Below are 129087 nucleotides of genomic sequence, written 5' to 3' on the forward strand. Positions count from 1 at the left end.
TCTGTCTTGGGACATATTTCACGTTTCAGAGGTGCTAATCCCAAAATACTGGCCAACTTCTTTGTCTTCACAATTTCCTTCTATTTCAGAAATACAGGAGTTGCAATCTGAATGAGGTTTTTCTTTACTTTTTGTTCTACGGTTGCTGTGTGGTCCTGCACTGCAGGGGCCACGTAGACCTGGTCAGAAATTTCTAACTAAATTATTTTTCCTGCAAAAATGCCTCACTTACCCTTTTCAGAGCTACTTTTCCTGATAAAGTATATGAGTATATGCTGTGCTAGGGAAAGAGGAGGGAGGCCAGCCTGGAGATCAGGGCACTTTTCTTGGATTAAAGAGCTCCAGGTTCAGGTTCAATTGCTATTTGATTACACAAATCACCAATCCTTTCTCATGTCCTTTTAGAGAAAGAAAAAACAAACCAGACAAAACCTAGAAAGGCGTTGGTGTTCACCTACGAAAAGAATTTGAAAATTCTAAAATCTCAACTGTTTTCGTGGGATGGCACGAAAAGCATTTCACATGCCCTTCAACCAGTAGGTTTCATATTGGAAGCAATAGCTTCTAGTGGGGCTGAACTTCCCCTCAGCGGCCCTTCCCCTTACAACTGGGGTCATTTAAGTTGGAAGAGACTTTGAGAAGTCATCTTGTCCCTCTTCCCATGCAAAGTTAGTCCAGCAAGATCAAATGCTTCAAGATCTTGTCCAGTTGAGTTCTGAATGTCTCCTGGGATGGAAATGACACATCTTCTCTGGGCAGCCTGTTCTAGTGCTGAACTACCCTCACGGTCAAAATTACCTTCCAAACATCTGAATGAATTTCTCTTGCTGCGGTTTGTGCCCATTGCCTTCCATCCTATCAGCGTGCACCACACAGGAGCGTCTGACTCCCGTTACTGAGTTCTGGAGAGAAAAAATATCTCCCCTTGGCCTTCTCATCATGGGACTGGACAAACCCAGCTCTGACTGCCTCTCTTCAAACAGCACGTGCTCCTGCCCCCTCACCATCCTGGTCACCCTCCGCTGGTCTTGCTCCAGTTTGCCAATGAATGTCTTGAACTGGGGTACCCCAGAGTGGGTTACAATTGTTAATAAATGCATTAAACAGTCTTGGCCCCGGTATTGGTCCCAGAGGGACACCACTAGTAGTCACCTGCCACCAGATGGATTTGTACTGCTGATCCCAACCTTCTGAGTCAGGCAGTCCAGCCAATTTTCCATCCACTTTATTGCCACTTATCCAGTCCATATCTCACCTTGTTAGAGAGGCATACTGAAGAGGTTTGGGTGTTTGTAAGATGCTTTGAGAGATGCAGCGCCTGTGTAAAAAAAACCCACAGTAACTTTGTACAGAAATATATTTATAACATTTTCCAAGTGCTTGACTTTGCAAATTAACTCAGTTTTTGTTTATACCATTTTATTTATATTTATACCAAAAGTGGGAAGTGTTGATTTGGGGCTCAAAACCTTTTAAATGTTGGGTGTTTTTAGTGGTTTGGGTTTTGGTTTGTTTTTTTCCTGGTAGATGCTTTGAAATACCATGGTTAAAAGATGCTGCAGGAATAACTGTGAGTGGTTGTTCCTAAGGAATCTCACTATAGTGACCCATACTCTTAATGTACTTATTTTCCAGAAGACTCCTGTCTGCTGTAATGGATTATGTGTTTTTTCAGGTTTCTCTCCCTTTGCCTGTGGAGTTCCATGCCAGTTGTTCCTCTCCGCGCTACCTGTGGTTGATGAAGACAGCCCACCCAGCTGCAGCAGGCACTACCCTCCCCTCTTCCCACTGCACTGGCAATGGCAGAAGCAGCAAATCTGACTTCAGGACCACCCCAATCTTTCCCTCTGTTCCTTCCCTTCTCACACTAGGGCCAGGCCATCCTTGCGACAGCAAAAATTAGTTTCATTTACAGTGCTGAGAAACTTTGATGAACAGATGACGAAGTTACTTCGCAGCCATGATTCATTCCTAACACTGAATGGGATGGCGGGGGGGATGGAAAAATTGCACTGGAAGAGGGAAGGCTTTTTACAAAGAAACTGAAGAAAACTTATTGAGAAAGCTCAGGGGATCTTTACTGTGCCAAAAGGGCAGGCATGGCTTTTAGTGACACAGTTACTTGTTGTCTTCCAAGGATAAAACATCCATTTCTGGAGAAAAGGCTTTTGTGCTAGAGGACTAGCTGTAGGCATTTGGGGCAGGTTTGGGTGGTGGAAAGCCCTGCATGTGACAGCAGACACACATAAAGAAGCTCACTTGCCGAATGGGTCAGACACAGTGGCGTCAATGCACCTCGACAACTATCATTGCCCATCAGGATTGAGTCTCACCATCAGAAGAGCTATCCCAGAGCTGTAGGCCCATAGCAGGCGCTGGATTTGAGATGGCCATGCATACTGAAATTTCTGTTTTGTTTCTGCTTAGGCGATGAGAAAAGCTTAGCGACAGCTTTCCAACAACCAAAATTAGGGAACTATTGAAGGTCTTAGGAGGCAGGAAAGGGAAATAGCACACAAGTTCACAGAAGAGCTATTTTGAGAAAAAAAGTTTGCATCTTCCCACACAGCGACTGCAACTGCTGAAGCTACTCAGTAGCCAGCTAAGTTGCTGTGGATATCTGGAAGAAGATGGGCGTTACCTGAGGAAGGGAAGTTTGAGCAAAAATAGAAGGAAGCAGAGTCTAGAGAGACTGATGCTTTTTTGTTGAAAAGATCAATTGGAAAGCATGGACACATGGCAACAGCGAGAGAACAAACCCCACTGGACAGATGTTAGGCACAGTGCTTAAGGCATTACTGGAATGCACTCAAAGATGTGGCTAGTCATAAAGGCCCATACAGAATGAAAGCTTTGTAAAATTTGCCTTTGCTGTAAATTCACATGGGTGTATTTTAGGGTGGAAAATAGTTTCTTCCTTTTGTCATTGAGTTTACAACGCACATTGGGACTGAGAGACCCAAGAAAGCCATGACTTACTGTGTTCTTCCTCTGCGAGGACCATCCTCATAACAAGCCATGTATCTAATGGCTGGATAGCATAAGTGATGATAATTACTTGATGCTAATGCAAAAGTTTTTGTGATATTTAAAAAACACAAATTAAAAATGAATGGCTTGCTTTAGAAGAAACCCCGAAGTTGATTGCACATTAATACCAGAGCCAGAAAAAAGACTGAAGTAACTTTTGGGGTGGAAAATTACAATTGTACACACAGCATAATGATGTATGCACATGCTTGTCAGAGAATGAGGAATACTAAGTTCAACTCAAATGGCCTGTGTTTTTCATTCTGTTTAGCATGAAAAGTGGCAGCTCTGGTCAGGAACACTGCTATCTGCAGAAAATGTCTTGCTGACTCCTGCAGACTATGGCTCAACCTCCTGTAATGCGATGTTCAGAGGGCTGGAGCACCTCTCCTGTGAAGACAGGCTGAGAGAGTTGGGGTTGTTCAGCCTGGAGAAGAGAAGGCTCCGGGGAGACCTTATAGCGGCCTTCCAGTATTTAAAGGGGGCCTACAGGAAAGCTGGGGAGGGACTCTTGATCAGGGAGTGCAGCAACAGGACAAGGGGTAATGATTTTAAACTGAAACGGGAGATTTAGATTAGATATTAGGAAGAAATTTTTCACTATGAGGGTGATGAGACACTGGCACAGGTTGCCCAGAGAGGCTGTGGATGCCTCACCCTTGGAAGTGTTCAAGGCCAGGCTGGACAGGCTTTGAGGGAGGTGTCGCTGCCCATGGCAGGGGATTGGAACTAGATGGTCTTTAAGGTTCCTTCCAACTCAAACCACGATTCTATGAATGTCAGTTGGTCTCTCTCAAAAAAAATTACTTCCTGATGCACTTCTTGAAGATATAAACCACACATTATTACTACCAAGCCTTGCCACCAGCAGTCTCAGCTCTAGGGTACCGTGATAATTAATATTTGGGGAATGTCTGAACAGGGTTTGCATGCTGTGGAGGAACAAAATGCTTGTGCCATGCCTAACACAAACTGTCCCTGCTCTCAGCTGAGGAACGCTAAGCTACACATCATAAAGAACATGGATACTCTTTGTAAAATGGTGAATCACGTTATACTGGTAGAAATAGGTTGTTCCGGGGCAAGAACTGGAAGACTATGGAGAAGCATGAAGTCAGTGCTTAAGGTCAGGTACAGCTTTCACTTAAACGAGTATTTAAATCCAGAGTAAATCCATCAAAATTGAATCTATTTACTTCATACTTGCGCAATTTCAGTTTGATAGAATTGGCCCCTGATTTCCCAGGCTATACTTTCTTTTTCTTTGTCCTTGTATTTTTTTTTGGTATCCTTTCTCAGCACCCACCAGCCAGGCACACTATAAGCACCTTTTTAGCTATTTTTCTTAAAAGTGCTTAGGAAAGGATTAAGATCATTTGGCTGTAAAACCACGTCTTCCATAACGTAAGCTTTTTTGAGTGTTGTGAAGAGCTGAATGGACTTAAACTGAAAGAGCTTTTGGAAAGCCTCAGCCTGCTCGTCAGTTCAGTTCAACCAAAGGATCAGCTCTATCACCTAGACTCGCAAAAGCAGGAAGCATCTCATCGTCAAGCTGGTTCATTAAAAAAACCCAACAAAACAACAACCCAGCTTTGGCAGAATAAAAGGGGTGCATCTTCAACACGGACAGTGCAGCAGGGTGACGAGGGGACACACTGACTAAAATCTGCCTAAGCTGGTGGTTTCTAATGGCAAAGACATTTATTTGTTTACAAATTGTAACAGCTGCTTGAAGAGTATTTGGCAATAGAAAACCGTTAATCTTGTCTTTAGGAGAGGAATCTACATTTTTCACTGGGTTTTAAAGATGCTTATGGTCTGCCAGCGACAGCATTTAAGCAACGTAACTCAGCTTATCCATCTCTTCCCCATTCCCAGAGTAACTGTCAATCAGTATTCCCACCCTTTTGTGTTTCTATCATAAATTATTAACCAGATAGATAGTTACATTCACAGAACTGCTAAGACAAAATCCACTGAATAAGTTACTTGTCCTAAGTTAGCTGCCCTGCTAAGGCGTAGCAATATCTCTGATGAACTGATGAGCTGCCCATATCCAAAAATACTTTTCTGGGCTGTGAATGGTTGGAGAGTTGCCTGCAATTCACACAACTGGACAGTTTTGTTTATTAATCTCTACCGGATATCTCTATGACAATGAAGATGGGCAATTCCATAGTCGAAAGCTGGAGTAACAGCATTGCTTCAGTAGAGTTACTCTGGATTTGCAGTGGGGAAAGTGACTGCACAACTAATAAGGGCTCAATAAGTCCTTTTCTTGCCTTTTTTTCCCCCAAGAAAGACAATGAAGCTAATAAGAATTATACTGGACTGAAAGTAAAGTGTAGTGGCTGTTGCATAGTTAACGCTGCACAGCGTTCTCATAAAGAACCGGGAGTTTCCACCTGGGAAATTCCCTCAAACTCTATGTTTATCCTCATGAAAGATGAGCAAGCAGCCAAGTAAGGGAATGCAAAGGATGCAACTGCTCTAAAGACGGACATTTGACTGCAGAGGGAGAAAGATTTTTCTAGAATCAGGATTACTATTATTTTTAAATTTAACAATGTGACAGATCCCTTAGTGGTCAATGTGGCCAATGCAGGCTAGGACATAAACACCCAACGAGAGAGGTTCACACCTGATCTTTCCCCAGCCCAGTGCAATAAAATCTGTGGTAAAGGACATTTTATAAAGCACAACACAATAGAAAAGACAAACAACAAAGCTTACACAGGAGTTCTAAGACTTCCTAACTTATACCTCTTGTAGCCCTAAGAATGCTCTTTAGTCTGGCTGTTTCCATACTAGATAGGTGTCTCTGGTGTTAGCTACGTTGCACCAAGAGCCCCATCAAAATCAAGGTGACATTTCTAGGCAGGTTTTTGCAATGCAGCAGCCCAAACACCAGCATTTTGCTCCCCAAGGCCAACACTGTGCACAGTGGTGGTGAAAGCGATGAGTTTTGGAGACAAAATAAACCCTCATAAAGTACTACCTGCAATCAGGACCTTGAGTTCCTTTTACTCTTCCTCCCTCCTCTCAGTGGATTCTTGATTTCTTTTAATTATTTTTTTTTTCCCCTTGATGTTTCCTGAACTTCTTCCTTCTGGATACCAGGAGACATGTTGGGCCACCAGCCCCTCTCTGCTCTGACAACAAACTACTTGCCTCCTCTGTGGCTGTGAGGGGTTTTGGCATTAACATCTACTGCACAGAACCAGGAGCTGTCAAGGGCCGTACAAAAGCTGAATAAGACCTTTAAGATATCATCCTTTGCGAGTGCCTGGACTAGCAGCCCAGGGAGCAGAATGGGAAATGCTATGGAAAAGAAAGAAGCCCCATTGTAAAAACACATCTTCATCCTCTGAAAGTTAGAGTAACTGTGGGATTGGAGCAGTCTAAGCAAAGTAGCTCCACAGCTAGTCCAAGACATGGCTGGAGAGCACTCCCCTAGCTTCCCGCACACAAACATGCACTGTCTGGCCTGACTTCTGAGACTGGGTGCTGGATTTAGGACCTGGCCATCAAGTGCTGTCGTCAAATGACGTGCTAAGAATGGAGAAATGTCACTGAAGACCTTCCAAAGCTCTGATTCCATAGCTCATACATCTCCTTACTGCCAAACTTGTTTCCAGAATGAAAACTGATCCCCTGCTCAACAGGGAAATGTGAGAGCCCCTACATCCACCAGCAAGAAGAAAGGGAAGTGCTTTGCTCACAATCCTTCCTACTCTGCCTACACTGAACCTCAGCCAGAGGCACTGACCCTGGGAATGGGTTTCTTAAAAACTTTAGGAAATGGCAGACACCTGGCTCAGCTTCTGTATTTTAGTTGTCTTCTGTTTCCATTATGCCTAGCTGAAAACAGGCAGGTCTTCCATACTTGGCCATGATTCTGGAGCTAAATCATCTCTGGACACCAACTGCTCTTGCCCACGGCCACTGAAATCAATGGGACTTCACATACTGGTGCAGGAGTCTCAGCTGGAGAGCGATGATGTACGATCCGAGCTTCTGTCTGCAATTCACGCGTGCCTACGCGTGCTGAAGAAATTATAGGAAACAACAAGATTAATAATTGACATACCAAGGAATATATATTCCCTCGTCATGAGACTATGCTTAGAATATATTGTGTAAAATGTATAAGATTACTTTGAGTAAAAAAGTCCACGGGCTATCAGTACCGGTATTTATTTTTAAAGTCTTTGTATGCATATTAATGACAACATTGCCCAAAGACTGGTAAGTTATACTGATTTTACTGGTGGGTAAGCAGAGGTTAAGTAAGTCTTTTAAGGCCACACAGCACGTAAGTGCTTGTATTTGTAACTCCCAAATCTGCTGCCTTCTGCTCAGTCCAGCAGGCCATGCTGACTCACTGTGGAATGCATGTTTCCAGCAAACTCCTAAGGGACAAGAGGAATCCAAAGGAACAAAAGGTACAGATAAAGTAAGCATTAATTCTAAAAAATAAATGGCTTCTGCTATTCAAAAAACATGAGCCAACTTCTGTTTAAGTTGTCACACCTCACCAATGTGACAGCCAGAAACAGGAGCACTAGAATAACACGAGGGAGATTGTTCTGGCAGTGTTTTTAACAAAACTGAAAGTCAGATACAACAGCCTTATGTCATGAGATTTCCAGCACAAAGAAAATTTAATATGTGTCTGAGATTTCAAATGAAGCTTATGGAGATTTATCCCAAGGTGGCTTTACAGTTCAGAGAAGCCAGAACTGTCCTCTTCCATGCAGATCCTGGCATCCACAAGACTGTAAGAAACCAGCAGTGACACTGTTATTCCAGTTTCTGGAAGACTATTTCTATGCTACTGCTCTATATTATATGTCTGCTCCTCAGTGTTGGACCTATCTGTATGTGCCGGAACATTTTAAAAAAACAAACATGTTTTAAGCAAATTAAGAATTTAAATATTAATTTACTCCTCTTAAAGATGAAATATTTTTGGAAAACTAAATGGAACTGACCCTGTGATTTCAGAGACCTTTTGTCAGACATTAACCAAGACGAGTGTGAAGGGAAGTGCTGATTATGTGACAATACTATAACCAGGCCGCCTGGAATCTGGCTCTGGAGTGGGAATAAAGAATTCATTTCCATTCCACTAAGACTCTCCATAAAAAGTTCATTTCCTTTTACAGGTAAAAAGACAGGAGATGCCCAACCTGACATATCTCCCTGAATAATCAGACGGGACTTGCAAAGGCCCCAATGCACAGAGCAGTTCGAGTTGCAAAGGGCCTGCTCCACGTACCCTCTTCTGACTGCTCCTCATTTATGTTTACACAACTTATGCCATGGATAAATCCCAACCTATTGCTGGCAGATTCAAATTTAAATACCTACAACAAGCTTCTCTGTGCATGGAAAGAGAGGTGGAGACTGAGATTCAAGCGACAAAGCAAGCATCAACCCCCCTCCCCCCCCCCCCCCCCGAAAGTAGAGAATAAAGAACCGCGTGGCCCTGTTTGAACTTGGCTTTGGTTAAAGTCAAGCAGCTGAAAGAGCTCCTGATCCAATACCCACACGTAAAAAATAGACAGGGAAATCACATATTCTGATACTTAATTTAGAACCTGACATTCTAAACTTACTCTGCGGGTAGTTAAGTCAGAACCAGAGACCACTCCTGCTATGCATTGTCGTTTCAGAGACACAGCCTTCCGAGTCCCAGTATACAGAAACACCTCAAGTGATGTTACAAATAAAATTCACAATAAAAATCTTACCAGTTTTAGTCAAGACAAAAACCTCCAATTCCGCTTATGTTTCCTGTTACAAAACTGGGAATATTTTGGTCATTTTGAGAGCTCCAGTAAAATGACACTTAGATATCTATAACTGGAAGAACAAAAATAAAAAGATTTTCCCCAAACTGTTCTTTTTGCCAGAGGCACATCTGCATCTGCCCAGTTTTTCCTCAGAAACAGACACAGTTTCTAAGGAAGTTGTTAATCTCTCTCCGAGTCTTTCTCCTCGCTCTTTTTGATCCATTACTTTCAGCATTCTTCCTTCACATGCCAAAAAGTCACACTGAAGCTCAGATCCTAATGCTTGCTTGCCTACAAAAAATACCCCCAAACTGGGGGAAGTTACCTGCAAAAAATATTTTTTGTTAAGAAAATAAGCCCTCTGTTGTGCATCAGAGGCTCTCATATGGTTTGTGACTTCCAAACTGCTTGCTAACTGGCCATGCAGAGATAAGAGACTACGCAGCACTGTCCCCACTTCCTCTCCCCCCTGGCTGCCGCTGCCACAGGTGTCATCCTCATCTCGTCTGTGACGTGTCAGCACAGCTGAAAAAGCCGAGGTACGTTCATAAACCACAGTAGATGTGCAGCTGGTCCTACCAGCTCACTGACACTTGGTGGTAACTAGGAACCACGCTGGGCTCATCTCTTCACATCTGCTTTGGCCTCAATGGACTAACTCTGTCCTACGGCAAAAGTCTTGCAAGAGAGGGGAGTATCTCCAGTGGTGTATGTCCACTCTAGAGGCTATTTCGGCATCCTCTATATGCCCAGCACAAGCCTATTATGGAGCCACAGCCAAAAGAAGGGCGGTAAACCTGGGGCATCCCTGTATGCTGTTCTTGTGATCTTGCTGCTGTACACTTCAAGAGCCCAGAGGCTGCAATACCCTGTTCCATGGAGCAGAGACTGGTCTCCATCCAGTGCCACTACCCAGAGTCTCTCACAAGCGGTGCACAGATCCCTCATACCCACTGACCTTATCCAAGCTCACATTGTTCACAAGTCAGATTCTGGACATTTTCTACTGAAAGCTGAAGCAACCCACACAATACTTAGTTTGATTTAATGAAGGTACCAAAAGAATCAACTACAACGTTAGAGAAAGGAAGTAAAACTGAAAACAAGGCTTATACAACAAGGTTAGCTTTTTCTGTCATTATTAAAGTAAAGTGTAGATTAAAAAGATGACTACTTCTGCTAGTGAACTGGTGAATTGGAGCCAACCAATAACCCTCTCTTCACAATATGGTATCTTCCATCCCATAAGGAGCTTTCAGCATGGGCTAGGCTAGGCAAACAAAGATACCTGGTAAAGAACAATGACTCATGTAAGATCGGGGATAGTGTGCTGTAAGCAATGAAGATGGAAAAATGGAAAGAAGTTACAGGGAAGAAATATGTTTTATGAAGAGGATCCTTGGAGCATAAGAAATGGGGTAAATCTCAAGCCTAGGTGAAACGTGATAGAGGCATGGAGCAGGAGGCCAGAGTTGGGAAGAATGCAGTGGGAACAAGAGCAAATTTCTGGTAGGGCTACCCGGCACAGCTCCCCAGTTCGGGTCCTTGGGGTCAGAGGCGTGCTAGCACTACTGCCAGGGCAGGGAAGCACATTGGGAATAAAGCAGCAGGTGTGGGCAGGAGGTGAAGCCTGTGGCCTCGTACCCTTACTTTAGTTAAGATTTAAAAAATGACTTGCAGTGAGATTGCCTTCTTGGCTTAAAAATACATATAAAGCATTCCTAACTGCTCTCTTGGAGCACAGCTTGTTGTCTGGAGGAAGACAAGAGCTTTCAAAACTGTACACCTTTGAATTTCAGAACATACATAAAGGCCAAAAGTTTCTACAAAGTTATTGTCCTTCTGTCAGAGTGACTCCAAATGCCCAGTATGAAATTCCCAGGGTCCTGGAAAGCCTGAAAATGCAGGGAATAGACACCTCTCCAGCTTTATTGTCAGACCGCCTTTTAATCCTCGAAATGTTTGCTCCATCTGCAGAAGCTTTCTGGAGGATCGGGTAAAACCAAGGCCAACAGTTCCCCTAAACATTGTTACATTTCACATGAAAAATGGACAAAACAACCAAGCCCTTAACTAAACAAACTGCACCATACGAGCAAAAGAATTGCTCACTTTGCAAAGCAGACAGTGTAACCCTAAAACACAAAGCGAACTAACTAATATTTTGAAACTCAAGAATTCAGTTCTTATCAAAATAATGCTGCTCAGTGGGGGAAGCACACCTTGGTGAGGTAGGCGATGCGGTCTACACTTCCCAAACTGCACACTGAGACCAAGAAAATATGTCAGTAAGTCAGTGCAATGAATAAAAACAGAGCTGGCGGTATATTAAATACCAATCTGATGACAAATGACAAAAACCAGAATTCCTTAAACCAGACTTATTTCACACTGATCTCCCTGGAGGCCTTGCTGCTATTCCTAAACCTCCTTTTGGCATAGGAGTGCACAGATTAAGGACACACACGCTCCTTATCTGTGCACATTTGCAGGCTGTAATTCTAGTAAACATTAGATAATAAAAAAAAAGTTCCTTGAACTTTGAAATAAAGAATAAAGCTTTGACTTCTATTATAATTAAGATTTTTGAAAACAGCCTTCAGTTCAACCCTGATGTTAAGCGCTGGTGTTCATCGACTGACACAAGGATTCAAACCAATACCATAAATGGGAAAAACACCAGTTCTGTAAGGAACAGGTCTGGCAGGATTGAGCAGTCCACATACCAGCTTTCAGTGGGGTACTCCGTTATTCTTTATGTCCACTACAGAAACTGTGCTTGCCAGCTTAAACCTGTGGATGTCTACATACTTCATTTTTTGTCTGAAAATATCCGTACCAAAACAAACCAAGCCAGATGTTCAGCCTGCAATAAGACAACAATATAAGGATGAGCATATGGCATTTCAATTCTTACACCCTAGCGGAAATCCACTATCTTTATTAACTATTTTTTGTCAATATGCACACTTCATTAAGCCAGCACAACCTTTAAACATTACTACCTTCACATCACTGCAAGGTTATGCCAGCCTTTCTACTAGAAAGCTTACCTACCAGAGATTGTTATCTGAAAAATTCCTCATACTACTGAATTCATATTCTACAGCTGAAAACAAATCTACTATGATTTTCTTCTTGCTTTGCATTAAGAGAACGTTATCTGTTCTTTTTTCTTTGGCAAAGGAAAATGAGATATTATTGCATATACTTGATCCTTCATCTGGATTCCTGCCTTCTGATATTTAGATAAACATAATTTAATACACTAGAAATAGTTAATGTTTTACAAAGAGCTCCTGTTCACATTTGGTAAAACTTCTCTTGCTACCCTATGTGCAGAAGGATTCCTGTATAAGAGGAACCAGTTCAGCTTCCACATGAGCAGCTGTTAATGTAGGCACACATTCAAACACGCAGTTGTCTGAAATAGCAGCGCTCTAGACACTGAAAGTCAAGAAGGGCCAGCTCAGGTTGCAGGCCACCCCTGTGAGATGGTGTAATCACAAGCCAGTGAAATCCTTCTCCTGCTAGGAGGCTATTACTGGTCACTCCTCGCACTTTTTACAAGCATTGGGATTGGCCTTTGAGCGGTGATTCATGAAGGTATCACACTGTTCTGCCTCCCCGGCTGCTGTCTCAGCTCACTGCATTCATTTCCCTCCTATTTTCTGCAAACCATACATACCACACAACAACTTCTGTTCCAAACGTCTCCTCATTTTTCCTTATCCAGGAGGTAGTTTAAAATCACAAGTGGAAAGAACGTGTCGCTTGAAGCCACGGTTGTGACTTGTTCACACTTTGACTTCAAAAGAAATTCTGATTTGTTGCTTTTTAGTTATGGCAATTTCCAGTAGATTTCCAATTCCCTTGGCAGTAATGAAGAACAATAGTTTAGTCTCCTCATAGTCATTAGGAAATATTGGTTGCTTAATGCTTAGTTACAACAGTGATTTACAGACTATAAATGCCTACAGCAGAGACACATTTTTCAGGGCTCTGCGCACAGACTGCTTCAGCTGCAACATCAGAGCGTTAGCTCTGCTTGGCGTAAGAGCACAGACTACACCAGAACACCGTCAGTCAGAGACATCTAGTTTTCATCTCCGATTTCTCTGGCGGTGTGACCCTGGGAACGCTTCACTTCCTGGCAATAAATAGCAAAGAACTACCAATTAGTTGCATTTGTTGCTTAATACTGTATATTTTTAAAGTGTTTCTCCTCCAAGGCATTTGTAAGAGCAGTATAAAATATGCCAGGCAACACAAAATTCAGCTGAAGTACTTAAATATGTTGAAGATAACAGGTGCATCATACTACCCTGCAAGTGCAGGTACAGAATTATCTCCACTGTCACCAGAGATCAATTTCATAATATTAATAGAGATTCGAGATTCAAGATTCAACCGTATTTCAGCATTTAGAAAGCTTACAGAGAACTGCAGGTCACGAAACTGCAAATGATGTTTGAACTCTTCCAGAAAACCGCAACACCGGGGATGAGAAATGTAGTAACAACTGGCAACAACAAATTCTGTAGCATCTTGGATCACTTAAGAAATTTTCCAAAGTGTAGCCCAAATAACCATTCTACAAGGATTAATGTTGAAATGCAAGAAAAGAACACTGAATGAAGGAAAAGCATTCTGACCTAATTCTCACATCATTTAAGACTTATTTTAATTACCAATTCAAATATGAATCAAGTGACAATTTAACAAAGAGCTGGCTTCAGAAACAGGAACAACTTCAGAAACAAGATAACTTGTGTGTCAGCCGAAGAAGAAATCAGCTCTGTTAAAAGTCAGCTTCAGGTAATGTTTAAATCTAGGCTGGACTTTTCAAAATTCGGAATATGAAAACAGCCAATATTAACTTTTGGTGTTTTTTTTTTAGTTTGCAGGAGAGTTTTCATTTGCAATTTGCACTTTCTAGTACTATGTCAAAATGATGCTACTGACTTTCTGAATAAAGTACTTAATTTGCATTTTTCTAATGCATTATGACCAAACATATTGATTAGAAAAAGAGCTACCTAGCTAACTAGCCCATCTACAATACACTGGCGAGTTCATTACTTTTACTTGCTTAAGATACTAAAACCAGCCAGAGACATTCGTTGACTCATGCTAAAACCAAACTCCAGATCAGCTGCAGATCCAGAAACCGCCTAGATCTTCTGTGTTAATACTTTAAAGTGAAACCATGTTCTTCCTCTCACAGGAGCTTTTCGTGATGATACACCGCACAGTGCCAGATCACGTCCAGTAATGAAATACCCGTTGTGGCAACCAGAAACACCACCTACCCGTGATAGTCACGCAACAGATCATCCCCTTCTGCAGAGCAAACTACCAATATGAGTGAAAACAGAAGCCCTGAAGATAAAAAGATATGGTACATGAACAAGTTATTATGAGGTAAGACAGGTGTCATCTTGCCACAGAATAAATGTGAGCACAGGGACAGGCCGCTGCAGAGCAGCCTCTGCACACCCATGTTACACGCTGGTTTACTTTGCACTATCTTGTCCACCAAGTCGTTTTATTACACTGGAGAAAATCATGTCATCCTTCCATGATTGTTTTCTCTCTCAATTCCTTATTCTGGTTTAGCTCATTAGTCTGAGAACAGAATGAGATAAGAATCTGTCTTGGATTTGAAGAGCGTCTAGCAAAATGGAGTCCCTGGGTCAAGGTATCTAGACACCACCGCAATAATAAATAAAAGAAATCTTATTGACCTACAGATAATCTAAACTGATCTATGTCATTATGCTGAAACAGTGAAACTCCCTATGACAACAGCTTCAAGAGGAAGCAGGCTAAAGTCCTCTTTCTGTTCCTGTAAGACACACTGTATTCCTTGAAACCTACTGTACAGGAGGTAAATCCATTCTTTGGAATCAACCTTTGAAAAGGAAGCCGTTCATGTTTATAGATATATCGAAAGACACAGCTGTTCTTTTCCAGTAACAGAGGTATATACAGAACATCCCCCCCTTTTAGTCAGACATTTATCACATCCTTATTTCAAAGAGTAACAGTCATTACACAGTGAAGTTCTAACAGTGGGTTTCAAAAGCGACATACGTTAATTTGGAGCGCACACACGATTTTTCAAACCTTTTCAATGCACAGTTCTGAAACTGCTTATGCATAAGCAAAGTACAGCAAAGTACGGCAAAGCAGGAAAGGCTACTTAAGGCTCAAGCTTGGTCTTGTTGGTTATATTTTGTACCCCCTCATAGGTAATCTTAAATCTCGAGGGGCCTCTAGATCAACAGCTGAAATGCTTTCAATACCTGAAATCTTAGATAAGAGAGAGAGAGACAAACAGCAACTTCGATTCACTGACAATGCTGAAAATAAAACTGGCAAATCTAAAGAAACCGTGCTCTACACCAACAGCGTGGGTTCCATTTCTCAGGGAGGGAACCTCCCCGCTTCTGAAAAGCTCATTAGCAATGCACAACAAACTCAGTAAGATGGGCCAGTATCATTACCGCTGCACTAATGTAATAATAAAACAAAACATATTTACTACACATATTTATTTGTGGCATTCACCCATACTGAGAATACAATTACAAATTATGCAGACAATACATACGGAAAGACAACATCATTATTCAAAATACAGAGTACTATTAACAGAAATGTATTTCTTTAGAGAAGTAAATGTAATTTAGCTATACTATGAGTTTATATTTCTCTGTTCATGAACAGACGTACAATAATTGAAATATTCAGAGGAGGAGTATGCTCTGTTTTTTTGTTTTAGTTTTTAAGAGGCTTTCCTTTCTGTGGCATTGTGGATGCCAGAAAAGTATCATTTCATTAACTTCTAACTTAAGAAATGAGATCAGAATTATTCCGATGCAATTTAGAACGGGGCCCAGCTCAGTGAAGCCCATGTCACGCATCAAAACAAAGACAACGACCCTCCTCACTCAAATCCATGAACAAGAAAGAAGAATATACACGATACCAGAACAGTATGTAGTTACTTCTATCAATACTTACTGTAATTTATAATTTTATAAATGTTTGATGTTATTTAGTAACAATTTAGGAGTGGCTAAGTAAAAAAAAAAAAGATTCATTAGGTTTGCAGAATTAATTTTGTTTGGGATTTTCAAGGCAATGGCAACTAAGGGACTTAGATGTCTAATCAGCACGGAAGGAGAGAATCTGCTTTCTCTGAAAACTTCCAACTTAATATGTAGTACCTTTCTAGCCTTTGTAAGAGATTATTTTAACTGATTTATATCCCTAGGTTATTTACAAACAACGGATTTCACAGATAAGTACCGAATGGGTCAAAATTTCATTTCATACAATGTTTCTAACATTTAACATTTTAACTACCTTTATTCTGCATACTCAGGAAATAATTCATAAGCCTGTAAGTGCTGTCTGAAAACATGTGAAATGGAAAACAATTCTAGCAAGGAATTCTATTCAATCAAGTCCTCTCCACAAACACGAAAACAATACAATTATATGGTTCAGTCTGGTCCTTGTGGGAGGAAGGAAAAGTTATCCTTCATGACATATTTCATAACGACAACGGCCTTACAGAACTGCTATATACAAAGCAGAACACCTAAATCACTTTTTAACCATCCTTACAAAGAAAGGTTTGCTTAGTAACATTTCAACAAAAAGGCAAAATTTTCAGCCTAAGGCTGAAACAAATTTACTTCAACAAAAAACAAACAGCTTTGTTCTACAGAATTTACTTCAGGCAGGTATTAACAACACCAAATTCATCTGGGGAAGAAACACGGCATTAACCTAATAAATAAAGGAATGATCTACACATTAAAGATACTGTCAAACTTGAACTATTTATCATTCTTTTTATAAACCAGCAGATAGGAAACTATGGGGAGGCACTAAAAGAACTATGAAGTTGCAGCTTATTACTGTCTATATTTCAGAATGCATTATTACATCATTCAGATGTCTTGAGGAGGACTTTTAAAATAATGTTTTTCTTTCAACTGAAGCACACACAAAAATGCAACAATAGATTCACCTCTCTTCATAGGGAAAATAAGTCCAGTTTGGTTCTGTACTAGGATATATTTTTCATGCCCAGGAATTTAATATTCATTATGAAAGGTGTTTTCTAATCATAGTGTGTTATCAGCAGAGAGGACTATCTTCACATCTTGCTTGCAAGTCAAGATAAGTCAGAGGTAGCTTAGGAATGCTTTAGAATTTAGTGTTTTACTTGAAATGAATTAATCCCTCTTTCAAAGGGGTTAATAATTAAGTACAAAAGGCAAACAGTATATACAGCTGCCACTGCCTGCACCAAGAGAATAATTCCAAGAAGCTCAAAATAAAATTAGAACATGGGAAAGCACGGTGCACTTCTTTGCATTTGCTTCAGTGCACCAGTTCAGGCTGGTTTTCTACAAAAGGAAGGACCCCGCTAACATAGTACGCGATTCCAAGCGACAGAAGAGCAATGACAATGATGAGGAGCAGCACCCTCCAGAAGCCCAGGTCTTCCACAAACTCTTGCCATGTCGTGCGGAAGCTGGAAAGAACTCCTTCACCTTGCTGTAGGTTTGGATTAAGGAGGGAATGGCTTTCCATCGCACTACAAAGCATTAAAGTTAAAAATACATCAGAGCAAAAGAATGCATCTTTAATTACGACAGTAATCCTACTAAGAGCCACTGAAACATTCTAAATTAAAAACTAAACCCACTTGCAGATTTATAGCATTGCCTCCACTAAATCAAGACAAAGCAGATCAGGAAAAGACTCCTAACTCTAAACTTAAGTTAGTTGAAAGGATGCGTTATTAACCTGTGTAAAGAGAATGATATTTCTACCTGTACAACTGCACCTTCTTTGCAGGCTTGCTACCTATTAGCCTTCAAAAGTCAGTCCCCATAATTCCTACTAAATATGGCTTAGTAAAATTTGACGGAACATAAGCTGAAACCTCAAGGGGCACAGCTCTTCTAAATAAAACAAAAATTTATGATTTAAAAATAAACTCTGATAAATAAAATGGAAACTTTAATCAATATAATTTAGATTCTGAACTCTGTAATGCTTTTTACTACTCTCCTGTGTGTCTTTGTTACAGAGGCCTCTTCTCTAGCACAAAAATATCACAGAAAACAATAAATTTGGATAACAAGAACTTCAGAAACTTTCTGATCTTCAAGACAAGTTGGCATCACTATGTTTTGTGCCATATGGTGTTCAGCAGCTGCTTTGATGTTTTAGCATTCCACTACCAATCCATCAGGCCCCCTTAAATTGTCAGACTATAAATTAGGGACTGGAACTCTCACTTTTAAATGAGAAACAAATATAAAGTTAGAATGATGCAGTCATCTTGATGATGAATCGCCTTTAGAAAAAATGTAAGTTGTTTCAAATACTGCATGGCTTCTTCTGTTATTCTCCCTATTATGCTGGTTTCACAATTGGTTTATAACAGGAAACTTTCTCTGTTGCTATATGAAAAACCTCATGAAGAATAGGAAAACTTCTGCATTACTTGATTTCACTTATGTAAAATTTTAGCCATCTGCACGGTCCTACTACTTCTCACTTGAGTAAAATTACAGACACAGGTGTTTACAGGATCAGGCTCTGCCAAGCACGAACCAACCTCGTGCACAATGATGTCAATAGCAGAAGGTAAGCAGAGAAAAAACAATTTGTTTCCTCCCTTCTAATTGCTTCCCGTTACCATATTCCTAGTTCTCTCTTATAGAAATAAAAAAAGAAAGCATTTCAGCGAAAAGTAATTTCCAAGACAAAACTAATTGTAGAAATGCTATTGTTCTTGGTGAAAATAACAAACTGACAAATGATTGTTATCAGAAAAAGGTCTCATTTATGAATATCTCTTCTCAGACTACACCACAGAAAACCTTCACGCTATTCATGTGGTATTTTTTCTTAGGAAGTACAGACACTGAAGAATAATTACCCTAAATTCCCATAGCTTGCTCAAGTATTGCAGTGTCACACGCAGAAGATTTAAGCGATTGCCTATTAAACGGCTTGACTTTTTTGTTTTTTAAATATTTACCTTACTGTAAAGCTATTTTTGCTTGCCCATAGCTGCAGGATTTAGTCATCTTCCTTGCTTATTATGATTTCCAAAGCAAAACAAAGGCTTTAATAAAAGACGGCCATTGGTGTAGGACAGAACTACTTATTAAGTACTAACTAGTTAATACATAACCACAGAGAGGTTAAATAAAAGTGGAATGTAATTTAAGTGCTCATTAAAATGCAAAGGGTACATAGAAAGCACTTTTGCTATTTTATATATCAGCCTGGAAAAGCGAAGCCTCTGGGGAGACCTTATAGCAGCCTTCCAGTACCTAAAGGGGGCCTACGGGAAGGATGGGGAGGGACTCTTGATCAGGGAGTGGAGTGATAGGATGAGGGGCAACGGTTTCAAACTGAAAGAGGGGAGATTTAGATTGGATATCAGGAAGAAATTCTTTACTGTGAGGGTGGTGAGACACTGGCCCAGGTTGCCCAGGGAAGCTGTGGCTGCCGCATTCCTGGAAGTGTTCAAGGCCAGGCTGGATGGGGCTTTGAGCAGCCTGGTCTAGTGGGAGGTGTCCCTGCCCATGGCAGGGGGGGGTGGAACTAGATGATCTTTAAGGTCCCTTCCAACCCAAACCATTCTGTGATTCTATGATTCTATATTACAACCCAATTAAAATCAATGTTATCCAAGATATTTTTTCTTATTACCAATTACATCTGCCTAAGAAATGGCAATGCAGCAAATGCGTCCCACAGAAGAGCTTGTGTCACACAGCCCAGACAGATGTGCTCTTCTATTTCCAGCACAACGTGGAAGTTCACACGTGGACGTGTTTGTGGGTGCCGTCGCAGGTCATGCTGGGCTGTGCAGACGGACAGATCAACTGCGCTGAAAGAGGGGCAGAGCGAGCGCAGGGCTGCTCCTCATGGGGAGGATGGCAAACAAGAGACAATAAATTTGAGTCGGGAACCTAGCTTTGGCCTCTGCTTCCAGAGCAGCAGCAACTGCATGTAATAAGGAGCAGAAAACTGAAGCCAGAGACTGTTTGTAGAAAGAGCAATCATTATTTCTCCATAGGTTCATACATAATGTAAGGGAGTTGGGGAGGGAGAGGACAGAAGACATTCATCTAAGTGTCTCTGAAATGTGAAAATAATACTAAGAGGGAGGAGTGAAACTGTGGAGGTCTGAAAAGCCAACTGTTACAAAGACATTATTTATTTACAAAGCAAACAGCATACAAGCTCACTTGCTTTTGCTGCTGTAGGCATCTGTTATTTGTTATTTTAAAAATAATGTATTTCAGACATTTTAAACACATTCACAAACAAGCCGGGTAATGCACTGTTTATGTCTCTGTGCCTCTCCCCAAGGACAGTTGCTCACTTCCTTGCCAAAGCAAACAATATAACATTTATGAAGGTCAAATAACAGAAAGGAAGCTATGTTCATTAAAGGGACACTATCAAATCAAAAATAGGAATTTAAATGGGGCTGAGCTGTTGGTCCATAAGTTTAAACAAAACCAACATGAACGCATTTCTAAGTGACAAGGAACTTTCAATAAAATTTAGTTAAGTCAGAAAGGTAATATGCACTAATTCTAATAACTTATACACAAGTCATTTTGAGAATAATATTAAATTTTCTATTTCAGGGCTTAACACAGTCTCCTGATGAGTTTTTCTTAATGTATACGAAAGAGCTTCCAATCTGCTCACTGAGAGTATTTTGCACTAATTTTGTTGGTTTCACCTTTTCTGTTTACTCAACTTAGATAACAACTCCATTTACACAGTTTAATTTTCACTTACAGTGAAGGCTGTGTACATTTTGACACAAACTCAACAATTATGTGACAAAACTCCCTGTCTTTTGTGATATAATGTTCCAGCAGTCACAGCTCATGATCATTATTAGACAATATAAAAAATTACAAATTTGAATAAATACACTAAAAGAGCAAGTATTCCAAACGACCTTGATATCCTGTTTCCAAAATAAATTAAAAAACAAAACAAAACAATACTGGAAAGATCTCTTGCATTATTAATCTCAGTCCCATGTTCTGTCATGTTTACTGGCAATTCAATGATTTCTGCAAGAGAATTAGCCTCCTTTGAAACCTGCAAGGCTTCTTGCCTCATCGAAATCCTACAAGAAGGCTGTCTTCAAAGCTCATCGTAAAAAAACACTCCCAATTTTCAATCACAAAAGTATTTGTGGTTTATCTGTACGCTTTGGCTCTTGTGCTATCATCAGCTTTTGTCTTAAATGGTTATTCCACATTGTTCAAAATCAGTATTTCTTGTCAGCAACCACACATCTCAGCCTTCACTTTGACAGGCGAAAACGAGCTCTAGTTGCCTCCTTTTGCAAGGAGACACTCTGTTCCCTGGAGTGCTGCAGTAATGCTTCTCCATGCTTCGTAAAGGATAAATTAAACTTCTTTGAATGGGGCTAAACAGCATTATAAAACGTACTACACAGCAGATGTTACCATTGCTTTTTACAATGGCACTGTTTCCTTTATGTAGTGGAAACTTTTTGATTTGCACATTCTAGGGCTTCATTGCCTTTTTCAGAGTAGCATCAGCTCCTGGAAATGACTAATACATCAAGTCTTTTCTCCTGTACTCTCATTTTCCACCGAGAAACTTCCATTTTACAGCATACAGCTTTAGGTAAATGAAGTTGCATTTTGTGCTATTGAATCACAATTTATTCCTATTAATTTCCTCTCCCTTGTCATCCCAGATTTATGTCTATGCCATTCCAGTTTTCTTCTGGGTTGCCTGTATCTCACTTCTTAGAATCACCAACATGCTACTATTTCCTATGCCAGTATCATTTATGAAAATTTTAAATAAGCCCAGTCCCACAACCAGACCTTTAGGAATTCATTAGTAACTTCTTCTAATCCAATACTTTCCCTGAAATTGTCAGCAATATTCCTGAAATCTTCTATTCTCCTTTAAGCATCTCTTTAGCCACCATGAAATTCTTATTTTATTCTCCATGTTTTCCATGACTACTACCGATAAAAGTTTCATGTATGGCACCATATCAAATCTTTCATTCAAGTTCAGATAGATAAAAAGTCTGCTATCCCTTCTTAGTATATACAATCCATCTTAATGAGAGGATGTTAGGTTAGCCTGTGATACTGCATTTTGCATTTCACTCCATTTTCCCTTTGGCTTTGTGATAAGTGGTAGAATATTTATTTTTGGGAGTCTGTAGTGGAAAATTAGTAATTATTTCTAAAAATTTCCACCATAAAATGAAAATATCAATAGAAAAAGATATCTTTTTCTTACATTTGATCTGTTTAAAGAGATTTCTCCAAAATTTAAAATTTTATTCTGATTTGGTCTGATAATACCAGGTGAAATGTGATATCTGTTCTGAGGAACAATCAAGTCAATCGCAAAATGTAAAAGCCATAAATATTATTTCTTCTAGTAATTATTTTTGTTTTGTAAATACCTTTCGCTTTCAGCAGTTTGCATGGTTTCCAGCTTTGAGTGAGCTCCTCTGTTAAATCCTTTCACCTCTTGCTCCTCTAAAGATTCCAGCAGTCTAATCACATCTTTATTCACACCCCTTCGTTTTGCAAGGACAAGCGGTGTTGCACCTTGGTGATTGCTAAAATAACCCCACAAAAGGACATGGGAAGAAAAGAAACTTTTAATATAGAAATTTTGTAACAAGACAACTCAGCAGAACACATTACAATTTAGTAAGTCCTCAGAACTATTTTCTGTCATATCAGACAGTAAGAAATTCCTGTCTACACAAGTTATAGCGTAACTGACTACAGAAGAAAATCAGTATATTTAGGTTTGAAACTGCATAACGCTTTTTCCTCTCAAGAAAATCAAAATCCCTAGTACTCTAATTCAATTGGAATCTCTGTGTGTTATAACAAACAATAGATTTATGTCAATGTTCAAGATTAAGCCTAATTTCAAGAAAGGATTGTGCAATCTGGTTCCTCATAGTTCCTTTTTCCATGTGGGTATTAGGACATCAGGCAAAAATGAAATAAAATACACATGGTCCCTCCGCTACTATTAAAATAATATTGAATAGGACCAGAGCTGCCTTCAGACTCGGGATTTTCACCAGAGTTGTTTGAAATGAGAAACAAACAAAAAAAACCGCCTACAAATCACAACCCATAAAGAATCTGCTCTGCCTTATAAGTAGTTTTGCTGAGTTGAAAACATTAATGAGGGACAGGTGAAAAAAGGACAGATTTAAAAACTCAAAGGTTTTGAAGTTACTACATGTTTTTGAAATGTGTTGTGACTATGCAGAAAGTTCCACAAACAAAATAATTCAGTCACTGCAGTGAAACAGCTAGTTATTTTGCAGCTTGAGAGCTTGCATCTGAGCACTGGCATCTGACAGCTGCTGGAAGCCAGAAGGAAAGAATACACAATATTTAAAAGAAGGGCTGAGTCACAGACTTTGAGGGAGGGGGGAAAACCCTGAAAGGCAGCATTGTTACCAAAGGAGTATGGGAATGAACTGACACACACTTACACTGTATTTTCTTTGTCTTATACAGTACAACAACTACAACAATAGAACTGTGGTGGAGAAAATTCTTTTTAAGTAGTCAATGTGATTTTTCTCTGGTGCCAACCACCCACACCTGGCTGTCTGGCCAAACCAGGATCGCAATGTCATCAGTGAGGCAGAATTAGATACAGCAGCCCTCACCAGCAGCTGCTATTTTTATTTGCTTTGCTTGTTGCACAGGCTAGCAGAAGCGGCCTCCTATTGTTTTCCTGCCTTCTAACTTTTGTGTTTTCATTAAGCGATACCTAAAAAAAGTTGAATTGCAACAAATACAGCATTTCAGAAACAGCAGATTTATATGCAAGGCTCTGGCGACAGAAGAGTAATATATTATAAAATATGTGTTGTAAAAAAACCACAAAAGTGACTTACCAAATATCAATTTTAAGTCCATTAGAAACCAGGAACTGGATGGTATCCACATGCCCACAGAGGTGAAGGGCTGTGTTACCTTGGTAATCAGTGGCTAGTAGGTCAGCACCAAATTTATGCAAGAGCTGACAGATGTCTACGTTTCCTCTGGCTGCAGCGAGGTGAAGGCCAGTTCGGCCTCGGCTGTCACGAATATTTGGGTCGAAACCGCTCTCTAACAGTCGTTTGGAATAGTTAAAATCTCCATCAATGCAAGCCTGCAGCAGCGGCACATTTGTCTGGGAAGAGTCGTTCACAAACACGTAGGACATTGTTCTGATTCTCTCTGGAGTAGGTGACTAACCTGCAAGTAGAAGTGGGAAGAAATTATGGTGAAACCAGGTAACACAGTACAAATATTCAGTAGGCTGCTCAGGTTCCCAAACAAGAATGCAAACTAGCTCATAAACCAACTCTGAAATCTTCCCGTCTTACGTATTAACTTTGTGTTCTGCATTCCCTTCTGGTAATATGGAAAGAGCTCCTTTTAGTCGCGCTCACACCTCTGGAAACAGCAGCAAAGCTTTATCATTACATAAAACTGGTAAGATCAATGCCACAAACGCCAAACAGGTGATTAGCTTTCACCTACTAAGAGATCACATGTACCAGTACTGATATTAAAGGGCAAAACACTAGATCAGAAATGAAAAGGAGAACCACCTTTCATAAATTGGGAAACTATAAACAATTCAGTTGACAGATACAGTGACGCTAACTGCAGTTCTTGCTAGCTACAAGCAAAGCTACTCCAGTGGGATTAGCACCATCTGAATTTGAACTTTGATGCACAAAGTACAGTCAGTTGCTGAAATTGCTTGATTACTGTAAATGCTAATTCCTTCATTCTGCAAGAAATAAATTTTTCAATACTCTCTGCAGAACACTATTTTATAGTGGCACAGATACACAAACTACTGAACATAGAAGAATAGCAATACGGACCATAGAAAACTGAGTGCATTATGTGAAATTGCCCACCTGCAAGTGAAAACTGGAAGTGGGGCCAAGAAGGACAATGGTAAAATCAAGTACAGAGCTATTCTGGGTTCAACTAGAACCCCAATATGGAGAAGCACAAATGTAGTTTCCACGGCTTAATACTAAATAAAGGATTCTCTATATCAGGACCTAAAGGAGGAAGACAAATGTTGTTTTACCCTATATTTCTTGATATAGAACATTTCATGAACTATGATTTACTTTTTGCAGAAGAATATTTTAAGGATGAGTCAAATAACGAGCATATGATGACACTGTGTGCTTACGGGACACAGAAAAGATGACTTGAAAACAATAAGGAATAAAAGAGAATGACTATGCAAGAGGACGGTAAAATGTGTGTGAGGCAATGGTAAGAAGAAATGAAAACATCTAGGAGACTGGACAGCAAAGCATTGCACTGCCTCAGAGAGGAGGTAAAAAAGAAAAAAAAATAATCACATAAACCAGTAAAAATCCTCACAAGAAATCTCAATACAGACATGACACAGCTCAAGTGACAGGAAGGAAAAGTGATTTTACTAGATAAGCTTTGAATGGAAACTGAACTGAAACTTCACTTGAAACAGTATATTTCACTTGCCCGGGGTTTGTTTTGGGCTCATGACGTAGCAGTGTTCTGACTAACTATGTGAACCTCTCATTAAGACTGCTATACGCAGATTTAAATTTTCTCATCTATATAAGGTATCCGTCCACACCAGTGCACTCATTCAGCCGGGAGAATGGAAACATGGCCAGTAGCCAAAGAACTTGATTTAAAACCTCTCCTTTTTTTGAGAGTTTATAATGCCTGTATTTTATAGCTCTTTCCCCACGTTTTAGATCAAATTCAAGATCAAAGTACCTACAGAAGTAATTTCAAAATGTTTACACACTGGTCTGATTAACAGCTGTAGCATTTGGGGCTGTTGAGGTTAATAAATCATATTCAAACTTCACTAGTTTCTATTTCCTATCTGGACAAATCCTGCTACATGTATCAACGCTGCCTAGTTTCCCAGTGCAGGAATGCACAACTTTTTTTCTTTCTTGGACCCAGAAGAGAAAGAGATCGGAATAACTTCTAGTCCTGGTATCTGTACAAGGAATGATTTTAAGCAGAGTACATTCCCCTCGGCTGCGAGGACGTCTTCGAGCACGTGATGGTCTATCACTGGCTCAAGCACCCTCTTCCACAATCATTCCAATAGCAAAAGGCCAGTTCAGTGATGTACAGTAAAACTTTTCATGCAAGACTGGTGTCATTTAGGGCACTAACAGATTTCCTATAACCCTACACAAAAAGAAAGGACAATGTACTTATTCACATTTCCAATGAATATGTTACAAAACCCCGGATGTTGCAAAGCTATGATTCCCACTGACAGCAGTTTCAGTTTTCTTGCCCATTTCCCACCCAAATCATAAATGATGCAAGAATGTTTCTTTAACTCTGCTAGTCCAACCTTTGCTGAGAAAAATAAAAAATACAGAAACTGGGCCCAGTTTCTGTACAATGTGATTGTGACCTTTACATTATGCACTAAATCTTCCCTAAAGCAAGATCATAAATCATTTAAAAACCTCCAATTATCAGCCATAGTAACAGCGTATTAACTGCACAAAACCCTACTTGTACTTGATAAAAAGATCATGGTTCGCTTGTAAAATAATATTTGAGTGTTTAAACCTCTTTAATAAAACAAGGCCTAACATAAATCAACAACAAAAAACTATACTGGAAGAGACATACGCTATTTGAGAAACAGTATGGCATACTCTGTTAAATGTAAACTAAAGTTTATATTTTCATTCCAGACGTGAAAGTCTGGTAAAGCCTTACAGAATTCCCCCTCACTTCACATACAACTCTGATGAAACATCAGCTAATCACACCAGAGAAAAATCCCTCACCACTTTATCTTCTGAGGAAAGGAAGCACGAAGATCAGCAGTTATCAGAAAATGTAACTGGAAGTAATTCTGATTCAGAATTTATTATTGCTAGAATCTTTTAGAATTGATCTCTGAAGTGCAGAAAACTAAAGTGAAACCTTAGTATTTCACAGTAAGAAAGAAATAAACCCCAACAAATCCGTCTTCCCAACACTTGAAAATTGTGGCCCACGCAAATGCATTCAAACACGAAAAAAATCTGGACCATCTGGTTTGATTTATCTTTGTGATTAAAAAGATTTTTTTCTACAAACACAAATTTATTTCACATATGGCTACCTAACCTATGTCAGATATGAGCTGCATACAAAGCTGAACTATATGCCATCTTTAAAATGCCAGTCCCCAAATGATATGTTCTTGTCTCAAATTTAACCCAATTTAGCAAAATTCCCTGTCTAACAAAGCTCAGGAAAAAAACTACAATAGTCGACTTAATTAGATATTTTTGAATAAACAAACTGTGGTTACATTTCTGTCCACAGTATGTATCAAAAAGCTTACTGCTGTAATGAATACCTACTGCAGTGGATTTAGAAACAAAACTCCAAAGCATTAAGGCATTCTCTTTCAATAGCTTCTGGAAGGTGAATAAAAACTCTGAACCTGCCTAAAAGCTGGTACACCTACCATTAAGCATTAATTTCACAGGCACAAATTAGGACAAACGGACTTGCATTAGTAACAAGACACAGAAGTATTGCAAAATGAGCATTCTGAATATCCCTATAAATTACTACTACTGGAGTTAAATAAATCTAATTTGGTTCAGTAAGTGAGTGTTTCTAAAAATGCCTCACCATCTACTGAAAATGTATCTCATAAATTACACTTTTGTTAAAAAAAAAAAAGTTTCACTGTTAAATAACTTGGTACTTTGATAGAAAATTAGTTTTGTGAAAAAAAATAAATTCAAAGACGTCCTCCCAAGCAAGGAGGATTCCCATTAAAAGGCATAATATAAGAATATATTTTCCCTGAATTTATACAACACGGATATCGCCTGAGCACAGTGTACTTTTACTAATAATTTTAGAAATTATGGTGTAAGCCCCTTCTTCAATGACACACGTGGGCTAGTACAGGATAAGAAAATCTAATTGAACTGTTCTGTTTTCAAAAGAAATGCTTATATTAAGTGATTCTGTAAGAAGCATTTACTTTTATTTATTAGAAGACAGTTGTCTCCCAGTGTACTGTGTACAATGGTAATTCAGTGCCACAGGCTGATCTGTTGTATAACACGTTCACACCTGCAGAAGCCAGGAGCGATCTTGAATAATTCAAACCACAAGGCCAGTTGCCACTTCTGTTGCTTCGTACCGAATCACAGAACCACAGAATGGTTCGGGTTGGAAGGGACCTTAAAGACCATCTAGTTCCAACCCCCCTGCCATGGGCAGGGACACCTCCCACTAGACCAGGCTGCTCAAAGCCCCATCCAACCTGGCCTTGAACACTTCCAGGGATGGGGCACCCACAGCCTCCCTGGGCAACCTGGGCCAGTGTCTCAGCACTCTCACAATAAAGAATTTCTTCCTGATATCCAATCTAAATCTCCCCTCTTTCAGTTTGAAGCTGTTACCCTGTGTCCTGTCATTACACTCCCTGATCAAGAGTCCCTCCCCATCCTTCCTATAGACCCCCTTTAGGTACTGGAAGGCCGCTGTAAGGTCTCCCCGCAGCCTTCTCTTCTCCAGGCTGAACAACCCCAACTCTCTCAGCCTGTCCTCATAGCAGAGGTGCTCCAACCCTCTGATGATCTTCGTGGCCCTCTGCTGGACCCGTTCCAACAGATCCATGTCCTTCTGCTGAGGACTCCAGAACTGGACACAGTACTCCAGGTGGGGTCTCACCAGAGCAGAGTAGGTGGGCAGAATCACCTCCCTTGACCTGCTGGTCATGCTTCTTTTGATGCAGCCCAGGATGCGGTTGGCTTTCCGGGCTGCAAGTGCACACTGACGGCTCATGTTGAGCTTCTCGTCTACCAGTACCCCCAAGTCCTTCTCCTCAGGGCTGCTCTCAAGCCATTCTTAAATGAGTCCTAAATTTGCACTAACTGTGGGCAGTTTTATGTTACAGTAAATATGTGCTTCTGTCTCTGCCTTCTCAGAGACAAGTAACAATAGACACCAATACCAAATACCAAGACCAAATAGCTCCAGAAAAAGGAGAGAACACCTAGATTGTGAGACGGAATCACTAACGGGATCCATCTCTCCACTACAAAAATCTTCATGAACTTGACAAGTTGTAATTAATCACCCAGTCACTGCTACGTAGGATATACCAGTTCTGCAAAACTACAGTATTTCCAAGAACATTCAGAAAAACTGAAGTAATTGTCCCTATTTTAAAACAACACGTCAGGACAACGGAACAATATCAAATTGCTCAGTACTTGATATTTCTCAATATTAATACACACTTTGACATTTAAAACCTAACCTTCAGTAAGACTACCACTAGAGAAACTGCCAGCAACAAGAACTGGAAACTAAAACAAAACCAAGAAACAGCAATATCCCTCACCCTGCGCCAGCAAAACACACAACATGCATCACTTGTAAAATCTACGTTTGCCAACTCCCTCATGGCAAACAGCTTCCTCTCTCAGTAACACACTTTGAGAGTGGCAGTGGGTTGCAGAGCTCTTCCTCCTCAGTCTTTGAATTAAAATACGTTCCAGTACTTTGCTTAAACTGTAGGCCCATGATCTCCGAAGGCAAAGTTTTCCTGGTCAAATGGGATTGTTCCCTTAAAAACACTATGCTCTCTTTGGACATACAAGATGAAATTTTTAAAAAGGTATACTTTAATAATTAAAATAAGAAAACCAAACCACATTACCTTGCTTGTGTATCCTCTGAACACTGATCAGACGCTGAAATGCAAACCCAGCAATATTATTCTCTTTCCCTTTCTAGACAGGCTGAGGGAGAAATTCCTCAGTAAGTTTTCATGCACACTTGTATTCATGTGTAAGTTACTAAGTCATTTAACTGAATAAATGTTATATTTAGTAATAAATCACACAATCAATTATCCTTTCTGTTTACCAACTGGAACAGAATTTTATTGCTCCACTAATGTGGATCCGCTGCTAAAAGCAGCAGCTCAGATTCAGTACAGCACAACAGCTGTTTTACACACAGCTGCATTTTGCAGCATTTTCCCTTCCTACCTGTAGTTATTTTTTCAACAGTTCCTGGATCCAAGGTATCACAGCAGGTTCCTCTGACCTGCCTGTCCTTTCATGTCTCCAGCCAGACACATGAGTTAGTGGCAATACAAGAACATCACTGATGCCATTCGTTTTTGGTCATTCCCATTCCCTTCTGCATACATGAGACATAGATATATATTCTTCTGATGTCAGGACCATCCTGTAAGTAGAAACTTTGGTGCACTGCATATACATAGTGCTTTGCACATACAGGCTACAAGGTGCTTTATGAAAAAAAATAGAATAATTATTCATGCTCATTTATGGATCAGCAGATAATGGCATTGAACAACAGAGTGCTCTGCTCATCATTGTACAGTATGTCAACATTACAAGATAAAAAATAAAAAAGATCTCAAATGCTAATCCAGGGTTGCAGAATACTTCCCCAGATAATATAGTACATTCATTGTGTATTTATGTACACAAAATAAAGTAATGATAGGAAATAAATCATTCTTTTAAGACACCTTTATTGACAAGCAGATTCACGAATATTTTATCCTCACTACACTTAACTGTTAATCCAGTTGCATTACATGTTTCAGTGCACTTCTATTAAATATAGATTTAAGTATTTTTGAACCTTGCTTGTTTTCCATCTTCCGCGAAAGAACTATTTCAGAAGAAAGGCAATTTACGGATTTCTTCAAATCATCTATAACTTTAATTCCCCACAACTGGCTCAGGTATATCAGTAAGTAACTGCAGTATTTCCCTGATCATTGTAGTCAGTTGGAATACATCTGCTTTTATACAAAGTTATCGAATCACTTACATCAGTCATAATTATCAACCTCTTCACAAACCTTTACTCAAACTCCTTTTGTTTCTCCTAGGAACCTGTATGTTGGCCAAGAAACTATTAAGGGTTGTTTTGTTGGTGGTTTATTTGTTTTTCAACAGACTAGAGAGAATTTATTCCACTCCTAATGAAGTGTTTGTGTTTGAATTTGCTGCAGACCTTGAAGCAGTCTTCTGGAAAAGCCGACAAGGGTACCTGAGGAGCAAGGGATGGCTGATCGCCTGCGGTTGTCAGCTGCCGCAGCAGGTACCGCACTGGTGTCTGGACGCACAGTGCCACCGCGTGGAACGACAAACCCCTGTCCGGCTGAAGGGAAGGGACGGTGAGGTGGGTAACCCTGGACTCACACAGACTGCTCTGTCTACATTTTGTGGTGTTTTCCTATTTTCCTGGGAAGGAAATGTTGGAAGGCCTGAAAATAAGATTTTATAAAACTTGATAAAAAAGAATTCTGATATCCAAACTGCTATTCCCTTGTGGCATAAGCAGCAATCTCATTGAAGCTCTCATCCTGTATTAATGAAATGAGGACTTTGATATGTGTTTGAGTTCTGAAGACTAAGGTGTTTCCTTTAAAAAAGTAGGCATTTATGCCTGTTTCTTAAAAAAACCCAAAACCTAAAACTGGAACACCACCCCACACCCCCGCCGGCCAAAGTCTAGTCCTTCCCTAGACAACCAAGAAGTCTGAGATGACAAGTTTACTAAAATGGGAAAAACTTTCTGCATGCAGCAGGAATCATCAGAAGTCAGAGATTAGTCAGCTTTATTCCAGCAATAAAGCAAATGTAAAAGTAACCATAGCAGATCCCTGCAAAGGTCAGTTTAAGCCTAGTATCATTTTTCAAATGGTGGCCAAAAGCCAGGAAAAAAAAGTAGAATAGGGCAAGCATTCCTAATAGTGTTTTTCCCATTCAAAATCTTTCTCAGCTGGATGTGGTTCCTCGGTATTTAGCATCCCTCAGTGTAACCCCCCTGTGAGTTTGCCTATTCTCCTCTCCAACGCATATACTTTTAATATTCACATCATACTTTGGCAAGTTCTCCAACTCAATTACCTGTGAAGAATCCCATCTTTTGATCTTGCTGAAATGGGGCTTTGTTAGCTTCACTTGTGGACCCCCAGCTCTCCTGCCAGAAGAATGGACAGTTGACCCCTGGCCATTCTTTGCATGCCACTCATGATTCCATGGGCCTTCCTCACATCCTCCTCAGACATCCCTTTCCAGGACAAATTTTGGGTCCCAGCTTTCCTGATCATTCCTCATATGGAAGGGGCTCTGTGTCTTTGACACTGTTTTGCTTCTCTGAATCTCGCTCATGCTTACTATATGCTTTCTGAGCTGGGGGATGGAGCGGGAGAACCACACAGGGTGTTTGAGGTGAACCATGGATTAACACAGCGCCCTGACAAGATTCTTTGGTTTGTTCTTTATTTGTTTCCCAATAATATTTACTATCTGATTTACCTTTTTGACTGCTGTTGAGCACTGTGGTTACATTTTCATGGAACCATTTATCATAGCTACAAAATACCACCCATTACTGAGAGCCCAGTATTTGACATGGTACGTTAGGATTCTTTTTACGCTTTCTGAATCACTCTACCTACAGTGAATTCATGAGCCATTACGTTACATTATCCAGTTACTCAGTCTTACAGGATCCTTCTGCAGCTTTTCATAGTTGACGTTATTGTTGGACTCAATGATCCGTATGGGTCCCTTCCAACTTGAGCTATTCTATGATTCTATGCTACCGGTGAACACTATCACCTTCTTGCTCGCTGCCTTTTCTAGGCTGTTCATGGAAATTCTAACAGTTCGGAATCCAGAACCAAACCCTGCAGAACTAGAATTCTTCCACTGAAAGGACTGACCTCAGGTTCACAGAAACTGCTGTCCTGGATCAGACTGATTCAGCTTGCCCAGCACTCTGCTTTCAACAGAGGCAATCAGAGATCCTACTTTGGGAAAGCACATGAGCTGGGCTGCTTTCTGCAGCCTGTTCTCCAGACACACCACAGCAGCCGCTGCTGTTACATCGGGGACCTCCCTGATCAGGCCTTTAACAGCCCCTCAACAGTCTTCTTCATGAGTTTTTCTAATCCCTTCCTGAACCTGCCTGTGCTCTCTGCCTCCACAGGTTCCCCTGTCACCCCTGCTGAAGTCCTTCCCTATATCCATCTGAAACCGCTCTCCCACCAGCCCCAGCAAGCAACCCCCATTCTAGTGCTGCAAGACTGGACAAATAACTCTCACCTTATCCACTGCCTTCATTTCATAAATCTCAATCACATCCCAGGCATCTCCTCTCTAATGTGAGCAACTCTGGCTTTCCTGTCATAAGGAAGGTCATCCCCATGGCTCTTTTGGTTGCCCTTCTCTAACCACCTATATCCTTCATAAGCAGAAACCAGAACCACACACTCTGCTCCAGATATGGGTGCACCAAACTGGAGCAGCAAAATGGTGCTGTCTTCTTCTCAGTAGCCCCACTGAGGACAGTCCCCATTTTCCTGGCTTTCTGGCTGCCACGGCAAACTGAGCCAAGGTTTTCAGGGAACTGTCGATGGTGACTCCATGAGCTTTTCTTGAGTGGTGGCTACTAGTTGTGAGTTCAGCGCCATGTAAACATGGTTCAGATTATTCTACCCAAGCCATCATCTTATCTTTGTGTACACTGAAGTTCATGTGCCACCTTTCTGCCCCCTTCCTTTTTTTGGCAATTTATTTCTGCCTTCTTTTTAATTTTTCAATGCAACTATTTCTGCATGTAAGAAATCACTTTCATGCTATAAGCACCCAGCCTCCTCAAAAGCCTCCAGCAGTATACCTTTTTTTAATGCTTCCTGAAAATCCAAGTAGACTGTATAAATTGCATCACCTGTATCTACAATCCTACTCAGTAAACTTCAGGAAAAGCTGGTAAGCCTTAGATGTAGCAAACCTCTAAAAATGTATCCAAACTCAGACAGAACCAGTCCCTAACATACTAACACACAGGAAGGACCGGCATATGCTTCTCTGCACAAAAAAATGTCGAGCTGAAGAAGACAGACAAGCATTCTACGCCATCCATGGGAAACCCATACACCAGAAGCCTCCCCTGCAACAGGCTGCTGCCCTCTCTCTGTCACCACCTGTTATGCTGATCTGACACTGTAAGAGGTCTTGAGCATGCTGAAGAATATAACCCCATCAATGAACATTAAAAGATTTATTCCTTTATGTTATAAAATTCAGCGGACGTAGCTGCATTACTTGGATGTGAGAAATTTGCTGAGTGACAAAAGTAGCATTTAAGCAGCTTGTTCCACTTAGTCAATTGAAATTTTATTGATAGAGTAAAAGAAAGAAATGTTGATACATGAACTAAAGCCAGAATCTAAGTTCTGTAAGTACAGACATGGCTTCAGTCGAGATAAGACATTTTCCCACATATTTAGTAATTATTGTATTTAAATAGTAAAGCAAACCACAACGAATGTGAACATTTCAGTATTTGTGCTCTTGACTTAGGTGACGGCAGAATCTCAGTAAACACCAACAAGTGAAATTGGGTGGAACAGTCCCAGGCACTCAAGACAGGCCCGTCAGCCTGTTACCTACAGTAACAGCATGCTATGAATGGTCTCTACAGAGAGCTGAATGCACCAGGGATCATGTACCTCACATAATGTGTATAAACAAATGCCCTCAAATATTTTATGTGCTTATTAACCGACCCAACTGGAAGTGGAGCATGGGCAACTGAGATCACGTGGAAGGCCACCGACAGACTCATCAAAAGAATAGAGAAACAGCCCTCAAAATTCCAGCATACCCAAATCCCTAGAAGAGCGATCCAAGGAGTTCACTCCTTGGATGATCAGGTATCTCAGGTCCTGGGCTGCAGATATGGACTTCAAGGACACATATACTCAGAAATTAGCTGCACAACAATATGGGGTCGGATAACACAGTCAACTGAAGGCACCGCGTGGAATCCCTCCCTCTTGCTGATGAGATAACTCTAAATGAAGGATACCAAAACGTGCTGAGAGGAAACCTATCATTAAGCGCAGATCAGAGCCGATTTTTACAGTCCCCTCTTGAAGGGGCAAACTAACATTGCTCTAGTAAGAAGACAGCAGATGCACATGGAATCACAGAACGACAGAATGGTTTGGGCTGGAAGGGACCTTAAAGATCATCTAGTTCCAACCCCCTGCCATGGGCAGGGACACCTCCCACTAGACCAGGCTGCTCAAAGCCCCATCCAGCCTGGCCTTGAACACTTCCAGGGATGGGGCACCCACAGCTTCCCTGGGCAACCTGGGCCAGTGTTTCATCGCCCTGACAGTAAAGAATTTCTCCCTAACATCTAGTCTAAATCTCCCTTCTTCCAGTTTGAAGCCATTACGCCTAGTTCTATTACTACATGCCCCTGTATAAAGCCCCTCTCCAGCTTTCCTGTAGGCCTCCTTTAGGTACTGGAAAGCTGTTGTAAGGTCTCCCCGGAGCCTTCTCTTCTCCAGGCTGAAGAACCCCAACTCTCTCAGCCTGTCTTCAGAGGAGAGGTACTCCAGCCTGCTAATCAATCATCTTTGTGGCCCTCCTCTGGACTCACCAAAACAGGTCCATGTCCTTCTTGTGGTGGGGCCCCCAGAGCTGGATGCAGTACTCTAGCTGGGGTCTGACCAGAGCAGAGCAGAGGGGCAGAGTCACCTCTCTCGACCTGCTGGCCACGCTTCTTTTGATGCAGCCCAGGATGCGGTTGGCTTTCTGGGCCACGAGCGCCCATTACCAGCTCATGTTGATCTTCTCTTCCACCAACACCCCTAAGTCCTTTTCCTCAGGGCATTCTCAGTCATACTACACTTCAGCCTTCAACTCATCTCAGCTTACTCTCCAATACTTTCTCTTCAACTCAAAAAGAGATCAATTAGCCAGTGTCATTTTCTGTTTGTTGTCAATCCAACTATTCAGACTGCAAACATTACTATAAACATTTTTCTTCTAAAAAGCATGTTTAACAAGTTCTTGTTAATAATCTATTTTACAAACAAACAAAAAAGAGATCTAAAATCTCCAGATAACACTACATTTAGTAGTCCTCTGTTGCAGCAAACAAAAGCATTACTTTCACAAACCAGTCACATTCCATCTAAAAAGTGACAGGTTTTTCCTCCTACTTGACCTTTTATAAGGCTGCTCCTGAGCATCAGTGCTTTCTCATGGTTAGAATTTTTCATATATTATCTTAAAATCAATGTTAAATTATTCATGTATCAACATAATTCTTTAGCTCAATTTATTCCCTTCACAGTGTTTACCTTCACAGTTCAACAGAAAGCAAAAAAGGTCTTTACTCTGCAAAACTAAAAAAGCCAAAAGCTTCTTTCAACAGACTCTTAATTTCCTCACCTTTCCTAGGCACATCTTCCGGCATCTGTTCCACTTTACCTTTTTACATGAGACGATTAATGTTATACAAAATATTTTAGAGTTTTGTTCATGGATAACAGTAACTTCTTTTTCTGGATCATCATAGCTCGGCATTCACTTTTTCCGCAATTGCCTATCTTGTAAGTACCTAACATATATTTTGGTTTTGTGGTGCGTTTAACCAGTAAGAATTTCTTCTGTAAATTGTGTGCTTACAAGTTTGCAACAGCAAGCTTTTGTTCTTTAAGTTCTTATTGTACTTATTTCATTCTCTAGTTCTCAGGATCATCCAATTCTTTCCACGTAGTACTATAACCCTCTTCTGTGTTGCCAATGCTTCCCAGCTCTTCATCACTACCAAATTAGAACAGTAAAGTTTTAATTGTTATATCTTTATTACATATTTAATAACATTGGTCTCAAGATGGATCTTCAAAGAACTCACTTTATAATCTTTTATACTCAGATTTGATGGGTTTTCCTTTCAATATCACTCACCATAGTTTGTCTCTAGTTACTTCACATACTCTTTACAAGTCTGGTGTTATCCCTATCTTTTCAGCACAGTAACAATTTCCTTTGCAGCTGCTGATCAAAAACATTATCGTTGTCTAGAAAACAATGACAATTATTCCATTTCCTTTAAAAACAGTAATTGCTTGATCAAAGACAGTTCTGAGGACAGGTTAAAAGAAGGTCTTCTGGCAAAAATACGTATTGTCTTTTAGCTTCACTTATCTTCACTGTTTTCCTCCTAAAGAGTACGTTCCAAGGCAGCACCCACAGGGGCTGCGCACTTATTAAGGTCCTACCCGGAGGGCAGCCCCTCTCCCGTCCTTCTTTCCCTCCCTTCCCGCGGTGAAGGCTGGCGGGGCTCTTCCTCTTCTCCCACCAAAGCTCTCCAAGACGGAGCAGCATCGCCTGCGCTCCCCCCCCACCCGCTCTCGGGCCCGGCAATGCCCAGGCCCCGCGTCACTTTGGTCGCAGCTTGCGGTGCCTGTCGCGGCCGGGCCCTCCTCCCGCCGTCTCCCTGCCGCGGCCCCGGCCCCGGCCCCACGCCCTCCGGCCCCGCTCCGGGGTGGCGCTGAGGCCGCTGCGCTCCGCTCCCCGCCGCCGCTCCGCCGGGGCTGTCAGGGCCTCGGGGCCGGCTGGGCCGGGCCGCTCCTCACCCCCCGGCCGGCAGGGCCCGGGCCCGCCACACGCACCGGCGGGCGGGCAGCGCCCTGCCCTCCCCTCACAGACCGATCGACAGACCGCGTCCCTACCCCCACGGACAGACGGACGCCGCCCCTGTACCTGAGGACGGACCGACGGACAGATACCGCCCCCCCTCCCCGCGGACAGACCGACGGACGGACCCGGTCCCCCCTCTCCCCCCGGCGCTACCTGCCCCTCGGCGGCGGCGGCTGGACACGCAGAGCGCGCACGGACGGGGGAGGCCGAGGCGCGGCGGGGAGGCAGCGCGCGCCCCCTGCTGGGCGGAGGCCGCCGCCGCGCCCCCCGGCCGCCGCCATGGCCGAAGCGGAGCGGAGCCGCCTCCCCCACCGCCAGCCCCCGCCGCCTCAGGCGCTCCGCTCGCACCGGGGCCTGGCCGCAGGTGGAGACGCCGTACCGACCGCCCGTCGCTCCCCTGGGCCGCAGGCCGGTGCGGGCGACGTCGCTCCTTACAGGGCTGCCGCCTTCCCGGAGCCAGGCTGGGTGAGGCACGGCCTCCTCCAGCTCCACAAGGATGGTGTTTACAACGCTGCTTTTGTGTCAGTATCGTGGTTCAGGCACTTTAATCTTCTAGCAGTAAGAAGTAACTTAGTGATGTGGTTAACAGTGTGTCTGCCTTTATCCAGCGACACGAGGGACCTGCTTACCCCAGCGGCACTAGGGTAAGGCTGCTCCATGTCTGATGCACAGTCACATGCGTTCAGCTGGTAGCCCTCCCCGTTCAGCTGGTAGCCCTCCCCACCTTAACACCAGCTTTGAAGTCAACATTGATGGCATCTCAGGAGGTCGATAAAGGCACCACACCAGTCTGTTCCGCTTGAGAGGAAGGACTGGTCCTGGTAAGGGGAACAACCGTGTGAAATATGTGCCTTTTCCAGTGTCTAGGTAGCAAGAGGCTGCTCAGCTATCATGCTAATTACATCAATGTCATTCTATGATAACAAAAATACTTTTTCCTCCTCTAATATCATAGCACCTTTTCTATTTAACCCTCCCCTTCTGCCCCAACAATTTCAGTGCGGGGGGGGTGGGGGGTGGGAAACAAACCGAAAAAAAAAACAAACCAAAAAAAAAAGCATGCATGTAAGATGTTTCCAGATCCTCAGCACCCATTTGAACTGGTTCACTAGAGTTGTAAATACTATAGAGAACACTGCAAAGGCAAGGAATTACACTGAAGATTTTTTTTTTACCCTTATAATTCAGAGTTCCAACAATGGCTTTATTATTTCCAGACAATTCATTTTGAAAGACAGAATCTAAAATAAATTATCACAGGTCCTCTTCTCTTATTTTCTCAAATACACAGTCCTCTTCATTTGGCCTAACCAAAAATCTTTTCCTTGATATAAAACCCGAATGAACTACCTGCAGTGAAACAAATGAACAGTTAAAAGAGTATATTCATTTCAATAATTATAAATACAAACATAAGGTAGAAAGTCTGAGATGATACCGTTCAGGTGCAATGGTTAATCTCTTTATGTTTTAATATTTTTTTCCTGCTGGAATAGGACACAAGAACAGTTGTTTCTGCTGTTAAGGTTTATTGCAATGTACTAAGTGCAGTGCAGATTGAGTGGCAGTTCCAAATGTGCTAACACCGAGGTCTTTATGGCCGCTATAATGCCAAAGAACATATGTACAGGTACTTTAACTACCTACTGCCTTCTGAAGTAGGTTGACTACTGTTAATCACACACTCTTAACTTTAACCATAATGCCTGCATAAATGATACCTTTCAACTGTACTTTTCCTGAAGGTTAACGTGTACTGTCTGAAACTTCCTAACACCACATCACCTGGCAGGTATAAGCAGGCACACTATAAGCACACAAGGTATATGCAGGCAAACTATACCCTTACATTGCACCTATCTGCAGTTTTCTGTTGTATTAGGACAATCTATGGCACAGATTTTTGTTTTTCTGCCTCTTGCAACGTGGTATTTTGGTGTATCTGTAAAGTAAATGTCCTGAGAACCCCTACTAAAAGTGTCCATCACAAAGCTATGGCAACCATGCTGCAATAACTAACATCAAGGCATTAGCAAAATAGAGCCAAATTTTGCATCTATTATCTCTGTAGAAGTTATTTCATACCTCTTTTTTCAAGATTGCTACAAGACATAACAGCAAAATTGCCTAGATGCAGGTACATTCTACAGCACAGCCTATCTGCAAAGTCCACCTACCACATATAGTTAAATAATTTTAATGTCAATTCAAAAGATTGTTCTTGATTTTCCTACTAAATTTTACTGATGTACTAGATTGTCTATTCAAACAAGAACTTACAGGCTGTTATGCTGATCCAGTAGTATCAGCATACTGCTACAGGATCACAAAGAAAACCAAAATTAAGTTTTTCTTCCCATGATTCAGCAGAAAATATTTGGCGTAAGTTTTCAGTCTTTGGACAGCAGTCAATTAAACTTCCCCCCAACTTGGAGTAAAGACTTGCAAGACTCCTGGGGATAACTAATGGCAAAATTATAGAGAACCAACTCAAACAACGCTTTTTCAAATGAGAATATGCAAAGATACCCTTCTAATACATTTTTCAAATGTTTTGCAAAGAGTAATAGAGCAATAGGAAAGGGAAGCCTTAAGAACCTTAATACTGCAATCACAGCTTTTAGAAGTTAGCTAAGCATGGTTTGAGATTGTGTATTGTCTAATAACACAGCTTGGTGCACGAACATCTAAACCAGTTTAAACTTGCGGTATAAAATGAGGCATGACATGCCATACTATCATGGTTTAACGCAACAACGTACCTTGACTTTCTTTAACAAATAAGTTCATCCTAATTATCAGCTGTAATTTTGTTAGTTCACTGAGTTTTATAGTAGCAGCCAGACACTGCACCATCAAGACACAGCTGGAGAGCTCACTGGTTTTACGTTGTCCTGTCCAAGGCTGCTTTCCTCACAAAAATTCAGAAGGAGCATTCAGAGTCCATCAAGGAGGTATTGTAAAGTATGTTCATCTCAGAACAATTGCCTCAAGCCCAGAGTGCCACACAACTTAGTCCTTACTAAAGCTGTACCACAGTGAAGCCACTGAACTGCATCCTTCAGCCTTCATCACAGATCTAAGTCTATTCAGAAGATGTTGTCTCCCTTATTATCATTTGCAACTTATTTGTGAATACTGAAGGTGACACCTAACCTAGAAACTTGTCTCTAGCAGTGACGAGTACAGAGCACTTCAAAGAAAGGGGCAAGAAAACCCACCACACAGGTTAACCGATTTGCTTATTGAAGAGCAGTTAGTGATTGGTTTTATGCTGTTTCTGAAGAAACATTTATTTTTTTCCTGAGTTCAGATTAGATTTTGGGTTTCTCTTTTAGAAATATTCCCCCTTTGGCCAGTCACATGCTGTAATAGAGGTATTTATTTTTATTTGCTTTACATTATTCCCTTTCCATTTATTTATTATCTCACATTCACCAAATGACTTGGAAAAGCAACACCTTTTAGCCATTTAGCTATTTAGGAACTATTAGCTATGAATATCAATTCCAGCAAATGAAGTTGTAATTACATCTTTTACATGATAGGAATATATATGTATAGATACGTAACGTGTCAAATTTTCCAAGTGGGTATAAATCCCAACTACAGGGAAAAATGAATGCATGAACAATCCCAGTACGTAATCCAAGTACAATTCTGTAAAACTACATCAGCAGCTGCACGTGGATATACACGCTTGATCTCTGTGTATATTCTGGCTTTCTGGAATTGAATCATAGGGTTGGAAAGGACCTCTGGAGGTCATCTAGTCGATGATCTTCCTAGACATAGGAAGGAAACTTCCTATGTCTCATTCAGAAACACTTGCAAAAAGCAAATAAGATGAAGTTGTCATTAAACCCATGAAACTGAAATAGAAGTTTTATTCAGACAAGTTTCTTGCCCTGTTCTCCCTCCCAAAATTCAAGTTTACCTCCTTTTCCTACCCAAACAAGTTCCCATTAAATTTACTAGGAATCTCCCTAACCAGAAAAACAGAGGTTGGGCTAAACACCACTAGGAAGCAAGGCACACTACACTTACGATTTGGAGAGACTTTCTCATTCACTAACCTGCTTTTGTTGGATACTGGATTTCTTACTATTTTTTGTGGATCCAGGCATCTTGATGTCCTAAATAGATAGAAAAATTTAAACTTAGAATAAGCTTAAATGCTCCCCCAAATACTCTAATAAAATATACTGAGGAAATCAGCATTCAGTTAAACCCAGCAGAAACAGTGTAGGAAGTGAACTGGTATATTTATCTTTCTCTCATAATTCTGTTTTAGTCCGAGCTACCTGAGTACTATCAACAGCTTAACAGTTAAGTAATGAATGCTCATCTTCATAATTAAAGGTTTACTCTACTTCCATTACAAATAAACTTAGTATGAAAGAGATCAAATCTTTTCCAAAATTAAAATTGGTCTTTTCTTCTGAATTGCTTACAGTTTAAAGCTATGAAATAACACATGCTGTTCTTTGCTCACTGTAATCAGCACGGGTCTAGAAGATCACATATGTTCCTTTCCTTTTTTCTCTTCGTAGGTTTTCAGTTAACAGACAGTCATAGTCTTTAGATATCACAAGGTTAAACAAAGGCATTATTAATGCTGGAAATTACTTTTAAAAATAACAAGTCTTTAAACATTTTCATCCTTAAAGGCCTACACAAAAGACATCAGAAGTATTTTAGCTACAAATCAGATTTTTATTTTATTAACGCTTCTATTTAAAACCAAAAAGTTTCTCGGCGTGAATGTCACAGATCTCAAATTGGCCTAACATTGCAGCAGATGGAGCAAGCAAGTGAAGTGGTGAAAAAAGTGGAAGCCAGAAATGGATACAACAGGGTAGTTGCAGAACACACAAAAATTATGCCATAGATATCCTTTATCATATGCAGCAAAAATTAGAGTCAAGGGGACAGAATGCAAAACAGATTATTAAAACTGTGATGATAAACCATCTTTAACATTTAGAATATTATTTCAGTAAAAATTTACTTTTTAGTCAATTAATTCTTTACTGAAATGTTGGAATATGCAAGATCCTTTTCCTCAACGGGACTTCTCTCCGCATATTTGAAAGAATGATAGAGTAGCAGGCTTATTTCTTTTAAATACAAATTCAGATACCAACATATACACACAACTCACCATTTCTTGGCCCTCTTTGGCTGCCTTCATCATCTGTTCTGATATCATTTTCTTCAGGCAGCTACTGAGCAAAAAGGCCTAAAGAGGACAAACCAGAGTGCATTCTGATTTCTTCTATTAAAAGCATACTTGACTCTTCCATTCCTCCTCCACCTGAAAATTACAGTCCCTAACTACTGAACAGCTATTACTTCCTTAATGCAGTTAATTTTACTCTGTGCTTAACATCCTTACAGTGCACCAAACTAGCTGCAGCTGCTTAAAGCCCAGCCTCAGCACAACTAACCCTCACGGCACCGCTCAGAGTGGAGAATAAGGATTTTTATGACTGGTTTTGTGAGGTAAGTTATCCTCTCTAGGTGTCCATGGCTCCTACCTTAAAGGTTGCCAAATTATCCCAAAGAGTAAGTAAGGTTAATCAAATGTGGCACTATCAGCACCAAAACCACTTCAACAAATGAAGCAAGCTAGAGTTCATAGGCACTCAGTACTGCCAAAAAATCAAAGCCCTGGTGGTTACATGAGATGGCTCAAGTGTTTGTAGACCAGCTGAGAGTCACATCTTGCACTGATAGCATGAACTGAGCAGTACGCGTTCATCCCACATATTAGGTATTGAGCAGAGGCACCTCAGAGCAGTGGGCTGGAATTGCCTTTAGTTCCTTATGCTGCCTGATGACCATGTACAACTCTTTGGGATGATGCAGACCAAGTTAAGGTCTGAATTGCACCCTAGAGATGCACCTCACTGTTTACTCTACAAAAAGCAGCATCTCAGGTAGGGCATCAAGCACAGAGAGTGAATCAAAGACAGAATATCCTACAGGATCAGTGATGGAGGCGGGGAGCCATCTCTGACTAAGCTCCAAGTCACCCAGTCTTTCCATTTTCTGCAGTGGGCTCTTGGATCAAGCCCTTTTTTCTTCCACACAGCAGCACATTTCAGGCTTTTAGCTCTTCCTCACACTTCTGAGGAAAGTGGGACATTGGTTTTTCTAATCAACAAGTCACTACATCAGGCACAACCCTAACAGATTTCACAGGAGAATTAATACTGAGATAATCATAGGGGTTTTGTTCTCCAACAGCGAAGAAACTGGAAATCTTGCTGCTTATGTTCTCATAAAACTTAAGCATGGCAGGAAATTAACACTTACTAAATAGCTGTGTGAACTGCATCGTCACCCCAGAATTCAGAAGTAATGTGTGAGAAATTAAGCATTTTGATTTTACTTGAAAAATCCTGTCTGCTGCTGGGTGGTTCTCAGAGGCAAGAGAAGCAGTTTAGTTGAATAACAGGCTCCATACTTTTATAGAAGCTCCATACCTAAACCAAGACTGGTGCTGCCTTTGATACTGCAGAGCCTAGGTTATTTGCTAGGCAGCATAACCACAGATGGATGACTTGAATTCCTGAATACCTTTCTCTTTAAAGAGCTGCCTGAAAATAGCGGGAGGAATGGCACCCTATAAAGTCATATTTAAGAATTATTTATATGTAAAAAAATACTTATGATGTCACATATTCACACGTTCCATTAACATGTGTTAATATGACACATTTCTATTTGAACAACAGGATTCATTGTGGAAAAGGAGAGCCCTTGACCTTAGGTGGGTCTGACCTATTGATGATTTTGGATACTTACTGAGTCCAGTAAATGACACCTCTCCATACTCCATCCCAGGCTTGCTGCTGAGTGCTAGGCATTTCTCTTCAACAGGAGAAAAAAAATAAGTCTCTTCCCCTTATGCTAGAAATTCAAATGCTTTTCCCCAGATAACTGTCCCTAGGCTAACCTGCTTGAAAGCACAGCTGCTGCACTCTGGTAAAGACGGACTAACTGCTTTTGAAAATCCCCTGTGGCTGTAAGATTATATTTCACACTGACCCTTTCCTCAAAGGGCTGACAACTAACCTGTTTTGTGTACAAAATTATCCACTGCCATGTGCCTGAATCATTGTACTCAAATCTGAGCTCCAGAGTGTCATCTTCACCATCCTTTGCAGCACCCTGAGAAAAAAAAAAACACCACAAACCCAATTACCAATGAACAGAAGAATCAGATAGAAACAGCATTAAGGTGTTCAGCCTTAAATCAGAGTTAGTCAATCAGGTTAATTTTATACAATATATAAATAAAACAGGTGACGATCTGTACCAGAACACTTCTCCTGGGGGAGGGAGTAAGTGGGAGGTAGGAAGGGGGAGTCTTTACAAGCATAAAGCTGGCTAAAGCAGTTCTTTTGCTCCCACACAAAACTACCTCCAACAGGAAAGAAAAGGGGCAGGTAAAGTACGACAGGGAATGCCAGGGAAGGGATAAAACATAGCAGAGTAAGATGAGATGGTTTACTGCTGTAAAGGGGAAGTTTACTGCCAAGGGAATATGTTTCAGGATAGGTTTGGATGGGAATATGGGCAGATGGGAGGGATTTAAAAGAGCCCATCCCCTTCTCCCTAGACCTGCCCTTGCCTGACAGCCTTTTCATGAAGAGAAAGTGAATTCAGATACAAAGTCAGTGAAGTACTTACAAGAAAAGTAACCTGCCAACTTCTTAGCCTGTTGATTTTAAAGCTGACCTCTTTGGTTTGTTTAGTAGGCAGTTTTATGCAGCAGTTAATCTCATTATTGCCAAGATAGATGTCAGCTGAGCAACCTTCTTCTGGATAGTCACAAATGCAAGGATCAAGCCGCATGTATCCATAGAACTGCATTTTTTGAATCAGCTCCAGGAACTGCACCAAAAAGACATAATTAATGCAATTTGCTGTAAAAGAAAGTGAAATCTAGTGATTGGGGGCAGGGGGTGTAGGGGGCCTATAACGCAAGTCTTTCAGATTCCTAATACTCTTTCTCCTGGGAGGACACAGATTCACCACACTATGTCAACACTTGATTCAGAGAATAGCACTCACAGTCCAGACTTAGAAACTTGATTTCCCCCCACACACACACACTGGATATGATAAGCTGGGTCTTTTGGATGCTCATCAGATATGATAGGAAGAGGCAAAACTAACCACTAAGAAATACTGAGAACAGCAGTCCCAGCAGTCTGAATTTCCATCTGATTTCCTGAACTGCATGACAAACACTTGCACCTGAGTTTAACAAATAGAGAAGACTAGGACCCACAGTCAAAAACTTCTTGCTAGCCCTTGGCATCCAAGTCATTCTGTTGGGATATTTTAAAATGCTGGGCACCTCCTTTTCTATTCAGTGGCTCAGTATCTGACCAGATGCAAGACCTGGTTCTCTAGCTCAAACAACTTCACAAAATCAGACTCTATTTTTAAAGTCACAGCCTCTAGTATCATTGCTTCAAAAACCACTCCCTTGATCTGTTTATATTGTTTTAAAAATACCATTTTACCTTTGCTTTGTTCACATTTTTTTGTAAAAATTCAAGTTCCTGCATCTGCCCTTCTGTTGGTTTAACCCAGTTCTTCTTAACTTCCTGGACTGCCTTAAAAGAATTTGTAAAAATAGCAAAAAAGTCAGCAAAGATGTATTTCCTTTCACACACAAACACTCAGAAACACACACATAGAAAGCTTTTTTTTTTAAACAAGGCCTTTGATTTTGGCACAAGTTCACTCTACACTGTTCTTTCCTTCTGAATTAATAGTTTCCAAAGCTAGTACAACTCAACACACCTACAGTTCAGAAATCAAATGCTCTCATGTCATGGCAGAGCACCTACATGTAACGACATACAAACACACACTTGAAAATAAGAGTGGACAGATACCTAAATATGTCCTTTTTGTGCAATACTTTTCCCATGCACAAAACATAAATGAGTTACATTCTCTACTACATGAGCTTGAAGGAAAAAAAAAAAAGAGAGAACATGATCAATAACAGCTATACTCAGAGAAGTGCAACAAAGCAGTGTTAAACAGGAACCATTTAGCAAACACTAAGAATTTGTATAAAAGATTAATTTAATGTGGGTAAGTTAACCTTTCAAATTCTAAAGGCCTTTCAGTTTTACCTGTATATATAGCAAATTCAGTGAAGCTCTACAATCCATCAGCAGTATATCAAGAGAAGGATCCATATACCTTTTCCATGACAAGGGAGAAAAGTAATAAAATATGAAGATATGCTTCTAAATATGGCATTTTGGTTTTTTAGCTAAATATGATGGGAGTACAACCCAGAAAGACCCAATTACTTCCAAGATTAAAAAAACCCAAACCCAATTAAAAAAAAAAAAGTTGTACCTTCAAAGTGTGTACTGTATTCATTCTTTACACATTGTAGCAGAATGGAAATAAGCTGAAGTCAGACTCTTTCCACTTTGATTTTGGTAGTACCAAACATAACAGTTACAATTTAGAACTAAAACTTTCCTTCTCCTTTTTTGAAGAACTCGGGCTTTGTCTACATAAATGTTGGTAAGATTCTCAGGAGCAGCCACTGCCATGCTGCAGTGCTGACACACAAGAGCTAGTCTTGCGCTATCTGCCACACCAACTACTGTAGAACTGCTGCAGGATCAGATCAGTAGAGCAGCAGAGCAAGTTAAATATTCGGTTATCCAAGTGCCATGCTCCAACAGCTACCATGAGCCATTGTATTTAAAAGCAGCTTGGGCAAGTCTACATGACAGTACGAACACAGCAGCGCAGGCTCCACAGCTGGTACAGGTGTATTACTCACACTGCACAGGTGATATGCCTCCTGAAGCACAGAACAACCTCAGGACTGCCATTTCCTACCTCTGTGCTTCTAGCTGTGCTAGATGGAGAAGTATCTACTCAGACAGTGACTTTGTCATGGCTTAGAACTACACAGTGCTTTCATTAGGCTGGTAGGTTGTCCAGTTTATAAAGGCACATACAGGGAAATAGAGAAAGCTTTGTAGAGGCCAAGGTCTAGCCCAGTAAATTTAAACCATACAAGTTACAAGCATCAAACAGGTTTCTGTGTAGCTTCAAGCCAAGCAACCTTGCTTGCTGCCACCAAAAGGTATGGTCTGTTCTTCCTCTTCTGCTCCAAACCACGCTCCTTGCTCTAGCATTTGTCTGATGCAGCCAATGTAACTCACTAAGCATGTAAAAATTCCCTTTTTTCTTTTTCCTTGCAGGGAGAAGCAGACCAGACCACAACAACGAGCCACTAGACTGGCTCAGCTATACTGCCTGACTGCACCCTCAGGGTGCAGTTTGACAAGCGGGATTTTGGCACTAGACTCCCTGTCCCCAGGGTTTATCCTCACCCACAAGTCAGCACAACTGTTTGCCATGCAGACTGGGGGACTGACCCAGGCCAAAAATAGGCCAGCAAAACCAAATAAAGAGTAAACAGCCAACAACTTATTTTTAGGCCAGATTAGCTTGCCAGTCCAGTTCACCATGTCTGCCCACACAGTTCTACCAGCATAACTGAGGAGGAGCCCAAGGTGCAAGCAAATGAAAGGGGAAAGAGCGCTCTGCTGCCTAAGCCAGGCTACTTAACAAAATAAATGCTCAAGCTATGGCCTCAGGTATTTTGTGTATTACTACACAGAAATGAGCACTTTAGATAAAAAGTAATCCATCTCTGCCCAGAGTTGCAGCTTGCAACTCAGAACTGAAAGTTCTCCTGTATCTTGTTTACAAGCATATTCCCATTTGTGGTCACTGCAGTATGCAGGTATAAAAATTAGGAGGCAAGCAACCACAAAGCACCTCTCTATAGATTCTGAAAGAGAGAAGGAATAAATAGCTAGCTGCAGTCAAGGACACTTCAGGAATACTACGGTGATAAAATTTAAGACACAGGACCACAGAAACCAGTAAATTCCAATAACAAATTGGCCTCAGAAAAGAGCAGTCAAGCTGCTGAGGCTTGAAGACTTTGTAACTATGTTATTCAAGGGATTTCTTTCTCTGTCTATAGCAGTTGTCATACACCTTGGTAGTTTCTCTTAAGCTTCTTGCTCACCACTTTCTGATCCCAAGCTTACAGTGCAACTCTTTCATGCTCTGAAGACTCACATAAGGAAGTTCAAAGTCTGCCACTTTTTTCACCACTGGGAAAAGAAGAAAAAACAGAGAGGCAGTTGGTGAAATCCAATGAAATAGCCCAGCTACTTTCACATATCAGTTAGTGCTGGGTAGCAATGTGCTTTTGGAGAAGAAAAAGAACTTAACAAATATAAATTCTGGGATAAAGTAAGGTGACAGGTTAGCTACCTTCCTCACTTCTCCAACTTTGAATTTACATAGCTCTATTACTTACAGAGTATCTCTACTCTCTTAGACTATGCTCTTATAGAATATCATTCTCTCAAAACACAGCTAGGCAGGAGAGATGTTTCTGCACTTAAAGGACACGTGGCTGCAAGCTTCCAGGACTGGTGCTTTTCCTGAACAGAAACCAGACGAGCACTGTAATTGATGTACAGCAAGAAAAGCACGTCACACTTCAGAGTTTACTACCTTCCTGTGCACTTTTTAAAAATTGTATGTCTAAAGGCCTAAACCTGTAAACATTTATTTCTAAGCCAATAATGCAATTCAGCAGAGCACTTAAACGTGATTTTAAGCATGTGAGCATCTAAATATTTTTTTTTGGCAGTGGACTGTGGGTTACACTTGATTTATTTGTGAGGAATATCAAAGATGCATAGAAATGTAATCAATTGAAAAACTTTTCTATTCTCCTGTGTACCTAATTCTATCACAATGCAAGGCAAAAATAAATCCATCTGCAACTGCAGTAGAAGCATATATAAGGTGTTATATCCAGACACATTTGAGACATAGTAACAACCTGTGTACTCAGAGATACCTTTCACAGACAGAGAGAAGTGGGCAGCGAACAATAAATAAAATAGACACAGACAGTAAAGTTCCTACCCCACCAAGACTGAGTTTACTACTGGACCTTTGTCTGGAAAAGCTTCAGAAGAACATTGACACCTTTATGCCAATGAGAAGGCTGAAAAAAGCTAAGTGACTCAAGGCCACAGAGAGAGGCTGCAGTGCACAGCTTCACTCCAGTCACTGAACAGCAGACACTGCGTTCACTTCCCCGACGCGGCCCGCTATCCCAGTCCCGGATCCAGCATCACCCACACACCCACTGAGATGGAAAACAGGACATTAGTAGACCAATGAGGACATAAAAGCCCCTTCCCATTTTATGGTCATAAAGAGACTCACAACCCTGATTTACAGCTTGCTCAGTACCACTATGGTTAAACTTAAGCTTCTATCAGTTAAAAAAGGAAACATGTCATGATATAAAGGAAAGTAAGCCAGACATTGTTTATAAATATAACAAAAGAGTTTCCTGTCCCATTGTTAAACTCAGCACGTGACCTGCAAATTAAGAACTGTTTTCTATAGGTATGGCCATCTGACTAAATGCCTACCCAGCAGATAGACCCAGTAGTTCCCATGCGGTAAAGTTGCTACATGTCTTGCAAACTGAAAGGAACACAACATTCATGCATGAAAGTCTCACCCCTGCACCACACTATTGCCATACTTTATTCCCCTCTACCACTCTTTCCAAGCCATGTGGGGAGAGGGCTTGAGGGGGTTTATCAGACAGGATGGGTCTTTCAGCCTGAGCCCAAGAAGGCTCATGCAAGCTCTGTTCAGACTCCAGGTCCCGTCACTGCAGCAGACCAAAAAAAAAATTAAATTCCAAAGTATGGCTAAAACTTACCAGAGAGTGCTCCATCATCATCATCTTGAAAGAAAAATAAGCTAAAATATTTTATTAATTCTCTTGGTAGTCCCACCTTGCATGATGCAACCTTTAAGAACAAAGAAGGTCAGATGCTTAGCTATCCATTAGCACGAATAAGGAAGAAGTGTTCAATCCCTATTAATGTACCTTAATTGTTTTTCAAGTTTCCCTTATTCCCCACTTAAAAGCAAATACAACCATTCCCATATTGCAGCATTTGAGTTTGTGAGGAGTTATTCATAAGTTTCAAAGAAACATAAAAATGTAATAAAACAGAAAACATTTACTACTCTGACATGCATTTAAGTATCCTCTAATGCAAAGGCATCTACCATGTTATTCCAGATCTTTACTACTAAATCCTCAAATCCTGTTGTAGTGAGCACCATGTGTTTTAAGCTAACAACATTGTTCATGAGCATCACAAATGTGCCTTTTTTTTTTTTTTTTTTTTTTTTTTTTTTTACAGGATCTGTGTATTTTCCAAGCTGATAGAGTCCTCTTGTTTCTCTTGGAAATATCTAGAAGTCTTGCCCCTTTACTGAAAGAGGTAATCTTACTTGTAGGATTCTATAATTCTGTGTCACTGCTTCTGACAAGAGCAGACTTGAGTTCTGTTGAGCTTTCGTTATTGATAGTGCATAAGGAGGAAAAAAAAAATCCAATCCAGCTTGACATTTGGATTGCTTTTAGCTTGCTGTGACCCCTCTACACCTTTTCTGAAAGAGGGCAGAAATAGCACCAACAGAAAATGAAGAAATTATTTGTAGGACCAGCTGCAAAATGGGATAGCGAGGACAGAAAAATCAGGCAGAGGTGAGCACAGAAACCGCTGAATCAGATTGAAGCAATTGTCTTGTTCTGTTTTAGGTCCTGAAAAATCAAAGCATAAGTTAAAGCAGCCATAACCTAAAAGAAGTGCACAGTGCCTTCCTAAATTCTGCAGTGACCATAATCTCCTGAATTTGCTCAGGAAAGTGGTGTGGCAACCGTAAGAGAACTCTCCACCCCTGAGAACACTCCTGTCACAGCTGATCTGTCAGATTGTGCAACCTGATAGAGGAGTCATGCTTTGGTCAGAGAAGCTGGACTTTCTTTGAGCATAAGGTGGAAGTACCGGTTTTCAGTCTTCTTCCAAAGTGTGCCAATCCCAAAACACCTCCAGCTCTGTGTCACAGTGACAAGCATTGTAAATTCACTCATCTCCACAGTTCAGAAGGGTTTTCTCCAGCTGTATCAGCTGATTTAAAAAGCAGACTTTTTTGTGCATAGAAAAAAAGTAGACATCAAGCTAAATATAGGTTGGGAAGAATTGTTCCAAGTTAAAATTAAAGAACATATTCATGAAGTTTTCCTTATACTTGTTAGTATCAGGGCTGTTACCGGAGAGGGCAGCAGAGCATAAAAATCACTTGCCTCACGCTCAGTTCAGACACCAGGAAGAAAGTTTTAGAAATCCAAACACAAAAGACAAAAAAGTTAATATTAGCAGCACCATCCTTCATTCCGTCTGCCTCTGTGCTAAGAGGTACCCAGAAATTACTTTAAGAAATTAGCCACAGTGCTTCAATGTGTTATCCCTTAGTAGCATAATACTAAGTGTACTAATGGCATTTCCCAGTAATGACAAACACAGATCTCTGATTCAGTAGGATTTCTACTTATTTTATTTCTTGGATCAAAGCACAAGCTGGTATATATTGCCCAAGCACCAGGATGTTAGGGAGTGATGGTTACAAAGTCTACCTCCACTGCAAAAGAACAGTGAATGTGGTAGCACATTTACAATGACGAAAGCTAAATAATTCCTAAAAATACTATCTCATCTTTAAGACCACAAGAGAAGGAATGGTGCCTGCAACATTTCAAATGTCATTGTTTCTTTAAAGTACCACATAAACATTAAAGATCTACAAATGCAATATACAAAGCATCATACAACACCACTGTCTGGCTTGGAAATTACCTTTACCACTGCAAAAAGATAAGTTTATCAAGCCTAAATTATTAGTGTTTTTTAAAGTATATTAGCAATTCCTTTCCTTACACGATGCCCCTATGTAAGTCTCCTATCTAAAAATGTCTCCTTTCTTCCTCCACCCTATTAGACTTACTTGCCTCTCCGCAAATCAAAATTCCTATCTCCCTGCCACCCCCAACACTTTTGCCTTCAGCATCTCTCACCCCACAAGTCTCCTGTTGCAGGGTCTAAGGCCAACTCTGACACTTACCTTCCCTGGAAAAACCGGTCCTGGCATTGCCTCAGGTAATGCAAACCCCATGGGAGAACAAATGCAGGAAGGAGTTACCCTGTGTTATCCAACTCGTGGTAACTGTGCACAGAAACTGTGTTCTGGAGTCAGACTAACACACATCAGCTTGACGGAGGAGAGCGAATACATGTTCACTTGTACCCATGGCCAGCTGAGAACCACCTCAAACTCAGATTGCAAACAAACAACAGGAATATAGTACACAATTTTCTTTATTATAAAAGGAATTTTCAGATTCCCATGACAAAGACGATTACCCATCTGGCAGGCGTATGGTTTGTTATTGTTGTTAAGATTAGGAAATGGGAGCAACTGAGGAAGAGGTTTCAGCCTTGCTCACAAACACACACATACAAATACAGAAATACACAGAGCCATCGCTGCTCCTCCTCTCCTGGCATGAGGAGGGAACCCCAGCTGAAAGTTTCAAACACAAGCCAGCCAGTTGCGTAAACATTTGGTTGCTAGTGGTTTCAAAGTGTAACTAGCAATTGTTTATGTATTACAACAGCTGTTACAGACATCCCAGAGCCACGGTGCTAGAACTGCACCAATGCTGCAAACGAAGTCCCACAGTTTCCCAGCAAACACGAAGGGACACAAAACAAGCAAAGGAGAAGCATGCAGAAAACCAAGACATATCAGTTGCACACTAAGTTTTAACAGCAGTGTACCAGCTAAGACATAAGCCAACACTAGACCATCATTTCTGACTACAGTGTTCAAGCATTTGCACACACACTATGCTAAATAAAGGGGGTTATTTAAGAATGTGTCCCCATAAGGAATAGTATATATTTTCTGATTCTATCATAAATGACGGAAACCTAAACTTGACAGCCAAATCCCATAGAAGCAGAGGGCGCATAACATAAATTATGGACAAATGTAAGAACCAAAAAAAGCTCATCTGCAAGATCAGCAATGTCCCCCAACCCCTCACCCCTGGTACAATAAACCCCTCAAAAAACACAGAAGATATTCTTGTACGTCTTCAAACAGGGAGTTTTATCCTTTCCTGACTGAAATTATCTTAATTTTTGCCCACTTCTCACAGATGAAAAATTTCAACCCATTTCTAGAAACCCATTACCTCTAATATTCTTTCTGCAGTGTCCGATGTCTGGATATCAAGTCTAACATTGCTGCCATCAGCGAGGTAAACATCCAAAAAGACTCTCTGGGTTTGGATCTTAAATGTATCCTGTTAGATAGAAACAGAACACTGTTTTATTGCTTTCCATATTGCTGGAGCCCTTCTGAAGATGCTGATGCTCCATTTCCCTATTTACTGCAGTAAAATAAACAACTGAGATTACTGTTTACTAAACAGTAAGTAACAAAAATTACTGTTAAAGCTCACAGATGACAAAAACCCCATATGCAGAACAGCAAGTGGGAAGATACTGCAGTATTAGAGGAAGGTCACTTCAATGTTAAGCTGAGCACAGGTTACCTAGTGTCTCAGTGCCTGTAGGAACAACACACTCACTGTCCTAGGAAGTAGAGACTCCAAAAAGAGGAGGTGGATAAACAGCTGCTCATCAATATTCAAAAGCCATTATCTTGCCAAAAGGAAAAAAATGCATCCCTGTATCTATAAAGTAGGAAAATTTTCAGTAAGAATAATGAAGTTATGGTATCTCCAGTATACTAGAGCCACTGCGACTGGAATACTGTGTAGTGCCAGTGCCCTAGGTTCAAAACCACTGCAAATGGAGAGGGGATGTAAAGAAGAAACCTGAAAGCATTTAGGCCATGAGAAAACAGCCTTCATGGTAAGTGACCTCAGAGAACTGTCTTATGTCTAGACATAATAAAGGGGTGATTTGTAATCTGGTAAACTAGAGTACAGAAGCCAGATCCATCGGCTGTCAGCTGACGATAGATGTGGTCACACTCAAAGTAAAGCACATGTTTCCAACAGTGAGGTAGCGCACAGGAATGGGGTGTTCTCCACTGGTTTTGTATCAAGACTTTTTATTTCCCTAAAAGACTTTGCCAAGCTCAAACTTAGAAAGCCCCATGCCCTGCTACGCATGAAAAGTCAGTTACTTGTTTCAAGAGGATGGACACTAGTTTGAGAACTCTCTTGGGGATGCATCTGGATGAGGTGGCAGAAACTCATCATGCAGCTCCTCTTCCCATTGACTGCCTTGTACCATAGGACAGCAGTGGTCCTTCTGACATTTTGATTAATTAAGGAGAAGTACTCCCCTTGAGCTTCGCAGTGGAGGAAAATGCTGTAATTGTACATACTGCATGCAACACTAAATTTAATTTCTTGTATCCACCTTTGCTAGACTGGTGGAAGATACCAAAGACTCCCTGGGAGCCCTTAGGTTTTGAATACTCTCAGTATCTTGCTGCAGAGTCTTCATGGTACCTGTATACAGGAGTATCTCCTGACCCCTGCGATGTCAGCGCTGACATTTATATTGTGTCCTCTACTACCCTGGAGAACATGCTAGGATATGTGACTCCAATTAACTAACTCATCTCCGATTGGTATCTCTCGAGTTAGAAAGACCACATATTCCAGTAAATTTGGCTTAATTAAGTTATTTCAAGGTAAGATCAAATGCAAACCAAGAAATGTTTTCTTCCACAACATCTAAAAATTAAGAACACATTGTCAAAAGTTTATAGAATGATATGTGGGGAAAAAGGGTCTTGAGTAAAACCAAACGAAAACAATCTTTCTTACTTAAACAGACTTCCCAAAGATTTTCCTGACACCCAGTATTTCACCTAGCTGCATGTCTAGATATCATCTAGAAGTGAACCTCTTCTTAAGGCATTAGTCAATGTCCTGTCTGAAGTCCTTCTGGGGATCCACACATTTAATCTTTATCTCCAAACTAATTTCTTTCTTAGCCACAAGACAGGTCTAGTCATTCCTCTTAAAAAAAACATTACTTTGCTTCTGTGGAGATACAAAAGCCCCTCTCTCTCTCCTTACATCGAGGATCATCTGTGCTTACCTGAGTACTTTACTATTTTTCTCAAATGGGAAAGGACAGACACTTCCTTACTAATGCCTTTGGCACACATATTTTGGTGTGAAATGTTTCACTTGTGATAAAAATGCATGTGAAACATGGAACAAACACGGGATGCAAACATCAGAACAAGATAAAGATGTGTAACTCTTGACGAAGAGCAAGCAGGTCACCATATAGCCAGTTTACTACCCAAGACTCAGCAGTGCCGGGGAGTGAAGATGAGTGCAAAAGCTCACACACTGCAGTAAGTGCTTCTGGGTGTGGGCTGCTAATGCTGAAGCTCCCGTAGGGAAAGGGCATGGAGGACTTTATGCACCTACTTCTGCCAGATCCTCACTGTTGCTCCTGCAGCTTTCACAGCCTGACTACAGGCCACCTTGTCCACTGTGGCAATCCAGGGTCAACGACACAAAGGTCACTTTACCCTTCTGCCACTTAAAGGGAGTCTCACCTCACAGCACCCTACCCCTACTTGCCACCTCACTACTTGGCAATCACAAGGGACAGAAAAGAAGCATGATCCAAACTTTCAGCTACTTCCAAGCAGTTTGAGTTCTCCAAGAACACCATGCAACATATTAGTAGGCAGATTAATTTGAAGATCTACAAGAAAGGCTGTATTAGAGAAGAGAATCTCAGACCTATCTAGAATGGTCACATGAAGTATTATGGTTTAATACTTAAACTGGTGTTTTCAGTCTTCTTTTAAAAACTGCTTTAATTTCCTCTTATTTAACTTTACCAAACTACAGACATACAGACACAGCTTCATTTCATGGTATTGGGGGCAAATTCCCTACTTCCTTATCTCCAGCTTTTGACTACTGTTCTTTTAATATGGCTATGACACAGCAAACCAAAAAATAAGAATTATCTTAAACTGTTTGGTTTGGTGATTTTCCCCCCCTTATCACATGCTTTTACCCTAGAAGGCGGACCTGTCCATGCCAGAAACACCATGCATTGTTCAGTGTTCTAAATATTTGTGTTTAGCCTCTTGTCAGCAAAGTATTGTTGAAACCAAAAAAATTTACTTACATAAAAACAAAAGGAGGAAACAGTGCAGTCTAAGGCAGGAGAAGACAGTGTTAAGTGAAGAAATACAAATACAGACATGTCCCTAAAACAACACAAGAGAATCCAGCATAAGTTTAATACAAATACAAAGGGAAGAGCATTTATTAGTGTTAGCGATAATCCTTTTAGTGAGTACACATGGCAATCCCAACCACTTCCAAAATGGAGAGAAAAACACTTTTCAAAGAAGTTTGCATCAGTGAGTCAGAAAAGCTCAGATGTTCCCAAGCTCCTTTTTCATTTTTGGAAAAAGCAGTAGAGTCATTGTCTTGCCTACTCAAAACAGGCACCAACATCAAAAAACCCTGTATTTTGGCTACAGTACATGTGCAGTAGTACTTTTCACGTTTCCTATACTTTTGCTCCTGAAATTCAGAGAACATGCCATGTAGCTAGAATTGGACACTTTCTTGTATCCCTTAATACTGCTTATTTGAATCTCCCCACAACACTGTCACTATTACTTATAGAAAAATCTCCTGAAACATCTAGAACTGCTGCCTACTCCCCACTTGCCTGTCCCAGTAGCTTGAAGCTCAGCTCAGTCGTTAATAGAAGAATACAAGAAAACACAGAGCTGGTGAAGGATTGTCTTTGGTTTTGATGAAAAGAACAGATTTGCAACAAGAACCACAGAACCAAACAAAAGAAACCCATAAAACCAACAAAAAGCCCAAACAAACAAAAATCCCCATACCTATTATATAGTTCCCCCACAAGGGAGGGGGGAAGAGATATCTAAAGTATGTTTTTTTTTTTTCCCCCCTCCCAGTTCTCCATTAGAAAACTTAATTTTAAGTGATTTTGTTTTAACAGAAGTCAACACCAATCTGAACCCTTGGCAAGCTCAACAGATTTGTTGCTCAGCTAAGAAGCATGCACCATAAAAGGAGAAAGGGCGAGAACAGGGGCCCTTATTACAACATATTGACAAAACCAGCAGGTCAGGGTACTGAATTGCATCTTAACATTGAAACAAAAAAACAGAACAGACATCCTTGAATTAAAATTCTTCAGAACTTTCTATGCCAGAAACTTTCCCCCTGGCCAGCACACAATGAAAGTCTGAAAGTATGGGAACTCCCCACATGAAATTCAGATTTCTGGCCAACTGCAGTTTTGAAATAAAAGTTCATAAATAAGAAACCAAACCTGGTTTGATATGAAAGAAATAACATTTCTACAGCAGTGATGAAATCATAGCTACTCAGCCTGACTTCTGTTTGTTGACACACACATCCAAACACACTTGTGAGTTACTGCAAGTACAGAGGAATGTTACACACATGCATTCTTCCACCGCATGCACAAATGCTAAGTGTGTTGCAAGTGCGCAGAGAAGAACAGGCTGCATGGTCAGAGACAGGCGCTCTATCCAAGAAAATGCAACCTATAATCAAACCAGCTCTGATTCCTGGTAACATCTGCAGGTTTCTGGGGTACGTTTTACCTACACTCTCAATAGCATACACACCACAGCTCTCTTATGGCACCCAATCCTTGGTCTCAAGCTTTGCTCCTCAGAAGGAAAACTGCCTTACATCGGAGTCCTTTGATGAAGGACCACATAAGAACACTGCTTTTTGCCTGTTATCAAGCACTGATTTGCTCTGTTTGCTCAAGTATACAGAAACTTTTCATCTGTCCTTTTGCCAACACCTGAATCCTTTTGCTCACACTAAAGGCTTTTGTTTACCAGCAACGCAGACTAGAAAAGGTCAGCCTCCTAGACCACCAACTCCAAATCTCTGCTGCTGCAAGGGAATGGGTCTCAATTTTATTCATAAGTGCATGAGTAGCTGTCCTCACAGCTGCATCCTGAATACACCACATTACGCCATGGGTGCCCAATACAGTGACAGACCATTATCTCAGATTACATTCAAGGATACAGATGAGTTGCATTAAAATGAAACTGACAGGGATGTATGTACCCGCTCAGACCACCTTCCTGATGAAAAAGAAGACACAACACAGCCACAACCGTCATCTTTTAACGACTTCTTGCAAGACCTGTGCCATTTGTCTTTAGGGGCTGGAAGGAATGAGGCATATACAGGAATACTGGGAGAGTGGAGGGGCAGGGAAGTTATGGGTTAAGTTGTTCAACTCCGCTACACAACAGTGTTGGTAAGTATTTCAGCAATGTTCTTTTTGAGCAAAGCATCCATTGTGCCGAGCTGCTTCCCCATGTGTCAGGAGCCCTGCTGTCCCCTGACAACTTCTCCTATGCAATTAGGTTGCTGGGGAAACAGCCAGAGCCTGCCTGCTATAAGGAGCAAACTGTAACAGCATAAGCAACTGGTAACGGTGCTGCTGGGCAAAAACAGGGGCCTGGAAAGCAGGGTTCACCTACATAGGCTTGTCCTCACTTGAAAAGTTTGCCCTGTTAGATATGATCAGAGGGATATAGCTGGTTGGTGTGATGCTGAGTGCAGATACAGATGAGTCATGTTCAATAATGTCAGGCAGCTGCGGTAAAGCCATGGTCCTCATACAGCACTCCCACTCCAGGGACTGCTAGTCTCAGCACACCCTTCACAACCCCATTCAGAAGCAAAACACAGGACAAGGACAAAAAAAGGTCTTAAATTCAGTTTGATTTTTCCTTTGCATCTTCTAGTTTAGTCAGTGACATATACAAATATCTTCAGCCAGAACCTTAAAGTTTTAAGGCAAGCCAAGAAAATGAAGCAAGCACTGGCAGACTACCTGAGAGGACCGGTCTGTTCTCTCTCATAACGAAAGATATAAGTGAACGTGAAAAAAGTCAGCAGTGGAATTTAAGAAAAAAAACTAGCCTAGCAATTTCACTCACCTCTGGTTTCCTATCTTCTCATTTTATTAAACCTAAAGTTTCTATTATAAAAGCTACACTGGTTTTACCTGCAGACAGATAAGTGCTCACTAAACAGCTGTGGTGGCAGAAAAGTGGCTGACTGCTTCCCATTCATCACAGCCTGCAGTGCAGTCCCACTGCCATTTCTCCCATGTTTGCCGGCAGGTTCCTTGTACAGCTGTGCACTAACTGGTTTCAGGTAGCCATGACTGACTAGTCAAAGCCAGTTCATGTCACTGACAGAAAGGAGCATGCTATTTCATCATTTTAATCGTTTTATTCTTGAATCATTCATTAATCATCCCTCTTGCAACGTAACATGAGCAAGTTTAGAGGAACGCCTGGTTTTAACACTAAGTAGCAGCAACGCTGAACTATGTTTTCACTCCTAAGCAACATGTAGGATGCTAAGTGCTGCCTACACATCAACAATGCAGATGGAAAGAACAGTACAGAGGTGCTTTAAACATTAACTTTACTCCATGTCTTTCAGTGCTGTTACAGAAATCTTATCACTCTGCCATAAAGCACCTCACAAGTCACAGTATACTAACAAAATTTGGAACATGCACAAAGCCAGTTTGTTGAGCAAGATTCTTTAATTGCCAAAATGAATACTTAATGGGTGTAACTAACGGCTGAATGAAGGCACTGTGCACAGCTAATGACAGTGGATGCACTCTTGTCTTTCACAAAGCTATTTGATCTCTCTTGGGAGTTTTTTCTTTACCATAATGAAAGAATACATAAAGCACTACCGCGATGTGTATTATGAAGCAGTAATTTGTATAAGCACAATCATTATAAGCTGAAACTGTAAAGAAGAGCTGGAGAACTACTGTCTTCACCAAGCAGGAAGTCTAAACATCATGTATGAAAATCCATTGTACTGTGGAACAGAAATGTGGGTTAATCTTATGTCTTGAGAATGTACTGACCTTGCATTAACATTTAAGGTATAATTCACTGCCTACCTTCAACTCTACAAAATAATTGACTGGTTTTGCCAGCACAGCCATCGCATGCCTTAATAAGCACACACACATATGTACATAACCCGTAAATCAAGTGAGTATTACACATGTACTTATCAAGTCACCCCTCTTCAACAAAAGGAGCCTGCAGTAAAGAAAAAGCTAAACTAAATAACATCATTTCTGATGGAATGTTATGAGAAATCCACAATACTGGCATGCCAAAAGACTTCTTTAGACACTGCAAATATGCACTTTAAGAGAGTTATTTCCTGCCAGGACTTCATCAAAAAAAGTCAGTTGGCAGGGTTTGAGGGCAAATTGCAAGCATTCCTGATGGTTTTAACCTTCTTCAGCAGACCTGTTATCAGTCTCATCAAGACTAATTAAGACTCAGCAGTAATTGCTGGGAGTTAACTGTAGGGCTATAACAGGCACTGGATCAGAACTAAAGAGAGACTGCTTCTCACAAAAGAAATCCCTAATCAGAAAGGGGCTTTTCATTCACTGTCTTGAGCACTTCAGTAGGTCTGAATTTAAGAGACTGTAAACAAACTGTATCTTTTTATTTACAAAGTATATAGGAAAAATCTTTCTAGAATTTGTTAGGAATACTTCTTCACACCATTTTCTATAGCCTTTCTGAACTCCCTTTACATACCTTAATCACACATAGCAAGTGAAGAGCTCTCAAGTCACAAAACTCTTACTCGGTCCTTCAAAAGATCCCCTCTCTCCAGAACAACTCACTGCAAGTGAGGTTACAGCAGCAGCATGTGAAGCACTTCTCAGAAAACTAAAGCAGCAGCCCCTCCCTGAAAATGCTGTTGGCGTCATTGCACCCACCTGCTCCAAAACACTACTATCCTCATAAGAGCCACAGCAGCTGGAGAGAAGGTAAGGGAAGAAATGGGACATATGGCACCTTGCAGTAGTCAGACACAAGCAAGAGCTATCCAGGCTCCAAGCCTGCCAAAGAACAATCATACCTGTCATGGACCGCATTAAAATGGATTTCAAAAGTCATCTAGGTTGCGACAACCCAAATACATGCCCATTCCACCCATCACTACAGTTGCAAGATAAGAGAACATGACATTTTCACAGCAGTCATCAATACACTTATCAGTCCAAAGCACTGACACCACCAAAAAGCATTTACAGTTGCAAAATCCAAGAGTGTGTGTAATCCTTCTATTGAGCTTTCACAAAGACTCTTCTGGGAACTGTTTAGAGGCAAAAGATTCATCAGATATGCCACAGGATAAAAAAACAAAGCAAATAGTTCTTTCCATGTGAGAAACAAGTTCGTACACGGACAAAACAATAGCAATATTTTCATTATTGCCACCCAGGCTTCACAGAGAGCATGCTCATAAGAACTTGCTGCTTTACAGGACAGACCAATACACTGAGAACACAAGGAAAGGAAGATAGCAAAGGAAGCCTTGAACTCAGGAGGTAGGATAATAATTCTACTCTTTCATTGAACAAACTATTTGGCTGAAAAATTCAAAACTTACCTGCTGTAGCTTTCGGAAAAAACCTATGAAGACATCACTATTGGTAATATTTGAATCCAAAGTAACTGAAAAACAAGAGGAAAATGGGGAGGGAGGAAATCAAACTTAGCCAAAAGATGAAAAACATGACTAGTGTCTAAAAACAAGATGTATACCACATGACTGTTGGTTAAAGTGCTACTTTACTCATCCTTTGGTTTCTGCACAGCTACCTTCACTAGCCTGTTAAATTCACTGAAGCTGTGAACTGTGCAAAACACAGGTAGTGTTGCTATTCTCCCAAAGCAAGACTACAGCAAGGTTCTTGGCCATGTAACTCCATGGTCACTCATGGCCAGTAACTCTAAAAGGAACTGTTGAATACTCAAGTGAGAAAGATAAAATAATCACTAAGTAAGATTTTAAAGACCTATCTAGAGTTTCTCTTTTGTAAGTCTTGGCACAAAGTATCTGAAGCTACAGGCTACAAAACTTTAAGCTCATCCCTTAACACACCCTTCTTTTTGGGTAGTTGAAATGTTGTTGGTGTTTTGTGTTTGTTTTACTTTTGTTTGGTTGGGTTTTTTATTTCTTGGCTTATGTGAAACTCTCTAGATGCATTCCAGGGATCCTGCAGACCTGGTTTATAACACAACACATTGCACCTGAGATTTAATTTTTCTCCAAACTCTTACCTTGTTATAATTCTCGCAAGTCTGTCAGAAAATCCTTGGAGGGAATAAGTTTATGTAGAGCCCAGTTCCATATTACACTTCTACCAGTCCAAGTGCCTGTCTTTTCTGCCTCTATCTTTTACCCACCAGCCATGAGTTCTCACACCCAAGCCCATGGCAGGTCTGGCAGTTGTGATGCGGCAGGGATGGGTAGCTCACCTCACTGGTCTGGAAGAGCTGACTATGGCCAGACCACAGGCTGCCACCTGGACAAGATGGGTTAAGTTTAGCGTGAAAATGAACCCTTGCATTTTGGGAAAGCTGCAGAAAGGCAGCTGCTTCAGAAATAAGAGGAGAGAGATGATATGCTACTGTTCTAGAGCCAGTGAATCAACAGAGAGGACAGGGCTAGCCCTAGCCTTTTAGGTACACCCTTACTCAGCTCAGTATATAAGGTAGGGTACCCTGCAGTTACAATTGTTGACACATATACAAAGATTTAAGCCCTACGTATGAAAGCTGATCAGGTTGTTACAGTCAGGCTTACCATTCTGAAGGTACTGCTCCAGTTGCAACCGTCTTTCATCTGCCATTGACTTGGTCATTGCCAGGTAAAACTTTGGAGGGAAAGCAGGCACAGCACTCCCAAAAAGCTGCCTCAGCTGCAAAACAGCAAAAGGAAAGCTCAGCATCAGTGAAGAAGCGTTCAGAATTTCCAAGGAGTCCTCAGTGTTCTCTTGTTCTGACAGCAAGACATGATGACATGCAAAGGGCATGGGGATACCCACCCAGCACTTCCCTGATGGCCCTCAGGGCCCACAGCAAGGCCAAAGCCTTTGCCCAGGCAGCCACCAGAAGACAGACCAAGTGAGCAGCCTCTTTTGATGGGCTTCTCATTTTTATAGTCTTTCTTCTGAGTAGTCTTCACTTCTGAGCTCCTCTTCCAAGACAGAAAAGTAGCACTGTATTAACCTTACCAGCTGGGTCTTATACACCTCATGGACAAACAAGATATGGTTACATGTCTTCTCTTCCCAATACGCCCATATGGGAGTTTTTCAATCTATACGCACAGAACTACTTTTTAATAGCTGGTGACTTCTGCCCTTGACTTGTGCTACCTCAGAGGCTTTTATTATTTCATCTGTGAGAGGTAGTAACTTTTATCAGATCATCTACTATCGTCAAAGAAAAGAAAACCACAAACAAACAGAGATTCTTTCAGGAACACAAGCTATCTGAAAGTTTGACTCTTCCTCCAGCTATATCAGCTAGCCAATAAGAACATAACGTCTCTGTACAAACCTGACCTTATTTATAAACAGAAAGGACCAGAGAACCACGATTACATTATCTTGTGTTATCATAAGTCCATTATAGGTTTGGGCAGTGTTTTGTCACTTGGAAGTGTAAAAATTCTCTGCTATAGGCAAATTATTTCAAGAGAAGGATGAGCTAATGTCTACCTTCCCAAATAAGTCCATTACCAAACACAGCAAAATACAAGTTTTCCTGGAAATATTCCTTCACCTAAACCAAAAGAATATGACTTGTGATCAGTAAAATGAGATTCCTATAGTACACTGAGACATTACTGCTAATTAAATTTTAAGTACCAGTATTGAACTTGGCAATTAGCGCCACTAAATGCTGTGAAAGATGACATTTTCCCTCAGGCCCCAGCTGCCCAAGTCTTTCACATGACTCCAGCAGCTGAAACTTGAAGAAAAAAAAAAATGTTACTGCTGCAAGAATTAGCAATACCTTTTTCTGCCTGTTGGCTAAAATGTTCTCACAGCTTCACTGTCCCTACATTGGCAACACACTGCTATTTCTAAGTTCTTGATTATTAGACATGCATGAATTGCTCCGACATACACAGCATAAAAGAGTTAGATAATACTGCATGCTCTGGTTTTATGTAAAGCTAACAGTAATAGCTAGTATAGAGTGCTTTTTATCTTCAAAGTCCTTCACATATGTGATCTTCCCTTAGAGACTGAAAAAACATTATCTCTGCTCTACAAGCAGGCAAACTGAGGAGATAAAACCCAAAATTTGCCAGAAGTCAGAAAGCCAGAGCCACAATGCCAACGAGGAGGTCCTCTCTCCTCCCTCTGCATTCAGGCTGAACCTCACCTACACAAAGCTGCGCCGTCTGTTATCATCAGTTTGCACAAGCAAAGACTCTGGCCTACTTTAAAAAATAATTAATTCATCTCAGTACCAGCTGCTTGGAAGCTTCTTGAAATACAATTGTGTGTCCTCAGGATTTGGGCTACCAAGAAGAGAAACTTCTCCCAGCCAATTAGACTTTTTCACATCTCAAAGAATTTAAGAAAAATGCCCATAAACTTATAGTGTGTATTTCTGTACAGTACTGAAAATCCACCAGACTATCAGCCACCAGCACGAAACTTCATTCTAGCCAAATGAAACTAGCCAATATTTGTCTTCACAAACCCAACAGCCTAGGCGAGGTTTTAAGTGCAAGTCAACAACATTGCACCTGGTGGTGTCAGGTGGTGCCAACTGCCTGCTGTCCTGCCAAGCCAACACCACTGTAAGAGATGGGTCCCCTACCCAAAATCTGCTTCTGACCATTTTTTTTTCCAGGCTCTGGGTTTGTTTCTGCAGCCTAAAGCTACTCCACAGTAGACACGTGTCTCAGCCCCAAGCCAGGGTGCCCTGTGAACTGCCATTTTGTCCTGACTAAACCTACTTGACCTGACAGGTACTTCCAAGCCGTCCAGCTCCACAAGCTGTCCAAGGGAAGGACTCCCATCCTGTGGCCTCTCTGCATGCCTGTCCAAGCAGCTTCTTTGCTGACACTATGTGCAGCTCCTGTCAACAACACACAGCAGCCACTTGGGCCAGTCCTGCCTCACAGCCCAGCACCAAGGCTAAGCACAGCTCCACTTCCAGCTCCCCACCCCAGAGGCAGCTTCACAAGCAAGTGTCAGGAAAGCCCACAGGAGACTGGATCATGAAAACAAGCTTAAACCTGACTGTGCTGTCAGCCCAGACAGGATGTTCCAACCTGGCGGGAGAGGTACTAATTCTTCCTCCAAGATTTCCACCTAAGAGAGACAGAGCAGCTTCCCTAAATATGACAGTTTTAAGCTCTAAATGCTAATGCTTCCAAGAAGGGGAGTAAAGACGCCTGCCATAGTTGGTACTGTTTCTTCTTCACCTTTCTGCAACAAATATTCTCCACCTTGGCAGGGGACATCATCAGTTTAAAGTGTAGTTGACCAGAATCAATCATCTCCTACTTAGTCTAATCCCATAGGTCTGCTTTTTGGTGTCAGGTTCCTGCCCATGCTGTCTAGACAAGCCATTTCACCTAGGGCCATGCTCCATCACAGGTGTGCAGATACCAAAGTCAGACAGAGCACCAGAAACAAAACTGCTAACCTGAAAAAAAATAGAGCAGCATTATAACTAGAAAGCTATTATGTATGGATTATATACAGAATGAACAGGCCTCTGGGCATTTCCTTCTCAGTCACCTGATTAAATGTTAAGAAGAAGAGGAGACACCATTCTAAGATTAAAAATGCTTAAACATGTTTCATGTGAATATTAAAATACAGGTATGCAGAAACTGTCCAAGCAATCAAAGGTATGAGACTATTCCGGTACGTGACTGTCTAAATGAAGTTTTAAAAAACATTTTCTATATTTAATTCCTTTTTACCAATTGTTTTATTGTGATTAACAGATTTTTTTAGAATTGTTTTCCCAACAGCTGTTTACACCAATCACAGACGCTGCTAACTGACTCAATAGAGGCTGACATCATGACCAGAATCCATCAGTGTTGCGTTTCACTCTTTACCCTACAGACGACATTTTCTATTTACTCCCTTCCTTGAAGTAAACCAGTGAATACCCCAAGAACTGCAAGAAATAATCTGTGCCTTTCAGTCCTACAACAGAACATAGATTTGTTATTATGATACTTCTTTAGAGAGGGACATGCTAAGCAGCTGCCAAACTGAAAAGCCAGATGTAAACATCACAATGGTGGAAACAAAGGACAGCCTGTGTCTTTAGCAACTGCTCAATTTTGAGGAAATCCAGTAACATTTTCAGTGCACAAACCACTGCCCAGGTAATCTCTAGCTCCACTCTAGAAGTTCCTGTCAGTTGTACATTTTTGCAAGAGAGACTTACCTCTCCATAAGCAGAATAAACACCCACAACTCTGGTCAGTGCGTGGTCCCCACAGAACTAAAGCCAGAGGAGAACACAGCTACAGTACAGAGCACTGCCTAACTGTTCTTGTATAAATCTAAGGCCAAAGCTTAGATCCTTAAAATGCACATCCATCTGCCATTGAGACTCCTACTGAAGCGGTTCAGTCATTTGCAGAGAATGGCTACATAAGTCTTAGTTCTGCAAGTGCAAACAATAAGGACTATTGCCCAAAGTATATGGCGTTCATCCCAAGCAAAGGGAGATTGGTCCTCCAGCTGTCCTTCTTTCTGCTAATACTTAATGTCTAAATACTCCAGACAAAGGCAGGAATGAAAACCAGATTTCCTACAATTAAATGCTCTAGCTCCTAAAAGAAGAGGCAAAAGGAGAGAAGGCAGAGCCACCTCTGGACCCTCTTACAGCCAACACAAAGCCCCATCTCCCAGAGGAAGGTCAAGGGAGTAAATCCTCAGATCAAGACAGGCACCTTCTAGCAATCCACAGCCAAGTACCTATCTCCACAAGAGGAGAAGGACTAAAGCTTCACTGCCCTCCTCAGTACTTCTGCCAGCCCTGCCTAAACAACTTCTAAGCAAGTTCTCTTTTAGGATATCATTCTTGCTTGTTCACACCTCCCTCTATACCATTTGCCTTGGGTACTCAGCTTCAGTTGCGAATCCCAATTGGAGGTAAGGCACCCAGAGGTAAGGAAATGTTCCTTAGTGTTAGTATACTTGCACCTCCCCATTCAACAGTGTATCCGAAGCCTCATATGCTCCGTTACGCTACATTGCCTACTACTAACTTCTGAACAGACGGTCATTTTGTAGAGAACAACTGGTCTAGGAGACGCAAGGAATGGAGTTTGGGAGTGTCAAACAACAGAAGAACTCTCAGAATATAAAATGATGGAGAGCAGGAAAATGCACAGCAACAGAAAAGGGGCAGGTAAGGCACAGCATCACAAACAAAAGTTATGTGTCCTGATTTTGTAACACAACTCAGGAGAGGAGCTAGTAGAGGTGGAATAGCAGTGTTTTAGAAATCACTACCCTGAAGGAGATCAGAGGCACAACTAGTCCAGCATCACATCCAACAGAGCCAGAAACAGATCCTCTGGAGCAGTGTTCAAGAAATACCGTCAAATATAATCATACAGAAATCTGTCCATGGGGAAGCTTATTTCTAATTCATGTCCTGCATCTATCACAGAATTGTTGGATCTGTGGGACTTTGTGGACACCATGTGTGATCTGGTCAAGAGGGTGAAATTACTGTATACTGGAATTTAAGACTTCTTGTATGTGTGCATTTTTCTGCCTTAACAGAGTATTTCAAGTAAAATAAACAGAACAGGATATAACAATTATAGATGAGCAACCTCACGTAAGTTCAGAGAAGACAACTAAGGGACAGCAGTGTAGCTGTAAGCTTCAAGACCAAATATGGCAGCTACCAACAGCAGGAATGAAGGAATTGAAAATAAAAATCAGATGATGAGTTGTAAAGCCCAGCAAGAGGCAAACAGTTACAGAGGATGCAGAGAAGGGAAAGATTTTGCTGAGGGCATTAATGAAGTTAAAGCCTCTTGAGCAAGAAACAGTAAGCCTTAAAGAAAAAGCAAGCAAATACATAAGCTGGTTTACGAGTTCAGATATATTATCCAAAATGCCCCATTAACTAAAGCAAAATATTACTGTGAGAGCCCCCACAGGGAAAAGAATTGCAGAGCTGGGGCACAAGAGCACACCTCAGCAAACACTGCTTCCCATGGCAGCCCTGCTGCTGACTCAGCTGCCTTTTAGCTGTGCTACTCCAACTGCTCGTGCAGTCACACAGAGTTGGGAAAGATTGGCTGATCCTCACACAGGGTTACGGGGCTGAAAAACTGCTCCAGAGTGGTGCTATCAATGCAACTGAGAGCACAGCAAGGAAGCTACCAAAAGGAGCATCTACCTAACCCACTACCACAAGAAGCATTCATCAAACAGGGCCCTAAAATAGCGTTGTCAAGGTAAATTAAGGTTGCTCAGCAGGGACGACAGTGTGCACCCAGACTGACAGAAGAGTTGGGAGAGATTTCACTTGGATCCAAAGACTGGCAAAGGTCAGAAAGATCAGGCTAGCCAAGAGAAAGCTGGCAGCCACCCTGCCTCCACAGAAAAGCTCAACATCACATGCTCCCTTTTATCTTTATAAGAAAACCAGAGGAATGCTAGAGGCTAAAGGGACAGAGGCAACTTGGACAAGAAACAAAACAAAAGCAGTGACATAAACAGGCAGATTCACCCTGAAATAATCCACTTTAGTTAGCTGGGGCCATGTATCATTCCCTGATGCCGTCTAATTCTTGGAATACTCCAAGACTGTGTTCCAGCTGTTTTGCAATTGCCTAGTAATTGCCTGCGTGTAAAGGGTCACTCCTGAGGTATGCACTTAGGCAATTTGGGCCAAAGGATCCAACACTCGATTAACCCCTGGCTTGTCCAAAAAAACCCTGCAATTTACCTGGACTGACCTCTGTACACTTTCTTGAGTTGTTCATAGGATTAATGACCCCAGTAAAGCAGTTGCACCTCTCTCCCAGAGGCCAAGGAAAAAAGGCACCTGGAAGCCACAGCTGCTGCTGCTTGGCCAACATTTCCCATTAAGCCAGCTTACCATACCCTTCTGCTACATCCCTTAGTGTGTTGGTTGTTTTTGGGTTTTGCTTTTTTTGGGTTTTTTTTTTTTTTTGGATTTGCCTCTCAGCTGCTGTCAGATTCAGCCTGCAAACACGGGCGCCCCTCCGACATCGCGGGGACCAGGCCGGGCGCCGGGCGGGAGGGCAGGGCACGGGTCGGGACAAGGCGCCTCCTCCCCGTGCTGTTAGCACGAAGGCAGGCTTTAATAACGCAGATTTGGGCAGAAACAACTCGCTACCCCCATTCCACGCTGGGCCTGTGAGGGCCAGGAGAGCCCCTCTGTCTCCGCAGCCCCTCACAGGGGACCGGCCTGGCTGCGGGGCCCGACGGCCGCCCGCACCCCGCCGGGCTGCCCCCCCGCCCCGCCACCCCCGGCCCGGCCCTCACCTGCGCATCCCAGCGGCGGAGCTGGCTGTACCGCGCCTTGCCGAGCAGGAAGCCCTCCAGGCACACCGAGTACAGCTGCAAGCACACCGCCGTCAGACCCGCGCCCGGCCCGCTCCCCGCCGGCCCCCGCCGCCCTCTCCCTGCCCCGCGCCCACCACGTAGCTCCCCCCGCGCCTCTCCCGCAGCTCCTCGGCGGCGGTGATACTGAAGTGCAGCTTCATGGCGAGACCGGGCCGGGCCGTCCCCTCACGGCAGCGGCGGGGCTGAGGGAAGGAGGGAGGCGCCGGGCGGTGCAGGTGGGCGCGGCGCCAGGGGGCGCTGTGGCGGGTACTGAGGCAGGAGCGTCCCTCAGGCGTAGTCGCCGCGGCGGCTTTTATTTGAAATTCCTCCAGAAAAGGGGCCTGTGCGGGGGTGGTCCTGTCTCGGAGGCCACGTTAGGGCGAGGGGCAGCGTAGGGGTGAAATTAAGCGCCAAGCGGCGCCCGCAGGGGGAGGGGTCTGTCTGGGAAGGGCCGCAGGGGTCACCCGGGGCACTGGGGAGCTGGTGCTGAGGAGGGAAGGAGGCACGAACAGTGTGGGGAAGGGGACTACTAAGTAATAACTCACTATGAAGTGATGGTAATTCGCTATTTTTCAAGGAACAACAACCAGGGACAATCTAGTGAAAGGGGTGCACAGCAGGTTTACAGGAAAAGAAAGTCCTTTTTTTTTTACACAGTGCCTTACTGAAGGTGAAATACGCTTAAAATGGCAAGCCTATCTCTGGTGTGGGACTTTTGTTTATCGCTAATTACCAGATAATAAAGATGAGTTACACTTGCTGTATTTCCTAGCTTCCTTTAAGATATTTCTGGTACCCCTGAGGGAAAGGTGCTGCGGGAGCTGGGCCTTCTTGTGTGAATGGATCCCTGTGGAAGTCCCTGTAGTCTTAACACAAAGCAGTGCTGCTGGAGATGTGAAATGAGTTCATCGGCATGGAAATAATGCAGCTGAAATGCCTCCCCCGCAAACGGGAGCCTGAAGTCAGCGCAGTACTCCGGCCTCACCAAAGGGCCCTTCGTCAGAGGAAGAAAATAATTTTGGGAGGGCTGTGATTCACTAACTGACCTGGGGAAAACCCCTTCCCAGCGGAGCAAGGTTTGTACGTATTTTTCAACACAGGATTAATTGTGGGAATTCTGGAGCAAACGGAGAAGAGTAAGTAAAACAACATTGTGTAACATGTTTGATAACTTGATTTGTTTTTCTTCTTCATCCGTGCAGCCAAATATAACCAGTCTGACGACTTCTGGAGCACCCATGTAACCTTTATAGCTCCCGGTGTCATGGCTGCCCTGTTGTACCTGGGAGATGAGGCACCTGCGCCACGGGGAGCTCCAGAAGTTTTCCGTCCCCTCCTGAGCAAGGCCCCTGTGTGCATCATTGTTTACATCCCAAGCCACTTTGCAAGTCCACATCTCTGCTGGTAACCTGGGAAGCAAGGAGGCTGCATGGTGAGTTTGATGGAAAAATGTGAGGTACAGGCAGACAGAGGAAAGATCTATGCTTTAGGCCATGGGCAGAAATTTTCCACTTCTGCTGTCATTCTAGGTTGGTGGTCTCTTTTCGTCTGCCTGAATCTGATTCCCATATGGAAAACTAGAGGAGGGGAAACTGAGCTACCTTTGGTGGAAAAATCTCTCTAACAGTTGCAAGAGACAGGATTAAGCAAGCTTCCACTTGCAGATGTGACAATGCGATGTTTGGGGCCCACTTTTGGAACTGTAATCTCTGTTTTATGTCATTTGCTGACTTCAAGTTTAACCTAGACCATGTGTAACCCAAGGTCGCAGTCACTGCAATGTGACGCAACCAGTTAGCCTGCCGAGGGCATAATTCTTGTTTTCTGAATGCTTAGATATCATATGGAACATTTAAAAGTGTGCTCAGAGCTATAAAAAGGTACATACCTCTGGACAGCTATAGCCAGCTGGAACATGACTTGATTAGGGATGTTTCTTTAGCAGGTTACGTGGGAAGTAGGGAGACTATTTGGCATAGATAAACTGCTCTTAGTACTTAATGTGTAACAGGCCCATTATGTTGGCCCAGCTTGTTATTTCCTTTTTTTCTTAATGGTTACATTCAATCCCAATACACCAAGTGAGAAATCTAGGTCTCAAATTATTTTTTGAAAATATTCTTCCTTTGTTCTTGTTGCCCAAGCCCTTCAAAGAGAACCACAGGTGCACCTTGTGGTCTCACCGTAGCTGAAAACGTTTGTTTCAAATTTGTATTCACTTCAAATGCCATCTCCTAAGGATTTGTAACCTGCCCGCTGCATTTTCATTTGGATACAGCTACTATCCATCATTATTGACCACATCCAACAGAAGGTTAGTGGGACTAAAAGCTTTCCTTTGCAGAGGTAGTCTTACCACATGAGCTCACAGTTGCCAAAGGAACAGCAGTTAGGCTGCTGGTGTGCTGAAATCTCTATCTACCTTGTTAAGGAACTATATCTTGGGGGTTTTTTGTGTGCTCCTCCTGGCTCGTTAATTGAGGAAAAACCTGTGAAGGTGGGAGGCAGTGAGCGAGGTGCTGACCTGTGGCTCAGAAGAGACAGGAACCCAAATGCAAATTGTCACCCGCTGGGAGTAAGGCATGCAAGGATTCCCCAGGTTTCAAGTCTTCACAGGAGAATAGGGAGGTCCTAGACTTGCCTCCTTCGCTAGCAGTTGAGCTGCAGATCCTCTTTAAGTCAGCATGTTGCCATTGCCACTCTGTCAGAGAAGACCTGCAGCATTTCCACACCAGACCTTGCAGCCTTCCTGTGGCTTTTCATTGCAAAGGTGGTGTGAAGCTCTTAGTATCACTTGCCATGATGTTAATGATCTAATGGGACATAGGATGTGGTATTTCTCTTTGTAAGGGAAGGACTAGTTGATCAAAGGGAAAACGGGAAGGAGGCAAGGGAAACAGGGCAGTTTAATTCAAAGTACCCACTTACATCATAAAAAGTAATCTGAGAGAAGAACCAAGATATTTTTGAGTAGCCTCTAATTCCAGTAAATCCAGGCCTGTGATGGATTTACTCAGGAGGCATTTCTAACCTCGAATTGCTCCTCTGGGACAACTCATGTACATGGGAAGCTATGAAGAATTCACTAGTAGTTTAAACTACTCCAGCAGGGAGTGAAAATGTTTCTTGTGTTCAGGGAGCAACTCCAATGGAAGGATCAATCCCAGAAATGGAGCTTCCTACTTAATCCCAAGTAGGATTGCCAAAACTGCCATGCTACATACCTGAAACATGTAACTATGAAAGCCTAGTGAATTGTGGTCCCAAGGACAGGACTGTGGCACTCTCTAGCATGTCAGTTTCGACCACAATTCCTGGACTTACTGAGGATAAATATAAATCCTGGCTGTTTTTTGGGGAGGTTGTTTTTGCAGTTATTCTAAGCAGAAATATGTCTAAGACACAGAATTCTTTTTGCCAAGAATCCTAATCCAAAATGGCAAGTAGCTGTTTTTCAACATCCAGTTGTCCATAGCAATCATTAACAATGCTCCTGAGAAATGTATTTAGCTGGAAGGACTGAAGATATAATTTATTTATTTATTTATTCAAGGGTAGACACCTAATTAGTGTAAATTGGCAACTGTAATGACATTGCCTGACTCAGGAACATCTTGATTTCTACCACCTTGCTCCCTCTTCCCCCAACACCCAGTGAAATCCAAATTTCCTGGACTTCTGCAGAGCAGTGAAGAGAATGCATGCAATCCAGATTACCTCTGCACCAAACCTTTGATTTAGTTGCCCATAAAGCCACATTCTGCTTGGCAAAGTGGATCGTGAATATAGTACCATTCATTCATTCAAATCACCATTCATTTCAGGAGCAGGCTTTTGGCTGCTGCTAAACTCTGAAGCGTTTGCTGTGGTTAGAACGGAAGACAGGGGAGGACTGAAGGAATGAAATACCAGAGAATCCAGCAAAATCAGCTTATCACTGGGTGGCTGCAGGGCAGTGGAGGATCAGCGTAAGCCTCTGACACACGCTAGAGGGAACATGTGGCAGAAGGAAGTGACTGCCAGTTAGACTGCCTATTAACACACGGGAACAATTTTCTACCTCTATTGAATAAATTGATTTTTCTGTGTGGTGCATTGTTTTACAGCAGTACTCTAAAGATACATTGATAGAGGTACTAACACACACATTGTTTGCTATCTCTAAGATTTAAAAAAAAAAAACAAACAAGCAACAAACAGAAGACATTGATTAACTAGGCTTCTGCGGTATACAGTGGGGAATTACCATGTAATTAAGAGTGGGAAGAAATAAACCCAACCAACCCAGGGTTTTGTTTTCTTAAGCTGTCATGATCGCCTCAGCAGAATTGCCTCACTGTTTCCTTTCACCACAAAAATTAACCTAGTATTTCAGGCTGGTACAGATGCTAGTGCTTGACACACCCACATAAGCCTTATACAAAGCAGGAAGAACCCCTCTTTTCCTCCTTTTTCAGTTTCCCTGCATGCAAGAGGTTAAGTCACTTGCACATTCTTACAAAACATAAAAATTAGCTTTGTTAACTCCAGCAGACTCTCCAAAGACCCATTACCTCTTATCTGGGGAAAAAAGCAGAAGTAAGGTGACCTCTTGTTTTCCTGTTAGGGCCCTAAAACTCCTGCAAATAGTTAGGTCTTTATATTATCCTTTAGACCTTAAAGGTATTAAACCTTTAATGTCATCTGATTCATCAACATTTCTGTTATGGTGCTAATTATTTTAAGGTCTTTAAAACTGCCTCCAAAGCTTTAATGTTTTTCTAGTTGACATTACATAAAGTTAAGCTTGTACATTCAACCTCTTATCGTGTACATATCTTGTTTGAATCACCTCCTGTAAGAATTTTTGAAATTGGGTGGTAAGTCCTACATAATTGTACACTCAAGCAAGATTGCAAATTAAAGGCTAACCTAGTCTGCTCTCCAACAAGACTGAACATAAGAATTGTACAAGCTTAACCTAATGCTTTTATAGCAAAGTGAGAGATTTTAAATAGGATTCATTTATGGCCTACCAGTTTCACCTCTCTATGCTAGGCTTATTTCTCAAATTCACTTAACAGAAAAAATATGAAGATCTTTGGACAAGGGGAAAAATAAGGCCACTCTTGAATTGTCTTTTGTGGGACTTCAGAAAGCATACTATAGGGATTTAAGACTGCAACAACAGGTTCAGAGAACACTGGCATTCCCCCCATACAGCATGGATTTCAGAGAGCCTTCCAGAAAGAACTCACTAACCCCTTCCTGTGATTCTGTAGGAATTGTATCCTTTAAATACAGCAATTAGAGCCCAATGGATTGCGTTCCTCCATGACGAGCAGATCTTCAATCCTTTCCCCCATCCCAGCCTGCCAGGTTTTTCTTCTCCGCAAAAGGAGGACATGCCATCTTCACTGCTTCCTTTCTCTCCCTGCATTATCAATTTTGATTAAGCAGCTTACAGAGCCAATTATGGGCTAAACTGGGTAGAAAATGCCTCTCATATTCTGCAAGTCTGCAGAAAATACTCCCCTAAAGGAAGGAGGCAAAAAAGCAAGGCAGCAACTGCAGGATAACCCATCTGTAGATGGACAACTTCAATGTATCTGCTAACTTACACAGTGCAAGTTTGTTTTACAACAAAAGCTCTTGTTACTCTGTCTCTCTTGATTATGCATTTAACAGTTTTCATCCTGCAAAACTCTCAGCCTCAGTAAGGACCTGTAGCAAATTACACAGCTGATATGCTGGTGTTGGCTCTTCTCACTTTTGCTGCCATTGGTCATTTGCTTGGATGCCCCTTTTAAGTGACTAAGACACAAGCTGAGCTAAAGGTCCTATTAGCCCCGAGTGAAGACAGGATTATTTCTATGGTATTGTACACCAGAGCAGATTTAGATCAAGCAGCAATTTGTTTTAAAAAGGCACAGCCTCCCTTTCAGTTCTATTTTTCAAATGACAGTCAAGCATAAGGATGAACCAGGAAGGTCACCTTTTGCAGGAAGAAGCAGATTCCTGGAGCCAGTAAAACTGCTGTAATTATTTCACCATTCACAAATTTAAGGAGGAAAACAACCACCAAGTTTCACATAAGCTCACTGTATGCAGAGCTCTGTTAACACATTACAGCTGGAAGTTACTGAAAAGAGCTTGGTAGTTTTAATATTAAGTAATAAGGATTAAATTTCAGATCACTTTCTTAGTTTTCAAATCTGCTGATTAAAGCATCCTAACCGTATTCTTTTTCAGCAATAATTCAATAATTTAGTTACCAAAGAGCTAGCTGAGGCTTCCAAAGCTGCCTCTGACAAGAAGGATTTGTTCAGCACATTAAAACCCCCAAAATATAATAGTTACAACTAAACGAATTGCTCTCTAACTACCGGGGGTGGGGTGGGGGGCAGTAGGAAGAAAAGCTAACAGCCATTCGCTTGTTAGGGAACACAGCATTAGAAATATCTGACTTGGGGGATTAAGCAGTCGTGTCCACAGGATTTTTACTATGTAAAAAGCATGATCTTTTGATTACTATGCATTCAATTTTTAATGCGTTACCACCTGAAGCCTCACTTGTTTTGTTCTAGGAATGCCTTGCGTTCATACCTTGACAGTAAGGGAGTTTTGCAACACTGTCTATTGCAGCCAATCTTTGCTTATTCACCTATATCCATATGATTACCTCCACCTCACAGTTCATTAGCCATCTAAAGACACAGCCTGAGACCTGTGTAGATTGGTCCTTCCACCAAAACCTGTGAAAACGAACACCACGTGCAGGTGGTCAAAGGGGATCATGTGTTGGTATGTTACACAATTCCAACGCAGGCCTTTTATAATAACATTTTTTACTGATCATCTGAAAGTAGAGTATTTAAAAGTCCACTTCTAATTAGACAATGACAAAAACTCAGACATCATGCTACTAAGGATTTAAAACCCAGATATGGATTTATCAGCTCTTTTCATTTGTTTTAATGCCTAAGTTTATATTCTCAGTAACAGGTGGCTGTGTGTGCTAATCTTCTCTAGAAACTGCTAAAACATACTATAGAGTGGGATTCTAACCTGGTGTTCTGAATGACAACCTGATCAGAAGTACACTGTACAAAATAAAACTATCACAAGTAAATCAGTGTTTAAGGAATTTTTATTAAACCAAGAATTTTATAATCCAAATTACGTTTCTTTGCTCAGCTATCAATTCTCACTGTCAACTAAAACAGTGGTGATATTCTGAGCTTTTCCACAGTAAAGAATTACAAAATTAAAGAAAGGAATGCTTTAAATTTTTGTACTGTGCTGAAAATTCTTTTCCCCCGGGTTTATAAAACATTAATTTGTATTTTTTATTTTACTATTTTTTTTTAAATTTTTAAATCAATAAGTAATCTAGGACTAGCACTTGTTTTGCTAGCCCCGGCGTTGCTCTGTACATAAGCTTCAAAGTTTCCTTTCCTTTTTTTATTTATTTTATATTTTGCAATGTTTTTCTCAATATTTAATAGTTTTTCCATGTTTAGATTTTTTTTTTCTTCGGTGAAGCGAAGTTCTAGATTGTAGTCCCGGATCTTTCTGCAAACAAAAACAATGCTGTTAGGTTTTAAAAACAATAATTTGTTACTATAACTAATTTGACTGAATGTCACCTCCATTCTTAAGGCCAGCATACGAAGGCTCATCAAATAACTACACTAGCAGTGTAGTTATTTGATGAAACAAAATTTCCAGTTTTCAGTATTTTCATGGAGCATACAGAGTAATGGTCTCAAAGTCTGGTCATCTTAGTTTAGGACAGGCAACTTATTCAGCACTTTTTTATCTCTGGCATGAAAGCGTCACTAGCATAAAAAAAATACAGAAAAAGAAAGAAGGATGGAAAAACCAAGACTCAAATTCTGCCTCCAAAAGGAAAGTTGCAGAAATGAAAAGACCAAGAAAAAAAAGAAAATTTTAAGTGATCAAATATTGAAGCAGGCATCTTCAGCGTATAGCTATAGATGTGGAAAGTTCATAGACAGGCAAAACCTAACTGGACTCAATAGAGAACAGATTCCTCTATCACCCTTTGAAAATTGTAAAGATACCACTTTTTACCTCTTCCTGTCATGCAAAATTAAAATACTAATGCCACAGAGGGCAATAAAGAAAAATCAATATTTTAATTGACATTGAAGTTAAATTCACCAAAACGTGAAGTCAAGACAATACATAACTTAGTTTTTAATTACTGTATAATTTTAGATTTTGGCAAGTATATACAAATTATAGTGCAAATAAGCTATTTAATTTCTAAAGAAAAATAGGATTGGATTATTGTTTCAAGCTTATTTCAACTCTGCAAGTTCCTCTTGAACAACGGTATGAACAGTAGCATTTGACAGAGCTGCCTATTTTTGTACACATGCCTAGAGCTAATCTCAGCTAAATACATTGTTAAAACAATCATAGAATCACCTAGGTTGAAAGGGACCTTTCAGATAATCTAGTCCAACCATCAACCCAACTCTGACAAAAACCATCGCTAAACCATATCTCTAAGCACTATGTCTACCCACCTTTTAAACACCTCCAGGGATGGTGCCTCAACCACTTCCCTGGGCAGCCTGTTCCAATGCTTTATAACCCTCTCAGTGTAAAAACTTTTCCTAATATCCAGTCTAAACCTCCCCTGGCGCAACTTGAAGCCGTTTCTCATAGTTGCAGAGAGTGATAAGGTCTCCCCTCAGCCTCCTCTTCTCCAGGCTGAACAATCCCAGCTCCCTCAGCTGCTCCTCATAAGGCTTTTTCTCCAGACCCCTCACCAGCTTCGTTACCCTTCTCTGGACCTGCTCCAGCACCTCAATGTCTGTCTTGTGGTGAGGGGCCCAAAATTGAACACAGTACTCGAGGTGGTGCCCCACCAGTGCCAAGTACAGGGGGACGATCACGTCCCTAGTCCTACCCACCACACTGTTCCTAATACAGTCCAGGATGCTGTTGTCCTTCTTGGCCACCTGGGCACACTGCTGGCTCACATTCAGCCAACAGTCGATCAACACCCCCAGGTCCTTTTCTGCCGGGCAGCTCTCCAGCCACTCCTACCCAGGCATTAATGCATTAATTCCAGCTAAATATGCAAGACAAAATGTCAGTAGCATTTGCTAACCAAGAGCTACAGAACTGGACAACAGGCTTGAGCACAAAATCTGTTTACAACTGTGACCACAGCTGGTACTCTCTTTGGCTGCAAACGATCCACAGCCTGGAAGGACACTGCTTATAAGGCCATGGACTGAGGACTATTGCCCTACTCAATCTATAAAACTACAGTGCACAGAAAACTTACTTATTAAACACTTGGAACCCCAGTGGGATTGTTAACTGCTTTTTGAGCAGCCTCTTTAGCTTGGTGGGCTTGTAGTACGGCTACAGCTTCATCAACCTGTAAAGTAAAAACCAAAAATTAATAAAGGGAAGCTTAGTAATTTCTATGTATTTAAGTTAATGAAACAGTTTAAATTATACATACAAACAGTGCCTGCATTGTTAAAAAAGAAAGGGCAACATTACAGTTTCAGTTCATGCTAACTGAAGTCACTGTCACCCTCTGAAAGAGGGTATTCTAACTTCTCACCCTGGGCCACTGCTGCATTGCTGCTACTCCACTGTGCCAGCATGAACGCCTGTTACATCAGTGTAGAGTTAATGGCTGGTAAGACTAGTGTAAAGGAAAAGTCCACCTACCTTCGAACGAAGAGACTCAGGAGACTCGAGCATGTGGAGGAGTTCGGAGTTGTCAATCTCCAACAACATACCAGTGATCTTACCCGCCAGAGTTGGGTGCATGCTTTGAATGAGAGGAAATAGACGTTCACCTAGAGAGAAAAAAGTTCAGAGTGACAAATGTCATCTGCCAAACAGCCTAGATTTAAGGGAAATGGGAAACAAACACCTTGTTCTACTGCTAAAACCATCTATTCTGCATTTTAAGACTGATAAAAAGAGGACTTTGGCTGTCCTTCTGCTACAAGGCATGGAGAAAGATCTTGTGTACATACCTAACATCTGCTTTTGTTCTTGTGGAGGGGCAGAAGCCAACATGGAAGCAGTCAAGGGTTCCTGACCTTGCACATGGACAGCAGGCTGCAAATTAATTTAACACCATTTCAATATTAAATTCTAGTTCATAAATTAGGTGCAGCTTCAAATATTCAGTGTTCCACAACTCAGCACAAACAATGCCTGCACTGTCAGAAACATGGAAGAAATTACAACTAAGTCAATTTAATCAAATAGTGCTGGTTAGAGCTGAGTGATGCTGGAGATTAGTTAATCAACCACTCCATTGTGGAGTGAACACAAGGAGAATTCAGGCTAAGGTATCAAGCAACTGGAAAATATGAAGTAACACAGGATCACATCCTGTCACAGGGAAACTTGAAATATACTTAAAACCCCAAGGCTGTAACTCTGCTGCCACAATGCAGAGCCTGAATTCTAGAGTAAGAAAGACAACTCTTACTCATAAGCGCCCCCTCCCCCTTCCTCTGCAAAAAACAGCAGCATGGACCAGTTCCTAAAATTACGTACCTGCTGCATAGCAACTTGCGGCTGTGTATTAAGATGCTGCTGAGGATTACGAACACCTGCAGCGTATTTGTATTGTGGTACTGTGCGTACAGCAGGAGTAGCTGCAGTAGCTGCTGCTGCAGGACGTGGACCCATTGTTTGTGTTGATGTATTAGCTGAAAAGACAACATAACTCCATATGTGAATAGTTAATTTTATTTAGCCTACACTGTACAAGTTTAAAAAAAATCCAGCCTAAACTGAACACCTAATTTAGGTATTATATTATAGTTTCATCTCAGTAGTATTGTAAACTGTCACATCACTGGTCGTATCTGAAGGTTCAAAGCTCAAAGTTTACTGGATGTTACTTTCTAGTCACTTCACCAATGAATTGCTTTTCTTACATGCTACTGAAAAAAGATCTGTGACAAAACATTCACTTTGGTTGAGTATTAATTTCATTCTAACCTCAAAGGACACTTGATTTCCTGAGCACATTAACACCAACAGTAATCCTAAAAAAAGATACTTTCATGAAGTAGATAGCTAAAGAATGCTACTGCCTAATACATTCTGAGAGAATTAAGACTCCATTACAATCAATTCCAGTTCATTCAGTGATGTGCAGATTCTGTGTACCTGACACTGGCTCACAGTATTCTGTGACAAAATAGTAAGAGCTAAAATTCTATCATCTCAGTATTTCTACATGCAACCTATTACTACAATTGCCACAACGATGTTTACAAGTGGCAGAAGCTGTCATACCCTATTATTAAAATGCACACTAAAAGAAGAAATGCTTCATGCTGAAGAAATGGAACCACAGCAGGATTCTTTGCTGGGACAATATTTAAAGCAACTACAAGAAGGTCATACTAGCTTACTCATTTAGTAAGGACCCAGAAAAGGGGGGGGAAGTGTTACCACGTGCGATACTGAACTTACAAATGCTTTTGAGAGATCATTCTGAATCAGAAAAATTAAAAGTCTAATACTTAAAGTTTGCAGAAATGAAACTCACCAACACGTTGTGTTGACATGACTCGTGGAACTTGTGAAGAAGCTGGTCTCATGGTACTAAACGGTGGTCTGGGTGCTGCTGGGCGGATAGCACCAGGCATGTTTTGGAATGCTATGTTTTAGAGAAAATATATTCAGTTACATGCTGAAACACTGAATGGTGAGAAGAGTTCAGAAGTAATATCTCTAACATGACAAAGAGAAGACTGATACTGCAATGCCATTAAAATGCATTTAAAAATGCAAAGGTAAATGCTATGGAGTTTACCGCAATCACTGGGAAGAGGTAAAGTGACTTACGATGAGGTCTGGCACCCTGAGCAGTCCAGCGAGGACTAGGTCTAGCAAGTTGAGCGAGCTGATTAGTAGGATAGTATGCAGCACGGTTCTGAGTCTGTCAAATACAAAAACATGTGTAACTTTATTATCTTGGAAGGGCATGCTGAAGTCCATCACCTTTCTGCTCTGAAATCAGAATGCTGAAATTATGGACACATGCCAATAGTTGTATTTACTATTAAATCTAAACAGATTTTATACACAGTACAAAACATTCAGTTATCATCTCTACACATACCTGTGGGATAGCTGCCATGAAGTAACCTGAAGGAGGTGCTGGCTGGTAAGGGTTGATTACAGGATTGGGTACTGCTCTTACACTTGCCATTCTCTGCATATACTGGTTGGTGAGATGAGCTTGGCGCTCTTCTTTACGCTGGGCTAGAGCTACATATAATGGTTTAGTAGCCACAATTCTACCATTCATTTCTGTGACAGCTTTGGTGGCTTCTTCTGGTGATGAAAAGCATACAAATCCAAATCCTTTGCTGCGGCCACCTTCCATCATGACCTGTCAGTATAAATTAAAACAAGAAAATGTCATATCTACTCAACTTGCATGAGTTTCTTTTTTCAGATTACTAGAAGTGAGACCACAGGTTTGTTTTACTGAATTGATTTATAAAAAGAAATATAATTGCTTAATTAATAGCTGCTTATTAATACAGATGAAAATCTCAGTGAAGTAATAATGAGCACATTACTGCACTGAAAAGATGTCATTTTTCTTTTCAGTTTATTTCAAGAAAGGATGATCATATGCATTCAACCTGAGAGGTACAGTAATCAAGAAAGATGTCCACAAATATGGTATATAGTAGCAGCGGTAGGTGACTGGGTCACATCTATTAGTCAATGAAAAAAAAGACTTTTCCTTGGTGAAGGACACTGTTCATTTTCAGAGAAAGGACGAGCACAGTTTATAAGCTTTACTTTACCTTTGCACTTGTGATTGTACCAAATGGGGAGAATTCTTTTCGAAGACGCTCATCGTCAATCCCGTCATCAAGATTTTTCACGTAAAGGTTGACACCCTAAACAAAGGCAAGTTATCATTGAAAGCAAACAGTCTGTGTAAATCTAAAAATATCATAGAATAAATTTAGTCCTCTTGAATTAAAACGGAACCTGGTATCTGGTGATCCTGTCCTGCTTCATTTGTTCGAACTTGCGCTTCAGCTCCGTCTGTCTTTCCACCTTTTTCTGAGCCCGGCCAACATAGATTTGTTTCCCATTGAGCTCTTTCCCATTCATCTCATCTACAGCCTTCATTAATAAACAAGAGGTTAGCAGTGCTTTGTATTCCAGTGTTTTTCAGGCAAACAAAAACAACAGTAATGCAAATATAAAAAGTTCCATAAGGATTCCAGAAAAAGATCCAATCCATGTACAATATCACTAGCTGAAACAAAATACCCCAAGACTTCCCTGCTTAAAGTCAAACAGAAATTGCTTTGAGTGTGCTTCTCTCCAGTTAAAGAAAAGTCAGAAGGGATCAAAAAACTTTTCTTACATGAAGTTGGAAAAAAAAATAATTTCAACTCACACAATGAAGAACTATTTCTCCAGCCTTACTGTACTAAAGGCAGAGAAAATAAAGTAAATTAAGCTGAAAAGCTCTAATTCACATACCTGAATTCTGTTTTTAAAAGTACCATCTGAAACCATGGTATCTAGCATATTTTCTTTACTGTATGTTAAGCTACAGCTGGCATAGATGGCTTTTTTTTTAAATTTTATATCTTTTATTAAGGAAATACTTAAAGAGGATGAAAATACGAACTTTTTTCCTTTAAGCCATTTTGAGTTACAACTACTAAGGTGTGAAAACTGTCACAGATTTATTCAATTAATTTAAAACAAGAAGTCACAGAAGGGATTGTATACCTTCATAATCAAAGCGATTAAAAACATATCTACTGAGATATTAGAATTCATTATTTAAAACACTGTACATCTGATTCTGACTACTATAAGAGAAACAATTCGCCAATGAATGTATGCAAGACTGAACAAAGTAGATGCAAGACAGACAGGATTTGTTCTAATCTCTTGTTTGTATACTTGCACTACTGACAAATCACAGAACCACCTTTTGAAAAGCAAACTTCATTTGTTGCCATGATTTGTTCCATGCTGAGTTTTTCTCCTGATGCTATGTCCCTACTGCCAGAGTCAACTGACACATCAAAGCAAACCAGCTGACAAAGAATGAAGTTATACAGCATACCGGCATGTTATAGACATATACCTGAATTAAAAGGACCCTTCTTCCCGAGTTACTCTTCAGAGTAAAAGCAACATCACAGGGCTCTATGACTATTTTCTTATAGTTATGCCAAACATGCTCCATAAAACTAACAGCTTTCCTGCTGACTTTGCAGTGCTGAAGTTCAAAAACACAATCCTTTCTGCCTTGCACAAATCTTTTGTGCAACCAAATTGCATCCAATGATTCATCTGGGTTTTGCACAGATGGAATAATTTACCATGCTTTAATTTACCATGCATGTATGTTGCCCAGCACAAGGGACTCCAAATTTCATTGAGACAGCCCAACTACAACAGGTTATTAAATTATTCAAGATTCCCCATTTCTACACTAGTTCCAGCTGTCTCAGAGTATCTTGACTTAATAGGCTCCTCAAATCAACTGAAAGCACTCTAAATGGTAGAAACCACGCTAAGTCATTTACGAAGCAGACACCTGTTTTTGCAGTGTCCTTGGACCAATTAAAACCCCTTAATGAATTCACAGGGTCTCAGTTACAGAATTCCTAAAATTAAGTCCAAAAGCTTACTTTTTGGGCATCTTCGTGTCTTTCAAAACTAACGAAGCCAAAGCCTTTGGATTTTCCACTCTCATCAGTCATAACTTTGACACTTAGGGCAGGACCTAAAAGGAGAATTAAATACTTATGCATTGTATACAGCAAATATTCTCTTCATGTTTTGAACATCCTCTTTAGAAGTCTTAGTATTTAGTTTGCTTCACTGGTATTAAAAAGGACTTCTGCACCAATTATAGTACCTAAAGCATCATCCATTAATACAAAATTGCTAGTTTGCCCTGATGCTGAACTTCAGCCATTATGGCTGAAGTCTGACATGTTGAATTTCGTTCCTACTGTATTTTCAACCAAAATGGGGTAAGAATTTCACCTCAACATGAATGAAGTTGGTTTTCTCATTAAAAATTACAGCATTTAAAAAGCATTAGTGCTTCCATCCTTTGAAACAGGTACTGAAAGCCGGAGAGGAGGCCCTTCTCTTTTGTACATGCCTTACCATCTATCCTAGTAAAAGACCATCACAGTTCAGCAATTCCAAACCCTTGAAAAATTGCAGTTGACAGACTCAGTTGAGACAGATATTGGCAGCTAAATTCACTACCGTTTCAACCACAGATACTTGAATAGTAGAAAGGAGTTTCCTGTAAATGCTGTTTAGGGGTGCTATAGAATGTATCATCTACAAGACTTTGTCTCACTTTACAAGATATCCACTGGAGAACAGCAAAAGCACGGAGGAAAGGAAATACAAAAAGAAAAAACCACCCTGAGGCTGAAAATAAGAGATATGTGCCCTATAAACAAGTATAAGAATATGTAGTAGAATTAAGGAGTTTGCCATTTCCTGTTTTGATGGTGACTCACCATATACATTACTAGATCATGATGATATGCCTGCCATAATTTTTCCCCGTGCAGAGCCGAGGATCAAGACAGAACCAAATATCTCACCAACAGAAGAGTTCCTTATAATTTCCTATTAGGTCACCCACCACAATGCAACTGAATAATGAAAGCAGAGATACTCAGAGTAAAGGCAAGTCTGCAGGTCAATGAAAGTAACAGCAAATTAATTTGTCATGTATCCTGTAATGAATTCATAACATCAGTCTGTACTAAACCAGAAAACACTTCTATTTGCAACTTAAAATAATTGCAAAACCCATTCAAAAGACTATTTAGACATATTATTTTCAGATTATTGGAAACAATTCTGATGGCAGGATTATATATGCTATTCTGCCTATTTAAAACTTTGCAGTACCTTTTTTCATTTTTTTAAATCAACATCAGACAGCCAGCTGATTCCTTATATTATAAGGCTCTGTACAGATAAGATGCAAGAAGTAAGCTCAAGTTCACTTGTGCTTATATAAACTTAAGCTTTAAGACATTACCAAACTTGCCAAAGAGTTCCTTAAGTCTCTCATCATCCATGTCTTCTCCAAAATTCTTGATGTAAACATTGGTGAATTCCTTTGCTCTGGCTCCAAGCTCTGCCTCGCGTTCCTTGCGGGATTTAAACCTTCCAACAAATCTAGTTGCAGGAGAAGAGAACAGTGCAGATTAAAGCAAGTCTGTCAAGCTTTAAAAATTTACTTTAATCCTCTGGCTTCGCATTTTATTCTTAATCAGTCTCATTATTCACTATAGGCATGAAATTCTTTAGATAAAATATTTACAATAAAACTCCACCAGAAAAACAATTTCACTGTCCTTTGCTACATCACTGCACTTAGCACAGTTACTAGCACAAAAATGCTTTCAAGCCATTGGCGAGATTGTTCACAGTTACAAAACAGCCTTTGACAATAGGAGCTGGACAATGGCACACAGTACTAGGTAAAGTGGCTGAAGAGAAATTCTAGACATCAGCTTAATCCTTCTGCCATACTAAAAACTTGGCAGCCTTAAAGCAGTTACCATTCTCCCATCCAATTTTTAAGCAAGATATTTAACTAACCTCCACAACTAACTCCCTTACACACCTTTCCAGCCTATTTCAAAGCAAGACTTTTGTTTATTTTGGCTTGGGTTTTTTTGTTGTTGTTGTTTTTTTTTTTTAATAAGCATAGAGAAATAAATAGTTCAGCTTGCTCTTTAGTCAAATACCATTGTGAATTGGCTGGGAACACGAAAGATCAGTTCATACTGTCAAAGAAAGAACAGAAGCTGAACACAACGCTCTGCAACCCAAGGAACCGCTCTAGTACAGACGTTACATGGCTAACACTGACTTCTGTTTACAGTAGACTTTTCCTCTCAAATTTTAGTGTATTGTACAACTTTATTGTTCCAAATCTGACAAATCCAATAAAGTAGCATACAGTAACTCAACATTTTCTTAAACTTTGACAACATCATCCAATTTATAGTAACCAAGGATGGTAAGAATGATAGCGCAATGTGTTCAGCAGATTTTGATATGAGTGAAGTACTTTAATTCACTTTTAAAAGCCTAGCCCGAAGAGAAATTCAAAGCAAAGTTAACTCTCATGATGCATTTTACTAAACAAAGTTTACGTAAATCATGTGCTTTTATGAATACACACTATCCTTTTCTTACTAATTTAAAAGGTGGTATATAGATGGAAGCTGAGTAAAAACATTCACAGTATGCCAGTCAAGCACAGAACAAGCAGGAAAGCAAAAAGTCTCAAAAATGGATGTTCTCCCTGTATGTGGCTTGATCCATTCATCTCTACATGTAAAAATAATCCATGATGGTAAGCTGATGCTGATTTCTGATATACTTTTTCCAAAGCCTCTCAAGTATTTAGAGAGCTATTCTTTTGTAACTACACCAAATACCACAATGATCCCTTAGGCATAGCTGTGAGGCACACAAGCTCTCACCCCAGACATAGACATCACTAACAAAGTAGCCAAATAACATTTTCCATACAGAACAGTGACAATGTTTAAAACATTATGTTTCGGTAAGTTTTATTTTCTACTCCTATTTCCTAAATATGCCTATTAACAGACATTCATATAAAAACATTAATGACTGCTGTTCAGGACCGAGTAACCCTAGACCTTTAAGTTTCATCCAAAAAATGGTCGACAGACCTATCCCACAACTCTTATAAAGGAAGTATTATTCAGAATACCCAATGGATTGTATTTTATCTCAGACCAGTAAGATCAGAAAACCAGGTAAGTTCCCAAATCCTCATTACAGCATTGACTTGTAAGACAACTAATACAACAATTTTTGCCCTAGTGTCCGTTATTAGTCTTTTCTGAACTTATTCTGCCTTTAGAATAGGCAAGTGATACATTCCATAGTATTCCTAGCACTAAAATTCTAAATATTCTTTAAAATTAGAAAATGTTAGAACAACCTGTCTCTTCTAGGTAAGCTTTAAATATTTGTCCACTATAAAATGAATTTCAGTCTGTTGACCCCCAACTACGTATCTATGTACTTACACTTTGCGGTCATTAAGCAGCATACCATTCATTTTTTCAATAGCTCTTTCTGCAGCTTCTTGTGTCTCAAAATGTACAAATCCATAACCCTTGGATCCATTTTCATCACATACCACCTATTAAAGAAAAACTCCGCTGTAATACCTATGGAATGTTTCCAGAGTAAATTGAGGTTTTTTGTGTCAAACCATTAAATGTACCAATAATTTTCCACTAACCTTACAAGACAGGATGTTTCCAAAAGCAGAAAATGTGTCATAGAGAGCTTTGTTATCAATTGATTTGTCCAAGTTTTTGATGAAGATGTTTCCCACACCACTTTTGCGTAGAGATGGATCGCGCTGAGACCACATGATGCGCACTGGTTTGCCTTTAATGACATCAAAGTTCATGGTATCCAAAGCTCGTTCAGCTGGAAAAACATAATGCAATTAGTAGGAAACACCGGTTACCTTAATAAGCAACACAAACAGCATCTGAAATACAATTCTTCATTAAATTTTTACTGTTTTAAGTCCAGCACCACCACCAAGATGCAAACCCAAACCTCCAATGTAAATAACCCCCACTCTGTTTTATGCAAGTAAAAACTGGCAAAAACTCCTCAGCAAAAGTTGCAGTAAGGAGACAGGAAGGAGCACAAGTCAGATGAACAAGCTGCAGAAATCCCAGTAGCCTAAAGGATTGGACCCCGCTATGAAAAGGTGGTACGGTGGCAGGCGAAACTGTATCCAGTGATGGCAATTACGACCTATTCCACAGGAGGAAAAAAGTTTTAACATTTGTGAAGTCAGCTGGCCACTCCCACATCACATAGATGCATATTGTACCAATAAAAATGCTTTTAAGTATACAGCTTGTGCCTATATGAGGCCTTTTGCAGACATTAACTTAACTCCTAAATCACCAAGACCCCTAAACTGACAAAATTTCCTTGCTAGGTGGAGTTCAAGCCTGGTTCAGGCAGCTATTCCACACAACTTCCTTAGTGGCAAGAGATCTGTGATGGACTTCCAGGCAAGGGACAGCACAATGAGACTTAAAACTAGTACTTAACTTTGAAAATCAGAAATTATATATATTAAAAGCTCATGATGAAATACATACAAGCTCAATGAAGGAGCAAGCAAACAGCAAATTAAAACAGCAAAATGAAGTAATGTAAACCAGGTTTTGTTACTCCAATGTAGCAGTTTTTCCAGTAGAGCTCCATAACTAACTTTTCAAAGCCTGAGTTTAAGTTCTCAATGTATTTAGGTAGGGAAGTATCAAGACTTCAGTTTTTACCTGTCCCTTCAAAGCAACAAGACATGTCTGTCATGTTTTAAGTCAACAAGGTATTTAAGCAAGAAAGAGCAGCAGTTCTCAAGTATCACATATTTTATCATCTACATTAGCTCCTTTTCATTGTCATTCCTGTACATCTGGAAGAACACTGAAAAAAGTCCCAATAAACACCTGAAGTCACACCCATTGGTACTAATTCACATCACTGCAATTTGCACACAGCAAAGCAATGTCATGTTAACAAGACTGAAATCGACTTAGTACTAGTTTAAAAACAGCAACCATGTCAGTTAATTGCTCTTCTTCAGAGAAGGAACAAGGGCCAATCACATTGTGAAAACCATTATTTTTTGTTCTTTAAGTGATGCTTTTATCTTTAGCTATGTTGATAGATATCGTGGCCAAAGAAAATTTGCAAGCAGACTCTGTTCAGCCAGGACGCCATGTTTTACATCCTTTCTTCCCACATTTTCAGATAAGTGAATTTGAAGATTATATTCTCTGGAAGACATCTGTAGAAATTAAGGAGACAGACTTCTAACATTTTCTTATAAAAACCAAATCTACTGATAATATTACACATTCACATGGCAGTAGCAGGTCAACAACTGATGTAAGCTGAAGCCACAAAAAAAAAAGCACTGGCAGTCTTAAGTTAATGAACCTTTCACAAACTTTAATATAAATTAAGCAGGAGAGAAAAGACAACCTAGATACTGATAATGAGAAATAAAAAGCATTGGGAGGCTTTACATGCCAAAAAAAAAAAAAGAATTGTGGATATCAGACTTGCCACAGTAGAAACTTCTAACACTTCAGTATTGCCCTGGAAGTCATTAGAATTATTACTGCCAGCACCAGCAAAAGTGCCAGCAACAAACAGTTCATTATTTCCAGAAGTAGTAACAGGGCTTCCTTTACTAGAAAAGAGGCTTTTCTAATTCATGCTAATTGCTTCTAGAATAATCCTGACACTCCTCAAGAATGTGTGTTCCTGGACACATTTCCCAAACATCTGACTCAAAGTGGGTCCGTGCTAGCCCTCGCAAGCATTACTGCTCTGCACTAGCACTGAGCACGTATCTTAGACTGACGCAATTTCTCCACAGACACAGAGCACGGAAGCTCTCAGCAGCTCTCCTCATCTCTTCTACGGAGTAGAAATACAAGAAATTTAACGATTTCTGCTTAACCAACACCATGTTGTCATTACACAATAGATTTTTTAAAACATTACTAGACTACATCCGCAGCCAGCTACAAGCTTCTCATTAAAATTCACAACTAGTAAAACTGGCTTACTTTCGTTACATTTCAGCCATAAAAGGAGGCAATTCCATTCAGCAGTTAACTTGTTACCAAGTGGACACACCTACCCATGCAGTACTTTTGCTGATTCTGCTGGAGCTTTTATTGAATGAGTCACCAGTTCTCATTTTAGTTGTGAGCAACTGGACAGTCCACTCTAGTAACAATTTCAAAATCACAGGGAATATACACTTAATGCTCAACTGTGCTAAATGTACATAGCAATAGTTACAGAACAACAAACCTCTGGAAACCTAACCATTCAAAAAAATCTGAAGGGCAAAGTGCGGTTTCAGCTTACTTAATATTTCCAGTTTAGTGATTAAACAAAATTGCCTGGGTTTTACTCAGGACTATGACTCAAATTCAGCAAAGTCACAACTACGAAATGGGTGCATACCTCACAAATGTGTCATCAGGCCTAATTAGTTTTTGGAAGAGCTTTGAGATCCCTACTTTACAGACAGCTGGTAATGTCAAACACATCTTCAAAGAGGTTTTCCAAAACCCGAGGTAGTTGTTACTACTATCTGTTTAATAAGCATAACCCAAGACAAAGCTAAGAATTAGGCTAAACCAAGAAAAGCTAGCTGGACTAGAATCAAAATGAAACCAGTAGTACTGGAAGAATAACCATTCATCCTCGGAGCTCCAAGTTCAAGGTTTCAGTAAACAGATAGAATGATCTCTGAAAAAAGATAATCAGCAAATGCTTTCTAGGCATTTTACATGAATATCAAATTCTAAAAACGTTGCAAAAGTATAATCACACAGTATCATTTAAGTATATTTTAAGCAAGTGCTTCCAGATACGTGCCAGATGCAAGTTTGATACAGATGAGAAATGGACTAGATGTAGAATAAAATACGTGTGCTTCCGGAAGTCTGAAAAATACTTGTAACATTTGGAGTAACAGCATTTCTGTAAGAGGCACATTCTTAAACTCTAAAAGCAAGCACTGCTCAGGTGAAAAAGCTGTACTTGTTCCCACATTTGACAAATTACAAACTAAGTCACAGAACATAGGGTTGAACAGGTTGCTCAACTAATGACGAGGATGAAGTCGGCCCTTACAGAATTCTGCCATTACTAAGGAGGAGAAGCATCTGAATCACCTTCAACTTCTGCCTTGACATTATCATATCACAGTACTGAGCTATGCTAACCCCTTATTTCTCTTTTTGAGAGTAAACTGTACCATAGTTTTTCATCAAATGAAAACAAAGTATTATAAGCATTCAAATCGTCTCATCATAAACAACAGCTGAATAAATTAAAAGCTCTCTGAAGTGAGAGAGCTGATAACAGGTGAAATATCTGCCTATTAAATAGATGAGACAGTAACTTTTACTACTTGCATACAGATATCATCGGTACACTAAAGCCTGATCTGATAATGGCTAAATACTAAAGCCAATTTTGAAAGCCAGCTAATGTAATTGCTTGAAAAGTTTGTAATTCAAATCTCTTGCTTTCATATGCTTGAAAATAAAGCCATTACAATAGAAAGCTGTTTACTTAACTGTACTTGAAACCAAGTATGTTTTAGCTGGGACTGCAGAATGTAGAATAAAATTAGTTTTTCTTTAAACTAGACTCCACAGAACTTAGAAGGGGTCACGTTTGGATCCTCTATTGAAACACCCTCCAAACAAACAAGTTGCTTTGCCAAACTTTGCACAAACAGGACCAGAACTACACGGGAAGTTTCTTTACTGATGTAACTTCAGAGAACCAGCAACACGTCAGGTAAAGCAAGTTTAATGAACACGCAACTCGGGAAACAGAGTGTCGGAAGAGTTTACTGTGGAGAGAAATGGATCAGTACACAGCTCATCACACAAAGAGCAGGGAAGGGAGGCCCAAGTGGATTCGTCCCCTCCCTACCCGTGACAGACCTGCCGTGGTTGGTGTTTTAACGTTATTATGGCCTGGGCTTTGACTGGACGCCTGTGAAACTACCAAACCACCCCGGCACGTCCTACTTCCTTCTTCAGGCCTCTTAATCACGCACACACACACCCAGCTCCTGCGTAGTTATTAACAGGCGCTAATGACCATGATGCTGTCTCCGAGCAAGCCGCCTTCTTCTCGGGTCCCTGCTGGCGGGGCCAGACGGTGGAAAAGCCGCCCGTCCCCCTTCCCCCATCCCGCCGTACCGGGGCCGCTCCGCCAGGCCCCGGCCTTTCGGGCCCTTCCCCTTTCGGTTCCCGGCGGCGGAAGCGCCTCCCCCCGCCCCCCCCCCCCCCCCCGCCCCGCTTCCCTCCCGCCTCTCCCCGCCACGAGGCGGCCCCGTCAAGGCCCCACCGCCAACTTCCCCCCGCCAAGCTCGCCCGCGTCCCGGCAACACCGGCAGCGCCCGGGCGGGGAAAATGGATACGGGGCGGCGGTGAAGGTGGGGGGGGGGGGGAAATTGGGGGCGGCCGCGCCAAGCCCTGGTGGGGGCGGGGGAGAAACATGGCTCCTCCGGCGGCGGCCGCTCCGGCGTTGCCCTCACGCCGCCGCTCCCCCCACCTCCCTCGCCCCCTCCCTTCCCCTCCGCCGGCCACTCACTCACCGTCGGCGGGCTGCTGGAAGTTGACATAGGCGTAGCCGAGCGACCGGCGGGTGATCATGTCCCTGCAGACGCGGATGGAAAGGATGGGCCCGGCGGGGCTGAACTTCTCGTAGAGCATGGCCTCCGTCACGTCGGGGTGCAAGTCCCCCACGTAGAGGGAGGCCATGGGGTAGCTGGGGGCGCTGGGGTTCATCCTGCCGCCGTCTCCCGGCGCGGGAGGGCAAGGGGGGGGCGCTGACGAGGCGAGGAGGCCGCGGCGGCCCGGCGGTCCGTGAGGGCAGGGGCCGGCGGTGTCGGCGCGGCGGCGGAGGGGGGCACGACGCTCCGGAGAAGGATTCGAAACTTAACGGCTGCGGGAGGCGGATGCGCGGCGGTAGCGGCGGGTGGAAGGGGCGGGGGGGGTTTGGCTCACTCCGTGCCGGGCCTGGCGAAGGTGGCGGCGGCTGGTGGTGGCGGTGGTGGCCTCGGCGGAGGGTCGGGCTCGCTCTGTGTCTCCTCTCGGCTGCGCCGGGTCCGGGGGCTTCGCTTCACCGGGTTATTTTATATCAAACCGGCCGGTTGTTGCAGAAGGTTGACGGGAGATGGAAGAGGGAAGGATTAATTTTTTTTTTAAGTTTTTTTTTTTTATGATTTTTTTTGGCTTTTTTTATATTTTTAGTAATAAATGGTGCGGCGGGGCCGGGCCGGCGTGTCCGGGTGTCCGGAGCACACGCACTGCGCACACAGCTCCGACGGCGGCCGGGGGACAAGGGGGAGGCCGCCGCCCCGGCCGCGCACTATATATACCCGCCCCGCCCCCACCCGCCCCCACCGCGCCGCACGCCACGCACCGGCCGCGCGCACTGCGCAGGCGCCGCCGGCGCTGGGGGGCGGGGCCACGTGCGGCGCCGGCGCCCGGACGGGGACGGGGGCGGGAGGGAGGCTCCGGCGCATGCGCCGCCGCCGGCGGGGAGGGGGTGGAGCTGAGGGGGGCGGCCGGGGGGGAGCGCGCCTGCGCCTGACGACGTCACCGGGGCCTCGGCGCTAGGGCGCGTGCGCTGAGGTGAGAGCACGTGCGCGGCGCGGGGGGGGGGGGGAAGGCGGGGGTCAAAGGGCGCGTGCGCACAGGCAGCGGATCAACGGCGGGAGGGGGGAGGCTGTGCGCGTGCGCTCCGCCCCGCCCCCGCGCCAGTGGCGGCGCCGTCACTGACGCGCGAGCGAGGAAGGTCGCGTGCCGGCCGGAAAGGGCTGGGCCCGGCCGTCCCCCCGCGGCGCGTGCGCGGGAGGGCCGCTTCCGGTCGGGCGGGCGTCGTGAGGGGTTGATGGTGGCGGGTGCGGCCTGGGCGGGCCGCCGGGAAAGGGGCGGCTTCCCAGCGCCGTGCCTCTGGTGGGGGAGCGGAAGGCTTGGTCCTGGGGGCCGCAGCCGCGCTGTGGACGGTCGGTGGGAGCATCCTCCTGCCGGTGCGCGGGCTCGGGCCTCGCTCGGGAGTTTGGGGATTTATTGGGGTTTTATTTGCTTTTTCAAGGTTGTCCTGAGCGTTGGGTGACGTCCCCTGGCGGGATTGGTGTGCTTGCACCAGCCTTTGAAAGGTTTCCGAGCGCAGCTCAGCTGGCTGGTGAGGAGTGCCAGCCAGAACTGTCCGGGACTGTGGAATTTGCTCAAGAAACAGTAGAAGACTGAAGGAAAATGTGAAGCTGCCTCACCAGGAGGAGGATTGTCAGTAGACGGAAAGCTGGGTTTAGCGGGTGCAGCGTTTAGGTTCTCCTCTGGTTGTTCCCTAATTCTAGTGTACTTCATTGCTGTGCTTTGCGTTAAAACATTAAAATTTTGTAGATAGAGTAGTATCAGGCATTACCTGAGTGTCTTTTCATAGTTTTGGTGTGTATGTAAGGCATCTGCCATTATTCTAGGCAATTGGGGAGAGTATTAGAAGGCAACAATGTCCCATTAGAAGCTTGTGGAATGAATATCGTCGCTTGTGCCACATAAAGAAGTTTTTAGAGAGAAGCAGCAGTCGTGTGGATTTTAGAAAAGCTGTGACAAGTGTACTGCTCGTTTATTTTTAGCTAGCTTCTCCAGTCCTAAAAAAAAAAGAAGTCTTTCACAAAATAGGAAAGTATTTCCCTATCTTTTAGAATTCTGTGCTTTTTTTATTACCAACAAATTAAATCTCACAAAAGGATAGAACCAAATTGAATGTGCTTCATTCCTGCTGAACAAATTAGTACAAATGTAAGGCAAGGAGCCAGATCTTAGGTTTGCCCAAGTCTTGGAGATAACAGCTCTTTAATGTAGTTTTTCTTCTGTGTATGGTGGGTTTTGGTGTGGTTTTTTTTTAACATAGTTTCAACAGAAAGAGGAAGAATTCTCTGTGGTTTTGTATCTTGTTTTATTTTTCTTTACCGGCATTTGCCATCTCGGGTTTAAATAGAGCCGTAGGAGGGAGTACTTGTGGAATTTTGCTGTCACATGCGAAGGATTCCACTTGCATTTGGCAGCTGCTGCAGTTTTACTGCTGCTTGTTGGAGGTCACCAAACCCACAGCAGAACTGGCATGTTCCCATCTGTCTCATGGCAAAGTATGACATCTTCGTCCAACCCCCACCCTGCGCTGGCCTTTCAGACTGAGGTACTGGCTTTGCATTTGAAGCAGCTGACAAAGGAACATGCCGTCTTCTGCTGGCCATGCTATAGCAATGGTTACTTCTGTCAGATGAGCAAAGCAAACAGCCAGAGTCAGCAGTATTTTATAGTGAGGTCTGATGTGTTTCTAAAAGTCACAGTTTAAATTTTAACAAGGAAAAAAAATAAAAGTCTCTAGTTTAAATACTGGTTCATAATGCCCTCCCTAGGATGTAGTATGTACTGTTCCTGCTCTCTCCCTTCCTTACCCAGTTCTGCATCACATCTCCTTTTCTCACGCTGTCCTTTTTCGTACTGCTGTTTCGTTTGCGCTTCCCTGTCATTGGCACCTGGGCATGTTCTTGCATGTGTCGTCTTGCCTAGGAGTGTTCTTCCTCTTTCAGGTGAGTTAGGTCACTCTGTTTCTGTCCGCGCTCCTGGATGATGGCAATAAAGAGCCCAGAGCGTGGTAGGGCATTTCTTTTCTCCAGCAGAATTTAAAAAAAAAATAAAAAAATGCAAGTTTTGTTCAGCACAGAGGGACTTTTCGGTGATCTTGCACTTAGCCTCTTAACAACATATGACTTCAGAGTTTTATAACACTAAATGCTACTAGGACAGTAAAAATGCACTCATAACCGTAGATGGATAGCCAGTAAAGTTCAAATTATTGTTCAAAAGCACTAGAGCTTTCTAATGAAACATTTCTAGTGCTGCTTCTTTTTGCAAAATAATATGCTTCTTGGGTCTTGTCCTCATGGATTGCACTCCTTTTGTTTTGACTCGAACCAAGGATGTAGCGGTTAGTAAAAGTTTTTCTGTCCTCTCCCCCACACCCCCGTAGAAAGTGTTAAACAGGAAATTTGGATATCCCTTAGAAGACAAAAAAGCTTTACAGTTAGGAGGTTGGTATAGTTAGCTGATGGTGCCCCAAACAACAATTACCTTGTCCTCCTCCTGTAATGAACATATTGAACTTATTTTTCAAGATGTGGCCCGAAGTGTTTTAAGGCAACAGGAAAGGATGGCTTTGTGGTTCAGGCACAAGATTTGCATTAAGCTTTAGATTCTGGTGCTGGCAAATTCTGCTAGTTGTTTAGGTTTAAATCTCATAAAGGACTTGCATGCTTGGTTCTGCTGATTGCCCACCCAGAGCTGCAGCCCAGAGCCCCGAGTGAGGCCTTGAAGGGATCCTGGCAGAAGAGCCCTTGTTGAGTGTTACCTGATATTCTCATCTGGGTCTCTCCAAGACCCATTTTAGCTCTGCTGCTCTCAAGTTCTACAAGGTGGCTGATAAAAGTTGCTGTAGCACGCTTGTCTCGTCAGCTGGGCTCATTGCCCAGACCCAGTCTATGCCCTGTCATTGCAGGTGTTACCCATGTGTGGCTGGGCCTGGAAGTTGGCCCTTGTAACAGAAACTGCTTTTTTTTGAAACCCCAGGCTTGAGATTTAGCTGGAAGACCTAACTCGGTGTTTCCTTTGTCAGCTTTGGGGAGTCTAAGCCAAACAGGAATTGAATGAGGGGTGATAATTCTTTATTTATAAATCTTTGAAGTATTTCACAATCCAGATATGATGATTTACCTGATGGGTGCATTGCCTCCTTTCAACTAAATAGTAATAGAACGACCAAATAGGAAAAAGAGCGAAGTTTACACAGCATTTTTCACTCACAGCAATCGGTGAGTATTTTACGTTATACAGATAGGTGTTTTCTAAACATAGGTTCTACCAAAGTTAAATGCAACTTAAAGCTCTAAGCAGATACAGCATTTTTCTTTTGTGCCAGTGGTATTATGATTTGTGAATGCAATTGGTTTTTTATTCCAGGCTATCATGGAAATAGGGAAGTTACTGAAATGGGTTCAGACTTCAATACATTTCTTCTCTGTTGCCTAGGAATTATGACTTTTTGATACACGATGGATTGCACCAAACTGTTGGAAATGATGCAAACCCAGCTTTGTTAGGTAGCCACAGGAAGCATTTTTAAATTGTATCTGAAAAGTGCTAATATTGAAGTATTTTTTTTCCCTTAGATTTAAAAAAGGAAGCTTTATTGTTCAGGATATGCGTGCTGTGTTTCTGGGTTCAGGAACTGCATGATCTCTTCGCATCTCAGCATTTTCCTTTTCTGTTTAGCTACAGAGCAATGCCATGTACTAAAATGGCATTGTGAAAGCTAAAACCTTGATGGTCTGTGTGAAAAGATAAGGAAGAACATGTACCTTTTGAAGGGGAGTGCCGGTTTCTTTAAACTGAGTGCCTGGCTGATAAGGCTGTTTGCTCTTGGTAGCCTACTTAGCCCAGATAGACTTTTCAGCGTGAGATAATCTTTTGAACAGAGCCAATCCCAAATTCAGAGTAATTTGTGTAATAAAAAAATAAAAAGAAGGGGGGAAAAAAGCCTACATCAAGACCTCAGGGCTCTGTATTTTGAATCTTCCTGGGCATAGGCAAGAGCACTTTTGCTTTTTTTATTTTCCGTTTCATGAGTATTCTTCACTCATACAAAGAACTGTATGTCTGTTTACTGAATTTGTGAAGAAGTTATTTTGGCAATGAACAGGGAAAGAAGCGTCATTCTTAGGCAGTCATGACATGGGAAATGTAACAGTTACTTACTTTATAATGTGCCTGAAGCAAACAAAGCAACAGGTTTGTGTGGTGGGATTGTTTTCTCTGATGCCAAGTGCAGATGGGGGAATGGGAAGGTACTGAGCTGAGTTTGGTCAGGAATACTGCAGCATTTTTCCCCTCCCATCTCCTCAAAAATATACTCCGTCTCCCCCCTCCTCGCCCTAAGAACTGGTTAAGCATTAAGCCTTGGGAGATGCTGTTGGGGTCCTAAAGCGGGGTCTGAGGCTGTGCGCGGAGCTGCTCTGGGAAGGCTCTGAAGGAGAGGGACAGTGCAATGTGGGAGCAGGGGAGGTCCCTGCCTGGCTGTCACACGCTGCCCTGCGGGACAGGCTTATGTGCTCCGGGTCTCCTGCTGGTTCTTGTCTCTCACCCCTTCTTCCTTCCCTGGGAGTGAGCTTCGTGCTGCTCCATCCCTGTCCCCAGTGCAGCCACATCCTCTGCTCTGTTTCCCTGTCTTCTTCGGCCAGATACAGTCCACCCCCCTCACTTAGAAACCACCAAATTAAGCTATTGTGAAAAACAGATTTGTGTTTCTTTCTCCCTCTGCCCTTTACTAGCTAGAATTGGAATTGCTTAACTTTGAGGCTTGCTCCCTTCATCAATAGCTACAGTATTACTTCCTTAAGAACCAAAGTACTTGAAGCAAAAACATTTGAGTATCATGCTGCTGTTCCTGAGTGTCCTTGAAGTGCCACACAGGGACTGGTAAGTGTTGTATACCTGGGGAAACAGAGTTATTGTCATATTTCTATGCAAACACCTAGAGTCTGACAGATTGTAGACTGTTAAAGATGCAGAATTAGGGGGGTGGGGGGAAGATACAGGAAGTGGTAAGTGACCTAGTCCATTTTCTCCCTAAGTGAGAGCACTGTGTCATCCCGACAGAGACTTTTCAAGCTTTTTCATAAAAATCCTCTAAGGATGGCAATTAAGTAATCCCTAAGGCGGTCTATTCCGGAGCCTTACTCTCCTTAACTTGGAAAATATTTTCTGACCCAAGTTCCCATTTTTGCAGTTCCTTCTCGTTCTGTCTCCAGTGGAAGCGCAGAATATTGTTCACCTGTTTTTGATGGGCATTGCTAAATTAGCATGAATACGTGAGAGGGATTTTTGTGCCAGCGTGTGCCAGTCTGCCATTCCCTGTTCCAGAGCAAGCTGCTATTGCTCTGCCGCGTGCGCACAGTCCTTTTGTGTTGTGGGGATTTTGTGTGTAATTCCCTTTGCTAAAGGTGGATGGTAATAGCGTAAGAGTATGTTGCTGCAGAGAAAACGTGGGCCTTCACTGGACCAGCTGCAGTTCATTCATTTGCCATGAGAACCCGAAGGACCAAATCACAAAGGATGCGCTGGACGATTTATCTACATAAAGTCCTTTAGCTGTTCACCATGATGTCAGATTGCCCGCATGTGGGACATATTTCTGTGTTTCTTACTCCAAGGATGATGTTTTCCCTTAAACTTTTCTCACAGTTCTCAATCCAGGCCCTTTAACTGTTTTATTGTAGTCCTGCCACCTTTGAATCACTAGCCTGGTGTCTTCTAACCGGGTGCCGAAACCCTGCTGGCTCTGAAATGTCAGCCTGCAGCTCCTCTCGCGCAGCCCTACGCGCCCTGGCAGCCTGTGACTAATTATCTCCATTCACATGGGGAGCCAAAGAAAAGCGCAAGGACTGTTTGAAAACGAAGTACAAAGAGAAAAAACAAAAGGCATAAACGAAACTGGAGTAGAGTATGATTCACAGACCTGCATGAAACTGAGCCGTGGAGAGGACAGGGAGAGGCAGGGTGGCTGTCAGGGTGGCGGGGCTGGAGCAGTCCCTGTGCGTGGCCACACAGTGCCTCCTCCAGCCTGGGGCTGCTGCGCTGGTGGTGGGTGTGCGGCGGCAGTGTGGCATGGGAAGGGTGTCCACTGAGGAAGGGGTGCACAGGGCATGGAGACGCTGCTCATGCATAGCATGAGGAGTTGGCCAGTGACGATAAGCCCTTATGGGACCCTCAAAATGAGGGTGGTACTTGAATGAGCTCCCATTGATTGTACTCTCATTCCTCACCATGGTCCATGCCCGTGGGGTCCACAATTGCTGGACTCACCTCAGGACCTTGCAGATCCACTTGCCAGGCTCCCCTCTCCCACTACCAGCACAGTTTTCTGTGCTGTGCTCACCTTTCCAGGGTGACTTGAAACCATTACATCAGTTGCAGGAGGTTCTGGGCAAACATTTTCTGGAGGAGTCAGACACAAGGCCTGAGATCTGAGGCAGGAAAAGACCTGCGTATAGAGAAGGTGCTAATGGGATTGAAAGGCTCTGCAGTTGGAGGAATTTGGTGACACCGAGGATAAAGGGCCAGGTGTAAAGGAAGAAGGAACAGATGACAAAACCTCCAAGGTGCCATGAAACCCTGGCCTGGACATGATGACAGAACCTGCATAAAGCGTGATGGTGTGAAGTTAAACCACTGTGATTGTTTGGACAAATCCGATCCACCATGAGGAGTTTGTATCAATGAGAATTTCATGTCAAACACCGCTTTTAGCCCAATTTTAGAACATTACAGCCCAATTTGTCATCAAACTGTGCTGCTTTCTTGTGAAAGGAGTCACACAGCTTGCCCATAGCATGACATGGGCTTCTGGCCAAAGCTGACCCTGTTCCACTCTCCACAACTGACATCACAGCAGAGTTTTTCTCTCAGTTCAAAGGAATCTTACTGGCAATTGATAACTGCCTTATAATAATGCTCTTACCTGTAAGAGGTGGGAAGTGGGGTATTGGCATTGTGAGGTTGCACTCGATGATCTTAAAGGTCTTTTCCAACCTAAACGATTCTATGATTTTATATATCATAATAGCTGTTTGGTTCACGTGCGTTTTGTGGTGTCTGTGGCTTCCAATACATTTTCGTTACAGTTGGGACCGAACATGGCCAAACCCGGTGTTTTGGAGAAGACTGGGAGCGTGGCCCTGCCTGGCGATCCTTTAGAGGGCACTGACTGACCAATTGTGGTTCCACCGGCGGCTGAACATACCCAGTGACTTGTTGCCGTTGAAAGAAGGACCATTCCCCTTTCCTGCTCCCTTCTTCCCTTGCCCTCACGGCTTTCTCCCCTTCTCCAGCCCATGCAGTCCTGACCACTTTCCTCTTAAGAGTCGGTTGGTTGTAGGGTTGGTTTTTATTTTTGCAGTGAGGGAGTTTGGGAAGTTTTAGTGGCTTAAATCTGCTCACAGAGTCAGAGCTGACACAAGATAAGCAGCAGGGTTGTGCTCAGGGACAAAGAGACTGTTCCAGTGCTGATAAAATGCTAATTGGCCTCATGGCCTCCTGTGAAACTCTCCTTTGCAGCACAATTCTGGCAGAATAATTAGCACTAATTGTTTGGTCACCCTGTTTTACCCAAAAAAAGGGGAGAGTGTAAGGACAGGAGAGAGATGAAAGGGCTGATGGGTGGTGAAAGGACTGAAGAGAGAGATGATGTGTCAAGAGGGACTTCGGGGACTGGGAAGTGATCTGGTGGGCAGAGGATTCCAATGACTGCCAGGAGAAGCGGGAGCAGACCCTCCTCTGGAGCAAGGGGAATTTGACCCAGAGCCCTAAGAGGTGCCTGGGGCAGGATTTAACATCTAACATGTTTCTCCCAACAAACGGGCAGGACTCAACTAGTGTGGAAAATAGATGGTGGGTCTCTGGCTAAGCACCTCGTTCTCTGAAAGCCCAAATCCATGTTATCAGCATTGGATAAAACACACTGCATTTTTGTGTCTTGTAAGGGCATCAATTTAGATTCCTAGAGCTGCCTCTGTCCCTCTTGCCAGGTTAGCTTCTTTCCCCTTGGGCTTTGTACGAGTCTGCGTAGAAACAAAGTTAGGGAGCAGAGGAAGAGGACAGTTGGGCTGGAAATGCAGCAGGAGCTCTCCTACCCATTGAGATGACCACAGGAGTGGTCCTTGGCCCCTCAACAGCTTCTCCTCCTGCTGAGAGGGGCACTCCTTCCCCTGGTATGGGAGTTGAACCTGCAGTCCCAAAGGGCAGGTAGCAAAATGGCAGGTAATGCACAAATTATCTAATGACGTAACACTGTACAAATTGCCCACCCTTCCTAGGAAAGATGACAACTCACAGCCTTACTTTGACACTGGCAAATAGGCTGTTATTTTGAAGCATGTGCTGAACTGGGACTGCTTGAGTCCCAGACATCCCTGCAGAGGAGCGGAGTGAAAGCACTGGCTGCTGGAGCCTGCGGAGATGCTGCTTGTAGGTGACTTAGAGGCATCTGAACATTCCGGTGCTTTTCTGATTTCTAGAAATGTTCACCCTGCTCTGAGCATCCATTCCTCAGTGTCCATCCATGCCTTCCATGCGCCTGGCCAGCTTATGGCTGTTTTAGTGAGAAATATCAAACCCTTAGTCGTAATGGCAATTGGTCGCACTCGAGAGCTTCCAGATGAATGCTTGGTGAGCTTACATGTTCGGTGAATGTAGTGAGGGAGCCAGACACAGGTGACTCGACCCAGAGAAGCGAGTTATCAGCAGTCTGTTGCAATGTCAGCCTTGTTTAGCTTTGGCCAGGACGGGGTGTTGTGCAGCACGAGCTCTGCTCCACACTGTGCCGAGGGCTGGGAGGAGAAGGGGAGGGCAAAGCACGACATCGGGGCTGTGTATAACACAGCCAAAATGGGACAGGAGGAAAGGGAGCAAGGAGGGGATTACACCTAGCCCAGCACTGCAGGCTTAGCTCAAAACAAGGACTTCAAAACAGCTTTGCTGGGCCTGTGTAGTCTGGGGAGCATCATCGGCTGCATCATTCCTGGTTCCTGCTGCCCTCACATGCAGCCTTCTCCCCAGACCTGTACTCGGCTCTATCTGCACAAGTCACAGAGCCCCCTGAACAAGCACGAGACTCCAGCTGTCAGCCATCGAGGATGTCGACAAGCCCTATGGACAAGCGATACTCTAAACATGACTGCTTAAAATGAAAGGTGAACCATTAAATGGCCAGTGATTCTTAACTGCAGTAGCACGAGTACAGGGAAACCCAAAGAGAGAGGAAAATGAAATAGAAACAGCTACCAAAAATGTCACTGCAAAAACAATCCAAAGAAATACCATATGAACACAGGAAAAGGAACTGTCTTTTCATGCGCTGCAAGCTGCCGCTTTTTGAAAGCATCAGGAAACAAGCTGTTGAACGGTGGAATGGATAAAACCGGGCTCCTGACCTTCCCTGAGCTGCCAAGACCACTGAATCTCGCTGCCAGCCGTGCCGCTGCTGGGCCAGAGGCAGGCGGTGATGTGGCCGCCCCAGCTGGCTCTGGCTGTTGCAGGGTGCCAGAGACTGAGCCACATAGATGCACTCTGTGGCACAGAGGCACCTTTGCCAAATGTGACACAGAGCTGGGCACGCAGCACCGGAGGGGATGCCCAGCCGGTGCAGGGATGGCCACCCCGTGCAGATCTTCGCCTGGTGGGAATCTGCTGCTGGCATCTTCCCCTGCTATCGGCCTGGGCTGTGCCTCTTGCAAGGTGTGAAGATCTTCCACAGGTCAGCTGCCCCAGTGCCGAGAGCAGGGATGCTCAGGTACTTCAGAGGACTTGAGTGTGAAAGTCTTTGGGAACGTGCACTTTGATTTGGATAGGCAGAAATGCGGAGTCAAACATCAGGGCTTTGATAGTCACTAGGATCTGGTTTACACATGGATATGGACTGGTTTCTACTAGATATTTTTTTTTGTGCCAGGTATTTTTCTCCATAAGAGCAAGCCCGTTTCATCCAGCTGCACCTTCCAGCTCTGCTGCTGAGGTTTTCATGCTCTTTGCCTATGGTGCACGCTGCATGGGCATGAATAAGCAGGTATCAGTACGGCGTGCTGGCAGGTTCCCAAGGGATTTGCAGTAAACAGTGAGCACAGTGATCCAAAATCATCTTCCATATCATGTTAGCGAAGTGTAAAGCCCAAGGGCGCTGATGCTAGCATAGCAGAACAGGGAGGACTGGGCAAGCTCTAACTCCTCCGTGTTTTATCTGACTGTGCTGCCCCGTGGGGCTCACACTGGGTTTTGTTCAGCAGACCCTGTGCTCCCAACAGCCTCCCTGGAGTGAAAAGGTGGATAACAACAACCTCCGCCTCCTGCAACAGTGCCACTGCAGCCAGCTTACTGATCTTCAAAACCAAGTTATTGCTTGCTTAGCTGTTTTGCATAAAAGCAATCCCCCTCTCCATCTTCATAAAACCTGGCTGGGTAGCTCAGAATTAACAGCTCGATTTCTCCATAGGGGCACTGCCAGGATGTTGCCAGATTATAATCCAAAACCTCTCCAAATCCAGGTGGAAGTCATCACCAAAATCACCACAGAAACTAAGGAGAACAACTCCTTAGGAGGAGTATCTGCAGCTACCCTTGGGCTATGGGAATGTGGAGCTGAAAATCGGGGATGGCTTCCCAGGGCTCTTCATTCTCACTTTCTGAGTAATCCTGTTGATTTTGAGAATGAAAACAATCCTGTATTCTGCTCCAGAAGGACCAACCCCAGTAAGGCATGGGTGTCCCAACACAGGCTACTCAACAGGAAGCTCTGCTGCTAATTAGCTTTGGCTTTCCTGATTTGCTGTATAATTCTATGTGTTTGCCCCACCTTCACTTCTTCAGGACAGATGAAGCCTTCTGCCACTGTGGCCAAATGGTGGCTATCTGGGGCTGGAGCACCCTGATGAAAGGCTTTCTCTTCTGCATTTTGTTATCATGTAAAGGGATTTACCTCCACGTTGTACCTGATATCCAATTACCCGTACCTGTCACCCATCTCAGCACTTTGATTTTCCTGCCTATCCCCTTCCCACCTTTGATCTTATCGCAGGGCCCCCATGAAACCCAGCATTTCTATAGCCAGGATTTACCCGCTAATTCCTGCTGCCGGGAAGCAAACAGGGGCCCTGACATGCATCGCTTGGTTTATCAGAAAGCAGGGTTGTACGGTGAGAAACCGCAGAAGGCAGGAATACACAACCGGTTGTGCAACTCCCTTCCCTGAAGGGAAGAGTTTGCCGTTACCCTAAACGGAGCAAGTTGGAGCAGCCAGGCGCCCTGTGCTCCTTCCACGCTGCTGTCCCCTGGCTGCACCGCGGGGGAAGAAAACATGGTGGAAGGAGATTTCCTGGAGATACTGAGTCCTGGCTAAGGCAACAGGCTGCCGGCACATAGTGCAGGCAGGGCACTGCCTGGGGCCATCTCCGACCACCTCTGAGCAACCTGCAGAAGGTACTTGATGCCAGCCAAAGGGCCATGGGAAGAGTTGATCCCAGCTGCTGGGGTGGGTGAAACCCCTCGCTCAGCTCCCGGCCACCTCTGCTCCCGGCGGTGGGACTCTCTGCAGCCTCCCCTTCCACTGCAGGCATCTGCAAATCGCTTCTCTTCATCCTCCTTTTCCCCTTTGCAAGATGGTCAGAAGATATGCCCCACCCAAGAGTTTCCTGTTCTCAGAGTTACTCTTTTTGGTTTTTTTTTAATTTCATTGTTGGATTGTCTCTCGTTCAGCTTCTGACAGATCCCTGGCTGTTCGCTCAGGCTGTTTGGAACCCCTCGGTCGCTGACCCACTCTGCTGTCACAGAGGTTTGTGGCCAGCACATGGTTGCAGAATGTGAACCACCAGCTCTCAGAGCCCGGCATGGCTTCCTGTGCCCCAGCCCTCCACCTGCAAGCAGCTGCCAGGCCAGTGGTTTTGAGCCACAGCCTGTTTTGTAAGTGTTTCCTAATGTCATTGTGGAGATTCTGTGTGATTGCTTTCTCTGTTGCTGAGGAATTCAGCTTTGAAGACAAAATGGGAGCAGAGGGGTCCAAGCTTGGTCTTATATTTGGTGCAGAACGTCCCATGTCCATGGGGCTGGAGCACACGCTGCCTCCTTGAGCCAGTCACGAAACGGAGAGTGCCGTGCATCCGCACCCAAGGATGATTTCCATTCTGAACATCAGGAGGTGTCACAACTAACATGTCAGCGAGGGCATCTGTTGGAAATAAGCTGTGCCTACATTTTTGTCCCAGTTACCCTTTCTTTTCTGGAGTGTTGGGCAACCAGCCAGTGCTGTGATGGCCAGGCTCTGCTGGAAGTGGGGGGACACTCTTGGAGTCCTTCTGGGATGTGCGACCACTCTGTATGCCCACAGCTGTAGTGGACTGGAGGAGATGCGCTCATCGCTTTTCATTTGATCAATGAGATAAGGTCCTTATGCCCTGTGCAAAGACCTTCACATAGGTAGCAGGCAGGGAAGTTTGCCTCAGTTTTGGAGCCAGGAATGAGTATTTTGGCACAATACAGATCTTAGGCTAGGGACACAGGATTTGAAGCACTGAACCGAGTTAAGTGTCATGGTTTAACCCCAGCCAGCAACTAGGACCGTGAAGCCACTCGCTTACTCCACCTCACCCCCTGAGAAGGGTAGGGAGGAGAGGGAGAAAAGGAGGGGAAAGTGGAAAAAAACCCTTGAGGGTTGAGATAAAGGTAATTTAATAGAACAATAATGGAAAAGGAAAATAATAATAATAATGGTAAAAGAATATACAAGACACAAGTCACTCTCATCGCCCGGTGAATTGGTTGCCCATCTTGACCCAAGCAGTGACTGTGGATTCCTGCCCCCCGGCCAACCCTCATTTATATACTGAGCATGACGTCTACGGTACGGAATATTTCATTGGCCATTCCGTCGTTGTCTATGCCCCTTCTCAGCTTCTATGGGAAGCTGAAAATAGTCCTTGAATGCTATAAACATTGCCTAGCAACAACTAAAACAATATGCATTATTGACATTCCTTTCATACCAAATCTGAAACACGGGGGTCACTTAGAAAGCAAATTAACTCCATCCCAGCTGAATCCAGGACATTATGTCGGCAAGTTCCTATCCATCTGCTGAGCTTGGCCTGACCCTGAACAAGGTAAGATGTTTCAGATTACCAAAGCTCCCAAGTTACTGTCCATCAGCTGAACCATCAGTGGGGACTGATCTGCTGTGCGTGACCCCAGTGATGTGTGCTGGTCTGAAACCCAAAAGAAAGTAGGAGCCCATTGCAGCAACCCCGGAATACCAGGATGGGTCTGGGGGTCCACGTCTGTCCCGTATTGCGAGGGTCTTGCAACGAAATGCTCAGTATACATCCGTGTCTCCAACGTCTTTGAAAAAAATGGGCAGCAGCAGAATGGTGCACAGGCTGTTTCCTTCACTATAAACATAGTTACACTCTTAAAGAAGCCTTCCCAACAGAAATGAATAAATGATACCTGCCATTCCCACCTTTGGTGTGAGAGACAGCCCATAGAGACTCTCCTGGCTCTCCTCCTGCCTTTCTTTCGTCCAATATCATAGTAATGACACAAAGCCTTTCTCCCTGCTGTGAACAGGGATTATCGTAGCCAAGGCTGCATTGTACACCATCATCTCAAGTGTCAGGACAATCAGTTAAAACCAATTACCTTCTCCATCTCCCGGCTCTTCCCCTTGTGCCTTTCAGCTAGTTGCACCAAGAAAATCTGTGTATCCTAACAAAAGAGCCTTGTTCTCCACGGCTGTTCCGACGGGGATCGAGTGTCAGTGGTACGCCTGCCTGCTGTGTCCCCCGCGAGCGCTCGGCTCGGGGCCTGCCTGGCCGGAGCAGGGGCTCAGGGAGCTGACAGGGATTTTCTGTCTGTCTGCTGTCCCTGCCCTTGTATGTCATCGAGAACGGGAGCCAGAAAGAGGTGGCCAGAGGCAGCGGTGCCAAGATGCAACTCCCAGGCATTACCACTGCTGCTATTTATAATTTCTCTTCTCTGTGCTGTGTTGATGAGATAATAGGATAGCTGTTTTGCTAGGCAAGCTGTATTTTTTTTTTTACTACCAGTATCTCTTGCTTTGTCATTATTTCCTTGCTTTAATAGGAAGCCCTTTTTTTTTTTTTTTTTTTGCATGAAATGCCTCACTAATTCCTGTAAATAAGAAGGGTGAGGCACATACTGGAGCAACTTAAAATGTTTGCAGTGGAAACCAGTGTTATAGACCAGAGGTGTACGGACTGGGAACTGACCATGACTCACCACTTCATCCCTCTGAAGAACCATATCCAGCAATGGCAGTATTTGCCACTTGATGGCTCCTCCCTCATGAATTGCTGGTGGCCTCATCCAGAAGGTGCTGGCCCCTTACGCTGACTTCTGCAAGAACCTTCATGTGCTTTATATGCAGCACGTCATCATTTTTCTGGACCGAGGCTGGAGCGCTCACTGCACCGTACCACAGAGCCTGTCAGGTAGACCTCTCTAGTCATTAGTTTCTCTGGCAGCGACAAGAATCGAAACATTTCTCTAAAATCCGGTAACAATCCAGAAGGGAACAAGATCCTGTCCACAAGAGCTTGCCTGGAGAGCTGAATGGAGAATTATAGCCCTATGATGCCATTTACAGAAGGTTGGCTCAAGAGCTTTATAGCTAATTAGCACTCCCTGCAGTTTCATAGGCTTTGCTACAGCAATATGTTCTTTCAGGTGGTGTATGTAACCAATGCTTCGGATTCAAAATCTTAAGAATAGAGGTGCAAACAGTGGGTATTCAAAAGAGGACCATCCACTGAGGACAAGGAGAGAGGGCAGCCCTTCCAAGCAAGGAGGTCACTGGAAACGTGCCCATGTTCATGCAAGGTCTGTTGCTGAGCCCAAAGCTGTTCCAGTTTGGCACTCTGCTCAAAAACACTGCCTGCTCTTCTGAAAAGCTGAACTATGAATTACAGGTGGGTTTGAACCAGAAGCCGGGATCTCAAAAATGGCATATGTTTCTGGAAACATGTGATTCATGTCCAGAATTTGCTGCTGGTCTCTGCTTTGCTACATCTCAGTACTGAACGTGTGAGGATGGACTCAGCTTCCCTGGAGTTCCAGCTGTGTGGATCTGGAGACCTCTCTTATTTCACCTGTACAACTAGTGGTTTAGCCTGACTCTAACCCAGGTTTACTTGCCAGGCTGAATTCAAGCTGACGGTTACAAGCCTACATCCTGAGAGGTCCTTTCTCCTCTGCAGAGCTCTCCCTGCAGACCTGGGCAGCTCATCCCCCCAAAACCAATGTGAGGTGGCAAGTCACATTTGGGGTATGCGACCTCAAAGGGAGTTTAAGAAAGTTGCCTCTCCCAACTTTTTTTCTGGTGATGTCTTGTGCCGTGTAGGTGACCACAGCAATTCAGGACGGCTTATTTTATGTGAAAAAGCTGATTGCTCCTTCCTTGAGCTCTCCTTCATGCTCCACTTTTTAGATGGTTAATTGCCATCTCTGTTCTGTGAGCAATGAATCGATGGCACACAGATCTCAGATCACAGCCTTTACCGCTTCTCTGCCTTCCTCCCTGCTGCTTTACGCCCTTAAGTTTTAAAAAGAAGGTAAGAGGAGGACAGGGAAGGTTGTCCAGAACTGCTGATCTCCTTCTGCTGACCCCCAAATGGTCATGTCCTGCAGCCCCCAGGGAGCAAGGGGGGATGCTGCTGCACCTTCTTACTCACTTTATTTTCCTGGTAGCGCTGCCCCTCTCCTCAGGGGTCTGAGGACTCCTGGGGTCCTGCCATCCCCTTTCTTGTGGCACAGGGTGGGGGGGTGCTCTTCTTCCTGTGTTAAAATGTGCAAAAGGATGGCACCTGAGGACAGCCTCACCTCAAAACCACGCAGCGCCCTGGAGGGATGTCCAAGATCCCTCCTAGCTGGATGGGAGAAACTGAATTAAAAAGCCTCAGTCTCCTCCCACCGGCTCAGTCGTTCGTTCCCCCAGGCATGTCCCTCAGGCGTCCAGAGAAGGGTTCTCTGTCAGCGTGTCCAGAGAAGGGCTACAAAGCTGGTGAGGGGCCTGGAGGACAAACCTTATGAGGACCGACTGAGGGAGCTGGGGTTGTTTAGCCTGGAGAAGAGGAGGCTGAGGGGAGACCTTATCACCCTCTACAACTACCTGAAAGGAGGTTGTAGAGAGATGGGGGCTGACCTCTTCTCCCTGGTGACAAGTGATAGGACGAGGGGAAACGGGTTCAAGTTACGTCAGGGGAGGTTTAGATTAGATATTAGGAGACATTTTTTCACTGAAAGGGTTATTAAACATTGGAATAGGCTGCCCAGGGAGGTGGTGGATTCACCATCCCTGGAGGTGTTTAAAAAAAGGGTAGATGGGGCACTGAGGGACATGGTTTAAAAGTGGCTCTTGTCAGGGTAGGCTAAAGGTTGGACTCGATGATCTTAAAGGTCCCTTCCAACCTCAACAATTCTATGATTCTATGATTCTATTCTATGTCCCCTCTCTCTGCAGGCTGCCAGTGGCACTGGGGGTGGCCGTGGCGCTGAGCCGGGGCTGGGCTCAGCTGCTGCCGTGGCAGGCGAGGGAGCACGGTGAGGGGTTTCTGGCTGGCTGGAGCTGCCTTTCCAAGGCCACCAGTAGTACATCCCCTTACCACACTGCTGGGGACAAGAGGGGACAAGGTGCGCAGCCGCAAAGGCAGCCTGTCCCCGGGCGCCGCGCTGCGGGTGCTGGGGGGGCACCATGTTCACGCCCGTAATCCCACTACCTGCTCGTGGCCAGTGACTAAATAACCCCGAGTCCATTTTTAGCTTTCCCAGCACATGAGTTCCTTCTTCAGCAAGATGATGTGGCCTCCCGGGAGGCTCGGGCCCTGATGAAGCAGCCGTCTTGCTGGATTTCCCCTCCTGCCGCTGACGAAAACCGCCGCTTCCTTCCCCAGCAGTGGGGGGAGCCTCCATCCCCCTGCCCGCCACATTCCCCGGGGCAGCCGGGCGCCCGCCGTCCTCCCCAGCGCCCCTTCGGACCCTGGTAGAAATGCCAGGTCCCCATGCCGGTTTTGTGCTCCCGATCCCTCACGCTCCGCAGGGGAAGGATGATGGAAAAATCTGTCGCAGGTGGTTCCCACTGAACACCTCAGTGTTTAGGCCTCAGCGCGGCAGGGCGTCGGGGAAGAGGGTTTCAAGGCTCTTGACAGCGTGTGGCCATCACACCTGAGTGGCACTTGGGCACGGTCACTGTCAGTCCCACTCCGGGCAGAGGTGTCAGTGTAATCAGTAGGCACATGACTGCCCTCCATCTCACTTAAATGCTGATTTCGTGTTATAGCTGGGGAGAATAACCAGCTGCTTTTGAAAGGATGCTAACAGCTTTCCGAAAGCAAACGTGTTACATGTGCTCTGCCGAGACAGAGCGGTGCTGCCTCTCTTCTTCTGAGTCGGGGGGTGAGTCCCGATCAATCGATTAGCGCTGATTAACCAGGAGGAAGAAGAAAACTGGCTCAGGTAGCGTAACACTGCTCCCTGAGTACTGGGGCAGACAGCTTCAGGTCGCACGCTCCTCAACCACGGCCTTGGGCACACGGGTACAACCATTCCTGGCTGCTTTTAAGTATGGAATAAGTGTTGAGAGCATCAGGGCTGGGCAGAGGGTGCCCTGAGGGAGGGAGGGATGGGGGGACTGGGTCGGTCAGTAGGACACGGTAGGTGAGGTGCAGCGAGCTGGCCCGCAGGGCTGCCTTTGGGATGTACCTTATTTCAGACGTTGGCACTTTATCACTTTAATTCCTCGTTTCCTGGTGTTCACCAATCCCACCTGCACAGCGGCGCAGGCAGTGCTGCGGCAGCCCCAGGTCTGCTGGGCTGCTGCAAACAGACCCCAGAGGTGCCAGCCTGTAGGGCAAAACCACAGGGGCTCCTCTGACCTCCAGCGCTCATCCCGGCTCCTAGAAATCAGACTTGCCTCTGCGGGTCCAGACTTGTCTGTTCAGAGGCATCGGATCTGCTTTGTGATAGACTGAGGGCTGTGGTTCTGTCCATCAGGGAGCTCTGGTGTGTTTTGTGCGGTTGAAGTTGATGGCATTGCTGGTGGGAAGCACCAGCTGCGTGGGCGAGTGGGACTTGTAGGCGCTCTAAAGAGGGTCATGAAGGAACACAGGAAAATCTGCCTGCCCAGACTTTGAGAGCCTAATTTTCACGCTTCTTGTTCCAGGACTAGAGTTTTTAATAGAGTATTTTGTCACTTTGTTATTAGTAGGAGCAAGACTCAAGGGTACTCTTGAACTCAGAGAGACTTTTAAGCCCTACCTGCAGGAGAGGCCACCAGTACCCGGCACCTCAGCAGAGGCAGCCCGAGACAACCCAGCATGGCCCTTCCCAGCATGCCGGGAGCAAGGCTGCTCGGGGAGAGATGGGAAGTACAACATGGAGTATATGCTGCAGTATTTTAAGCGTGAAGAGCTACCAGGCTATGATTATCTTCCACGAGGATGTGAGCAGATGAAACATGGTGGTGTAATCGGTAATTCCGATGTTAAAATTGCAATGCATGAGCTGTGAAGGTGGCTGAGGATTGAGCGTCAGCAGCAGCCTACAGGTCGGATTGCAGCAGGCATCGAAGTTTGAGGGATGCTCAAGGGCAGGTTCCTCTTGTTCCTCAGATCTGCACGACCTTTGGTGAGGCTTACCTGGAGATGAACGTCTCGCCCTCCGTTTTCAGTGGGAGAATTTGCCCTGGGCTTCCCTGGGAGCACTGTGGGGAGGTGTCGGTGGGGTCCAAGAGCAGGTCACAAGAACAGTACTTGCAGTGCTTTGTGGGCCTCTGTCAGCCTCATTAAAGCCTAATAATTAGGATTGCCATCCTCTTTATTTTTAATTATGAGGTAGCACTTTATTTTAGAGGGCAAAAGTAACCCTGTAATTACCTTGTAGGATTACTCAGTTATTAGCCAGTCTCTGACACTGCAGACGCCCAGGAGAGCCCTTGGCAGGCTGTCACGGGGCTGCGTGGGCTGGAGGAGACCCCTGGCAAACCGTCCTGTCCCTCTTATCCAGATCATGCACAGACCCTGTGGGGACAGGGACAGCAGGAGGCCCCAAGCATAAGTAGATGACCCCTGGCAGCGAGGCACAGCTGTTCAGGAGCCTTTGGCTCAGCTTCTTTGGGCTGCCAAAGCCTCGCCATCTCACGTCCCCGGAGCGCCCAGCCGGGGCTGCCAGCTTCAAACGCTGACCATGCTGATGTCCCATGCTGATGTCCCAGGCTCACCGGGAGCAGCATGGTCCACAGCAATATGCCAACTGTTGAGCAGCATCAGCCAAGAAACTACTGTGATTTAAACAAAGCAATGAAAGAAAGAGCGGAGGAGTGCAGAAGGCAGCTGTGAGCAGCCCTGGGCCTCTCAGCCATCCGTCCCTAGTGCTGGTGCAGCGGGTTGTTCCTCCCCAGGGGCAGGATGTGGCATTGCCTCTGCCCAGGCAGGTCCCAGCCCTGCCTGATTCTCTCCCATCTGAAGGACCAAAAAGTTTATGTGGTCGCTGCAGCTTCACTGGGCACGAGAGAGGAGAGCGGGGTCCATTGGTACAGGGAGCAGCTTGGTGTTGACCCAGCTGCCTGGCGCCCCACGGCTCACAGCTGTGCTTAAAACATGCTGGATGGGTTCCTTTGTCCTTCTGCTGACAAGCCCTGGGCAGGTGGAAACCCTGTTCTCAGCTCAGCCTCCATCACTGCCTGCTGCCTGCACCCCACGCTCTGCCGGGCTCGCGGGGAGGTCTCTTGTCTTCCCTCTCTCCCCCGCCGGGTTTGCTTCTTTGGCTGAGCCATTCCGGGGGCTGTCTGGTATTTCAGTCGCTGAAGAAATTAGTAACTGGTTTATGTAACGTCTCGTGTGACTGCAGGGTCTTCAGAGATGCAACTGCAAATAAGTACGCTATTGGCAGAATAAGAAAAAGCTGCCGAAAAACCACCCCGTGGTTAACTGTGGGAATCACATTGCTAGGCCAGATGCCACTCCGCTGTCCCGCAGTGGCCTCCATACCCGTGTGCCGTGGCTGCGTCCCATTTTGCTGCAGCCCAGCTCTGCAGGCGAGACCCCAGCAGCCACCTTAGGTCATCCTTCCCAGGGCCGGAGCAAGCTCCTGCCTTGAAAAGGACCTTCTGGTCTCCCCTATTTCTACAGGCGCCGAGTCAGGCCCTGGCCCAGCGCTCAGCACCAAGGTGTCTTCTCACCCAGGGCCCCTTCACGCGGGCATTGCCCACCAGCGCTAGCAGCACCTCTCCATCAGCCCCTGGGTGCATCGATGGTCGATGCCCAGCAGATGCAGAAGGCTGTGTGTCACCAGGCCCGCTTGTGTTTCAGCAGAAGCTGGGTGCTGCCTGCTCTTGGTTCTCCTCCTGGCTCTCTGATGAGACCTTGGTGGTCATCTCCCACCCCCAGTCATCGTCACTTGTGGTGAGGCAGGAAGGACGGTCTCCCTGCGCATGCAATGGGCAAATGTGGACACTGCATCCCACATTGCTCCCCGACTCTCCCGGAACTGAAGCTCTGAGCTTGGACGGTCCAGAGGTTATTTTGAGCATGTGCATGTCCATGGGCCACCGGCAGCAGACCTGACATCCCCAAGCAGGAATGGACCCCCCACCAGTTCAGCAGTGGGAAGTGGGAAGGCTGAGCATCGGGGCCAGCTCCCCTCTCAGCAGCTGTGATTTAACAGCAAAGTTTAAGTAGGAAATAACAAAGAAATGCTTGCAAAATAAAAATGCTTTTGATGTGAATAGGAATGTTTATAATAATCTGGATTTTTTTCATGTAGATAAGGCTCAGAAAATGTATTTTGTCAAGGTGACACGCAGCGAGCTCTAGTAGGTGTACCCATTTCAGGATAAAAGGAACAGAAGCTGCTCACTTGATGAACCTGAAAGCTTTCTTAGAATTACAAAAGGAATAAATGATCTTAATCATATTAACTCCTGGGTGGTCCCCTGAATCTTTGTGAGAACTGTTCATCCCATCCCTAACGGTGTAGCTTTAAGCCCGCACAAAAGACAACTTCAGATGATCTCATGATCTCTTTTTCAGCAGTGTAAGTTATTGCAAACACCCAAAAGGCACTTTGGATTTAATTTTCAATATAAGCATGTCCGGTTCAGTAGACCTCGGTGCAGGAAGACAGTGGCTGGTCCCGATGCTCTCAGCTCTGCATGGCTCTTGCTGGCAAAGGAGTGCCCTGTGGCAGTGGCACATCCCAGCAGCCTCTGCCATGGCCTTGGCACGCAGAGCGTCCTCCCACTGGTGTCCCAGAGAGTGCTTGGCAGCTGATGGCTGTCGGGAGGACAGAAGAGGCTTCCGGATCCGTGGTGGCCTCTCCTGCCTTCCGCGGGTACCGGTTGCGACCGCAATCCTTAATGCAGTTCTTGCCTAAAGCCACAGCAGCTTAGCATGGCATCTTCCAAGCGGCTGCAACCAGGAGGACATCAACGGTTGAAGCTGCTATATGGTCATGTTTATAAAGAATGAAAAAAACAATGTCTAGATTGTACGTGTCCCTCCAGGACCTTGTTTTTAAAGGCTGTTTCTCAGCCTGGCTTTTGATCTCAGGTGAGCGGGGCCACTCAATTTTGCCGTACTTACATAGGTTCAGCAGTTGTTGCCAGTCATCTTGATTCAGGAAATCAAAGTTCTTCGCCAAAGAACTTATTCAAATGCAAAATGAATTAGGCTTTTTTATCTTACTGCACACGTACTTCAGGAATTTTGGAATATTAAGAACCCCCAGAGACTCCTTTCTTCTCTCCAGTTGCCATGGTTCATTTGACAAGCAGCGATACCCCCCTCGCAGGCAGCTGCCGGCAACACCACGAGCTTTGGGGAGCAATTAGGGAAAGCGGGAACAGTCCTGTGCTGTTTCTGGAAGAGGTGGCGGAGTCTGGACACTGCAGTGGGGCTGTGGCGGGTAGAGTGTTTTAAGAAAAAACATTACGGGGCAATGGAGACTGAATTAACTCCCTGCTCTCCCTTTCACTGTCCCCCCTCCTCCAACGGAGCTGGTAGGAGACAGCAAACACTAGAAACCGTGAAATTCAATCTATTCACCCTGGATCCTGACCACACGTGATGATGAAGAGATTCTCAAGTGAGAATGCGCTGAGAAATGCTGTGCCCAACATTTACCATGTAAACTTGGTCTGATACAACACATTGGTATCTCCCCGGCCTCTATCTCCGGCTCATCATGGTTACAGCAGCATACTACTGAAACCATAATCTCGCAGCAAATGTTAAGAGATCTCATCTGCACATTGTTTACTGTCAAGTAACTACGCAGCATGAGGATGAGATAAACTCACTGATGAAAATTACGTGTATTGTCTATAAACAGAAAGTTCTCCTTCTTCTCTCCTTAGGGGAACAAGAGATGAAGCAATGTGCTTTTTTACTGCCTGACCTAGTTTCTTCTCAGGTATAAAAAAAAAATTGTAAACATTTTTAGGCTCAGTAACTATTTATATCTTACACGGGAGTAGCGAGCGGGCAGGGCAGGATTCGGCACTGCATGACCTCTGTTTCAGGCAGGAGCGGCTCCGTGGATGAATCAGCCCGGTTCAGGTCACGGATGCTCACAAAAGCCCCACACCTCTGCTCCACGGGATGGAAAAGCAGAGTACTGCATGCGGCTCTTGTGAGTTCGCACGCTCCAGCTCTAGGTGCAGGCTGCCCTTTCCTAACGGGCGGTGATAAGAAAGGGGGGTCCCGCACCCTCCCGGAGTTGACGCTGGTATCTCTGTGCCCTTGCGATCAGGGACCCCCATCCGTTAGAAAATAAAGATTAGTTTTCAGCTGCAATTATCTTCTGGTTGCAAAACCACACGGAGAGATGTGTAGGATAGCCCGGTCCCCCTGGGAAAGAAACAGCAGAACTGTAAATCTTTCCCTGCCGTGTAAACTACAACCGCTTGCCGTGATGCTTTTCAATTGCAACACGTGCTTTCTGCCTTGTTGAGCTTCCAACCCAGCTTCTCTGAAAGGCAGCAGCAAGGCCCCAACTGATTTCAGAAACAGACAATTCCCCGGCGGGTCCGGGGCACAGCGCAGCAGCAAGGACCAGCCTCCGAAGCGGGAGAGATTCCTGCTCCGACGGGTGGCTCCGTGCGGGGACGGCGGCTCCTCTCCTTCGCTTAGCAGTGAAGGGCAGGTCCGTGTCCTGATGTGCACCGCTCCCCGCAGATAGCGTCAACGTGCTGCAGACAGCTTTGAATTAATGATAAGAAAAACACGCCCAGGTCCCACTTGCAGGTTTCCTGAATGCCATTTCTGCTCAAATACTTACTCTCGGCAGCTTTGCGTGTTGTTTCGCTGTAGAGCTCTGCTTCGTGTGTGCGACGGGCTGAAACACCAAGGGTTTATTATCCGCACAGCTCCTCTGTTTTATTCAGAGATTGTGATTTTGGCAAGAAATAGCTTCTTGAAGGCCCGGGGTGCCTGCAGGCAGGGGGGTCACTGCAGACAGGGTCCACAGAGAGGCACCAGCCCCCCCCGGGGGGTGGCTGCCCCGCTACACTGCCCTCCTGCCCCAGACACAGGAGCGAGAGAAACCTGGAGGGTTTTGCAGGAGCCGCCTGCTCCTGGGGACACCGGCTTGTAAACACAGGCAGCCTGGCATCGGTGTGGCGGGGAAAGGGCAGCAGACAAGGCTGCACACACGAAACAGGGTGGGCACGAGTCGGCACACGGAGGGGCAGCTCCTCTGACTTCAGCCGCCAAAAGCTCGCTCATCCATCAAAGGAGAGAGGGGCATCTCCAGGAGATCCAGCTTATCCTGTGTCTGTTAGAGAGGATCAGTCACCCGTGTAAAAGGGTCCCTTTCTTCTGTTGGCTTTAGAGGGGGCCACAGGGGTGACCACGACTCTGCAGGTTGAAGCCTGCTCCTGGAGGCAGGTGGAGGGGGCAATCCCACTCTGCCTCCTCCACCTACGGTACCAAGTCCAAGGGTTAGATGCTTTTTAATCCGGCACCTGGGCCTCTTCTATCCTACGGCCTGATGCTGAGGAATAGTGTCCAGGGATCTTCGTGCTCAGAAATGCTCCATTAGGCTGGATGCGGTGTTGAATACGGGGAGCCTGACATCTTTCTCCTACTACGCGACCTGGCACACCAGATGTTTGCTGATAATGATGCTGTCCTATGGGCTAGGCAAAAAGAAAGATTACAGGTATCTCTGGACAGAAATCGTGCACGTCGCCGCTCTGCTAAGAGAGCTCCAGTTCATTATTTACTACAGAAAATGGAGTTTCAGTGTGGATTGCCAAGAGCACTTAGTTGCAGGCGCCAAGGCTTTAGTACGTAGGTCTCTGGACAATTCCCCGCTGAGGTTACATAGCAGATGGAGCTACCAGGCAGTCACGGACAGAGACGTGAACTCCAGCATTGCGTCTGGCCTCTGGAGGAATTCTGCAGATGCACTGAGGAATTCTGCAGATGCACTGAACAACGGCTGAGAGCATAAGCTCCCCCAGGGCATGTGTTTTGTGTGCCGCTGTAGAGCCCAGCAACTGCATTTGCTGCCGTTACCAACAGCACAAACATCTCCTAAGAGATTTCCCTCTTCTCTCAGATGATTCTGCATCTTCTGGCAATTCTGAGAAGCAACAAACCTTTCTCTCGGTGCTCCTTCCTCAGCTACAGAACAGCCAGACTTCTGCACAGCATCCGCAGGCTCTCCATCAGAGATGCAGCTAAAGGTGGGTGTCAGGCACTTTCAGCAGTAGCTCTTAAGTAACTATAAAGGTACTTGATTTTTTTATCAACAACATAAGCGATGCTTTCATTTTTCGAAAGGTCGGTTTTACTTCTTGCTGCAATATGCCACTGAAATTGCCTTAGAGTATCTGGTCGCTTCTCGATCTGTTGTGGTTTTTTTTAATTTTTATCTTCAGCTGCGTATGGTCTTAGCACAAGGAGTTTAAGTCCATGACACAACCGGAACCTCAGCACATGCCACATGAAAGAAAAGACATAATTAAAAAGAATCTAGTACCGCAAAAAATAATATTACCATCCATTCTGTAGGGCTAACAACCAAATGAAAAATGTATCATCAGAGTGTAACGGACGTTTCTTGAATCAAGAAAAGGTCATCTGGCTCATCGCTCTTCAACATCTTAGTTCCTTGTGAAAGGTACTTAATTGATTCTTTAATTTGTCCCAGGAACCTTGTTAGGGAGAGCATGATGTAGCTTTTGCTCAGTGTGTGGCATGAAGTCTGCTCCAAATTCAGCTTACATTTCCTCAAAATTAATGCGATTTTCTACAAGGTTTAAATTCCATCTTGAAGTTTGTTGTTTGAGTAATAAATGTTTTAGTCAAACATTTCAATTAAAACATCTCTTATATGAATTTAAGTCGAACCTGGCAGCCGTGCAGACTGAAGTCCACTCATTAGCCAGGGAACAGGAGCAGGAGCAAGGTAGGCAGCCATCTCCAATTTCTCTGCCAATGTCTCAGCTGTCACCTTTAGGGACAGCTTTTAGGGGCAGAGAAGAGTTTAGGCTTCCTCATGATGAACGAAGCCCCTGTAATCCAAAGGGAAACGGTGAGGGACCTGCTTCAGCACCTGGAGGTGCGCAAATCTATGGGGCCGGATGGGATCCACCCAAGGGTAGTGAAGGAGCTGGCGGAAGTGCTCTCCAGGCCATTTTGCATCATTTATGAGCAGTCCTGGACAACCGGGGAGGTCCCAGCTGACTGGAGGTTGGCAAATGTGACACCCATCCACAAGAAGGGCCGGAAGGAGGATCCGGGGAACTACAGGCCAGTCAGTCTGACCTCGGTGCCTGGGAAGGTCATGGAACAGATCCTCCTCAGTGCCGTTACATGGCACATGCAGGAGAACAGGGTGATCAGGCCCAGTCAGCATGGGTTTGTGAAGGGCAGGTCATGCCTATCAAACCTAATATCCTTCTATGATAAGGTGACCCACTTAGTGGATGAGGGAAAAGCTGTGGATGTCATCTACTTGGATTTTTGCAAAGCTTTTGACACTGTTTCCCACAGCATTCTCCTGGAGAAACTGGCTGCTCATGGCCTGGACAGGTGTACTCTTCGCTGGGTAAAAAACTGGCTGGATGGCCGTGCCCAGAGAGTGGTGGTAAATGGAGTTAAATCCAGTTGGTGTCCGGTCACAAGTGGTGTCCCCCAGGGCTCGGTGCTGGGGCTGGTTCTCTTTAATATCTTTATCAATGATCTGGATGAGGGGATCAAATGCACCCTCAGTAAGTTCACAGATGACACTAAACTGGGCGGGCGTGTTGATCTGCTTGAGGGTAGGTTGGCTCTGCAGAGGGCCCTGGACAGGTTGGACTGATGGGCTGAGACCAATGGTACGAGGTTCAACAAGGCCAAGTGCCGGGTCCTGCACTTGGGTCACAACAACCCCATGCAGCGCTACAGGATTGGGGTGGAGTGGCTTGAAAGCTGCCCAGCAGAAAAGGACCTGGGGTGTTGGTCGACTGACGGCTGAGTATGAGCCAGCAGTGTGCCCAGGTGGCCAAGAGGGCCAATGGCATTCTGGCTTGTATCAGGAATAGCGTGGCCAGCAGGAGTAGGGAAGTGATCGTGCCTCTGTACTCGGCACTGGTGAGGCCCCACCTCAAGTACTGCGTTCAGTTCCCACCTCAAGTACTGCGTTCAGTTTTGGGCCCCTCGCTACAAGAGGGACATTGAGGTGTTGGAGCGTGTCCAGAGAAGGGCTACAAAGCTGGTGAGGGGTCTGGAGGACAAACCTTATGAGGAATGACTGAGGGAGCTGGGGTTGTTTAGCTTGGAGAAGAGGAGGCTGAGGGGAGGCCTCATTGCCCTCTACAACTACCTGAAAGGAGGTTGTAGGGAGATGGGGGCTGACCTCTTCTCCCTGGTGACAAGTGATAGGACGAGAGGAAACGGGTTCAAGTTACGTCAGGGGAGGTTTAGATTGGATATTAGGAAACATTTTTTCACTGAAAGGGTTATTAAACATTGGAATAGGCTGCCCAGGGAGGTGGTGGATTCACCATCCCTGGAGGTGTTTAAAAAAAGGGTAGATGGGGCACTTAGGGACATGGTTTAGAAGTGGCTTTTGTCAGGGTAGGCTAAAGGTTGGACTCGATGATCTTAAAGGTCCCTTCCAACCTCAGCAATTCTATGATTCTATGATTCTACGATTATCCTTCCAAGAAAATGTAATTTCCTGTGATGATACCACAAAACCTAGAGAGCGCCAATGACAGATGCTGTGATTGCAGCAGAGAAAGAGCTGCCCTGTTCGGCCGGCTTTTGGTGGATGAACTTCCAGCCGGCACTGGATGCCTGCAGGGAAGCCATCCAGCTCCTTGGAGGTTTATCACTCGCACCACCTTCTCCATTGCAGGTGAAGGAGGTTGGTCACGTCATCTTCCCAGGTTCAAATCAATCCATCAATCCATTTCCAGGGAACCATTTTGGAATATTGCATAGGTGATGACAGCCATAAACACATGCTCTCCCGAAGGCTCAGAATCGAGTCTCCGTTTCACTGGCGGACTTGTCATTCATACCGTCAGCCTCAGATGGGATTTTCATGTTCCGAAGCTTTAATGACTATAATGCATTAACGGACTAATCTGCAAAAATGACTCAGGCGTCCATTGTATCAGCCTGCGGGGAGGAGATCTTCATGGCTTTGTCTCTGAAGTGAGTTTGTTCAGTGTTTTGGAGAAGGAAGTCACAGATGGGGATTCAGCCCTTAGAGCACTCCTCCGTTCAGCAACCGTTGCTAAACAATCGCAGCGCACAGTCAAGGTGCTCACGCAGACAGGAAAGCAGCGCAGCTTGAAAGTCAGGGGCAGCACAGGACACAGACACCGAGCTCTTGAACTTCTTCGGGGAAGAAAAAGACTCCTTTTCATTTTGCAACAAAATACCATATACGCGGTATTCCCAGAAGAAAGTAAACAGACAATTCAGTAATTAGCTACCTTGTTTCATCCACTTGATAGGGAAAAAGAAAATAAAGAAAGAATATTGAAATTCAAAGACAGAAAATCCAGACTTCTTTAGTCTGAGTAGTTTCTTCATAAGAAAACTTGTTAGCTGAAACCAGCACAGCAACTTCTTTTTTACTTCCCGTCGTTACCAATCCCCAGGTATTAGTAGGATAAAGGAGAAGGTGACTCATGTATCACTGTGGGTCTTTAGAGGTACAAGGCACAACCTGGTGAGGCTGCAAACTCATCACACGCTTCATGACCGTGACCATTGAGAGTCACTCTCCCCCTCCACACATACATCTCCTGCCACCACCAAATGTTCATCTGGGCATCAATTTTAGCCTTTCACTTGATTTTCAAGTTGTATTCCTAATTAAGCCCATTTTGACTGGAAGGCATCTTGGATCCATCCTTTACATTTCCATGGATTTGGAACATAGCGTACTACCAAAATATTTAACAAGGGACTTCTGTTGATATTTTTTCCCCATTATTACTATGCTTATCCCACCATAAAAAGACTCTCCACTGCATCCTGACCATCAGAGCTATTTCCTTTCCCTCCTTGAAAAACCATCAATCATTTCATTTTCTGCTTGCCACCTCCACCCCTCTCTCCCAGTCTGCTTAACACCCCTGGGAAGGCTCCAGGCCTTCCTTAGGCAGTTTGTCTCTCCTGGCAGTTGCTGCTGATGGCAGCCAGGATGGGCTGCACAGGTGGAGGGCAGGCAGGTATCATCTCCTGCACGATGGCTGAGATTGTCCTTGGCTTGTACACGCTACAGTTGGGAATGTCAAGGCTGATTTCGATTTTGCTTTCCCAGCGTATTCAAAGCCTTGTGCCTCGTATATACGGCAGATTCAAGAGCAGGGAAGAATTATTTCTGGTGTGTATTATGTCACTGAAACAATCACCGAAGCAGAAACCTTCTTTGCTGACCAACCCCTCCGGATAATCGTGTTGAGCTCCTGCAGTAATTGAAAAGGAGAGCCTGTTGAGTCTGTGCTGACATGCCCCAGCGCTCATCAGGCACCGGCAGGTTTTTTAGTTAAGAAAAATCAAAATCAATTAGGCACTTCCTTTCAAACCCTTATCTGTGCAGCTCGGTGTCTTCACTCTGATGATGTTATTCTATGTGTTCCTCTACGACCTTAACTGTGACCTGAACTTCTACTGGGGATAGCAGTAAAACCAAAACCAAATATTAATCAAAGTCTCATCACAGTTTGGTAAGTAGCATAGGCCTGACATATGCTTAACATATAAATTCTTAATTTAGGAAAAGGTGGCGGGGGAGGGGGTGGGTGGAGGGGGGAATACAAGCGTAACTCTGCTCCTCTCTGAAGGTCACATTTAATGAACATGATCCCATTTTGCAAAAGCCCAGACCATTTCGGTAGGTCACATTCTGTCTAAAAATTCTCATTTAGCAAGCCCAGGTTTTTAAAACACTTCTCAGTCCTACAAAATGGCAGGGTCCCGCCGAACGTGCTCCTCTAATCGTCCTCACTGAAGTGCTCCGCGGCTGGCTGGGAAGTCGGGTCATGTAATCTATGTGCTTTGAGGTTCAATTCTTGCTGCCTTACTTCCCTATCCCTCTCAGCACATCTTCTTACTTCCTTTTGTTGTAACCTTGTCATTAGCATTTTCTTTGCTCACCTCACCAAAATATCTGTTTGCAGTCTTTGTAAAAGAACTATTTATCTTCCAGAATACATAACACCACAGACTTATCTTCCCTAATGTTTAGAAGTAAGCTATTTCTATAGCCCCAGCTGTGCAATCTGCTGTTTTGTTGAGGGTTTAGCACACAATGGATTTCAAGCCTGACAAAACAGACTGGGAAAAGATGGATAGTACACAAAACTGGCTATGCAAAAGTTGGACTTCTTTAATGCTACTGACGGGCAGCAGGAAGTAAAACCCATCCTGATGCCTTGGCAGGTCAGGACTATAGTTCAAGCTATGCTGGAACTGCAGACTGACCACCGAACTGCTTCGTCTTGGAGGAAATCACTCATTGCTGATGTTCACTGCTTTAGGTAATAGACTAACACTTCCGTTTCCCTGCAATTAAAAGGAAAGCACTTCGCTTCAGTAACTGAGGAACTTTTTGCTGTAGCATAAGAGCCTGCCACCCCTTCATGGCCATTGCTCATGGACACGTGGCAGGATGAGAACGTAGGAGGTGGATGGTCTGGATTCACACTGAAGTGCCTTACACCATCTAGCTTGGGTGAAGTGTCAGCTATAAGCATGAAGGAGTTAACAGAGCACAGGAACGCTGTCAGATCTTGAAACACGCGTACAGATGTTTTGCTGAAGTTTCATGTTTCCTCTACAGAGCCTACAGCCCAGGTTCTCTGGTTGCCCCAGGACACATTAAGCAACGGTACATCCTTATCTTTGGTCAGAAAAACCCTAATTCATGAAATGCCACTTGCTAGCAATCCAGAGACAATCTCACTGACCTAGAAGGGTTCTCCAGTTCCTTTTGACAGTAGGAGTTAGGATTAGATATGCTGATGCTAAATGGCTTAGCATTAACAGCAAAACAGCTTAACTACCCTGTCCCAGAAGGTTAAACTATAATGAGCCTCTTAAAAAACGCTCAGCGCGACGGACAAGCACTGGCTTTGCGGCACAAGGCTGGGGATCAGGCTTCCTCTCCACTCGGTGCGTGGCTGTACAGCAGCAGAAAGAGTCAATCCAGACCAGAGCATACTAAAGTATTACTTTTCAAATGTAAATAAATAAAACGAACAAATTTAGATGCAAAGAAATAGCCCAATGGAATTAAATTTTACATTCATCTACGAATGCCCATGGCAGGGGGGTTGGAACTAGATGATCTTTAAGGTCTCTTCCAACCCGAACCATTCTGTGATTCTGTGAATAAGGGTATTTTACCATGATAAGGATTTATATTTAAATAATTCTTTCCTCTTTAGGGATCTTAAAAAAAAAAAAATCAGCAGCTTGGGACTTGGCTTTGCAAATTCGCACGCGTTGACAAGCGGTTATGTCTGCCCTGTGAGTCACCTGGGGTGCACGCCGGCTTGCCAGTCTGCCTGGGATGGTCTGCTGCGACAGCAGCTCAAGTGCACGATATTTAGATTTTACGTAGACGGCACTCTAACCTACAGCAATAGCGGCGTTGTAAATGAATGCTTCCAACACGCAGATGTCACTTTACTCACCACAAATACGTAGATTCCTGATGAAATGCTCCAGCCTTAAAGCGCTACAGCACGCCTTATACAATGGACCATGATTAAAACCAAGAAGAAATACCATGCAGCAAGCAGAGGCACTAAGGGAGTAACTCCTCCCACCAAAACCAATGTTCCTTGTCAGGCAAGAAATGGCTGGTCAACAGAAATCGTTTGCTAAATTGCTTCTGGGAAGCACATCTCTAGTAAGAAAGAAAACATAAAAACCCACCTGCCCTAAGAAAGAAAAAAAAAAAAAAAAACAAAAACACAAAAGAAAGGTAGCCTACGGTTAAAAATACTTATTTTCTTCGACTGCTTTCCAAGCCCCAGACATGTAAACCAGGGCATGACATATTTGAAGCTCCGTCCCTGAAACCTTTTCTTTTTGCCCTCTTCCTCCCAGTGGGGAGTCACATAAAGTAACGGCTCTGTGATGAATTACAGCATTCCAGACCTGCATCGTAGTTGAGTTGGGGGCCCCCGTACGTTTCAGCTTCCTTCAAGGCTACTTTCCACCACTACAATCTGGTGATGTCTGGAGGTTTTGCCAGTAGGGCTAAGCATCATCCATTAGAAAAAGTTTCCGTAAAAAAAAATCATTTTCTGCGGAACAGCTCTACCAGAAAGTTCTCCAAACATGTCTAAAACTGCCCTGCTCACTGCAGGAATCTCAGGTGTTCCCAAAACATGGGTTCCTGAGAGGCCAAGCAAAACCGCTCAGCTTGCACAGTGAACCTCTGAAGCCCTTAGAAACCCCTACTTCCAAGCCATAATTGTTGCTGTATTTTGCCTAGGAACAGAATCTGAAATTGATGATTTCCCTCTAGTTCTAAAAAAGCAATTTGGTGTGTAGCATGATTGCCTTGGCTCTACACGTTTCACTACATATTTCACTGTTACAGCCCACTGGGAAACCAGCAGATGCACATCCCTCACCTACACGGTGGAGACACGGGATGCGCAGCTACAGCCTCACCCCATGATCGAAGAGTCCTCCCGCACCAGCCAGCGCTCACGGGATGACTAATACCCCTAAAATGCCCCCTCTCATCTCCAAAGCAAATCTACACCTCTGAAATAGTTCATTCTGCTTCAAGCGCCCATTTAAAGACAGCTGGGCTTTGCACCCGCTGAAGCTCCGTGTCAGCCCTGCTAGGGAGAGGGTAGAAGATAACTCGACCCACAACTCCAACAACTAAAGACAGCGCAAAGTGCCAACTCCAGTAAAATCACGCCAACCCGAGGTGGACCTCCCACCCGGAGCCCAAATCAGGAGAGCAGCCTCAGCTTTTCTGCTTCCAGCTGGAAGCTGAATTACACAAAGTCTTTGTTTGGAGCACTTTCCTGTCACTCATCTGTCAAAAGCAGAGCTTGGGGACAGCGAGGTACAATGTAAAAAACACAGAATTGAGCTTCGTTTTCTGGATTTGTATTGTCTTGTCATGAGTGTTCCTGAATTTTTTAAAAAGCAGGTAGTTGTTATGGCAATTTGCACTTGGCAGGTTTAAGATGAATTTTTTTTTTCTTTGGTATTTCAGACTAGGCTACAAGAGGACACAAAAAGAAAAAGAATCCTTAAAGCAAATGATTTTGTTAGATTAAAACAGAAGAATAGACGAATCAAGCAACCTTTACTGTATAATTCGTAACCTCAAGAGTGGAAAAGCATGCTCGGGTCTTACTCGTCACAACTAGCAGCTCCTACTACTACAGCTAAGGGTGAGTTAAGCAAAAAATTCTTTTCAGTTATTTCCACCAGATTAATGCAAGGCCTTTGATTACAGCTCAAAGGCTACAGCGACTGTTTAGAATAGTTCTCACTTTCAACAGGTTCCTTGCCTGCGTTTTGAGGCACCTTAACGCCGCATCAGCAGCAAGCAAATTCCCCTCTTTGAAAGGGTACTTCGAGTAACCGATTTCAGAAAGGCCGGGATTCCCCATCTTCCAACAACTTTTAACTGCACCTTGGAAGAAAATAAAGCTACTTACCATAAAAAAATCCCAAGAGAGAATTGGGAACAGAGGCTAAATCTTGGACTTCCAATACATTTTCTTATCCATGTGGCTGTCCTTCCTTCCCTCCTCCGTTCAGAATCTGGAAGTATCAGCCCGCCGGGTTCTTGCTGAGATGTAAGGTACTGGAAATAAGGAAGCAGACCCAGTCACGCACTGCCAGCTGCACGGGCGGCTTACCGAGGGAAGGTGTCGCTAACTGAGCCCCCTGACTTCCGAAAGGACCCGAAGCAAAAGGCAAGGTGAGTAAAAGGTAGGTGCTTCTGCAGCGTCTCAAACTCACATCTGTAGTTTCTCCGTGCCCACGTCGTCACTCTGGAAGTCTTCCCCTCCAGGAGCACAAGGCTGAGGTGGGTGCTGGGCTGCCCGCGGTTCAGTTTAAACAGCCCCAACCTCTCCCACTGTTCTGGCCCTTCAGCCTGCGCTGGCTAGTCCATGGGTCTGTAAGCACTGTGCAATTCCGCATTGCAAATGGGCACAGTGCTACGACTGCACTAAAGGCTCAAAGAATTCCAGGCCCCATGAGCCTTTTCTGCTCAGCAAAGCAGGAGGCTACACCACAGAACGGGATATGCAGCGTGCGTGAAGCAACACTGCCACGTTTTAGGAAGGTCTTCAATGTCAAAACAATGACTAAAAATACATGAAAATATGCTTGTAGTAAGAGGATGTTGATCATGCAATACAGGAAATTTTTTTCATGATCAAATACTGTACATCACTCTAGTGGAGGAATGGAGGAAATGTAGACTTAGCGGTGAACTTTCCGTGATATTTAAGAGATCAGCTTAGGTACTGAAATAAGAGAAGGCTTCCTTAAAAAACCAAAATGAAAATACACCAAAAAAATCCAATGACCCCCTATGTAAAGATACCATCTTATTTTGTGTTTAAAGGCATGAGAGTAAAGTATTTCTTCTGCTATATTCCACTGGTCCTCATTTGATTATGTGCTTTTTAATTTTCAGTATACCTTGATTTCTCCACGTACATGGAGTAACTATACAGAACCCTATTAAATCAAAACTTTCATAAACAGTTAGATAAAGGCTTAAAAAAAAAAAAAGGCATTTTCAGGTCACGTTATTTCATATAGCTTACATTTAAATGCTTAGAGTAAAGCGGTTCACCATGCAAGTTTAAAGTCAAATCCTTTCAGTAAGGGAAGCAGGCAACATCTTCATTAAAGCCTTTCCGAGACAGAACTCACATTTGCTATAGGGTGAGCTATGGCCTTTCCTTTCTAAAAGTGGATCCGATATCCCCAAAGGAATTTTTTAGTCATGGTCTGCCAACTTGCCTTGTCGCTTCCAGACTGGAATGTAGCCCTTTGTTTTGTAAATGTATTTGATTACTGCTTTTTCCTTTTGACAAGTGCTTTCATGTATTGAAGTAGTCATTGTTACGTTTTTCAGTGGTAATTGAGAGATATACTAAGTTCTCCCTTAGAAAGCCTCATTAACCTTTGCCCTCCATATTCTTCCCTCTTCTCTGTTCTTAA

At 43.4% G+C, this 129087-nt stretch overlaps 3 protein-coding genes and 2 long non-coding RNA genes across 13 annotated transcripts; 2 read left to right on the top strand and 3 right to left on the bottom strand.

The window, feature by feature from the left end:
- Positions 1 to 15368: 15368 nt before the first annotated feature.
- ANKRD46 (ankyrin repeat domain 46) lies at positions 15369 to 42739 on the bottom strand. Of its 3 annotated transcripts, XM_063327280.1 has the most exons (5): positions 42677 to 42739; positions 41589 to 41648; positions 23842 to 24184; positions 22369 to 22527; positions 15369 to 17448 (listed from the first exon to the last, which is right to left on the bottom strand). In XM_063327280.1, the coding sequence occupies exons 3-5, from the start codon at positions 24150 to 24152 to the stop codon at positions 17232 to 17234; spliced, it is 687 nt and encodes a 228-aa protein (XP_063183350.1). In that variant the 5' UTR covers positions 24153 to 24184; positions 41589 to 41648; positions 42677 to 42739; the 3' UTR covers positions 15369 to 17231. The 3 variants fall into 3 exon arrangements, with proteins under 3 accessions (XP_063183350.1, XP_063183349.1, XP_063183351.1); XM_063327279.1 differs by lacking the exons at positions 41589 to 41648; positions 42677 to 42739 and adding an exon at positions 37666 to 37794; XM_063327281.1 differs by lacking the exons at positions 41589 to 41648; positions 42677 to 42739 and adding an exon at positions 37576 to 37634.
- On the bottom strand, positions 38696 to 70412 carry SNX31 (sorting nexin 31). 5 transcript variants are annotated; one of them, XM_063327274.1, is made up of 14 exons: positions 70151 to 70412; positions 69993 to 70067; positions 63266 to 63380; positions 62066 to 62130; positions 53741 to 53851; positions 50351 to 50441; positions 48617 to 48704; positions 46680 to 46749; positions 46056 to 46148; positions 45214 to 45417; positions 44596 to 44691; positions 42677 to 42754; positions 41589 to 41648; positions 38696 to 38862 (listed from the first exon to the last, which is right to left on the bottom strand). In XM_063327274.1, exons 1-14 carry the CDS (start codon positions 70211 to 70213, stop codon positions 38767 to 38769), a joined length of 1305 nt encoding a protein of 434 aa, XP_063183344.1. In that variant the 5' UTR covers positions 70214 to 70412; the 3' UTR covers positions 38696 to 38766. The 5 variants fall into 5 exon arrangements, with proteins under 5 accessions (XP_063183344.1, XP_063183343.1, XP_063183346.1 ...); XM_063327273.1 differs by having other exon boundaries at positions 70148 to 70412; XM_063327276.1 differs by lacking the exon at positions 69993 to 70067 and having other exon boundaries at positions 70148 to 70412.
- A 385-nt stretch (positions 70413 to 70797) lies between these two features.
- On the top strand, positions 70798 to 74011 carry LOC134512163 (uncharacterized). The gene is made up of 3 exons (XR_010070055.1): positions 70798 to 71128; positions 71255 to 71484; positions 73877 to 74011. It is a non-coding gene; the product is annotated as an uncharacterized LOC134512163 (long non-coding RNA).
- A 3152-nt stretch (positions 74012 to 77163) lies between these two features.
- On the bottom strand, positions 77164 to 94121 carry PABPC1 (poly(A) binding protein cytoplasmic 1). 3 transcript variants are annotated; one of them, XM_063327283.1, is made up of 15 exons: positions 93328 to 94099; positions 88393 to 88586; positions 88175 to 88290; positions 86146 to 86276; positions 84749 to 84843; positions 83076 to 83213; positions 82886 to 82981; positions 82186 to 82458; positions 81909 to 82002; positions 81610 to 81720; positions 80604 to 80758; positions 80072 to 80156; positions 79758 to 79888; positions 79360 to 79455; positions 77164 to 77606 (listed from the first exon to the last, which is right to left on the bottom strand). In XM_063327283.1, the coding sequence occupies exons 1-14, from the start codon at positions 93518 to 93520 to the stop codon at positions 79363 to 79365; spliced, it is 1905 nt and encodes a 634-aa protein (XP_063183353.1). In that variant the 5' UTR covers positions 93521 to 94099; the 3' UTR covers positions 77164 to 77606; positions 79360 to 79362. The 3 variants fall into 3 exon arrangements, with proteins under 3 accessions (XP_063183353.1, XP_063183352.1, XP_063183354.1); XM_063327282.1 differs by having other exon boundaries at positions 86137 to 86276; positions 93328 to 94097; XM_063327284.1 differs by lacking the exons at positions 77164 to 77606; positions 79360 to 79455; positions 79758 to 79888; ... (5 more) ...; positions 82886 to 82981; positions 84749 to 84843 and having other exon boundaries at positions 86137 to 86276; positions 93328 to 94121.
- Positions 94122 to 94508: 387 nt separating this feature from the next.
- LOC134512166 (uncharacterized) lies at positions 94509 to 95151 on the top strand. The gene is made up of 2 exons (XR_010070056.1): positions 94509 to 94743; positions 94833 to 95151. It is a non-coding gene; the product is annotated as an uncharacterized LOC134512166 (long non-coding RNA).
- Positions 95152 to 129087: the final 33936 nt, after the last annotated feature.

Source organism: Chroicocephalus ridibundus, chromosome 2 (assembly GCF_963924245.1).
Source record: "Chroicocephalus ridibundus chromosome 2, bChrRid1.1, whole genome shotgun sequence".
NCBI classification, from domain to species: domain Eukaryota; kingdom Metazoa; phylum Chordata; class Aves; order Charadriiformes; family Laridae; genus Chroicocephalus; species Chroicocephalus ridibundus.

What these genes read in the sequence shown, in the direction of transcription:
- ANKRD46 (XM_063327280.1), bottom strand. Translation starts at nt 24,152, where the DNA reads ATGTCCTACGTGTTTGTGAACGACTCTTCCCAGACAAATGTGCCGCTG. An exon ending in GGACTTAAAATTGATATTTG is followed by an intron (nt 22,528 to 23,841) that starts GTAAGTCACTTT and finishes GGGTTATTTTAG; the next exon opens with CAATCACCAAGGTGCAACAC. An exon ending in CAAACTGCTGAAAGCGAAAG is followed by an intron (nt 17,449 to 22,368) that starts GTATTTACAAAA and finishes AATGCTTTGTAG; the next exon opens with TGCGATGGAAAGCCATTCCC.
- SNX31 (XM_063327273.1), bottom strand. Translation starts at nt 70,213, where the DNA reads ATGAAGCTGCACTTCAGTATCACCGCCGCCGAGGAGCTGCGGGAGAGG. An exon ending in TTTTCCGAAAGCTACAGCAG is followed by an intron (nt 53,852 to 62,065) that starts GTAAGTTTTGAA and finishes TCTATCTAACAG; the next exon opens with GATACATTTAAGATCCAAAC. An exon ending in TAATTTTGTACACAAAACAG is followed by an intron (nt 42,755 to 44,595) that starts GTTAGTTGTCAG and finishes TGTCCTCTTTAG; the next exon opens with GCCTTTTTGCTCAGTAGCTG.
- PABPC1 (XM_063327282.1), bottom strand. Translation starts at nt 93,520, where the DNA reads ATGAACCCCAGCGCCCCCAGCTACCCCATGGCCTCCCTCTACGTGGGG. An exon ending in TCATGGCAGCTATCCCACAG is followed by an intron (nt 82,003 to 82,185) that starts GTATGTGTAGAG and finishes TGTATTTGACAG; the next exon opens with ACTCAGAACCGTGCTGCATA. An exon ending in TCAGGGTGCCAGACCTCATC is followed by an intron (nt 81,721 to 81,908) that starts GTAAGTCACTTT and finishes TCTAAAACATAG; the next exon opens with CATTCCAAAACATGCCTGGT.